Genomic DNA, 144,179 nt, shown 5'->3' with positions numbered 1-144,179 from the left:
GATGCCTACTGATTAAACAATACAGGCTTGAAAATATATATTTCTTTAAAAGGAGAGAAACTTTTTATTGGGCTTCAAGGGTGCACCAAATGGGTTTGATGAGAAAGACTGAATTCAAACGTGATTGACACTTCACAGAGTATTTTCAAAATGCATCAGTAGCCTTCCTTATACTGCATCATGTTCAGCTGCAATCATTGCACCTAGTGAATAAAAATTAGTAGTAGTGTATTGTAGTAGTATGATGTTCATCACCTTAGTATAGCATGTTAGCATGCTGTTTGCATATAAGTACTACTGGCGTTGTCATTAGAGATTTGGTCACAATCCAAAGTATTGGACTAATTTTCACCTGATGATTGCGCCAGAGGAAAAGCCAGAAGACCACCAATTATTACAGTTCATTCTCAAGGGAACATTAATGCCTGTGCAACATTTCATGGCAATTCATCTAATAGTTGTGCAGCTGGTGAAAATGCACCTATCAAAGCAGCAGAAGGTGGGAGGACTATTAATTTAGAATTCTGCTGGTACATCCAATTGTCAGTTTTGTCACCTAGTTGACATGGCTAAAATCCTGTGTTGCAGGTTTGTACAGCTACATCTCTCCTTCCAGTGTTGGATCAACTCTTTTATTCTCAACAGCTACAATGTTCCCATAAAATAGGACAATCAATCATCATTTCTTCCTCTTCAAAACTAATCTGTGACACTACAGAATTAAAACACAGGGTGACTGCTACAAATAAACATCTCATGGACTTTAAATAATATTCAGAGAGAAAATAAGTAAATGCTTCACATTGAAGCTTTATATTAGCGTCGTAATAAAAATCTGATCTCGTGAGCTCCATTGTATTTTACTCGCAGAGAAAATTTAGAGCTGTTTGCCAAGCGAACTTGGATTTGAGGCGGGTGAAAGTGTGATGCAACGCATGCAAATTCAACCTGATCTAGACACATTTTCAGACAGTGGTAGCCCTAATTCTGTTAGCCACTCGCTAACGCTTTTTTCTCTTGGATCCTTCTGTATGAATATGGACCGGGCACCTGAAATTGTGCCTTTTATCCATGAATTTGCATTACACAAACAGCAAATATCCTTTACCGAGATGTTGTTTACTTCCTGAGCTTTGCCGCGACGCTCTGTTAGCACATCATATGCTTTGTTGATCTGATTGGTTGATTTGGCCCGATAGACAGATGGTTTATCCAATCAGCAACCACTATTTTCGCCCCTTCCCAAAAGATCTCCAAACCAGAATTCCCAGATGGATATGCTGATCAAATGAGAATCATGCGAATCAATCCATCTGGCGGAGTCAGGTTAGCTTTATATCCAAGAGTGCCCTAAATGCAGAGTGGTTCCTGTGGTTAGTTCAAACTAAGTTCAAAAGCCCAAACATTATAAAGATTAATTTGTCCCTCTGTCAGTTAAACTGATCAATGGGCAGCTCCTGGAGGATAGATAGACACTAAGATAGAAGTGTTTTACCATGCTTGTAACGCGTGGCTTTCTTCAAGACAAATTTCTCCCATGGGAGACTGTAAGGTTACCTTAACTAGAAATTCAAGTTTGAAGATAAAGTCTGATTTAATTAGAGATTATGGAATGGTGGTTTTTATTTTTATCTTGGATAGATCCTGTAGCCTCACCACTCAACACTCTTATTAACCGGTGATCACAGCATCACTTCCAGGGATGTCTTGAGGATCAAGTGTTGATTGGTTGATTATATGCCAAAAATGAATTTTGTTCAATTTTCATGCAATGCCTTTCATAAAACATGTGCTCTTAGCGTCTTTCTTGGGCTCTGTCTGCCACTCGTCGTTGCTTTAAAAAGTATATTAAATCTAATATTTCAAAATGTAAGTAATTTTTTGGGACAATCAATACACCTGCAACTTGTCCCCATATATATATTTATAAATAACATATGGGAGTTGTTGTATAAGAAGTAAAATAACAACACTGTTTTATTCAACATTGCATTATGTTACTTATATCACTAATATACAGTATCACCAGTTTATGTTATCATCATATTTGTAAAATGTTATATGCTATATCACAGTATTTTCTTCCACTTCTATCATATCTAGGGGTGAGAACCAGAGGGAAATAAGTTACATCTCAACTACTACAACAGCATTCTTTATGGCCTCCGATCCACTGCACTTAAAAAACTGCAATATGTACAAAACTCGTCAGCCTGACTGCTCACTCACTCCCCCTCCAGAAGACAGGTCACTTCCATCCTCCGTGAACCTCACTGGCTTCCCATACAACAACGTATCAACTTCAAGATTCTCCTAACCACCTACAAAGCCCTCAAAAACCTTGCATCCTTATACCTGACTGATCTCCTCCATCGCCACTCCCCCACTCACCGCCTCCGCTCTACTGACACCAACCTTCTCACCCCCATCAACAAAAGCACATATCGCAGCCTGGGGGACCGAGCCTTTGCCATTGCCGCCCTCTGGAACATCCTGCCCCTCGCCACCCGGAACTCAGAAACACTCCCATCCTTCAAGAGTCAGCTTCAATCCCATCTCTTCAGGATCACCTACAACAACTAAAATCCACCATCTTCCACCCTCTGTTTTTCTATTAATGGGATGTTCTTTTGCTCTAGTGTTGTTTAACGTGCTTCCTGTTTGATTGTCTATCTTAATTTTTGTGTAAAACGAGGAGAAAAGCGCAATATAAAATTGATCTATTATTATAATTATTACATTTGGCCAACTTTATAGGAGAGTCAAAACAAAAAATGTCCATACTTTGTCCTGACTGTGTTTATTGAATTAAACCTTAATATCAAAACATCATAAACATGGATGAAAACATAATTTCTAAACAATATTTTGACATTAATTTAAAAACATATCTTTTCAAATGCACTCACGTTCTTTTGGCCTCAAATAGTTCAGTCTGTTAAGGGTCTTTTGGTTTCTATGTATTGGTTTTAAATGCACACTCCCTTGTTTGACAGGCAAAATAGCTCATCAAGAGCTTTAATACCCCCCCCCTGGAAATGGAATGGAGGGTTTTTTGGTGTGTTTTCAGTAGGTGGACAAACAGAGCTCGGCTATTTTACCCAGCACAGCTGCAGCTTAATAATGATTATCTACCCTCCTAAATTATACCTCGTGATCAGGCCAACAACGGAACACAGTCAGTAACCACTATGATAGGATGAATCTGCAAGGACTGAAGAAATCCAAAACCTTGGATTCTGAACATTGTGAGACATTAATGGAAACCAGTTGTATCTCAGTAAAGGTGGAATCTTCATCGGCACAGGTGATCTACCTTCTTGCCCAAATTCAATTACTGTCACCAACAAGACAGCAGGATGTAATTACTTGGACCTCTGACTGTCCACCCATATTCACATGTGGAAATATGCCATTCAGTCATTTCAGTCATCAGTACACCAGTTCCAGTTCTGAGCTTTCTATCAGCCAGTCCTGAGTGGGAAGCGGAATTAGTCTCTATGATGTTCCCTGTGGACAGGAAATTTCCCCCCTGCTTTAATTGGATATGTCCCCCCTGTAATGGCTCATAACAAAATCATAGCTGAGCAAACCAATACAGTCTTTGTTGAGAAATTAAAGTTTTTACTGTCATAAATGTATTATTATTATGAATATTTATTAAAATGTTGACCTCAAATAGGAGCCTGAAGAGTAGGTTTTGACACCAATATTTGTGGTAATACTTTATTTTAAGCCCCCATGGCATGATAAATAATAAATGGTTTACAACACACCATATAGTGTATTTGTTAAAAACTATAATTCAATATCAATTCAATTGTATTGGTAGTGACAAATCATAACAACCGTTATCTCACCAAGCTGGGACTGGACGGTAATTATACTGACAGCTACCAGAGATTTTATGGTGGATTGTTTTCTTTCATGTTACTTAGGAAGAACTTAAACTGTCCATTTGTACCATGCGCCATGCTTTAGGGTAATTGTCCCACCTCTCTTGCTTATATGTCATCTGGGATTTGGTTTTGTCAGACTGTTTCTGAATGTTTCATCTGTCCAAATCTGCAGTCCTCACTCTCTGCATCAGACCACCGCAAACCGTCCGGCGACACTCTTTTAAAGGTCCGTCGCGGGGAACAGACGTATACTGTATAAACAGACATCAGGACCGCTCGGCAAGGTTGTACTCACACTGGTCAAAAGAACTAGACTTTAGACGTGAAGCGGGCTTGGGCACGGTACGGATGGACAGTGTGAGTGCGCCCTTAGATGACCTGTAAAACATGTCAGATTCAGTTAGATTATACTGTAATCATTCAAGGGGATAACGGTAAAACAGGAGGGAAAGTTTTAGTTAACAACATCTTCTGAACAGGTGACTTCAGGGAGTGTAACTTGTGTTGTGACAAAAGCTTGAAAATTCCGTATCAGATGACAATAATTCTGACATAACTTTACCAAGCCCCAACTACAGCGACTTCCTGGTTGATCCAATACGGATGTGCTGAAAGTTCCCCAAGTGGCCAATAGGGGATGGATTCATAATAGAGCAGTTTTTCATGACCACCATATTAAATAGGTAGTTTCATAGTAAACTTAAACATATTTAAAGCCTGGTACAAAAAAAAAAATTCTAGTCTGTATGTTTAGGTCATATCTCCATGACAACACTGAGGGGGTGAACTTTTTTGTACCAGGCTACTTTTTATTTTATTAGAGATTAAAGTATATGAATAACTAGGGGCGTGGGCCCTTGAGTGACAGCTAGACTCTGGCCCTCACTTCTCCTCGGAGGTATACGTCAGCCAGATGGACGTATGCCCTTTTTTGGTAAGAGTAAATGAGGCGGAGTCAAAAGCTGGGAAGATGGCGAATCCCATAGGTGAGTTAGATTAGATCAAGTTGAGAGAAAGGACCTCGATGTTGAGGCTACGTCCACTTTTTATACAATCTATGTACATTACAAATAGTACAGCTGGTTGCTACAGCTTAGGTCTGAGCAATCAAAGCCACACTGAAATTGAGTAAACAGTTTGACCTTTTGTTTTTCACATGTGCACCTTCATGACACTAAGGGCGCACTCACACTGTCCTTCCGCACCGCGACCAGGGCTTTAGGGTACTTGTCCCCCCTCCCTCTCCCCCCGCGCCCCAGCCCCGTTTGTACTCACACTGCCTGGGCCTCGGCCAATACTTCTTGCAGTCCATACGCCATCACGCCGTAACACGTCACACGCATTGATCGCGTGTGTGTGGCTTTGTTTACAAATCTTTCCATAGACCTCAGAGTTTTTGTGCGTCTTGTCGACTGTTTTTGAATATTTTCATCCGACCAAATCTGCAGTAAACACTCCACCTCCGCATCACACCAACGTGAACCTTTCACCGCCATTGTTGTTGTTGTTAAATGTCCGCGCATGGTCCGTCCTTCTATTTACTATGTCCGAACAGGCGCACATAACGCTACCGCCGTAGGGCTCGTGCTCGTGCTCTTGCTCGTGCTCGTACACGTGCGCACGCTCGTGCTCGTACATGTGCAAACGGCTCCGCTAAAGCCCACCTCTTTCAAGCGGGCCGTGGGCGGAACGGGTGCACTCACACTGCTTAAAGGTACTAGGCTTTAGCTGAAAAAACAGTTTTGGCCCGGTCAGGGCAGTTGCTAGGAATTCTGGGCCCCCTGAAAGAATATCGGTGTGGGCCCCTCTACCCTATTCCTTGCCACCTTCAATTGTATTGTTTTTCAGTGTTCTGCTGTGGGGTCAAACTCAGATGAAGCAGGCACTGCTGATTCTGGAGCAGCAGAGGATGAAGGTTTATTTTTAAATCATATATATTGTGTGCAATAGTGGTGGGCGTCAGTAGCTCAGTCCGTTGGGACTTGGCTTGGGAACCAGAAGGTGACTGGTTCAAGTCCTGATATGGATAAAATATTTTTAAACCATTCAAAAGTCAGTGTAAACTGTCCAAAATTCTAAATAGTCTTTTTTTTTACTTTGTTGTTGTCAAAAAAAACAGAACAACAACGACAAATCTTTGAACAATTAACTTTTTTTGTATTTAGACTATTCAAATGTCCCACTAATGACACATTTTACAAGACCACATTGAACACATCATGAAAACGTAACTGACCTTCGTCAGATGCTCATAATTACTGAGTAGAAATTGAATGGGTCATAATACAATTGAATGCAGCCTCTGAATGGGCGCTTACTGGAGCACTGTCCGACAGTGTTATGTGCGAAACACACAGTCACGGTGGTAGCCCCTAAATGAGTAACGTTCAGTTATAGCTACTCTAGGAACCGTCGCTCTACAATGACCTGGCGATTTTTTTTAATGAACTGGCGACCTGTCCAGAGCGTGGCCCGATGACAGCTAGCGTAGGCTCCAGCCTGCGCCCCGTCAAAGGTAATATTACAGACATTAAATGAATGAACAAGCAGGCTAATTGTTTAAGCCGCCCTCGGTAGTTTACTCTCACCATTCTTAAAAAAAAAGGTTTTGATGTCTTGGGCCCCTGCTCTGCTGTTCCTACACCTGACCTCTTTCTCAACTCTTTTCTGGTGTCCAGACTTGTGTTTTTTGGGGGGCATACTGACTCTGCTGCAGTTAGCTTCTCTACCGGCTAGCACTTAATTCCGATGAGGAAGAACCCCGGGAAGAAAGAGCCGCGGTGTGGACCAAACCATTTTCTAAGAAGGGGCCAGGGGGGTTATTGAATAGAATAAACATATATAGAGAGTATTGTACAACTTGTGGCTTTGTTTTAATTCGGATTCATTCGTATGAATATATATTAGTTCAGTGCATAATCATTTTGTCATAGAGGCTACTGGAGCAGTGTGTGGGCCCTGGCTGGCTGTGGGCCCTTAGAATTGTCATCACCTTTCCCCCCTATACGACGGCGCTGGGCCCGGTACAGAACGACAGTGTGAGTGTGCCCTAAGAGGTAAATCTAAACACACAGAGCTGCCAGGCCCACGAAGCAGACTGTAGACCTATATCAATGCTTGCCACGCTAGCCGCACAACATGCTAACGTTATCTTTAAGAGTTTAACCTGCAAAACAAACATCAAAATAGCATAAAACTTACAGCTTCCAAGTTTGAAGTTTGGCCCAAGACAGCCGGTAACAGTTAGCGAACCATCCTGAGCTTCGATGTTGTAGTGACTCCTCTGCTGTGTAACGTAAAGTTACTGAATCCTTGCTGAGACGTTCCCAGTCATTGTGGGGACATTTCAGGCAAAATTCTTAAAATCAAAATACTTAAAAATAAATGTGAAGGAATGACGTACTAGTTTCACGGAAGTAAAGACGCAAATGCTACCGAAGAAGTGCTGTCTGAGAGAGACACAACCGTGGAGAAAACTCAGTTTGGCGTGGGATATTGTTTTCTTCACTTAGAAGACATTTTACATGCACAAACAAACATATAAAATATAAATACAGCTGAATTTTGGAAGTTAGAGTCCTTTTCAGACAGTGGTTGGGGGCAGTTTTCTACATTTTTGAAATTGGGCTGATAAACATGCAATTATGTCATCATAATAAAATAGTTTGAGAAGGAAAGGACTGTGCAAACCAGAAGACATCACTTCTCCGATGGACGTTTTTCTCTCCTTGGGTTTAACGAGTGACCCGTTAACTGGACACTATCAGCTGAAAGCGTCTGCCATAGGGACGGCAGATGTTAATAACAGGAAGAGAATGCGTAGCTCAGCTGTCCTCGTGAATGTCTCTATGTTTAGTTTTTCATGACAATGTTAAACATAACGTCACCTCCCTGATCAGTCTTTATAGTTTTGTTTGAGTAAATGTGTCAATGGCGTTTTGCTTGTTGCTTATTTTCACAGTAAACAGGAAGAGAGCGAGTTGCTCTTCCTGATAATATCCATTTCTAATTAATTTTCAAAATAAATCTTTTTGTCTTTGAAACCTTCTTGTGTAAACCTGTGTGTGTAGAATTTTATTCACCACTCTAAAAAACATTTTTTTTAGGAGATCGTAGTCATGCCGTTGGGAAAATAAATGAAAGTCCTGGGATTAACCTGGTGCGCCACCAGCCAGTAGCTGTCTCCCTGAAGTAGTAAAACAGATCTCAGAGTATCTCCTTTTCATACAGTCTATGAGTATCTCTCTGAAAAAGATAATCCTGTTTTTATCATCTGCAGTCACTATGGCAACCACAGAGGCACTCAGCTGAAAGTCACCAGTTCACAGGGCCACTCGTTAAACCCTTGTTAAGTTTGATTATGAAGTTATCAAGTCAGTCTGCGTTAACTTTGATTTTAAAGTCATCACTTGTCAGTGTGGACTATGTTTTTTTATTGGAATAGTCAACCTACTGTTGTTAAACGGCTACAAGATAAGTAGAAAAGATCGCACCAAAGATGGAAACAAAACTAACTTCCTCTTCATTCACTGCGGCACAGACACTTGCTGAGCCGCAGTGTTAACAAGCTTTTCATTAATAAAGTTGATCTGATTGATTAATACACAATGTAGCGTTCATTAAAGTGGAATTTATAATATTTTTCATATAAATATACGTATTTCAAATATAATAATGGCCCACAGGAAACTTTCAGTACTGAGTCCAATTGACGGAAACCCCGTGTGGCGACTGAGAACTTTAAACTCTAGGATATGCATTAGCAGTCAACTATTTAAATCTTCCTCTAAAGAAATATCGCTACCTTCTACAAGCTGAATCCAGACAAGGAACAGCATTTTAGTGGTGAGCACAGCTGTGCTAATGCTATTGCTAATGCTAGGTGAGCAGGAATGACAGAGAGTGAGCAGTTCTATTCACACAGCCAGAGTTCGGAAATTCTAAAAGGCATATACTGAGGACAGTCAGTCTATGTATATTACTGCAGAGCAACCATGCACACTGTATCCAAACAAGTGAACAGTGCTTTCACCACTAACCTTGGGATAGACCAGAATGTCTGTGTCCATGGTAACTACAGAACAAAGATGACTAGAGCTGTACCCTCAAAAGGCTAAGAAGACATAAGAATTGAAAATAACAAAGGTTAGACTTAAATTTAAAAGTTAGGCCTAAAAATCAACAATACTGTTTAAGAATTTTAAATAGTGGGGCATAAAAGTAAGGTGTTATGCTAAAGTCTTGTTGTATTTCTATGTTAGATTATGAAACTTGTACTTTGAAAAGCATAGATATTTTGCATGAGACATTTGTTCACATCCATTGTATCAAAATCATGTGACACGTCACATTTTTTTCAAAGATTTGAGTTAAAATCTATATTTGATTTGTAGCGCTTTGCTTATGTCTCCCTCTCTTTTCAAAATGTTGCCACCTCCACCATCCTGTGTAATTGTGTCATTCTACTGCTCCTTGATTTAAGTCCCTGATTTTCTTGGATTACCAGAAAGACTGAAGACAAGCCTCAGAGGCAATTAGTTTTCCTCTCACACTGTGATGCTCACATACCTCACGTAACCATGAAGGAGTGAATGTGGAGATAAAGGCAGTTGTTGCAACACGGCGCATCAATATCTAAAGTCAGCATCCTTTCACTAACACTCTGATTGACGGATTAAATAAGACATTGTTGTTATTATTAGCTACCCGTCTTATCCCCAAATATCAAAGCCCCTATAAGTATTAAACTAGAAATGTTGAATTGGTGAAAGCTTAAGCTATCATTTGAATTGAGCAGCGGGGAGCTCCCCCACTCCCTCTCCATTTACACTCTCAAAGTCCATTTTGTTGCATTTTTAACTGGTGGAGTGTCCTGAGAGGAAATGAACTGTGAATATCCACACTCCTCAGAGCACATATCACATCTGACAAATTGTGGGCATTTTCTTATTGCTGTGAAATGTACTGTAGCTACCTCACCTGTGGTCATGAAAGCTGGCTCATGACAGCCTACTCAGCTGTTGCCAAACTAACTGCCATCAAATTAAAGCTGCATCACAGCCCTACAGCCTTAAACAGCACTGTATGGCAGAGTAGCTTGCTGTGGTGGTGACTGGCTGATACATGTTTTCCCCTTGGGGCTTAGCTGTATGCACAGTATACTCAGTCCCTATTTTCCTGAGGATATTGTTCCTGCTGCATGCAGCTTGGTTGATAGTAAGATTAATTTAAGTTTATACTTAAAATGTTTATACTTTTGCATGATTTAAGATTTTGTTAAGATTATTTTTTGGCAGTTTTACAAGCCTTTTATTGCACAGGACAGACAGGAAATGGGGTGAGAGAGAGAGGGAGACATGCAGCAAAGGGCCGCAGGTCAGAGTCGAACCCAGAGCAGCTGCCTTGAGGACCTTCAGCCTCTTTACATGGTTAGGCGTCTGTGTTTTGTTCTAATAACATGGTCACACTGCGAGACATGGGGTTTGCTGTATGTTGCTAAATAGGGGTTAAGGGACCTTTAAGAGACTGAGTATTATGGGATGTTACGTGACGCATGAAGCACGTGAAAACAGAAAACAAGGAAGTCATGTATGTAGACATGAGGCTGAAGTAAAAAGGCAGTTGATGTTCTGAAGCAAAACGTCTGTGCATGTCAGTCTTTCACACACAACAGTCTGCTCTAACCACTCAGCCACCAACCACCCCATGATTTAAATACTTTTATCATCTGCACTTCCTTTCATATTTCTGCTTTACTGTTATATTCGAGTCAGAAGATTTTTGATTATTTACTGTATAAAAAAAAAAACACAGCATCAACACACTTGTCACAGTAAGTCAAGTAAAATACTTCTTGATATGCTAGTAACATTATGTTGCCTACAGTTGAATACTTGGGAGGATAACAAAGCAGTTCTGGACCTGGCTATTCTGAAGCAACCTAACTCTCAGCGTGCACTGCTCTCTGTTGGCTGTCTGTTTTAATGCTGCCACTTCATACTGCACAGTACTGAAAGCGATGAGCAATGGTTGCGATGAAACACGATGAGCAATGGTTAGAGAAATAATAGCTTATCTTGCAGTTGTAGTCATTTATTATCTGATAAATTACGTAAATGAGATCATTTGTTTTTCATTACGACATAATATAAAAAAGGGGGAGAAGTGTTGATCATTGTATCAGTGGAATTATGAGAAAAAATGAAATCCTATCAACCTGTGTGCTTATTGGCTAAGCTGTGAATGTGAAGGTTCTGGCATTAACTCGTTGACTTATTTTTCTCTCCCGGTACTCAAAGAGATCAGAGGCACTTGAAAACAAATGAACTGAAAGCCCAATATGATCGCTCTCCCAATGAGCCTGGTTTTTCTTACAAGCCTACCACATGAAAAAGGACCAAAATATGCAAGTGCAATAGTCTCACATTGGAAAAGGTGGCAAGTCAAGGGGTCATCCCAAAGAAAAGTGGTGATTTTAAAAACAATACAATGATATGTAAATCTTAACGCTGAGCCAACTTTATTTTCCACACTGTTACATAGTTGTCTTGAGTTTCAATGAGCTAAATCTACATACAGATGGAAGGTGATATAATGGGAAATAAGTGGTGCTGTGTTCCAAGAACCAAGAAAATTCCATGGCACAACTAGTGGTCTAAAACTTCACAGGACACCTTAAGTGTTTGATAATATACTCTCCCCAGAGAACTCCTTCATTCATCTGATTTCATAACTGCATTCCACATAAATATTAGTACAGCTACATTTAGTGCCAATTTCTAAATGGAAATATTATAGAAAATATCCATAACGAGTTACTCTTCAGTACACATTGGGCTACTTAAAGTTGACACATTTTAAAGTATGTAAAAACAATTATGTTACAATTGATAATAAGAAAATATAAAAAACTCAGAGAAGGAGCTAGTAGCAAATCTACTTTAACCCTCATTCTGGATCTGGCCACGCCCCACCCACCACTGCTCGGGCTCAAGGTTTACAGTCTTCGATGATTACATTCTAGCTTTTCTCCAAGATTGAATGACAATTGCTTAACATCAGAAAGCCTTCAAACTGGCTTCAGACAGGAGGCAGCAGGGCAGCCCTTTGGTCGTTTCACGGAGCCTTGGGGGCGGATGAACGACACATGAAGCCACGCTGATGGATGGCCGTCCTTACTAACCCATCCAAGGCCTTTTTATAAATCATAACTAAATGTTTTTCCTTCTATCCCTGTCACCTTTTATTGACTAAAATCGTTGCGGATTTTTTCGCGGCTGTTTTCTGGTCTGTTACAGCTTTTTTTCTAAAAGTCTTTTTTAATGCCTAACCCTATGAATTTCTATGCATAACTTTCCCTAGGATTTGATCAGACCTGTTCATGGAAGCACATTGATTGTGCAATGACCTCAGTTGCTGACGCTTACTTAAAATGAAATTCCGATGTAAAATCATCCCAGGTTCTTTTTAGGCAAATACCCTCATCAAACAAGCCATCAGGACATTTTTTTAACGTGTACGAACAACTAACGAAGAAATCTGGGACACACACTAACAGTCAAATGCGGCTAACACAAATACATAAATGTATGTTTTTGTATAGAAATACAGTATATAAATGTGCATATGACATAGGCTTTGTGTGGTTATTTTATCGATACCAGTGACATTTTGATCCTTACAGTACTCTCAGTAGTATCATCAAAGGTGGTCTTCCTTTGGTGACCAGTACAATTTTGTACAATGTCATGACTTCCAACTTAACATCACACAGAGCAGCAGCTGTCTGGGGGCAGCAGAGCACCATCTTTTTCCTTATATGGAAATATGTCAAACTGGTCATGTCAAACCGTTCTCTTGCTGCTCTCATATCATTCCTCATGCCACTTGTTGCATTTCATCTCTCCCCGACATATCACTCAATACAAGTACATGCTGTGCCTCAAAGGAACAATTCCCCTGATCTCTCTGCAGTGTGGCCTGCCTAAAGTCCTTTGTCAATCAAATTGAGAATCAATCACAAGTCTGTACATCTTGCAAGCACTATTAATTAAATTTGACTCTAATGTGTATCACATCAGAGCTCCCCAAATATAAGGACGCACAGACTAGGCAGCCAAAAATGGATGACAGATGTGATGCAATTTAAGGAATAATTTGGCATGCTTGTTCAATTTCTTTCAAGAGTTGGATAAGAAGACCACACTTTAAGGTATGAAGCTGGAATGCAGCCAGTTAGCTTAGCTTAGCACAATATGAATAAGGATGAAACAGCTAGCCTGGCCCTTTTAAAAAGGTAAAAGCAGTCTATTGGGACCTCTAAAGATCACTAACTAAATATTATTGGTTTAACCATATAAAGAACAAAGTGTAAATTCATTTAGTTTTTCTTGGCCGTGCATGGTTACTTCCTTTCTTGGTGTGTTGCCAGGTAAGAAATAGTACGGCACATAATCCCCCCCTGAGACCACAGTGGGTTTGTTACCTTTGGACAGAGGTAGGCTAGATGTCTCCCCTGTTTACAGTCTTAGGGCAAGGTTAACTGGCTGCTTACAGTAGCTTTATATAACATGCAAGTACAAACATAAGAGTTGTATCAGATAGATAGATAAAACGTTATTGATACCGAAGGACATTTAATCAATCAATCTTCTATCACTCTTCTCATCAAAGTCACTTTTATTGTCAATTCTGCCATTTATACAGGCAAAAATATATGTTTCTCACAAGCCATAGTTATGCATCGAAGATTGAGGTTCAATGTTTTGCAAACAGCATAGAAACCCCCATGCTACGTGTCTTTTAACTAATCGTTCGACAGATGAGTTGGAGATGGACAAATTGAAAACAATTCACTCAGCTTTGCAAAAATTGTGAATCTCTGAAAACTTCTTGCTCCACTTATCACTCAGGAACACTGCCATGTTGTTTGGTGCTTCAGAATATGCAAAGAAGTTGAGTTGTAACCTGACTTGTCAGATGTTTCACAGAACCATCCAGGGCATCATTGGAAACTGATTGAGAAAAGGCAGGTGCTTTCAAAACATACCTGGCAGGGGATTGGATGAACCGTCTGTCTATCAAACTCTCGCCAAAGTCAGTCGGGAGAAGAGAGAAAGCATACTGTATTTTCCATTGAGAAAAGCCTTAAATGACGTTCTGAATTAACTGACGCTATTGCAGCATCTAAGCTAACCTCTTTAGGAGCCACACCCATCAACTGCCAGTAGCTCCTCACAGGACGCTGACTGGTTGGCTTGTGGCCGAAGCACAACTTTACTTGGAGCCTGACAAGATGGATTTCCGTATGACATGTTAATGCGATCCTCGCGTGATGTCATGTTATCCCGAGAATTCAGCTGCTTTGCAAGGTAAGTTGAGTTAGGCAGCAGATAAATGTTGCTTTCAGGCCTGTGGTGGAGGTTTCTCAAAGCAAATCAGCTTATGTCCAAAAATGTCAAACTGTTTTTTAACAGATTGGTGGGGTTGACGTTAAAATTCAAGGGGTTATGCACAATGCACCTTCACATTGTTTGGTTTTTATATTTACCAATGGACCGTGTTATTGTATGTGTGCCATAATCCAATGTGAGCATTCACAGCACCATCAGATGTCAAGAGAATGATATGCTAACCTACTAACGATGGTACTAGAGACATATAACATGCTTTATCAATCCAAAGAACCATCAAATATACAGCACCAGCCACCTATAGCTCTGCAGGGGCTGCAATCTGTTTGGTACAAATGCAACATCCTTCACCCTCCTCTCTCTGGCTTTCAATTACTCAATAGCCATCATACCGCCTCACCTCTGCTCTTTAAGGAGGCATTGTATAGGACAGAGGTGGCCCCTTGATGGTGAATGTGATCAGTATCAGCTGCCTCTGATAACCAGGGTGGTTGTGAGGTTCACGTTCAACAAGTTTCCAGTCGCGTTTGATCCACACAATGAAGCTGTCTTTCCACTCACCTTCCCTTCATCATTGTGTCACTGCGACTTCTGACTGCTACACATTGCTGTCCCCTGTTGTCTTGTCTCGTTGATTTCCCATCTCTATTGTCTTTTCTGCAAAATAAGTGTTTTATTATTTTTTTGCACAAAAAAAACCTTGAAGTGAATATTTTGGGTCAATATAGATGACAAATAGCCCGCCCTATAATTGCCAATCCAAGTAAAATTGCAGTTTGTGTCCACAGTTCACATGTGCAAAGCTGATAGACCTGTCAACACAGACTGCAGACTGCCAAAGCTGCATCTGCATCTACACATAGGCTAATGACATGGAGGCGGCACATACTAAACGTGCAGTGTTTGTACTTAATTAACGTTGTCGAGATTCTGTTGAGTGTCTTATGTGTCAAATAAGTCACATTAAATCAAATTAAATGTTGTTAGACAATAAGACTTCAGAGGGGTGTGAATTTTGTATCAAACGTTTTGTGTAGTGTATCAGAATGCATACATTAATCAAAATTCAATTGTTCCATTACACAGTGTAATCTGACATCAGTTGGTGTGCACTTGAAATATGATAAGCATCATATATCATAATCCTATCCTGGCTTGCAAAAAACAATGATCTGATTATGTGTGAGTTGCCATGAATGTTTTCATTATCCTTCTTTTCTTACTCAGGCACACAATGCCTTCTTTTGGTCCATTGATTGCTGCCTTGATCCCCCAACTTGTGAGCAAAACCTGCAGTATATTTACTCTTGTCCTCTCCGTGTTATCGCTGTGACCTTTCACTGAAAATTCAAGTGTAATGCAACCAGGTTTTATTGGGGCTGTCATGTTGGTTTATCAAAGTGGTTGCCCTTTATCAGAGATGTTTAATTTAATGAGGTTCACAGCACCTCCAGAAGGCTCTGTGATGATGGGCATTCAAAAAGCCAAAGTCGCTTTAGGATCCTCAATTATAGGCTTATAGCTCCAAATCTCTGATCTCTGAGTCAGGGAGGCCAGCTACCTACACAGCTTTTAATATCTCTGAAACTGCAGGTATTTGCTGACCTTTAGCTGTCAAGTGTACCCAGACTTCTGTATTTATTTTACTTGACTTGCCTGCAATCAACTCCTACACCTGCCTTCAATATGTAACCTGAATAAAGATAAAAGTTGATGTATTTGCAGGCGAGCCTGTTCTTTCAGAGCCCTCCATCTTCGCAGGCCCTATGATACCAGGCAAAAAACTGTTTTTCATACACTAACCTTATAATATCTGTCTTCTTTCAGACTAGTGGAAAGTAAACATCCAAAATACACATTTAGGTGTTTATTTCACCAAAAGTTAGCTTATATAAGGCTTCATATGTATATTTAATTTCAATATAAACACGTATTACAAAAGAAAATTGTTTTAGAATAAGTTATCAACTGGGGAAGTTTCATGGTGATATCATTTAGTTAAAGAAAATGTTATACCCTATTCAAGTGTAATTTTATAATAGCCTACATATTTCTAAAGGCCATTTTCTCAAACTTATCTTTCAACAGCCTAATTTATAAAAACCTATTATTCCTAAAAACATGGCTTTTGACTGTATCTTATGATTTATGGGGTGATAAAAAAGAGAGCAAACTTTCGACTCTAATGCTGCCTTCACATGTTATGGGAAAGATGGTCCTTTCCACTTGTAAACTGGACATTACCAGTGCGTTGTGTTCAAGTGCGTTTGTTGTTGTAGTTAAATGAAACATGGCGGACCCACAAATCATGATCTGTTACTTAGGGAAAAACATTTTAAACTGCCTAATTCATCAGCTACAGCGAAAAGAGGATTTATCAAAACACAAATGGTAAAAAATAGGCTGTATTTTTTTATAGATCATGAATAGTAGATTTTTTAAAGGACAAAAGGAATAGCTAATATTTCTGTTTTAGCTACATAAGATTAGTCTACACTAATCTGAAGCACATAATCTTCCCTCCAGCTCAAAAACAGTGTTGTTGTGATAAAGTAGACTCTTACGTTGCGCTCCGCCATGTTGAAAAGGTCAAAGGTTATCTCATTTCAGCAACTCGTGTATCAAAATATTCTATGAGCTTCTCAGTGGAAATAACCACATGAGGGGGTATTCATCTCATCTCATCTTCAACCGCTTACCCAGGGTCGGGTCGCAGGGGCAACAGCTTTAGCAGGGGACCCCAAACTTCCCTTTCCCGGGCCACATTGACCAGCTCTAACTGGAGGATCCTGAGGCGTTCAGGCCTCTTCCCCAAGGCCTCCTCCCAGCTGGATGTGCCTGGAACACCTCTCTAGGGAGGCGCCCAGGGGGCATCCTTACTAGATCCCTGAACCACCTCAGCTGACTCCTCTCAACGCAAAGGAGCAGTGGCTCTACTCTGAGTATCTCCCGAGGGACCCGGTCATATGCCTTCTCCAGATCCACAAAACACATGTAGACTGGATGAGCATACTCCCAGGCCCCCTCCAGGATCCTTGCGAGAGTGAAGTGCTGGTCCGTTCAACGTCCAGGACGGAATCCGCATTGTTCCTCTTCAATCTGAGGTTCGACTATAGGGCGAACCCTCCTTTCCAGCAGTAGACTTTACCAGGGAGGCTGAGTAGTGTGATACCCCTGTAAGTGGCACACAGAGGTTTCAACATTTCTGGACGAATCTCGTCAATCTCTGGGGCTTTGACACTGTGGAGTTGTTTGACTACCTCATTGACTTCTGCCAGAGATACTGACAATGATTCCCAATCAGCCTCCAGCTCTGCTTCTACAAAAGAGGGCGTGTTAGTCGGATTAAGGAGTTCCTCAAAGTGCTCCTTCCACCGCCTGATTACCTCATCGGCAGAGGTCACCAGCATCCCGTCCTTACTGTAAACAGCTTGGACGGTTCCCTGTTTCCCCCTCCTGAGATGTCGAGTGGTTTTCCAGAAGCACCTTGGTGCCGCCTGAAAGTCCTTCTCCATGACTTCTCCAAACTCCTCCCACACCCGCTGCTTTGCCTCTGACACAGCAGAGGTCCAATGCCCTCAACCTCCACAGGGATGCCAGAAAAGCTCCGCCGGAGGTGTGAGTTGAAGATCTCTCGGACAGGGGCCTCCTCCAGAAGTTCCCAGTTCACCCGCACTACCCGTTTGGGCTTACTTGGTCTGTCCAGAATCTTCCCCCATCCTCTGATCCAACTCATAACCAGATGGTGATCAGTTGACAGCTCTGCCTCTCTCTTCAGTCGAGTGTCCAAAACATACCGCCTCAGATCAGATGATACGATCACAAAATCGATCATCGACCTTTGGCCTAGGGTGCTCTGGTATAACATACACTTATGAGCATCCTTATATTCGAACATGGTGTTAATTATAGACAATCTGTGACTAGCACAGAAGTCTAATAACTGACGACCACTCGGACTTAAATCAGGGAGGCCGTTCCTCCCAGTCACGTCTCTCCAGGTGTCTCCATCATTGCCCACATGGGCGTTGAAGTCTCCCATGAGGGGGTATTCATGTGCAATTTTCCCTATATCCAAGCCTCCATACTATGTCAACAAATTGAAAAAAGGATTTTGAGCCTGGGTTATCAAATGTTCAAATTCCTGTTATGTAAATGTAGCAGATAAGTGTATATTTCAACAATGCTTAATTTGCATAACAGTTCAGAACATTTTTGCACAGTCATTCTCTGCAGCTGAACCACTTCAGTTATCAGGGATGGGAATTATGGCTTCAACAAGTCATCTCCATGCCATGTATTTGTTCTGCTCAGTCACTGAAGCAGATGCATTTATTAACTGGCTTGTCTCCCTGGCTGTGGAGCTGTGCTGATTGCAGTCAGCTGCTTCAGTGAAAGAACAAATACATGGCATGGAGATGACTTGTTGAAGCCACATTTCCCATTTAACCACACCATTCCTACGCTTATTTTGAGAAGGTCATACGCAGTTATGTAATTTATAATTCCTGTAGAACCTTACTATCATGCCTGCAGTTTATTCAGAAAGCTGTATAATTGGTTGTGTTGAAAGTCACTCACCACTTGTCTTTCAATATATTTTAAGAAGTTCTTGCAGTAGCTAAGTTTCTTAGATCCCTCCACACTTTACAGACATGTCACATAACAAATTAGACTTTTCTATTTAGGTCAAATTATATTGAGTCTCAATGTGTCTCGATTGTTAATTAATGTTGAACTTTATCAATGTGCAATTCCACAAATCCTAATTTATAACTTTCAATTCAAAAGTTCTATTTCTTTTTTCAATTGTTTTTTTTAACAGTACATTGCTTTTACAGTACTTTGCAGAGTATTCCAGTACTTTTGATCAGCATATATTACTATTGTAAATTTGATATTTTACATATATATAGTTATAGTTATAGTTATATATATATATATATATATATATATATATATATATATATATATATATGTGTATGTATATATATATACTGTTTTATATTTCTGTTATTACAAATATATGTTATCTGTATGATATTGTTGTTGTTAAATATGTAATATGTATAGCTGGAGTTTGAAACGAAAACAATTTCCCCCTGGGAAATTTGATTCTGAAAATGAAGCAGGTTTGACTGTCCAAAGTCTGGCCCCTGGACAAAGGGCAAATCTAGGAAAAATAAAGTTTCACCTATTCTATAAAAAAAAATAGTAGCCTTCCTGAGGTATAGGCATATTATTTTTGTCAGGTAAATGGTACACTAAAAAACAAAAACAAAAAAAGAGCCTGTGAAAGAGCCTGGTCGACCGTTGGTCGTTTAAAATGTGCTCTATACATAGTCTGAGTTAAATTGAGTACAAATGTTGTGTGCATGTTCGCACGATCCTTGAGTAATCCGAGTTTTAAAAAGTAGTACTGGTTGAATGTTCACGAGTGTATTGTCCCTCTCCATCTCCATTCATAACGTTACGTTCCTTGTGGTCACGTGACCGGCTCGCCGTCTAATCACGTCGCTCGAATGGTGTGACGCAGGAGATTCAAAGTTGGCACCAACGTTTCTGTTCAGATACTCTCACGGCGTAACTTACTTGTTTTCATTCGCAGTTAAAGCTTTTCAAGCGCTTTTTAATGTTAATAGCTCCATGTTGTGAAGTGGGTTTTCACGCTCAGAATGGACGGTAAAGTCATCGGTCCGGGTCCATACAGGGCCACCAAGCTGGTGAGTGTCGGTAACGTTAGCGAGACACAAATGTGACGTTGAAAAGTAATTAACGCTACAGTGTAGCTAAGCTAAATATGTCAATTTGTTTCACGTTAAGAATGTTAGAGTACGTCAATAATTCATATTGATACGTTCAGCAGGCAAAAGCCTTAACCTGCTTTTTAAACTTGGCTTAGTCGTAAATGTAACGTGAGGTTAATTTACTAACGGTTGTTCGTTTCACTGACTCGGTTGTTTTAAATCCTCATGAAAAAGGAAGGCTCGCAAATTAGCCCTTGAAGTAGCAAGAAGAGTCGACAAAAGCAACTTTTATGGGGAAATTGTGCTCTTTCACCGTAGCCCAGTAGACTATTATAACCCTGTAACCTAACTTACACGCTTCACTTTGTTTTGACTCTTTCAAAACCTGTGCAATTCCAAGGTTTTCATTTAGAGTAACTGCTAACGCATCTAACAGGACCTGGTGCAAGGTAACGTTATTGCTAATGTGTTCACTGTGTTGATACAATATGTGTCCTTTTGCACTTCATTTCTCAATTACATGTAGCATCATACACAACATATCGTGCTATTGCTGGAGCTGTACGTATGCCCAGCTCACTGGCTGTGGCTTAGAATGTTTAACCCCTTCAACATAAACATAGAGTGGAGATCAAAATCATTTTTATTTTTCATAATTTGATAGAATATCTGCTGTGGCTATACTACTGCTGTACTAGCATGTTTTTTTAAATAACCATGGCACTTCAACAAAAACCTTTATTTTGTGAAAAAAGCAGTGAGCAAAATCAGAACACTTTCAGATCCCTCTCAGTTATTGGTGTTATTCTGGCACCTGGTGACAGTTTACTTAATTGTTGGACACACCCTATTTATCTGCAGCTCTCCTGGTTACTTTGTTAGATGTCAGGCTGCTCTAAGGTGACTGAAACCCTGAGACAGCAGGTTGTCCAGAAGAAGGCCAAAGGGATGACCCTCTCAGCCATCAGAGAGAGGTTGGGCGTTCAGTCAGTGATTCAAGAATATTGAAACTTTACAAGTCCCTCAAAAAAGCCGGTCCACATAAAACCAGTACCTAAGAGGACAGGATTATGCAAAGACTCAATGAGGAATTGGTTCAACACTGCAGCTGGAGTTTCTCGCCAGTTCAGTGGTGAACAGGGCAAGGATCTCCCTCGGCACACAGTGTCTTATCGTTTAAGGGCGCACTCACACTGTCCATTCGTACAGTGCCCCGTGCTTTAGGGTGATTGTCTCCCCCCTCCCTCTTCCGCCGCGGCCCAGGCCCGCTTTAACTTACATTATTTGAAATGATCTTGGCCGCAGCTCGTTTGCCTCTTGCTTAGACGCCATCACCTTTATAGATTTAGTTTTGTATGACTGTTTTTGAACATTTCATCTGACCAAATCTGCAGTCAACACTCCACCTCTGCATCAAACCACGGTGAACCGTTCTGCTGCATCTTTTTAAAGGTCCGTTGCGGGGAACAGACGCATGCAAATAGACATCAGGACTGCCGTCAATGCTTGCGCTCATACATGTGCGCACGCTGGTGCCCGTACATGTGCAATTGTTGCTTTACAAATCCCCACCCCTCTCAATCGGGCCACGACCGGCAAGTGTGCCGTGCCTGGGCGCAGTACAGTTGTACTCCCACTGGTCAAACAAGACTGAACCCAAAGTGTGTAAAGAGGTCAGTTAAATTTAGAGGAGGGAGTTTCATGGTTTGGGGGATGTTTTCTGCAGCAGGAGTTGGGTCTCTTGTACAGCTACATGACAGGGTGAATGCAAATGTTTATGTGAACCTCCTTCAACAACAAGCAATACCTTCACTGCAATTGTCTCACATCAGCTGCAATTTTCATGAAGACAATTCCCCCTGTCACACTGCAAAACAGTAGTAGTTCCTTGAAGAATATTGAAACAATGAAATGGCCAGCACAGAGTCCAGATCTAAACCTCATAGAGAATATCTGGAAAACCCATGGCAATAAAGTAATGTCTAAGAAACCCACTACAGTTAGTGAACTGGGGAAGAGACTGAGTCAGAACGGACCAAGATCAAACCAGAGCAGTGTGAGAAACTAGTGATGTCCTGTGGTCACAGATGTGCTGAAGTCATTCAAAGCTGTGGCCTCTACACTTCCTATTCATTTTTTAATCATATAGAAGAAAACATTGTTTACATTGTCTCTTCTGACACAATGGTTACTGTTCTCTAATTTTGCTCACTGTTTTCACAAAATAAAGTAAAAAAAAAAAAAAACAATATTTAAGAATAAATCAATAATTAATTATTTGTAATTTTGATCTCCACTGTATACTGTATCTATCTGTATATTCTAAGATGCAATTTCAGAACACCACATGTACATCAGGCTGTAATTTAAAAAATTCAAATTTGAATACGAGTGAGCTAATTCACCAAAATCATGTTACTTAAAAAACGCTCTGTAGGCCTTTTCATAGCAGACTTTGACTTGTCATATTATTAGAAAGGTACAGGTGTTCCTATTAATGTTAATGACTGCTCTACTCAAGTGCCCCAGTGAGCCAGCATGCACTTTATCACAACCCTGAAACAAAAGCAGCTAAATGAAATTCAGCCATGCTTAATTTTGTGATTTGCACCTGTGCCTTTCTCTACTAAAAAAGCCAAGGATGAGAAGGTTTACAAGTGCACTTGAAAAACAAGAGTTACTTAATAGTATTTATTATCCTTTCCCTATTTGGTTTAGTACTAGTTTATTTGGCTACAGTATAAGTATTTTTAGGCTTCTTCCTGTCTTTTTTGTATGGAATACAGTTTATTAAAGTGTATTCTCAACAAACAAAGGTTACAAATCAGCTACATTGCAAATACAAAGCTCATGGTAGCAAAATCCCCAAAGACATTTTTTCCTTAAAAAAAAAAAAAACAGATGACAAACCACCTGCTCCCCAAAAAAGACTGAGGTGGAGAGACATGCAGTGACTCTCTCCACACTTGTTTCCTTCTGTTGCACAGCATCTTTTTTGCATCTTGATGTAGTGAAAGACTATTCCTCTGTCCCAAAATGGTCTTAAGTTTTTGTTCCCCATCACACATTTAGTTCTTTTCAAGATTTAGACCAGCAAGAGTGGGCAGTATTTACGTTTTTGATAAATTCCTAATAAACTAGCTAAATTGTCGCTCTATGCTTTTATCTACTTTTATGATGTTTCTCCTGCCCATCTGGATACATGACAAGGTCTTTTAATCTATAACCTGTATAGTCTGCGAAGATAATGTTCTATTTACATGCAAGGTATGTTATTTTTTATTTAGGGCTGTTATTTTAGTCTATTGTCACTCACGTATGCATCCTAGACACTAGAAAAATGTGCCGAACAGCGTTCAGGACATTAAATACAGAATCTTGTTGAATGCTTGAAAGGCTGTTATCAGACTCTTTAGAGTAATGGGTTCAGTGAAAATTCTTTCTTGCCATATCTAGCAGTATATTACTCTAGATTGCAAGGAACAATACTTTATTTTCTACATCGTTCTACAGCATTTTTCACACAACATTGTCTCTATTTGTCACATCCTTCTCCATTTTTATGCAGTGGAATGAAACCATTAAACTCTTCCGTGGAGGTATGCCACTGAGAAGGCACTGGACAAACTTCCGCTGCTATGACTGCAGTTTTACAGGATCCGGGGCTGTGGATTATTTGCATGACCTGCTTAGACGCAACTACAACTTTGGGCCTGAGGTGACTCGCTACCAGACTCTGCAGCTGCTCAGGAAGTTCCTCAAGGCCCATGTCGTTGAAGACATCAAAGGACGCCATGGTACAGAGGATTTTGAAGACAATGGCCACCTATACAGGTACTCGTTTCTCATCCTGTATATCATTGGCATTGTTGCCGCCTCAGTCTGCCCTTTCTCCCTTCGGCTGAGCCCATTGCTTTTTTTCCTTTCTCTCCAGGTTCCCCCCACAGTCCCCGCTGAAGTCTTTTCCAACAAGGCCGCTGTTGAGAGATGCCAGTGACCTTCCCAGACTCATTCGCTGGGATGACTACGAGGAATTGCCACAGCGGGGAAACATTGCACCCCTGAAGTCTTCTGTCATTGTGAGAAAGAATCAGAGATGTTTTAGCTCCTCCACTGCTTGCTTAATGCGCACTCACACTGTCCATTCGTACCGTGCCCAATCGCGCTTCACGGCTAACATTTAGTTTGTTTGACCAGTGAGTACCACTGTACTGCACCCAGGCATGGCACTTGCCGGCCGCGGCCTGGTTGAAAACATTCAAATTCGAATGATTTTTTTTTTTCAAGACTTGAAAAGTGCTTGAATTTTGGATAAAGTACTTGAAAATGCTTGAAATTGTATCTGCATATCTTTCACAACAAAAAGCTATAGAATAGAAATAAAAAATAGTGCATGAAAAGTGCTTAAATTTGACATTGGAAAAGGTGTACGACAGTTAGAAAAAACTAAAACTTTGAGGGTTGATGTATAAGCAAGAAGCATTCGTGCTGAGGCCCAGATCCTTTCAAGTAATGTGAGTGCTAGCGGGCCTGGACCTCTGGGGAAGAGGAAGACAATCACCCTAAAGCACAGGGCACGGTACGAATGGACAGTGTGAGTGCGCCCTTAGACTCATGCTGTGCTATGTGTGTAAGCATACTTAATGGCAAGATGAGATCCTTACCCTGTTCCGATCACTACTGTGAGCTCTCATTTACATGATACTGCACTCAAGGTATACAGTACAATGTAAAGTATTTTTTTTCAAAAAAGCACTTCAATGTAATGCTATCCAGGATAAGGGCCTAACCGAAAAACACATTTTTGTTTAGACTGCTGCTGAAGTTGTTTCTTATGGTACATCTTCGTGGCTGCGTTATTAAACAGCATTGTATTGAAGGGCATTTCTAATATGGTGGAACAATTAATGTAGAAACCCTACACCTATTTTAATAAATTACTGTGCAACAACCATACAAAGCAGTCTGAAAATAGTTTACTGCAGGGTCAAAATACGTTTTTGTTGCAATGGTAGGATTTTTTTTAGATAGACATTTTTATTTGATTGTGTTACAAGCCTATTGCATTATGTTGTTACATAAGGATTTATATTTTTCTGCTTACTCGGCATAAATGAAAAGGAACCTTTTCCTTCATGTCTCCATTCTTTTTTGATCAGACCTCAGATTTGTGGAATAAAAGGCACAGTGTGGCTATTGGAGATGTGCATGAATGCAAGCTCATACGAAGGAAGGAGATAACTCCAACGCAAGTGGACCACATCTGGAAATCAATGACCATTGCACAGTATGTATACTTAACCTGTTGAACACTTTCACTGTTTGTTGTTGTATATTTTGCACTTGATCAGTATTTGATCCCAAACTCTTTTAGACCATGGCAAATTTTAGATTTGATATTTTTATTGGTGTGTGTGGTTTAAAGAGAGAGAGTTGGCGGGATGTAGAGAGGGAGCAGAGCTAACGAGGACTTAGGGCTGAAACAATTACTCAAGTAATTAATTTACAAAAAGGATCTGGCGTGTTATGTGGCTTGCTCAGCGCAGGGATCATTGTTCAACATGGACTGTTTTTGCAGATGCACACCACTACATCCAGCAAAGGCAGAGAATAAGTTTGAGATCATTTCACACTTAAAAAATAAGCCAAAAAGGTGAATGTGTCCACTGAAAACTAGAACTGGCTTACCACAACAGCATGATATCGATGATTCAGCATCTGAGCCCAAAACAGCCCGTTTTTAACGCCACTACACCGAGCGCCGCTGTTCCGGTTTAAGGAGCTTGGTTGCTGTAGTTATAGACAAACAGGAATGTTAATGCGTAGCTGTCTTAGTGAATGCCTCTTTGTTTAGGTTTTCATTGCAATGTTAAACATAACTTCAACTACTTCAGGCTTTATAGTTTATTTTGAGGAAATTTGTCAGCTGCGTTTTGTACTAAACAGGAAGAGAGCGACTCGCTCTTCCTGATAATATCTATCTCTAATTAAATTTCTAAATGATCTATTTGTCTTTAAACCTGTTTGTGCAAACACATGCTTAACAATGAATTTTATGCACTGATTTAAATTGTTTAAATAGTAAACTTATTCATGGTAAATAGCGAGTGTATTGCCTTCAACACACACACACTAACGCCTCGTCTCCACACCAAATAGGCCTACCCCAGACATAATATATTTTTTGCGAAATAACGCAAATTATAAAAAAAAGTACACAAAATTATAATATCCGATAATATATTAATCGATGGAATAAACGGTAGAATACTCGATTACAACAAGATTCGATCGCTGCAGCCCTAGGAGGAATAAACTGCCGCATTGTTGGATTATGAGTGAATGCACAGCTTCATTCTGTCTGTGTGTGTGTGTCGGTAACACAGGCGCACTGGCCGACAGCAGCAGCACTCTGATGTACACAGGCACAGCTCTTGGAGGAGAGGAGCAGGGAAACAGAAATCAACAATCTCTTCGCCATTGCTTTCCAATTGCAGTCTGGAAAGTGTTATTGGTCGGGCATGACAACAGAATGCTCACCATGAAGCTGTTACGCCCAGACACAAGGAAACTGTTTTAGAACTTCACAGGTTAAAGTGGCAGCGCTGTAAACTGACCCGTCTCGTTGCAAATCTAGCCGGCTGATGTTGTCGCCAGTGATTCAGCTTGTCAATCGCCAGCCGCTGGTTTTTAGAACGTAACACACGTCACCTGTTTCAACAGCCAGCCAATCAATCAATCAGACAGAGACAATACTATGAATAAGGAGAAGTAGTGCCGGCCGTAATTGAAAACAAAGCAGTGAATCAGGGAAATAAAACAGTCTTTTCTCCGTCTCATCACAACTAGAAATGCAGCTGTAGCAAGTATCTCATTCCTCATTTATATTTTATAATAGTACAAATTATATCAAGCTATGAAAACAAGCCTGAAAAGTTAGATGTTAAAACAGAAGTCTAGAGAGGCGTTGCTATTGAGACGATAAACCATCTCACCTCCTTGGTCTGAACGAGCAGGTTTCAGAGCGTTGCAGACCTGCACGTTGCAAGTAGTTGCTTTACACACCCACCTAGGGCCAAAGGCTCTTTGCTGACTCAAAATAAGAAAAGATCAAATGCAAACAGACAGAGGGCAGGGTCTCTTTTGACAGACAACACCACACAGTTCTAGTCATGAGTGATTATTAAGAGGCATTTTTTATACCTTTTTCAGTGTTTATTCTTTTTTAAGGTAATAAAGGACAAACAAAGCAACTGTTTTCAAGTGTTATAATAAGTAATGTGATCTGCTGTTGACTTCACTGGCAGCTTTATTTTCTTGTTTTCATGTAGTGCTGAGAGAGACGGATAACAAATGCAGTACCACAGTGAATGCACACAGTGACGAATATCCGTCTTCCAAAAGCAGTCAAAACCTGCGTATTAGGCCATTTGCAAAGTAGGATGCAGTGTGACCGCTTTGAGATGAGCTCTCTTTTACTGTGTCAAATATTCCATTGCTTTCTCTGACAGTCACAATTTCTTTTGATTGCTGTGCCCCTGGAAAACCTACAGAGCTGCAAAGCGTTTTGTGTTCATATGGCAACCAGTAACCATGTAGGTCTCTTACCTACAGTCACTTTTTTCTTGTGTTTTGGTATGTTTGGAAATGTAACCTAAAACATAGTTAATGATGTAAATATGTATTTTCTGTATTGGTCTTTATTATTAATTACTTTATAATAATGTTTTGAAATGTTATTGAAAGACTGATGTAACCCCCAGGGTGATGCAGCACCCAGTTTGGAAACCACTGCTCTAGGTACTTAATGCCATCTCTGTTGTGTTAGTTTGCAGAGAGTGTTGGGCCTACAGTCACTGGATGGAGTTTTAAACCCAACGCATGTGAACGGCAAGCACATTGTTCACAATGTGTTCAGCGTGAATAAGACGGGCATTGTCATACTGGATAACAAAGCCGGTATGATGCATTTGATTCACAAGAAGAATAACTGTTTTGTTGCAACTTCTATATTGTGACTCCTTTTCTCCTTTTTTATTTCCAGAGGACATGCCTTATTGGGTAGTATCAGCAATGAAATGCCTCGCTAATTGTAAGTATACATTTTAGGCTCACTCTAATTTTGACTAAAATCACCATCTGCTTCAGGAGTGGGACCGCAGTGGGTCCAAATATCTGAAAATCTCTAAAATGATTGATGAACCCTCCAGTCTGTAAGCTAAAGATACACTTTAACTCATTGTCATTTTGAAACAGTAGGTGCTATATATTTTCCAGATGGTGGATACCCCACTTTGGGTTTAACTGTTTATACAGTCTGAGTGTGTTTGCACTCTTCAGACATGTTTTAAAAGTATGTAAAAAATACTCAAATACTTTTCAACACGGATTTCCCACATATAGAATGCTGTTATAACAGTTGTGCATTTAATGAGAAAAGCACAACATTTCTAACAGCACATGAACCATAGTTTAAGGGGAAGGGAGGGTAGTCAGATTTGACCACTGAGTCTAATGTCTAATGTTCAAACATGTTTAGATTTAGAACCAAAAAGTGTAGAAAAACATTAAGGTGTGATTTCCAACTTGGTGATGCCCCTTCATTAGGCGGTATTTTTGATGGCACGAATTCAAGGAAATGCATTTAGGTCAAGAACATCTACTCTTTCTCCCTGATTGAGAATGTCTGTCCAAAAGAGCAGCAGATGGCTGGTTTTCTGTTGCTCTGTCTGTTTTAGTCTGTTGTTACTAAAATAGGCGACTAACAGTTTTATAAGAATGGTAAGTGTAGTTAGCATTTTTATTGGTTCATGTTGTTTGTTAACTGGCAGTAGCTGACAGCAACAATGACTGTTTTCTTTGTGCCTACAGTCCGCTCTGCGCTAGAGGTTTACGGTTTCTTAGCTTGCTTTTGTGTATTAGACAGTGATTGGTTTATGGATTAGTGACGTGCCTAAACCAGTTCGCCTTGGATACATTTTAGTCTCAGATTTAAGGGAAGTGCACAGACCTCTCCCCTTTAGGAGAAGGATGTGAAAACACCTCACAAACTTTCAAGGTCAGACATAAGGGACATAAACACATTTTTGAGTGATGGGGGACTTTAAGTTTAAGATTTGCATGTATTCAAGATTTACTGCGGTTCACTGCGTGTTTCTTGTTTTGTGTGAAGTTTCAGTGTGAAGCACTATGAACTGCATCTGTCTTCTCTCTCAGGGCCTCATGGCAATGAAAGCAAACAGCCAGTGTATCCAGGTTTCGAGAGGGATGTTCTGAAAACAGTAGCAGATTACTTTCAGAGACTCAAAGAACCCCTGCTGACTTACCATCTATATGAAGTCTTTGTCAACATTCTCAGTGAGTGCTCCAGCCCGTTGATCCCCTAATGATATTGTACATTGCTACAGATCAACACTTGCTGGTGTTCATTTGTCCATCCTGTATGTTTGCCCTCAGGAGCAGCACTCTTCTCTCTCTTCATGTCTCTGCAGGTCTGCTGCAGGAGCAGGAGGTAGCCACTGAGGCTCTTCAAGTCAGCAGTATCTTACTACCGCCACCAAACCGAAGACGCCTCCAGCTTTTACTGCGTCTCATGGCCCGAGTCTGCCAGAATCCCCACCTGCCTCCACTCAATGACGCCATTGCTACCCGCACACTGGTACACAAACCTAATAGCTATTTGTCACATATCTTTGTACTACAAAGTACTATACTTCAAATGAGACTAGAATTGTTGGGAATTCCCACAAATCAGCATGATAATGAAGGACACAGTGTAATGAACAAACAATATAATACAACGGCCATTTTATAAAGCGTGTTATGCTGTGTACCATAGGTTGTTTGCCTTATTTGTTGTGTGTTTGCAGTGGATTTGGCAGGTGAACACCTGATACAGTCTGCAAGGGGGATAAGGGAGAAAAACATGTAGGCGTAGGTGCAGAGAGAAGCTGCGAGAATAGCTGCAGAGTCCTTGCTACCTATTAAAAGTCGGTGGGAGGTGTCCAAAAGTTCCAAATAATGTTCTCCAACAGAAAAAGTTCAAAGTTAAATTTAAAAATCACTGTAACAAGCACAAAATAAAGAAAGAATTGCAGTTTGTTTAATTCTGTTTTAGTTGCTTTTTGTAGGAGTGAATCATCTTCTCAAAACTAAATAATAAAGGATCTCTGGGAAGATGCTCCGGGGAAACGGGGAAAACAAAACTGAAACTTATCAAACAATTTAACAAACGATCAGTGAATCTCCAATGCTGTCTGAGTTTTCTGAGAATTGTGAACATGTGACCCTGTAGAGACAGAATTTACATGCTGTCGTGCAAATAAGATCAATAACATAAGGCTGTTTAGTTCGTTTACTAAAAAGACAAGGTGTAGAGCTGTTCTATAGGGATCCTAAGGGATCCTTAAATGACTCCTTTTGGGATCTGACGTTATTCAGAAAATACAATTAGAAAAATTTAACTTGACGTTCAAGGGGGGCAGGGGGCGCAGTGCCCCCCTAAGATAATGTTAGGGAAAACAATGACTTCAGTGAGAATTGTTCATGGAATATATATACACACAGGGAGAGATACACCACACAACAGACATCTCTCCCCAGGATCAACACACACACTATCTAGGTTATACTATAGGGCACATTCCTTCAGGGTAAAGATGCTTTATAAAAAAATGTCACTACATAAAATGGACATCCTTCAAGTAAAGTGAGTGAAACCTAAAGAACAAAATGTAAAACTGCCAAAAGCTTCAAGAATAGCTACAGTAAGTAAATTAACCTTAAATAAAATTTGATTTCATTTCAGCATTAATATATCTAAAAATGACTATATTTGATTGGGTTGTGTTCTTACATGATCCAAGATATTTCCAACAATATTCAAACCCAGAGAAATCTGTGATGTTATCCAATGACCCTTCATCACCTGTCAGTGGCTTTATATAACCTTTAACCCCTCTAGTTGCGTATGTCCTGGTGTAATAGCACAAGGGAGAAGTGAGCCTCTCAGTCCAATTGTTTGGTTGTAAAAATTACCATTGTCGCTACTCTCAGGCAGTTCCGGTTGCGGCTGCTACTCTGAGGCAGCAGCAATCTCAGGCAGAAAATGCACACAAAAAAAGTTTGCCACATCAGAAGTGTTTTTTTAGAATTTTATTTTGTATGTTTGTGTGCATTTCCTGCCTGAGTTGGCGCTGCCTCGGAGTGGCGGCTGCAACCAGAACTGCCTGAGAGTGGAGGCTGCAGCCAGACGCTCGTGCAAATAAAATCTGATTCTGTGGCAAACAAGATGGCTATGTCCTAAAAACAGCATGACATGAATAAACCCTGCTAAACCTAACTTGAACCAAAGTTAAAACATCTGTCAACTTTACTTAAATCAAATAGTTTTTCCTCTGTAATGGTTAACAATGAAGACAACTCTGATGATAAACTACATCACAACCTCATCAAAGTGTTTGTTGCAGCTCTGTTGTATTAGATTTCATTTCTAAGGTCTTATATGATGTTAGGTATACACCAGAAATACTGAACTTTAGAATGTGTGCTCTCTGTCCAGATGGTGCAGATGTTCTCACACTGTGTTCTGGGTTCAGTGGATGAGATGGACCTGGATGAGCTGCTTGCCACCAAACTGGTGACTTTCATGATGGAGCACCACAACACAATCTTTCAAGTTCCTTCCAAGCTGCGATGCCAGGTGGAGGAGCACCTGTCCCACCTCAAAAGAGTTCAAGTCAGTACATTTGTGAGTCCATGTGTACCAGGTCATATATCTTCATCATTTGTGAAAACAAAGGACCAGATTGGTTCTTTCACCTGCCAAACACTGGGAAGTGTGGAAAGTGGTACAGTCATTGGTAAATCTAGATATTAATTTAAGCCACATAAAATTGGGATATTTCCTGTGGTTCTGTGTTAATGTGAGTAGAAAACATTTGGCGCAGTAGCTCAAAGCAATGACTGTGTTTTGTTGTTGGTTTAGTGGCCAATCTGGCAAAATGACTTCTTTGGGCTTCCTTCCCTAGTAAACTGAGATCTGTCACTTGTGTGATGTTGCAGAATCAGCACTGAGACAGAGTGGCAAGTTTCTCAACAATTCTGTGCCTGCCATCTTGATCTCCTTCATGTAGTGGGAGGGGTCCTTCTCCTTTGAGTTTATCCTCTGTGCACAATGGGTTTATATTGATGTATGCATGTGTTTTTTTTCCTGGCAGCCCCTCAGAAGATGTGTAACACAGACTGTCTTAACAGTCATCTTTGGCCTACAAATGATTGTTTTTTATCCGTCAACAGCAGATGCTTAAGCTTACGCATCCCACGCTCTGAATAGGACTGAATACACGGTTTTCTCTGAACTGAATGCATTAAATGAGGTTTTAAAAGTGTAACCACCCTGCACACTTAATAGCTTATTCCTTATTACAAGTCAATTTAATTATCACCATTAAACTGATCTGGGGGGCCTGCAGGCATAATCAGCCACACACTGTACCATGCTACAGTAGAATTACTAAGAGGTTAGATCCTAAACAATCAAGATCGACCCTCAAAAATGTACAATAGTTAACAACCTACTCCCGGATATACAGTTTTTTCTAACTTTTAGCTAGGTATATTGACTTTGAGTCGTAGTGTGGGCTCATGGCATTTACTGATGGTGGTGGTGATGATGCAGTAAATGAAGACATTCCAAATGCACTTTAATTTACTTATTTATAAATGAAATGAGGATATCGAATATCAAGCATTATCATAGTATATGTCACTAAATATGTTAATTAATCCAACATTTCCTTTGTGCCTTCCATCAGATCAAATATGCAGGTTCAGATACAGACTTCAGTGCATCTCCAGCTTTTTGTAAGCAGATCAGCAGGGTGGAGTCTGAGGAGCAGAAGGTGATAGGAACCCAGACCCCCCTGCAGGTGCTGCTAGCAGGTCTGATTGCAGACAAAGAACTCCCTGCCAAGGACAAGAGGAAAAGGCTTAAACAGGTATGGCTATACCAATTTTTAAATGTCACAAAAGAATGTCAGTAAATGTAGATCTTGGATCATGTGACCGCCAAACAAACGCAGTGTCTTTGGTGTGCAAACTGTGCAGTAATGATGCATATCGTCCCTCTTCTCAGTTCCAGAGGTCGTACCCGCAAGTCTACCACAGTCGATTTCCCACTGAGGAAAGTAAAGCTGCTGTAGTACCTGAGAAAACCCCACGACTCAAACCTCATCTCATGTTTTTGAATCTCAAGAAACCCTTCCAGCCCTTTCAGAGGAGCTGGAGCTTTAGGGCATGATCTGCCACCACTGACACATCTCCACTTCAGGCTGGACACACAACTCGACCTCCGCGTCATGAGACGAGGAGCACTGCGGCTGTAATGGTGCTCTGGCCACACATGGTTAGCCACTACAATTCATGTAGCACTGTTAAACTAACATAGTCATTTAAAGGGTCAGTTCACACAAATGAGAATAAAAATAAATATAATAGGACATTCCTTCTATTGATCTCTAGCCTTGATTTAGTTGCAAAACATTGGCGACTGTTTTCAAACAATAACTCTTGGTGATGGATCTGACCCCTATAATAAATATTTACTGTGTTGATAGAAAACTTGAACAAAGTATAGGAAACAATGATGCACTAACGCTAAAAGAACCACTGATGTTTCTTAAAATGAACTGAATAGTTGTTAAAAAGAATGTGTATCGGCACATTTTTCTACTAAGATACTTACTGTATGTTAGAAAGATCTAATACACAGGGACGGCACTGACTGACATTGGCCTTCCCTTTACTAAATTGAATGATTTGCATTTCAAAAGCATTAATGGGTTGTTAGGTGTTAACATTATAGGTTGTGAAAAGTTATTGATCAAAATGCATCATACTTTTAAAACATTTCTGTCTATCTACTGTAGTTTTGTACTGTAATATTCAGATGCATTTCAAGAATTGGCCTCCAAACAGATTATGTAATGTCCTCAGATTGATTCATTTTATCTTTGTCAATACTTTTTGATGGAATGTTAATTATGATGTTAAAATTAGGCAACATGGGGCCTTATCTAGAATACATTTCTATCTTTTATTTTTTCAGTTAAACAGGTACTTAATGTCAATGAACATATCAAGGGTTTGCTAAGAAAGGGAGTGCATGTGACGTGTTGTATAACTGAGCGGCTGTAGTTGAGCTTCAGCTGATAGTTACATTTCTACAACTACAAATCTTAACAAATGAGGGGAAATCTACAAGGCCTGGCTGAAAACTGTAGGTTAAAATTACTTTAAAAAGTGTACAGCTTCATTTATGTTTTTTATATTCATATGCTGAGTCTTAATCTCAGTAAAAAGCAAACATTTCACATGCTACGGATTTCAGATTTCCTTTTTCTCTAAACCTTCCTCCCAACTTACTTGACGGGTCCTCCTGCTGTATGTGCACTCTTAAAATTACTCGTTTCATGTTGTCGGTTCGATTCTGTATATGAGAACTCTTCATGATCTGTAAATATTTCAATGTCTACAATTCTCTCTTCACTGTATTTTGTCATTATCACCTGCTGCTGTGTTACGTCAATCAGGTTGTTTTTCACTTAATTTGAGACTTAAAATTGTTTTTATTTTTATATGATTAAATGCTGATATCCTTATATGGGTTTCCACAAATGCTCTTGGAAAAAATGTAATAATGCTGGAACAACTGTTACACTTGAATAGCTGCTCTGTACTGGGGGGAAAAACTCAAATTCCTGTTGATGCTGATTTTCCTATAAATATTTGAACTGGCCAAGTTAACTGTTTTGCTGTTGTTGTTGTTGTTGTGGAGCAATCTGATCACAATTGTTCCGTGGTTCGACGGATCATTCTCCTGGCTTGATGTTTATCGTGAGTTGATTCTGAAAGCAGAAAGCAAGGTTCAGTTAAACAATGTTCTGATGGTTTAATAATATAAAAAAAAAGTATATACAGAGGTTAATTTCCTGACATGGGAATAGATAAGCATGGACATCAGCTGATGGGAGTGTAGTTGAGGTTAGGTCACAGGTGAAATTGTGACTTATACAGAGTTTGGTGAGAAAACTCAGTTTTCAATGGAGTGTAGCAGAACCGTTGTCCTCCTTCAGGGTTATATATGAGGGATGATTGGATATTTTATACGGGGGGATTTTGTTTTATGTAACTTAATTTCCTGTACATCATAACCACAAGTGGAGCAGAATCCTGAATATTGCTTTTCTACGACACTTATTGGGTTCTTCTTTTTAATCAAAAAAAAGTGGGCTTCTCCATTATTAGCAATATTAAGTAGCATTTTTCCCAGACAAGTAATAGAGTGAGATAAAGTCTCAATTTAGATTGTCTACCCTTTTCCACCTTCTGTCTTTCTAGCTGTCTGCAAACGAGGAGCTTTTCCTACACTGTGATAGAGATTATATGAATCTGGTGGAAATCATTTTCTAAACAGAAAATGAGACTGATAGTGAATACTGATGAACTGTTTAACTCACCGCCCCCGGCATACATTGTTGTTGTTTGCCAGTGTCTTTTTGATACTAACACTGGGGGGCATCAACGTTGGAAATATGGTTTGATAATCAATACAGCTGTCAACACAGGCCTTGAAGTGCAATTTAGTAATGTATGTTTTATGCATGTGACACCAGTGATTTTATGTTGAGCTCTGAGCGCTTCCAAATATGAGTGACTTAGCCTGCTTATGCTCTCACTACACAGCCTTTGTTGACATTGGCACAGTACCTAGGCACAGTGGTGCTTTGAGCTAAATGCTAATAGCAGCATGCTCACAATGCCATGCTAATGTACACCATCTTAGTATGTTAGCGTGCTAACATTTGCACTAAGTACAGCTGAGGCAGATTTGAATGTCGTTAGTTCTGGAAGACAAATAAAAAATACTTGGTGGCGCTACATGAAAGGTCAGGGCATCACAAAACCCCGTACAAACAGTCAAAGCATTCCATCCAACAACACATACAAATGAGAACGTTTATGTTTTACTTGTACTCCAGAGCAGATTTTAATTATAAAGCTTTGTTTAGTGTGAATTTAGGGTAATCTGTCAATATCATCAGCCACGTGTGCATGACCAACTGGGCAAGGTCCAGAAAACGACAATTAAAACCTGTTTGGATTCTGAACGTCCATGTGATTTTGATTTGAAACATAATTTTGATGTAGAATATGCACCAGATGCAGACTAATGAACATCTATGTTGTAGCAATGCAGACGGATATAGGAACTGCAGAAAAAAAGCAAAGGGCCAGTCTGAGCATTCAAAAGGCATTAAGGCTGAGGTGACCACTCATTGACCCTTTGGCCGAATCCAAACATGAAACCTGGTGCTGTTTTAGGAGCACACATTTTAAAAAGCCACTGAACTACAGCACCTATAATGTAGCTCTCACTTAATGATTACAGATCTCAGTTAAAGAGTAGCAGGCTAATGACTGTCGGGGAGTTGTCATCTGTTGTTAATGGTGGGCTAATAACATAAAAAACTTGATCACAGGACTCTAATGAATGGTGGTTAGGAGAGGTCTGTGGTCATTAGGCTTTAGGTATTACCAGTGTATTACTATTCCAGTCTGCAGATACACTGGGTGTTCCATCAGTGTTATTGGGAATAGCTGTGAAGTGACAGGGAGGGAATTAACTCCATCATCAGCAAACTCTTCAACCTTCATAGCCATGAGGGTAAAACCTGACATGAATACAGAGCAGATCATTTGCTGTCATGCATCCAGATGATATAGCTGGTGTGATGTACAGCTTTAAACTCTGTTCAGAGTCGTTCAACGTAGAGTGACGGGCTTGCTTATCGAAATCAAGCCAAATTAAGAGTCCAAGGGAGGGGGAATAAAAGAAAAAAATACTTTTTTCAACTGCTACATACAGCAATTACAAAAGTCCAATTTTCCTAATTACTGTTATTAGCCGTTTTTGACTAATCTGTGTTTTTCATTATTGTCTCCCTGCTATGGCTAAAATGTTGGTGCTGGAGGCTCCAGGTCCTGGGTTAAAGCCTGGTCCTCCCTTTATGTCATTTATTTCCCCATAATATCCAGAGGCTGTCAAAATCACATGTACCCATATACCATTTCTTGGTACTCTGTGTTAGTGAGTAAGCCCATGCTATCCAGTTGGGAAAGCCCATGCTGTCCCCCTAATGCTTTTCTGGGAATAGACATGTAGCTGCTGTAATTGGTTTTCACTTTGGAAAGGTTTTTGCTCTGGACCTAAAAGCAATACAACACAGGGAGAAAGCCAATCTGGCCGTCTGTTTAATATTGCCCCACCATCAAGTGCAGAAATATATAAAAGCATGAAATATTGATTGCCAGTTTTCCTAGTACTGCCAACACTAATTTGTTGGATTAACTTTGTCGCTGCTCCACAATTGGAGTTAGTTTTCGGCCAGCAGCAGACACATGATGTTTTAAGTGAAATTCACTTATGCTAAATTCGGGAAAAAAAAAATCTTAATTGGTTCAGATTTGTACATGCTGTGCGCTGACCATGTCTCCAATAATCTTGCATCAGTCATAATAACCAGAACACAAACATCCACAGCATGATGTTCAGCTGCTCTGCAGCCGGGCAGTAAAACATGTTCTGCTACTTTACAGCTACTGAATACACCAAATGTCACTATTACTGATAGCACATAATAATGTAAACACAAAGGTGCAGACTAGGGAGATAAAATCCAATGCGCATCATTTTCTGGAAAGTTAGGGACAGAATTGATCTGTTTTGAATAATGCATGCGTAAACAGCTTTTCTTAAAGGCACTCAGAACATTAATGTATCAGCAAACAAATATTTTATATGGAAAGATATGGTGGAGTAATGGGGTCCTGAGCAGAGAAAGAAGTCCCTCTCCCTCTGTGGGTGTAATCTGAGTCTATGTATTGTTGTGATAGATGGTGGCGTACCATGTGGCTGTGGAAAAACCATCATTATTTCACTTATTAGGGTGAGAGCCGTGTGGAGAAGTGAGCACACTGTAGAAGATAATATTGGAAAATAAGTAAAATAGGATTGTGGAAGATCCAGGGCTCAATTCCATGAAAAACTTTCAAAGGCTACAATACACACACTTGGTAATAGGAGACCTTTTCAATCCGGCTCTCTATTTTGATATTTTATCTCCAGTCTGCACCATCTGCTCAGTGCAGCCGAAATGTATGTGGGTGTGAGCACCATGTTTATGAGTGAGGAAGGTATTTTTAAGTGCACGTGTTGATCACTGCTTCGGGCGAGTGTTTTTCTGCTGTGTGCATCGAGAGGGCTTTTTCTTTACTATCCCTTTGTGGTGTAAAAAAACACAGTGTGAGTGGCACTTAGACTGTAAGATTAGCCGTAATGTGACCTTCCCTTCATGAGAAAAGAAATAAAGAAGCATTGTGTAATACATTATGTAAAAAAGCACGAGACCAGATGACGTGTTACTCACTTATTCTTTGGAATTATATTTCCTAAATGAACACATAATCAGTTTATTCGTTTTTAATGTCGGGAAAGTTATGAATTACTATCTTTCTATGCAGTCGTAGTGTGAAAAATATCCACAGCTGTGATACCTCCAGGTGAAATTCCAAGCCGACATACTTTTTCACATCACATCCGGAGCAAAGAAGGAAATCAGTTGACGTAGTGTAAGAGTGCTAATCTCTGTGTAGGGGGGTAGGACCGGTGTTTGTGTACCTGTGGTGTTCGTGTCCCGGAAGTACTAAGCCACACCATAACCCTTCATCTAATCCTAACCAAGTCGTTTTGATGCCTTCACCTTTTGGTGCTTAAACTTAGCTCGTCACCATTTGTTTACCTGAACGTAAATGCTGTGGTCCACTTCCGGTAGCTGATCAACAGCGATAAATAAAAAGATCATCATACAAACCTGTTTTATGGCATTAAATAGAACGTCTTATTTATTAAGATCACCATATGAACCTGTTGATGAGAATACATTGACTTTCACAATAAGGTCTCCCCCCATAAGTAACATCAATATAATTCCATTATTATTAGATTATATTGTTATATTCTAAACCTACACCCTTGCTAGCTGCTCTTTGTGGCTGTTCTTAAAGCGTAATTCCGACGCAAAAGCGTCCCATGGTCTGATCCCTTTTTCTGCATTGATGAACATTAGTAGACTGTTTTTTTTTCGTTGATCAACTCTTAACCGAGAAATTGCGTAGAGACGCTAACAGCGAGAAGTTGCTAACACTGATTAGCTTGGGGCGGTGTGGTGAAAGCATTCAAAATTATTTTTTACCCACTATTATTGCTCAAAATAACAGCAAACCTCTGCAGTAGCATGATAAGAGTCCCTTATAACTGTCCCATAAAACAGTGCAGGAACAACGTAGTTAGTGAACTCGGAGTTTATTAAAAGAGTGTTGTAAAGACTTACCTACTGGCCCCTGTACCAGCTCCTCTCATAGTAAAGTCCATTCAAGTCGATTACCAAAGTCAAACCAAAAGAAACTGTCTCGATGGTTTATTTAATGTATATTAAAGCCGGAAAAGACCATGGGGAGGCTTTTGCGCCGGAATTACACTTTAAAAGAGTACTCGCTGTGTCTCCTCCATCAGCTCCTCTAATATGTTTTGCTTGAGATTAGATCCCACGTACAAAATCTAATATCAGATCAGTTTGACTCTATTTCATTCACCACCATTAGCATATTTGCTAATATATTGCCCAGACAGAACCCCTTGTTGCTAGATATTTATGGTTCAAGGCATCATGGGAAGACATAATGTTTCCCCAGACCTCTTACAGATCATTGGGTTGAGTTGATGCCAGGAAATGGTCTCAGTGTGTAATCGACGAAACAAAAACTCTGAGGGGAATCCAACTGGTGGGAACCCACACTGCTATTTTCTTCTGTCTGGCCACAGCCCAGCGAGGGAGTTGAGGGTTGTTGTTTTGTGCTCGAGGGGGTGAAGAGAAGCTTATTTTTATAGAAGTGAAGCCCTTAATGAAAACCATTTTCGACATATTTATTTTTGTTTATTTTTTAATTTGTGAGAAGGTATTGTTAGTGTAAAAAAAAAGATTCCTACAAGGAAATGCCACAAAGTTTAATATACTTATACAATATAAGTAACACTGCATATAGACACAATCAAAAGCCTGGATATATTGTAAAATACCGTCCACATATTGATAACTTGAGAGAGCCTAAATTGTTTCTCACATGTTGCATTTTCAATCACATACAGATTTAAAAGACAAGAAAGGAACATGTTGTCCCTATGCTGGTGGATTTAAACGATTTAAAGCTGAATTATTACATGGAACAAGGTTAAAAATACACACCGGCACCACCTCAGTAAAACACCTGAAGCACTGAAAAGCTTTACAAACAGTATCATCTACATTTAAGTGTATGAATACATTAAAAAAAAAAAAAACAAGAAAAACAAGTTCCCTTTTTTAGCTCTAAAATCTGAAATGGTGTCAAGAAAGTTTTATTTGCAAAATGAAAGGTAACACTTTAGAATACAGTCTGGTTACAGTGTAAAGGTTTCATATAGGGGACAAAATGATAAATGATACTTGTAACATTGAGATGGACATAATGTATTTTGTTTTCTCTTTAACAGTATTTATTGGAGTGATAGACAGTGCTGTGAAATTATTAAGTAATGATACATAATACCGCACTCTGTATAATTCATTTGAAATTGACTTGAAAAAGGAGTTACAAGAAACTGCTTTAGGTACTCTTTAATTTTAGGAACTCTGTTATTATATATATATATATATATATATATATATATATATATATATATATATATATATATATTCAAAAAATGTAAATTTATTCTGATTTGAAAATGAATTATGCCATAACAAATTTTCTTGTGTCATCATTACTTTTCCTACTTTGTAACCCAGTAATAATATGTACTGTAATGCATACTTACAGTGTTTCTTTACAGCAAAAGTGCAAAAAGTACCCCTTACTCTCTGACCACCTGTCAGTGAATTGATACCCCTGTGCATCCTAAATAATTACACTGTAACATATGGGCTGTAATCTAACACGTGCTGCTGAAAAAGAAAATACTACATTGTTCATGTGCTTTTTATATGGGTTCTTTGAAGGAAAGAAAACACAGCATCTCACCTGCAGACATTCATTCACACTGCCAAAACTGTCTACCGTCAAATATCACAGCGCCTTGATTAGATTTCCATGCACAGGTCTCACATCTCGCTGAAATGGAGGATGAGAGTCTGCTAATGACACGATTTGGTTCCTCCTTTCTTGATGAAGTTGGTATTAATCAGTCATATCAGCTCCAGTGGACACTGTTGCTTCAGGCTGAAAATCCACACTGAACTTAATAGTGAGTAATGACTCATTCAGTTTGAATGATCTTGTTATAGCCCGCTGAGATAAGCTGCTCTGTGGAGGCTTGTCACGTCACGTACATATAGCATACAACATTGAAATGACTAATTTCCATTTGTTTTTATGGTTAGAAAGATGGCTGTCATAAAGAGTGCAAAACAAGCATTGAGCACAGCAGGGCTCGCTCATACGGCATGGCACAATCTGAAAACTGTTAACGTAGCACAACAGCCAAATATACAGTAGAGTGAGGCTTTTACAGGCATACAGTAAGTGAATAGCTTTAGTGTCTGCACTATTTACAACCAAATTTAAAATACAGGCTTTAATCATACTGAGTGCAATGACAATGGTAGTTTTTTTCTTTTCTTATCTACAGTGGCAACCTTTTGTCAGCAGTGTTGGGCATTGGTCACCTTGTACGGCAGCTGAATACTCACGAGATCACAAGAGTCAAGTAATGACTAAAAAATCCATTTTGTCAGACTTCAAGTGAGGCCTTTGTGTCCGAGCCACTTTCTGCATCTTTAAAGGGGACCTATTATACTCTGCACTATACTATATTAAGGTTCAAACCTGTATTTTGTGTCTCGTCTGGAAAATGTTTACATGCTTTAATGTTCAAAAAAACACTTTCTCATACTGCACCAGTATTCACCCTCTGTCTGAGGAGCTTTGTGGCAGCGCCCATCTCTTTAAGACCCTCTCCTGAAAAGTCCAGTCTGCTTTGATTGGTGAGCACTTCCAGGTCACTGCTCCGCTTTCTTCGTCTCTATTACTACAGAAGACTGTCTACAACGAGTATATAGTGGTATTAGAGCTTAAAAAGACTGAAAGTTTTGTCCTGCTCCGAGCAATGGGAGGATGGATGCAGCTGTGTGTCTCTGTACTAGAAAAGACTTTCAGGAAATCGTAGTGTTTTGCTACCTTTGGTTACACAATCAGCTTCAGTGGAGAGAGGTGTGGGGATGGATTATGAGAGCAGTGCCACGTGAGTTGATTGTAGCAGCTGATTCTGGTTGGGCTAATTATACTCTCCCTTTCAGTATTGCTGGATGTTCAGATGACTGTCACACACCACAGACAGCAGGAAGCTGGACATTTTGTTTGCTTGAACTGTGTGAAATGGGACTGTGCAAGAGAGCGAAGCTGGGCAGCTGGAGCCGCACACTGTGAACGTCCGCGGGTTCATGTTGTAAGTGCGTGAGCAGTCCGTTAAGATATTGTAAATAAATTGTCGTTGTTTCGAAATGATCTGTTCCGGCTGTGGTTTGTGCCGAGGCTGACCCTTGGTGGCAACTAGACTTGTTACATTCAGATTTTGGCCAAGTTTATGAACACCCCACATTGCAACATTAGGCTACATCTATGACACTAAGGAAAAACATAATAGGTCTAGCAAGTTTAAATCTACACACACACACACACACACACACACACACACACACACACACACACACACACACACACACACACACACACACACACACACACACACACACACACATACACACACACACACACACACACACATACACACACACATTGTATCTGTATTTGGAAAGTGAGTTGTTGTCGCGTAACAAGGAGTCAGCCTAAAGTTTGTATGTATTGTGAGTGCAATTTATTAACAATTTAACAAGCTAGGTGTAATTTACGACATGTTAATCGTCTGGATTTATGACATACGTACATTAACAATTTTTACCATTACCATTTTCTTTTTATTTCCTAGAGGCTCGTTGCCACCAGCCCCTGCGTCAAGCTAGCCAAGCTAACATGTCGTGGACCAGTTTCGTTCCTGAACGCACATCCCACCATCCAATTTCTGATAAAACAGCAAACAAGCCGACGCTCTAAGGGTCTGCTCACACTGTCCTCCCGGACCACGACCCGGACTTTAGGGTACTTGTCCCCCCTCCCTCTCCCCCCCGCGCCCCAGCCCCGTTTGTACTCACACTACCTGGGCCTCGGCCAATGCTTCTTGCTGTCCATACGCCATCACGCCGTAACACGTCACACGCATTGATCGTGTGTGTGGCTTTGTTTACAAATCTTTCCACAGACCTCGGAGTTTTTGTGCATCTTGTCGACTGTTTTTGAATATTTTCATCCGACCAAATCTGCAGTAAACACTCCACCTCCGCACCACACCAACGTGAACCTTTCACCACCATTGTTGTTGTTGTTAAATGTCCGCGCATGGTCCGCCCTTCTATTTACATGTCCGAACAGGCGCACATAACGCTACTGCCGTAGGGCTCGTGCTCGTGCTCGTTCACGTGCGCACGCTCGTGCTCGTACATGTGCAAACGGCTCCGCTAAAGCCCACCTCTTTCAAGCGGGCCGTGGACGGTCCGCTGGCCGCAGTTGAGCACGGAGCGGGTGCACTCACATGGCTTAAAGGTACTAGACTTTAGCTGAAAAACCGGTTTTGGCCGCGGCCAAAAGGACAGTGTGATCACGCCCTAATTGTCAGAGTAACAGAATGTTACTGGGATTAGAAAATGTCAAGTGTTTACTGAATTTGAAATTGTTAATGTAATCCCAGTTATGTACAATATTTCTAAGCAATGCCCAACACTCTTCTTCAGAGAGAAGATACACATTCAAACACCAGTTTTACATTTGCAGGTCATTTTGCTGTATATAATGCAATAATAATCTTGAAGATTGAGGAAAAGATTGATATTTTGAATACTTTCTTTTGAAGTCTGAAAGAAAAATGACCTCACATTGTTTTGTGTTGGCTTATGTAATATACCGTAATGTGACGTATGTAAATACCATCTACAGTCAAAGTTAGTTTCATTTTAGAGACAGGCTCATTTTCCTGAATTTCAGACTCCACAGGGTTTTCTTATGAAAGTAGGAAACAGAGACTGATCAAAGAGGGAGTAAGCTTTCCCTGCAGCCACAGTGGCTTTATCTTCTCTGGTATAATGAACAGCGCTTATGGGGATCAGTACAGCTGTAGCAACATCCAAGCAACCATACTTACCTACATCAAACAATCCACACACCCACTCATGTCTGGTGGCTCTGTCACTATGGCATTACTTTGAGTTTTAGTGTGACAAAAGTCGCCACAATTAATTTTCATGTCACCATCCACACCTTGCGAGTCAGACGTTGGTGCAGTTAGTCGAGGGCGGAGTGTCCGCTTTACTGCGGATCTCCTTGATGTCGTTGAGCGGGTAGTCACTGGTTCCAATCTGGCATTTGAACACCTGCTTGTAAGCCTTCCTGAAGTTCTCTGACAGGAAGGCGTAGATGACCGGGTTCACGGATGAGTTGCTATACGCCAGGCAGTGGGCGGCCACCCGTAACACGAAGGAGGCCTGGTTCAGCGGGAAGGTCCCGAACTCCACCCACAGGTGAATGGCGTGATGAGGGAGCCAAGAGATGCAGAACACCACCACCACCACCAGGACAGTCTGAGCAGTCTAGGAGCCACAAATGGGGGACAGAGAACAGAGATAAGCAGGAGAGAGATTTAGTCGGTGCCATCAGGTCAAAGGTTAATGCTGTAGGCTACTCATGTGTATGTCTTATTCAGGATAGATTAATAAAGCATGCTTTCCTTCTGTTATCATTCTGCTGCTGCTCTGTAAGTCTTTATTCTTATTCCATCTTGTGTCATTCCTGTGAAGAGGGACTAAAACTTCAACCCACTTAATAAATACACAATTAACGTTTAAATGACGCCTGCTGGCTGCTAAAGGCAGTTTTAAAGAAAGTGGGGATATTGGTATCATATGAAACTACTGTAGACGTCCCATTGGTTGGTTCCTAGCTAGTCTGGAAGGGGGCTAAATAATGCTCCAAGTTTTTAAATTTTGATGAGAGAAAATCTGGTATGGCCATTTTCAAAGGGCTCCCTTGACCTCTCACCTTGAGAAACATATTCTCAGCAACCGGTTTGTATGATATTTTACAAAATACCACAGGGACAGATTTGTATGATATCTTACAAAATATGACCCTCTTTTAAGACTGTGAAATGGCGACTGAAAGTGGATCGTTATGGTTATGTTTAGGAAACAAAGGAAACAACTAGAAGTGAAGGGAGTTAGTAAAAATTAAGGGTGTGGCTGCTTTGAGTGGCAGGTGGCTGGCCTCACAGGAGGCTAAAATTAGCTGCTAGCTGCTTGTCTGCTCTGCTACCCTTAACAACACTTCTAATCTCAGCCATGTAAGTGCTGTTTGTCCATTAATGCTAAACTGCCACGATGGATGCATGCTGTGTTGGTGCCTTTTGTGGAATTTTTAATGCAAATATCGGACAAATAATATGGTTTGATGTGCATTTAACCGTAGGTTTATATATATATATATATAAAGATATATATATATATATATATATATATATATATATATATATATAGGAGGAGTCTTCTGCTGAACGTCCTCCTCTGCTGGGCCAGTGTGTCGTAGAGAGGGTGGGAGACATTGTCCAGGATGGACCGGAGCCTGGACAGCATCCTCCTCTCTGCCCGATTTGTTCAGTCTGTTGGTGTCTGCGACCTTTAGCCAACTGCCCTAGCAAGTGACAGCCAAGAAGATCGCACTGGACACAACAGACTCATTAAACATCCTCAGCATCGTCCGGCAGATGTTAAAGGACCTCAGCCTCCTCGGGAAGAAGAGTCCACTTTGGCTCTTTTTGTAGAGTCCAGCTTTCTAGTCCAGTTCAACTTATTAATGAAGTACACCCACAGGTACTTATACTACTCTGCAGTGTCCACAGGGACCCCCTGGATGGAGACAGGGGTCACAGGTATTTTCACCCTCATCAGATCCACTACGCACTCCTTTGTTTTAGTCACGTTAAGCTGCAGATGATTCATCTCACTCCAAGTGACAAAGTTGCCCACAACAGTCCTGTATTCATTTTCACCCCCCTTTCCAATGCAGCCACTGCACTATTGCTGAGTGACACACTGTGGTCTGCCCCTCAGGTAATCCACAATCCAGGACACGATTGGGGCCTCCACCTGCATCACAGCCATCTTCTCACCCAGTAGAGCCGGGCAGATGGTGTTAAATGCACTGGAGAAGTCAAAGAACATGACTCTCACAGTGCTCACAGGCTTGTCCAGATGACTGTAGACTCTGTTCAGCAGGTAGGGGATGCAGTGCTCAACACCCAGGCGGGGCTGGGACATTACTTTTTCACACAGGCTTCTACTCAAAAGGCCAGTAAATATGCCCTCACAGGCCGGATCCGGCCCGGGGGCCACCAATTGTATAGCTGCGGATCAGTGAAGGGCCTGACCACAGGCCTTAGCTGCTCCAGGACGAGTCTCTCCATGGTCTTCATGATGTGGGACGTCTGGGCCACCGGTCTGTAGTCTTGAGGGCCACTGGGATGTTGCATCTTTTGCACAGGCACGAGGCGGGAGGTCTTCCACAGCACAGGGACTCTCTGGAGCTGCAGGCTCAGGTGGAAGACTTGACTCAGTACCTTAGGGTCTGCTCACACTGTCCTCCCGGACCACGACCCGGGCTTTAGGGTACTTGTCCCCCCTCCCTCTCCCCCCCGCGCCCCAGCCCCGTTTGTACTCACACTGCCAGGGCCTCGGCCAATGCTTCTTGCTGTCCATACGCCATCAAGCCGTAACACGTCACACGCATTGATCGCGTGTGTGTGGCTTTGTTTACAAATCTTTCCATAGACCTCGGAGTTTTTGTGCGTCTTGTCGACTGTTTTTGAATATTTTCATCCGACCAAATTTGCAGTAAACACTCCACCTCCGCACCACACCAACGTGAACCTTTCACCACCATTGTTGTTGTTGTTAAATGTCCGCGCATGGTCCGTCCTTCTATTTACATGTCCGAACAGGCGGACATAACGCTACTGCCGTAGGGCTCGTGCTCGTACACGTGCGCACGCTCGTGCTCGTACATGTGCAAATGGCTCCGCTAAAGCCCACCTCTTTCAAGCGGGCCGTGGACGGTCCGCTGGCCGCAGTTGAGCGCGGAGCGGGTGCACTCACATGGCTTAAAGGTACTAGGCTTTAGCTGAAAAAACGGTTTTGGCCACGGCCAAAAGGACAGTGTGATCACGCCCTTACACAACTGGGGGGCACAGGCTTTAAGCACCCTGGGAAATACACCACCGGGGCCTGCAGCTTTGCCACGTTGGAGTCTTGTCAGCTGTCTTCTCACCAGGTCAGGTGTGAAGGACACTGTAGAGGTGTCCGTTGGGGGAGGGCTGAGGTCGTCAGGTTGTGGAGGACATGATGTAGAGCAGAGGGGAGGGATGGAATAGGTGGGTGTGAAGTGAGGTGGTGAGGGGTGTTGAGGGGAAGGTAAGGGGTCCGTAAGGAGGAGGACTAGGAGGAGGTAAAGTGGCAGTCGTTGAAGGGCAGCCAGCAGCAGAGTCATGTAGGGGTGACTAACCTTGTCCATCTGTCATGTGGTGCTGGGCAGGCATTTGGTTTGAGTGTTTATTTTTACCAAAACCAGCTGCCTGCTGAGTTAAAACCTTGGGTCTTTTCGTATTTAACAATGAAAATAATATCATTTTAAAATAAATGTATGTAAGATATCAATAGGACAACAGCTAGAACCTTTTCTCATATAAGTAACAAAAATAAGATACAATTGCACATGATATACTGAAATAGATGACCAGATATATTTCATATAAAATGTACAAACCGATTTTATGAAACGAGATAAGTGGTGGATGTTATTACTTCAGGCAAGACTACCAGTTCAGCTAAAAGCTCTGAATGGAAAGATGTCGACATCAAAACCTAATTACATGCTGTCTGACCTGCTGAGCCCCTCCACTGAATGTGTAGCTAAGAAGTGGATTTATTCCAAAACTAATTAGTTCCCATTGAATAAATAAATAAAAAACTGAGGAGTCTTAAATTAATCAGAAATGCTGCTCTTGTTCAAGTAAAGTTTTGAATAAATGTGAATATTTCATTTGACTAATACAGGTTTTTGATGACCAATATTGAGGCTGCCATAGTTACCAGACTCTACAGTGAACAATTCTAATGCTTCCAATACACTCCATTTCCTCAGAAAAACAGTTTGACAATGTTCCAAACAAATTCTGTATTTATTTGTTCCAACACTTCATTGAAGTGACACTGCAAGTGAAATATTCCAAGATGCAATCTTTTATTGTCACACTATTACAGGGGTACTCAAATACAAATCTTAAAGGGCCACAAAGAATTTTTTTAATGACTCAAAGGTCCATTTATTGAGGTCGTTCAGGCCACATGCAATAATACTGTAATATTTAAAAAAAAAAAAAGTTATTTTTATTCAAAACAACAAAAATACGAAAATAATAATAAAATGTCATTTCCATTTTGACATAAATTAAAATAAATAGTTAAATAAAACAAAACATGACCCCTGTCATGAATCCAAAACAAATGTATCAGGAGGGGGTTAAGAACACTTTTCTTTTTAAATATAATCACAAAGAACCACAAATAAGAAGGGAGAGTGTATTTCTGTCCTAACATACATGCTAAAATCAAACCAAATGTCCCTTTCAGTTTAACAAAAAAAAATCATCACCTCCATAGATTCCTTTGGTAAACAAATATATCAAGATCTTAGGAATGAAAGTGTCATGAAAAACTATTTTACATTCAAAGTGTGTCACTGTGAAACACTGCTTAATGAGAGAAATGGCATCTTGTGTCTGCTGCTTTCTGTTGCTGGGCAGGCCCGGAGTGGCTAATCGGGAGGACCGGGACAATTCCCGGTGGGCCGGTCTGACTTTTGGGCCGCGAGGGCCGGTGTTCAATTATTATTTTTATTTATTTTGTGCCGGTGTTCAGTCATGGCACTGAGTGGAGTGGGTATCACGTGTATGCTGTTACCGCTGTCGCTGGTCATATCAGGGAGCTGGCGGTCTGTTAGATCATGCCAATGAAACTGGGACGCGGACGCGGACGCAGGTTAAGGGCACGCCCACCAACAAGAAACAGACGCAGACGCAGCCTGATGTAACGTACGTGTAGTGCACTAGTCCGCACACTTCAGTGGTGTTTGCCTAGCTCCAACCACAGATGTACAAGGAAAATAATAACCCAAAATGGAAAAAAAAAAGAACAAGGGTGGCGCAGAAAAAGCGAGGATTAAAAAGAGAAAAGCCCTGGAGACAGATGCAGCCAAATGTGCAAAAATCGTCAACTCTCCTCTCACACTTGGTCACAGCGTCTGGCAGCGCGCAAATTCTCGGTGACAGCGTCTTATAACGATCATATAATAGTGTAATATAATTTTATATATAATATCACGGCCAAAAGCTCTGTGCGCCTCCGGATGGCCGTAGCACGAGGAGCTCTCGTAGGGATTGGGCTTCGCGGGGTTTGTTTACCGGCGTTGATGTGTGGAACCGGTCTTCCGCGTTCCACACAAGACCGGATTTTTTTTTTATTACTGGAAAAAAAAAAATACAAAATAACTCGGTGTTGGCCTCAACCACTGGTAATACCGCATACCGCGGCAACCCTGAATGTTACTAATAATTGGCATAATAATTTCTTTCGGTGTTTCGGTTTTCGGCCTTGGTTTCCTCATTTTCGGTTTCGGCCAAGAATTTTCATTTCGGTGTATCCCTAGTTGTAACATATAGCCTGTCTAACCTAACGTTACATAATTTAAATAATATTATGATGCAACGCCACATAACTGGCCACAAACTTTGATTTGTAGCCCCTCAGATACAAGATGCATCACCAAGCACCACCCATCAGCCCACAGGTCCAGAGTGTGCAGGTAGGATTGCTCATTAAGTGAATATTATTAGAATTAATATAATGAAGAGTATGGTGTAGACCTAGCCTGGTCCTACCAGACTCGTACTTTTTCATTTGCACAGAGAGTCTGGACCTACTCAATTGATAAACGTTAACTCACTTGGAAGGCAGGTGTCTGTTGAAATTTAAAAATATTGGATCTGCCCAGTGCCACTCTGGATCTGCCATAACCAATCGCTAACGTTTGGCCGGGAATCACGTTGCGCGCAGGCTGTAAACAAACCAAACACTGCATGAAGATGTAAACGAGAGCTGATTGGACCCAGATTGCAATTGATGATGATAGAGGATTCAGCACTACAATAATGAAACTGACTTGAATTTTTGACTTGAAAAAGGGGAGATTTGTGACGAGATTTATGAACATTTTTATGATTTAGAGTCAGAGGCAGAGCCAGGAGCCAGTGGTGAGGAAGAAACAGATGAGCTAGTGTGTGAACAAGCAAGCATCAGTTCCAATAAAACCACTTTCTATGCCCAAATGATAGTAGTGGCCCGTTATACTTTTGATCATTAGTAATAGTAAGAATTACAGTAGGAATTACAAGGCTTTAGAGAACAGTGCGCTATTGTATGCTTAACATGTAAAGTTATAATTACATTATTTTAATATAATAGGTCGTGATCTAAAGTGGGCCGGTCTGAGGTATGAAACTCCAGGGCTGAAAATGAGTCCCACTCCGGCCCTGTTGCTGGGTCATAGAAGTGGCAAGGATCCTGCTTGCAGCTTGATATGATGAATTAAGTGCATTTATTTTCGTTGTTCTAACCTCAGAATTTTGAGGAAATGTCTCCTCAAAATGCCTATGTTTCGTCTCATAATGACGTTTTAAATTGGAAATCTTCGTCACAGCTATCGTCTCCTGGCATATTAAGCACATCGGTCTGTTTGAAGGTAGAATGAATGAAAATTTTTCAGTCCATTCTTCTTTGAACTGTCGATTTTCACTGTCAACTTTCCTTTTAGCACTGAACTTGGAACACGCCATTTTCGTCCAATCGAGTCTCCTGCAGCCGGCAAAACATCATCATGCGAGCTTCTCCGAAAGCGAAAGTGAAACTTAAAAATTGCGCTCGCAGCAGTGATTGACCCAGCTGTCTATGTATCGTTGGCATGGAGACAAGTCCCGGGGCACACGTGCTGACCCAAACCAAAACACATGGTGAAGGAATAATTGTTCGGGGGCCAGAAATAGGCGGCCGGCGGGCCGGATGGGGCCTATTGAGGACCGCTGCACTATTATATCAAATTGAAGTTCCAAATGTCTTGACAGAATGACAAAAGCTTTCAACACAAAATGGGTTTATAGACTAATGATGGCGAAGTCACAGAGTTTGTGTACCAAAAAAACGCAAAACATTGAAAATGTAGTCAGTCAGATTGATAGAGAAAAGTGTTTCCTTCTATAAATTGTGAATGTAGGAACATTTGATGCTTGGAAATGCAGATGCTTTGTTTCTACATAACGTTAGCTGAAGTAAAATGATGATATATCAATGTTGCATTGCTTCCAAATGGCCAACAAAATATTAAGAAAATGGATAGTAGAATGTACTCAGAAGAAAGTCAATAAGCTTTCCAAACTTTCTATCTCAGACCAAAATAAATAACTGCATGTACAACACATCTGTGGAAATGTTTGGGCAGTCTGATGAAAGGCTTCATGACCATCATGTCAAAGTCAGTCTCACAGTAGAGTCTAGCATGGGTCACTTTTACAATAAACCTTAATTACATCAGAGATAAATGTCACTGAGTGAACCATATCCAAAATGTTAAATGAAATGTCAATATTGGCCGTAGATATCAGCCTGACCATACACATACACATTCACGTACACATACACATACACAGGAGCCAGGGACAGGTTCCCACAGAGCAGCATGCTAATAACCATGCTTTGTTTGGATAGCCTCCGTTCATATCTTCATCTCAACCCCCTAAGAGCCATCAGTTAGTTAATATAAACAGCAGAATCACCACAGGAGGACAAAACTCATGCATGCCTTTCAGCCTCTCTTCTCGAGCCACACAGCCTCTACTTATCCTGTTTGGATGAAAGCTGTTAGAAGCTCAATGCAATTCATCAAATGATTGATTAAAAGCTGTCAAGATGTTTTTGGGACATTGAGATAATAGTTTACAATGATCCATCTTGTTGTGTGTCACAGTTCGGTAATGAAAGCTAGATATTAAGGCACAATAATAATAATAATAATAATAATTTCCCTCTGGATAAATAAAGCTTCTTGAACAAGACAGACCTTTCTCCTTATAGGAAAAAACACACTAAAAACACATTAAAAGGTAAAAACTAGGGCTGACCCCAAATAATCGAGCAAACACTGGTCGACCAAAAAATCATTAGCAGACGAAAATGAAATTGGTCGATTGGTTGCAGGAAAAAAATTAAAACATTTGGAGCGGTTTCTTGTCAAAATCTATGTGACTAAAGGCTGAAGGTCGCGACCCCTCTGTTGCGGCCCTTCCGTTTTTAAAGGGTGTTGTGTTTAGTGATGTGTTGTCCAGGCCCACCATAGAGAGACCCTAAAAATATAACTTTACCATCAGTGTTTCATAAAGATGTTACAAAGGTAAGCATTATAACATCTCATAACATCTCATAACATCTAACATCTTCTCATTACTCCACACAGGTCAAACGCTTTTGTGTGCTGCTACATCTTTTTCGTTTCTTCTCGATATTTCTATTCTGCACAAATTGAAAAATGGACATAAAACAGGTGGATGGCAACACACATCAACCAAGTTGTACTTTAGCTTGATTTAGCTGTCTGTCTTTTACAGCGAACAAACTCAGGAACAATGTTCAGCTAGTTGTTGTTACCTAACAAACAAGGCCGGGGGAACAACTCTAGGAAAGTTTTCAAATTTGATTTTAAGAAGTTATTAGAGGAAAAGAAAGACCACTAACTAAATTGATACACTTCACTTCGTGGACCCTTCCTATTGGCTCACTGGTCTTGAGTTGCATTTTTTGGACTTAAAAGCATTATTGTACTGAAAATGTGCGGAATAAATTACAACTGTTCACAATTATTTTGAAATGTTCCTTCAATGTTACTTTAAATGACTATTAAAGCCACTAAGAAATGATAGTTTGTCGCTGAGTGACACTGTTGATTCATTCAGTTTGCGTAGTAACACTCAGATTGGGGTAGTAACACTGAAATGAGCCTCTCTGTCAAAGACGAGCAGTTTGGCTTCTAAAGCTGTTTGGTCGTTAGCTGTCCCTGTTCCAGGTTAAATATGTTGTTAAACAATTCCAAGATGACCAAATTCATTTTCCATAACCATCTGTGTGTTCCATCTGGATGCCTGACGGACTCATGACATCAAGAGAAAACTCCTAAACCTACAGTACTAATTACCAGCCTTTTAACCTCTGGTTCTACACTGACAATCCAGTAAAAACATTATTGTTTGCCAAGGAAAATGAACTCCAACACTCCGGTATTCCCAAGAACATACATCAGGAGGAAAAAACATTTCAGCTTTTCTCTATCCGAACATGACATAAATCCAGAGGATAAATGGATGTATTTTAAATTAAAGAATTAAGGAAGAATAACTAGGTTTTTGGAAATGTGTCTTGTTTGACTTTTGTAGGCTGCCTGAAAGCTACAGGGGGTGATAAGAAGTTTGCCTGCATGTATTTAGCAATAGCAGTGGGAGTGACCTTGCTCTTCTCAGCTGTCACTGACATAACATTTCACAAGCCTGGTTGTGAGCTGCAGAGACCCGAGTGAAACATACAAAATATTGATTTAACACTTATTTGAACAAATATTCCCTACTTTCCACTGTGTGGCCTGCTGTAATTATTCATTTGTGAAAAACACCCCTTTCTTGTACATATCCACTAATGTTTTACAACAGCACACAAGAAGAGCTAGCTAACATGACACTAACCTCATCATTATTCAATAACACTGCTCTCAACAGGAACAACCATAATTTAGACTTTAATAGTTTGGGAGATGTGCTTATTCACTTCCTTGATGAGAGTTGGACGTAAGATCAGGGTGCAAAATACAGGATAATTGATTGACACTTTGACTCCCTGAAAGCCTTAAGCCAGCAGAATGTCACAAAATCTTACTATGTGCAGCAGTATTTATTAAATTTAAATGGTAAAATAAAGCCTTATGAATACAGAAAAATGTTGTCATGGCGTTTCCTCTTACATTGCCACCGTAGTTATGTAGTGTGAGTGGCCTCGTTTTTTTTTTAACAATTTAAGCCTTGGTGATTTGTGCGCAATCCGTGTGTACCCTAGTTGATTCTGCATCCATTCAATTTTGTATTCTGTGTTTAGAGTAAAAAACAAACATGTACATGTATAGCTGAGCACTATTAGCAAGCAAAACTGACTAATATTGCAAACCATTTCCTCTATTTGAAGCTGTAACCTGGTCTGTTCAGCTGCATGAGATCTAAAAAAAAAAAAAGACATAAGCACGAGGAAGAATGGTATGGTGTGAGCCAAGAAGCTAAGGGGCTCAATTGGTTTTGTAATGCTCAGGTGAAGTGTTTGGCCTTTGCATGAATGGCAATTAACTGCACTGCTGGAGCAGGAAGAAAATCTGAGAAAAATTGCCATAATTATAGATGCAGCAAGGATATTTCTGGGTGTTGTGGGTTTTTTTGAAGAATATGTGCTCTATTGAGTCTTAACAACCGCTGTTGGAGTCACAGGAGGACATTTGTGAACAGTTGTTCTTTGAGGTTAGATTGTTGAATCTCCTGGGAAGGGATGAAAGGGCAGCATTGTAAATTGGAGATAATGGGTGTCTCAGACCTCCTCCTCTGTTTAGCGATGGTTTCTCTACTATTCCATAGATGACTTATTTTACTCCTCTTTCAAATCATCTATCCACTATGTCCAGGATGTGGAAATTGTTGTCATCAAAGGATTGGGCTTTCTGGAACTGAGGCGGAAAAGCTAAGGGCGCACTCACACTGTCCGTCCATACCGTGCCCCGTGCTTTAGGGTACTTGTCCCCCCATTCCTCTCCCCCCGCGGCCCAGGCCCAGTTGCCTATTTGCTGCCTATACATCATCACGCTGTAACACGTCACACACATTGATTGACGTCATCGCGATGCGTCGCTTCTGCAGTAAACACTCCACCTCCGCATCACACCAGCGTAAATCTTTCGCCGCCATTGTTGTAAATGTCAGCGCATGGTCTGTCCTTCTTTTTTCTATGTCCGAACAGGCGCATATAAAATGACGTCAGAACCGCCGTAGTCTTCGTGCTCGTACACGAGCGCACGCTCGTGCTCGTACATTTGCAAACGTGCTTTACAAAAGCCCACCTCTCCTAAACGGTCCGTGGCCGTGTACTCACACTGGTCAAATGAACTAGACTTTAGCCGTGAAACCTGTTTGGGCACGGTACGAATGGACAGTGTGAGTGCCCCCTAAGGTTAAAAGTGTCAGCAACGTTGTCCCAAGCTAAGGTCCCCCTGTCCAACTTCACCATTGGGGAGAAAAAAAGCAGTAACGGCACTGAGCAAAAACCACAACATCACAACTCTTCCAGTTGTTCTCAATACAACTGATTTCCAGGCAAAGATCTCTGCACTACTCAGTGACTCTAACACTTACGAAACTCTGAAACGAGACCCTATCAGCGGTTACAAAAAGAAGGTTCCAGAGTTTGCAACTACAAAAAGAGGGGGTCATTGACATATCCCAATATTACAGGCCCTATCCCCAGGACTCAACCCCCTGCTTATATGGACTCCCAAAAATACATAAAGAAGGGGCCCCACTCAGGCCCATTGTCAGCAGCAGGAATTCGGTCACCTAAAACGTTGCCAAGCACATAGCCAATATGCTGGCACCACTGGTTGCCAACATCCCCACACCACATCCAAAACTCCATAGACTTAAAAATGGATCAAGATGAAACCATGGTGTCCTACATCGGGACTTCCTCATTCACCTGTATTCCAATAGAGGTTTTGGCCACAGTAAGAGAAGCTTACACAGGACAACTCCTTACACAACCGAAGAAATCTCAAACCAGACCACATTTGCCAACTTATGGATTTGTGCCTGAACACCACATATATCCAGTTTAATGGCACATTTTACAGACAGAAACACGGCTGTGCCATTGGTATCCCCTATTGTGGGGATATTGGTGAAGGCTTTGAACTCCTTCAAAGGAATAACCCAGAGCCATTGGTTCAGATATGTGGACATCACATGGGTTAAAATCAAATCCAAAGAGGTGCCAACTTTTATCGAATATATAAACTCAGTGAACAGAAACATCAAATTCATTAGAGAAGATGTCAAGGATAGTAGTTTGCCTTTCTTAGATTGTGACGTCCATATGGAGAATGGCAGGAGCCTCCACTCCTCTGAAACAGAAAACCCACTCACACAGATCAATATCTACTGTTTCACTCTCACCACCCCCTGGAACACAAGCTTTGAGCTATCAGAACCCTGCAACACAGAGCTAATAACGTACCCACCAGCTCACAGGCCCATGGAGAAGAACACAAGCAACTGAGGGCGCCCTCACAACTTGTGGTTACCCCAGCTAGACCTTTGTGAAAACGGCAGCTGCTTTTTAGAAACCAAAGTGGTTGAGAAAGAAAAACAAAACAAGAGAAACAACATAGTCATTCCGTATGTGGCTGGGGTATCAGAGAAACTCAGGAGGATCTTCAACAAACACTGCATCCCTGTGTATTTCAAACCCAGTAACACACTCAGACAGAGACTAGTGCATCCCAAGGACAGAACACAGCACACCCACAAAAGCAATCTGGTTTATGCTGTCCAATGCAACGAGGAATGCATAAGATCTCTACGTCAGAGAAACAAAACAACCACAGCATAAACGCATGGCCCAAAACAGGAGAGCTAACTCCTCAGGCTTGGACTCTGCTGTCCACTTACAATTCAAGGAGAAAGCCCACTCATTTGTTGACAACAATGTCCACATCCTGGACAGAGAGGACAGATGGTTTGAAAGAGGAGTAAAAGAAGCCATATATGCAAAAGTAGAGAAATAATCGCTAAACAGAGGAGGAGGTCTGAGACACAACTTATCTCCAATTTACAATGCCGCCCTTTCATCCCTTCTCAGGAGATTCAACAATCTAACCTCAAAGAACAACTGTTCACTAATGGCCTCCTGTGACTCCAACGACTGTCGTTAAGACTCAATAGAGCACTAACGAAGTACAAACCAACTTCCCACCAACGACTGCCACTCTAATGATGGTCGTTGGCACTTGGAGCACAAAGGGTTCCAGTGACATCATCGGCCTTGTGAGAGGTTAAATACTTGGATCTCCACACCACTTAATTGGACCAGTCCCAGCCTGGTCAGATGCGTAAATGAACTGATGAAGCCTCTTGGATGAGAGGTGAAACATCTTCCAAGACAAATAACCAAGTCCAGCTGCCTTTGACTGAAATTGCTTTAGGGATAACGATGACCTGGACAAATGAGAACATTCACAGGCTTGTTTCATGTGGACAGAGATATTTTTTTATCACACCGGTGGTGTGGATTTTTTTAACCGGGGGCCGTAAAAGTTTGGTTTAAAAAATACCTGTGTTCGTGTGGACTAGGCCTGATTCGGAGATGGAATGTTTACTGAAGATTTAGTCAGATAAAAATATTCAGTAACAGTTGGACAAAACTGTGGCTAAAAACCCAACCAAGATATGTGTTCAATGTTGTACAAAAACAAAGTGACGCATTGCGATGACGTCAATCAACGCGTGTGTTGTAATATGACTTGATGGCGTATAAGTAAGAAGCAATCTTGCCTTGGCCCGGATCTTCTGATGCAGTATGTGAGAGGAGAAAGGAGGGGGGACATTCGCACTTAAGTGCTGCATGAATCCACCAAGCTCAGTATTATTGCGCCTTAAACTCATATATTCATGCCATCATATTTTTTGACATTAATCATTTTCAAAGTACACAATTGGTTTATAAAGTGTTTAAGAATACTGACTATGCTTCCTGTTTATTATTCTGTGCTACTGTCTGACTGTGTTTTCCTTGACACACACACTGGACACAACAGAGACATACTGCCAAGAAAACATAGATTTTGGCCCTAGAACCATACTCGTATATCTAGAGAAAAGTAAGTCTGCATGTTTCATTTTGATATCTTTACATTTATTTGTGTGTGCAAACAGTCTGTTAAGTCAATTAGTTATAGTTTAACAGTAGCAAGGTCATTTATATATCACTTTAATGCACTGTTTGTCACAGAGTTGTCCGTGTCAACATTTCCTCCATGTATCCTCGATCAGTACTCTGCACAGTGAGCACCGTAAATCATCAGAACAGGTCAAATTCCTGTTTTATCCCTATGCAATAAACCATGTATGAGATGACATCAAAACACATTCACATTCTCATCAATTCCTTCCCTCCCAGCAGACGAGCAGTCTGCACTCTGGGTTTCATAGCAAAAGGCTGTTATCAAATCGTGCTGCTAAACTGACCAGCAGTAAAGGACAATAGACAGACAGACAGACACTCACGCACACACAATCGAGCTGGCAACAGCAGATAACTGGCTCTCAGGGAAGCTTAATGACCTCCACCAAGAATAATGAAGGCTAGATGGTGGTTTGATTGCACATCGCTTTTTGGCTACTTTGCTGAAGTGTGCCAGTTAATACTATTATAACATTAATTCATTCATTCATTCATCATTTTGGCTCTATGGAACAAAAGAGATAATGGAAATAGTTTCCCTTAGAATGCCTTTTGAATGTGAGGAAATGGTATGCAGCATGTGGTCTAGGCAGACTAGTCCCTCGCTGACTGTAGGTCAGTGTAGCTGTGATATATATCTTCTGAAAGGCCAAGAACACTGACCCCTGCTGAGTCAAACCACATGTCGACAGAAGAAAAGGCTGCTGCATCCCTGAAATGCACACATCTAAAAAGATTGAGGGCATTTCAGTATACTATTTGGTGACATCCTTTCATCATCATCATCATCATCATCATCATCATAATGGCAAATACCGTTCAGATTCTGTACGGTTCAGGTGGTCACTTATGAGTAAAAATTTATTATATAATGAATGTTTTCAGTGATGATTTTGGTTATTATACAGACCTTAAAACTGTGCAGTTTCAAAGTCACATTGTTTATTATTTTCACTTCTGCAAATGGATGTAGTTCGGCTGTAAGTCAACAGGTAACAAGTCACCCATCTGTCTATATGTTACCTAGTGTTTATTCAGTGGTTTTTACTGATTACAGTCAGACAAGTTTGTTAACGTATAGCAGGGTGCGCTCAGAGCTCACTAAAACGGCTTTATATGCACAGTGACCATGGAATGCACTGCAAAACATCATTACATCAGAACTAATCCCTTCATTGAACACATTGAAGGTCTTTTACAAACTAGCCTGAAGGAATTACTGTTTTACATAGTGTTTGACTTAGATTGAATGTGTTATGGATATGTTCTCTCCTTTTCCCTTGTGTTGCTTTTATGTCTTTTATTTGTTCTAACATGTCAACTTTATTTGTTTTTTTATGTGAAATTGCTCATGACCAGGACTCCCTGGAGGAAGAGAGAGATAGTATATCTCCATGGGACCATGGCTAAATAAAGGTGATTTAAAAAAAATCAATAATCAAATAATCCATAACACACCCAATACTCCAAAAGAGACAAAAATACAGCTTAATACATACCTTTTTCTTTGATGCCTCTGACTTTTTGGACATATTTCTTAGTTTTTTGTGCAGGTGATTTAAAACCTGTAATCAAGGGAATAGAAGTCAGATATATTTTTACGATGGCTCATACATGCCCAATTATTCCCAAACCCTTATGAATAGCTTTCCTTACCTTTGCATAACAGAAGGAAATCAGCAGCAGGGGCAACACATAACCAAAAACAAACGTGCAAACGACATAGACTTTCTTTTGGTTATGATCTGGCCACACTTCCCAGCAGAATGTGTGATTCTCTCCACTGTGAAAAATGTTCTGGTAATACATGACAGGCGCAGCCATGGCCAGAGAGAGTATCCAAATCACCACCACCCCGATAAAAGCATGCCTCGCCACCCGGATAGAGGAGGACTTTCTGGAGTGCACGATGGCTATGTATCGATCCACGGACATGGCAGACAGAGTGAAGATGCTCACCAGCATGGACACGGTGAAGAAATAGTGGATGAATTTGCAAATGAAGGCGCCCAAGACCCATGTCGGCATCATGTAGATGGTGGACTGAAAAGGGATGCAGAAGAGCAAGTAGGACAGGTCTGCTATGCTCAGGTTGAGGATGAATATGTTGGTGGTGCTCCGTGGTTTCCCTGGTTTGCTCCGGGCCAGCACGGTGATCACCATAGAGTTGCCAAGCACACCGAGCGTAAAGATGAGCCCGAAAACTAGCAGCGTGATGAAATTATCCGTACCGATCCCGAATAAAAGTTTCTGGTCGTCTTCCTCCGCTCTGCTGTGGTTCCACGGCTCTTCGAAGAGCCAAACAGACTCCGATGAATTCATGTTTGTTTTTTTCTTTTAGATGAACTTCAAACGTTGCAAAAACGACCTACGGGAGGTCCGTGCGCCGCATCTGCTGCTGCTTCATGATAGTTTGAAGAGCACGGGTTTGTGGTCCGGTGAGTCTCATGAGCGCTCCTGCAGACACTGTGTTCTAGTTGCTTATCTCAGGGTTTAAATCAATTTCCCGCTTTATTCTTATATCTCACATTAGTACATAGCAATATGTGTAAACAAATCTATCTAATGTACTCTGTACAGCATGTATCAGTCTTGCCGCTGCGCGTCTTGGAGCTCGTCCTGGTGCGCACCTGATGCGTCTGCGCACCCGCGCTTATCCACTCTGAAGGCTATTTCTTTACGTGGAGACTTTTTCCGTCACATTAGAGCGGGGGCTGGGCTGTGACTTTCACGTCAGCAACCAGTATACAGCTCCCAACATAAACTGATGGAGAAATATTTGTCTGGATTGTTTTTTTCTAAAACCATTCCTCTACAATATGGATGCCAGAGGCCAGTGATAGGAAATGTGGCTTCAACAAGTCATCTCCATGCCATGTATTTGTTCTGCTCAGTCACTGAACCAGCTGACTGCAATCAGCACAGCTCTACAGCCAGGGAGATGAGCCAGTTAATAAATGCACCTGGATCAGTGACTGAGCAGAACAAATACATGGCATGGAGATGACTTGTTGAAGCCACAATTCCCATCTCTGCCAGAGGCCAATGTGATTTTCTTAGTTAGACTTAATTAGTTCAGAGACTGTATGGCTGTGGTGTAAATTCCACTGTGATTATCTGCCTATATTGTCAAAAATGATATAAACAGCACAGCAATTTCACTCAGCTGTCTTGCTGTGATTGCCTTATGTGAGTTGCATTCTCTTATGTTATAAAGGGCAGATAAGCTTTCTAAAAACATGAATAAAATACAACAAATGTACTCTGGAGAAATATATCTTTTTTTTTTTAAATAATTTCTTTACATCAATGACCAAACATCCAAAAGTATATATTGTAATTAATCTATTGTATTCAAAATATGAACTGTTTAAATGATCCACATAAAGTCAGACACCAAATAATAAATAAGACTTTGGATGCTGAACTGAACTGAAACTAGAGACCATCTTGCCAATCGCCCATCGCAAGATGGTCTTAAGCGAAATTGGGTCAGGGTCATACAGTAATGGGGCAATATGTTAAGTCCATAGGCCCTTCCATACTTCCTGTAAAGATTTGGAACTATATTTTGCAAGGTTGGGGCGCTATCACAGGGACACATTCTGTCCATATATGAACACATTGTGACATATAAGCTCAAAACCTCCACAGCAGGTGTCTACTGGACCACATTTTGCCATGATGCAGACACAGACACACACACACACAGTGGACTCACAATATGAAAATTATTTTTGACCAAAGGGCATGCTTAGGTTCCCAAGAAGGCTGAGTTTTATTATATTATATTATATATTTTCATGTGTGAACTAAAGGCTTATTGTTCTCTTTGATGGAAAAACCTCTGTGCCATGGTTCACCGATAACACATTATTTAAATACCATAGCGATACTATTTATCTCCAGAATCATAAATACCTGCTGTTGAAGTTTACACTGATATGGTCAATAGTGTTGGTGTACAGTTATTTTCACTATTGATTAATTTGCCATATAAGAATCTATTCATCATGTAATCTGTAAGTTGTCAGAAAATAGTGAAGAAAAATATCATAATTTCTCAGATCCAAAGTTGACGGCTTGAGATAATTTGTTTTGTCTGACTGATGATCCAAATACAAAGACATGGCAAATCCTCACAGCTGAGGAGCTGGGACCAGATCCTGTGTGATATCTTTGCTTGAAAAATACTTAAATGATTATTAATTATTAATAATAATTAATTATTATTAATTACGCCTAAAATATATAAAAATATTGCCTCCAAAATGTAGTGCAGTATAAGTATAGAGTATCATAAAATAGATATACCTAATAATGGAAGGTACTTCAAAACTGTACAGTATGAGTAAATGTGCTTGGTTATATCCCATGACTGCTTGCTCTCTTATAGCAGTGGAATAACAATGGGAAATACATTTGAGTCCCCTGTGACTTTAAACTTGAAGCCTGGTTTGCTTCTAGAAATGAAGCCATGCAGTAAAAGTTTGTAGACTCTAATTGTGTGACATCGCCCATCCCAAGATCAAACCATGAGCTGCCAATAAACTCAAATATGCTGAACAAGCTCTATATCAGAATTAAATTGATTTAACTTTGGCTCCATCTTGGGGCTCATTGTTTTGTGATGTTTGACTGCCAAGAAATGATTAAACACTATGGATGTTACTGCGACACCCTTAGTCTCCAACTTACAATAACTGATGGTTTTGGCCACAGAAACAAGCTGTGAAGGCAATATTGATATATTCTCACCTTTTAAGTTAATAGAGTGATCTTATTCACAGTTGTTTATTTACTCATCCAACAGTTATGCAGAAACAGTATCATTCATTTAAAGTTGTGTTTGCAATATAAGGCCAGTAGTAACTGTCTTTTAACTCTCTTTTAACATGCTACTAACTCCTCAGGGAAATATCTGGCTCTTTAGCTTCTAAATGCTAAATAGCCTTTTGGTGTTGAGCAGTGCACAGTGGGAATTGCGCTATAAGGGCACTGACAGTATATCAAATTAATAAAATTTAGGGTCAAACAGCTAAACAGTGAAATTCAACTCTAACCTAGCATCACCAGACTAATTGCAAATGTGCATTAGTCTGGGCCTTCTAAATCTTACTTTTAGATTTTCAGGCGGCGTTATCAGTGGTCCAGAGCTAAATGCCTCTGTATGCAATTAGATAGACCTACAACAAACCAGAGCAAGGAATCATGACCTTCAACCAATCACAGCAACAAAGTATGACCTTCAACCAATCACAGCAATGTAACAGCGGTGCTTGGTTCATATTGAAACAATGGCGGCTCGGTCCCAATTTTTATTTATGGGAAACAGGCAATAAACAGTTGTTTACAGATGAAATTCAACATAAACATTCTCAATTTGTCTGAGTTTATCTCCGGTTGTTCATTTGTCCATGCAATGTCAAGCTGCTGGAAATCTGTCTGAATGGGAGAGGGGCCAGACATATCTGCCAGAGCCAATGGAATATGAGTTTGGCAGCTTCGTCTGGTTTCCAGGCTAGTGAAAACACAGGCCAGGGGTTACCTCTTTGCTGAAACTTACTACAGTATAAAGCTTCATAAAGCCGAAAGGAGCTGCATATTCAGATTATAATTTCATCAACATGACAGACCCCTTTCACATTGTCACCTTGTCTCACATCGACTATAGTCGCTTCCAAGTTTACTGCTACCAAGTTTCTCTTAGTGAAGTTGGTTTTTCTGTAGGTGCCGTTATTCAGATGGTGATTGCCTTCATGTCAGAAAACACACTCACTGTCTATTGTTTGCCTTTCTACTCCTCTGCTGACGGTCTTTAAATTGCTTTAAGTCTTATACTCTATGTGTTAAAAGAAACGCAACAGGCGCGGGTTTAACGAGCTCTGCCAGCAGCAATGGTAACGGAACTGAGAGGCGTAGGTGAGTGAGGGTCAGGATGGAATAAATCAGTGGTTTCTTCCCGTTAGACTTTCAGAGCCCACAATTGCAGCTCCGTGCTCTCCGTGCTCTCCATGCCTCCCAGCAAACAGAAGCGGTACTGACATGAGGTGAGGCAGAGTAGCCAGCCATCCATCTATTTGGACATGATTAGATTGAATGTAACCTCTAAATGGTCAGTGGAATTGTTATTCAAAGGTCAGACACACAACAACATCCAATACAAAACAAATAAATAAAAGGTTATTCAACAGTAATATGACAGAGCTTTTTGTGCATACTGTTGACTTTTAGGACATCAGAGTTTACTATAGTTACATTGAACTGTCTTTGTAACTGTTCATATGTTAACATCTCTACTTCTGTTCTACAGTAAATATATGATGTTTTAAATGTCTGCTTCTTTATTCATTTCCTTTTGTCTTTGATGTCCTGCATTGCTTTAACTTTAAAGGAACCATTCGACATTTTGGGAATATGTATTCAGTTTACTGCAGAAAGTTAGATGAGAAGATTGATACTACGCTCATATTTGTGTGCTAAATATGAAGTTGGTTAGCTTAGCTTAGCGTTAAGACTGGAGGAAGAGTAAAATAGCTAGCCTGGCTCATCCAACAGTAACAGTGTACGCAGCACCTCTAAGGCTCACTAATTCAAATATAATATCTCATCTGTTTAATCCGTGCAACTAAAAAAAGTGAAAAAATGACAATTAGTGGTTTTATGGTGGGTTATGCCCCCAAGAAAGCAAATACGCTTCTTTCCAAAACTAAGAGGTTTTCCATGGATTTTGTTTTGAATTTCCATAAAGTTGGGAGGCTTACCAGGGACAAATTATAGAAAGAATCGTCTAAATCTATGCAGTAGAGGTCAAAATATCCTGACTTTAACTCCATAGTGTATATCAAGCTCCAGATATTCTACATTTCCCATAATGCAATTCAATCACAGTTTTCATTAGACGTTCCCTGTTTATACCCCCGCCCTTCAAACTCCAGGCCCTGATGACATAATCAGGCTTATTTTCACAGGCTTTAGAAAGCTTCATCACACACACAGAAGACTATAAACAGTTCACAAGATGAGAAGGACTCATGTCATAGTATCGTTTTTCAGATATCACAGTGTCTAACCAAATCATAACAAGCTTAGTCTCATTAGTAAGACAGATCCAATAGCATACTAACATCCACCACATCCGTATCCATTTTTACATTTCTAGTGATATTTTATGGATATCTTCCACTAGATGGGGCTATGTTATATTGAAGACATGCATTTAAGGGCGCACTCACACTTGGCCCAGATGATCTGTGCCGTGCTTGAGCGTAAATGTCCCCCCTCCCTCTTCCACCACAACCCAGGCCTGCTTGCACTCACATTACTTGAAATGATCCCAGCCTCGGCCCGATTTCGTCTTACTTATAGAATTCATCGTCCCTTTTTTGGACGACAGTCCAACTGCTTTTGAATATTTTCATCTGACCAAATCTGCAGTAAACACTCTACCTCCGCATCAGACCACCGCAAACCCTTCGGCGGCATCTTTTTAAATGTCCATCGGGGGGAACAGTCATATATAAATAGATATCAGGACTGCCATCACTGCCGGTGTTCATGCTCGTACATGTGCATCCGTGCTTTACTAAAGCCTACCTCTCTCAACCAGGCTGGGGCTGGGAAGCATGCCGTGCCTAGGCATGGAACAGTTGTACTCCCACTGGTTAAATGAACTAGACTTTAGCCCTCATTTGTGCTTGGGCACTGTACGAATGGCAAGTGTGAGTGCGCCCTAAGATGTTTTAGAATCAAGCTGTGAATCTAATGTTTTAGCTTAATTTGAGTGTTCAGGCCCTGCTGAATGACTGAATGATTAACTGCTCTCTCTGGCACTAATTCCCTCCCTGAGTGTAATCAGTGGAAATAATGAGAACACCCTATCAGCCGACTCAGCAAATCAACGCAAGTTCATCTGTGGTTTCAAACAGCAAATGCATTGACAGCTTCAACATTTGGAGATGCATATTCACATTGGACATATGCTCATACAGTCAGTTGCCCATACACTCACACAAATGCATGCTGTAAATGTAGTTTTTAGGGACCAGGTACTTGTGTCATACACATTCTGGACTTTCACCCCGCAGACCATGATATTTGTCCTGTCCCTCGTGAAAGTGAAGCTTAATAACGTACATAAGACCTATTTTACCCTAAAACCACAATATCTTCCAAAACCAAAACCTTTAGTTTTGAGTAATGCTAGTTTTTCTTTAATTCACAATGTTAACCACTTTCCCTATAGTTTAAGGCAGAGTGGGGGGTTATGATGATACGGAGAGGCAACTGTTCCTTCAAAATAACAACGGCGACTCCCTACAGAGGTTAGTATTGATGCTGCAATAGCATCCGTTTTATCAGAACTGGAGAGTTTTTCTTCATTAAAAGAAGAACGGTATTGAAGGCATTTGTCTTCTGCCGACTGACCAACTGCCTATGATAGACGGATGATTCATCCACTCACATGCTAGATATGTTTTAGAAGTGCCTGCGCTTTTCTAGTTTCCGATGACGGCTTCTGAAGAGTCAGGTTAGGTCACACCAACCTCAGGCAAACCTTGATGATAACTCATGTGAGTGTGTAAGCCATAGACTGTTATTACATTGGCCTTTCATCATGCTTTTTTGCAAAGTAACACATTCAAAGGAAACTAAATCCCTCTATTTTGTTTTCTCCAGAAACCCTGAAGTGTTATATTTTGGGTTGAAATTTGTCAGCACCACACATCGATCATATCCAAATTATAACACTGTAGCTATCAGCTATACCATGCTTATCCTCTGTGAGATGGGAGTATTTGTATTGTATGACTGATTTGAGTTTATTGCTATGCCTGGCAGTGGTTGTGGCTTTGCTCTGTGTGTGAGATGTTATCTCAGCTTTTTCCCCTTTCTCCATGATTAAACCCAAAAGGTGAAACGAGGCAATGTTTAATATCCATCAGGTTCCTTGGAGGTCATTAGCCAAATCTGTATGGACTGCTCAATCAACGTCCCAAAGTGCCCTTTGGGTGGAAGTACTTTTTAAAAAAAAACACATTATCAGTCACTTTGCAAATTTAGATTGACTTTATGTGAGCATGAGTAAAATGAGAGGTCTTATTTTTTATAATTAAAATGACTGAAATATTTTGCATGAATACTGAGCTGCTGCCTCATTTACTCTACCAATTTTATGCTTCCTGTCAATGCGTATGCTAGGCCAGTGTCGTGGCTGCTAATGGGTGTCTTCTCGGGTCTATTCTGCAGATACATTGGAGCATTTCTCATTTAATTAATTGTTCTGTAACCTTATTTTACATATAATAATTTTCATTATTCACTGACATACAATCCACAAACTATATCTAGGTATAAGTATAGGATCTAAGCAGTACTAGAGCTAAATGTAGCAACATCACATATCAGGACAAAGCAAAAGAGACAAGGAGCCAGTCACACCAGTGAATTCAAAAGTTTTAGAAGTGTTTACTGAGTGCAGATTCACACATCACTAAACTAAAACAAGTTATGAAGCCACCACAGAAGTGCTAAAAACTGCTGTTCCTCGAATGGCCACTTGAGGCTGGCTCCAATATGAGTCAAACCCCATAGACCCCCATGTCAAAACAACTTTACAGCAGCAATAAACTTTTTTTTTTTAGTTTACAGCGTGCTATAAAAACGGTTTTAGTCTCCATAGCTAATTTACCCATTCATGACAAAACTATAGGGGATTTCTTTTCATAACTCACTCTTTTAAATTATACACTAATAAGCCTTAAAGTTATGAAGGTTTCATTCGGCTACATCCACACCCTTTTTTGGAATAGCCAGGAGTGGGCGGGGTCAGGCACAAAATGGTGCTGGCCGGAGCGACCCACATTGAGCTTCACAATTGTTCTACAGAAATCTATGGGTGACTTCATGGAGACTACTCCATATTTTATACAGTCTATGGCTGCACCATACAAACTAGTTCTTACTAAATATGTACACCCGGCCCTGCACAGGCTAACCGTATACAGTTTACACAGGGGAGAGCATCGGTACGATTGAAACACGAGTGTCTGACATGTCAAATTTCACCAGTGCGTTCAGCACGCAAGGCTGACAGACTGTGAATTATCATGTAATCATGTAATGGCGAATGAGGTAAGTAAAATCTTTCGTGCAGTGTTTTTTTGTAATAAATAGTTGTGTTTTTTTTCGTTTCATGCTTAAATAATGACTATACAAAAGATGAATTAGTACTTAAACATGTCCTTAAGTGTGCAGTGTCAGAGTTTTGAAGTTTAGAGGCAAGAAAGGTTTAAATTATGTGAAATTTTAGCAGTAACGAGGACACTAGTGTGTTGTCCGGTATGTTGCATAAAAACAAGAGTAAGGTCAACAGTTTCTGTTTCAAATATGCTGTTTTATTCGTCCCGCATTTCTGTCCCGACTAGGTGGGGCGATTGAAACAAATGTCAACTTACGTTTAAGGTTTAAAAAAACAGAGTGATCATTCGACTTATGCATTAAATTACACTTGTAACTAAGAGAATACACCTGTGAATCATTATTCACATGATAAAATTATTAATTTACGTAACGTCATCTTTGAAAAAGACGTTTAACTGAAAAGTGTTTCAATCGTCCCGGCTCTCCACTACAAAATCTAAAATAACGTGTTGTGCAAAGTTTTGGAAGTATGGGAGTTAGGATTGATATGGTTAAAAATGATACCAAGGCAAGCTGGGAAACTATTATCCGTCATATATGTGCCGGCTATTCATTTGACGGGAAAGACATTTTTATGGTTTAAATGATTTTGTTAGCTTTTGGTGTTGCTAAAGAAAGCCTGCTAATACATGATAAAACATTCGACCTGTTTAATAATGATAACAATATCATCATTGTCAATATTATCAAAAAAACAACATCATTATTAAACTGAATTTGGAAAGGTTTTAAACACACACACACACAATATACCTCCAATGAAGAAAAGCTAACAACATTAGCACAGTGTCTAATGTTTTGCCAATGACCATATGACTTTGATTATAGCCCGGCTTTGCTGAATACTTTATTCTTATTCTGTTATTTCTGAATAGGAGACTGCTGCTTATGGACGCAGTTGTGATCATAGACTCCGCAGAATCATTTTTAAATCAACAAATACATTTTTAAATACTGTGTCAAATTATTGATTTATTTAGTAAACAGTGAAACACATACTCCATGAGTGCATTGATGAATATGGCAAAGTTATACCTAAGTGTATAAAGGATTGGCAGATATTTTTGGAAGTAAAAATACGTACAATGGTTTCAATTATAACACAACCGCTATGGTCCTTTACTTCGGGCCTACAGATAGTAGATTGGACCAGTCTCAGCAAATGGGAAAAGACCACATCACATGAAATGTTAAAAAGAAATGGCCTTGAGTGGACCTCGGCCTGCATACAGAGAAACACAGAAGAATGAGAGAAGAAGTACATGTAACTTGGTAAAGTTCTAAGTCAGTGTATTTCTCTCCTAGAGTTCACAAAAGTCAGTAGAATGACGATCAACATCGCTCAGTGAGGCCATTTCTTCCCGACATCTATAGACCCATTTGTGGTTCTGTTCATATAAACAAAACAGCAAACCTAAAGACACGGAACACTAGCTGGAAGATCTTCAAACCACATCTAAGCGAACCTTTTTAGTTACAGATGAGAGGAAATCCATCTTGCTGTTGTATGCATGAGCATTTTCAATCAGGCTAATTACATACAAACAAAAATACAGATGAGCAAGACACCTGGATTTCTTTCCAGCATGTAATCAAGCAAAACATCCGGTGATACATAAAAACATGAAATCATGAGGATGTGTCTGTTTCAGGCCCTTTAACTCACCATCTGTCCTTGTCCGCAAAAACACCCTGTGATTATTGCGGAGTTGTGCTTTTAATCAATAAGTCAGTATATCATGACTTCTAGTTGTGAGTAGAATAAATATGATGCATCAGTATATCTCCCTCATCAAAGATCCATGGATGACAAACAACTCTCCCTTCCCTGAAGTTAATGTGATGGATAACCTATGCTGTTTTAGGTCCATTACCTCAACTGATGTCTGGCTATTTCCATGACAACGAGTTACTGTATCTCTGTCAAAATCAGTCCAGGCTCAAAGCTAATGGGTTATTATTATATGACTGACGATGTTGAGTCATTTTCTCTCTGCCATGGGCTGATCTCCTTGGATTCTGCCAGCAAACCCCTCACCCCCTGCCGCCTAACTCCCACAAAGCGCATCAGGAGCTCTGAGTCAGGATGGATTGGACCCTGTCCTCCCGGATACATTATCAGAGGCGATTTGATTTCTCTGGTCATCGCTGCATCATTACAGCGTCAAATCTGATCATCTTTAAACAAGATTGCTATGGCTCAATAACTTGTCACGTGACAAACTATGACTCCAATGTTGGTGTGCTAATACGCTAACCTAAGAACATTATAAAACATTATATGTTGTAATTAAGAGCCTGTTGGCATGCTAACGTTAGCATTTAGCTCAAAGCAGTGCTGTTATAAGGCCTCAGAGGTGTGTGGCTGCAGATTCTTTCTTCATATTAACGTCGCAGACCATTTGCCTCTCTTTTGTCTCATAGTTCAAAGAGAGAAACGATGAAACAGTGCATTGCAGTGCTTTAATTAAAATAATTGTACTCCAACAATAAATGAATGCCAGTTAAGAAAGCGTATATGAAGAAAAGGAGATTAGCCTGAAGCAGGACAATAATGACATGCCTTTGGAGTTCTGGCAATGTCTTATTAAAACCCTAACTCTCTCACAGCCTCACATAAAATATAAGTGAGACAATGGCGAGCTCAAAACAGAATCATAGCAAACTAAAGAAGGAATACAATTTAATATGAAATTAGTCGTGAACAGGGGTGGATTAAGGTAGTCATAGGTATCATAGTGCATCTGTAAACTGGAAACAACTTCTAGTTGTGTAACCAATCAATAGAAGATGTGCAGCAGAACAGCACAGACTTTTGTTGTCAATTTAGGGATTTTCTTTAGTAGATCTTGGTGTTCTTTTAGTCGTGTACACTGCTATCATATATTTCATGTTATGCTGCTATGGTGTCCAGTAGTGATGTATCGTCTGAAAACCAAACTGACCTTATGAACCTGGTCAAGTGATTTGGCCGTTATTAATGTTTCTTTTTTTTCCCTCTCTGAGATGAATTTAAATAATTAAAAATGGTCTGGCCAATCCGAGGCTCTTTCACATGTAGGCCCCTAGGCTGCACCCTGGGTCAGCCTGTGCATTATCCATGCCCGGTCATGGACTATATCAAGAATAAAGTAGTAATAGTAAAACATCCTATGGTTATTAAAGCATCATAAGCTTTACACAGGTAGTGTTTATTGTGGAGCTATTGTGCAAGTTCTCCATTAAATGGTGCAGGTGTCAATAATCAACCCTTGTGGCTGCATTGGTTAGAAAATGAGTTATTTATGGTGGCCTGCAGGATTTAATTTTTGGTCTACTAGTTAAAACATATTATTCTGAAAGGGAATTTTAGTCACCTGTCATGTTGTACTTGAGGTCTGCCCTTAGTTGGACTTTATTTTGAAAGTCATGGAAGTTTTAGCGCTTTGGCTTTGGTGCTCGTATAAAATAGAGGACTTGTGCTGCCTTAAAAGTACCCACTGAGCATTCTGTCATCGGTAAACAGCACCAGCCAACCATTCCATTATTTTGGCTCTGTTATTATTATTTGGTAACATGTTTCACAGGGACAATACAAAACAAGACTTACACTTAGACTTTGCTTTATTGTCATTCAATAAATACACCATCAGTGCCCATATTAAATGGAATTTTGTTACCTTGGCTCACGGTGGAGAGGACATAGGAAAAAAACTAAAATTCAAATATTCACAGAATATCAAAAGCTGGTTTAACTTAAATATAAAATTAGGTTAAATATACATAGTATATATTAACAACATCAAAAGTACAATGATAAACGAGTAAAGGTAGACATCAGGCTGTAGATGCCGTGGAACCTCCTGCCAGAGGTCAGCATGGAAAACAGTCCATGTTGAGTGTGGGTGGAGTCAGAGGAGATGCGTTGGGCTTTCTCCACTGTCCTCATCAGTCTCTGCAGAGACTTCCAGTCCAAGGCCTTGCAGGCCCCAAACCAGGCTGAGATGCAGCTGGTTAGCAGACTCTGGATAGCGCCATAGCCCACGGGTCTTATACAAATCAGTATAACCTGTGGGATACAGTATGTTTGTTTGCAAAAATGAAAGTGCCTCTTGTTGTACAAAGTGCATTCCTAATGATATGATATATAATATTTTATATTTCTGAACTTTCTCATAAAGTTACAATGTGAAACATACTCCAGTACAAGCGGAAGACCTGAATTCTGAATGTTACTTAGGTAAAGTACAGAAGTAATGTAATGTATGTATGGTATGTAATGTGACAATCTGACATTGTTAAAGGAGGTTTGTGAACTCTTTGACAGTCACCTCCTCCATCACAGTCTGGTATGCTGCTGGACTATTAACTATTAGATTATTCTTAATATTCTGATTAAATTAATATTCTTCTATGTACATTGTTCTTTTTATGTTCGCTGTAGGCACCAAAGACCACGGTGAGAACCTACTTGGCAATACATCCCCAATTATCTGATAATAACGCATAGGCCTATTAGCCTTGATGGAAGGGGCTAGGAGCGCACACGTGGCTGCACCTCTCCCTCAACCAAGTTGCCCTTGAGCAAGGCACCGCCACCACCCGCTGGCTACTGTGCAGCTGCATGCAACACTGAACACACAGCAGGGTGGTGCAGGAAATGAGATGTCTGTCAGCTCACTGTCTCCGTCCTGCAGCAGTTTGAGATTTCCGTGACAGCTTCTTGAGCTCTTGTTTCAAAATCACGGCTCTGTTTGGCGCGTTTATGTTACCCTCCCTTCCATGAAGCACGGGCTGGTAATCAAGCACAGACGTGCACCGACGTGCTTTTTAGCCCACATTTCTTGGCGGACTAAAGCTGCATTCCGCCCCACCCCGTACAAACAACATCACCACCACTCTACCTAAATCAGGAAGCACCGACACACGTTTTTTTCGGTTTCCTTTTTTTACGGAGAGACGTTGGTGATTACAGCAACAGCGAACCATAAAGCGGAAAAGGCGTTGTTGTTGTTGATGCCGTCGACCACCACCACCGTCGACCACTGTTGAGAGAAGACTGACAGTTGGTCCCATCCAGCACAAGGCTCAGCTGTGGATGCATTTGGCACAGACTAAACGGAGAAGGGTATGTGCACAGTCGACCTGGCGACATTTACAGAAACCAAAACAAGGCGAGAAAGCCAACGTAAAGACAGTCACACACATGCGGTGGACACGTTACTAGCGCCTTACTGCTTCTGTTACACCGTAAGATACGCGCTGTAACGATAGTAAACATGTTATCCACGTCGAGTTGTTTACAGCGCGTAACAGCCGTTTAACCTGCAGGGAAAAATGCTCGGAATGTTATTTTCGTTCCCGTCCAAGTCTACGTAACCCGGCGTGACAGTAACGTTTAATAGTAGGTGTTGTTTAATAAGCAGCACCGCTACTAGACGGTGTCACTGCTTTGTCATGTGCTTTGACAGCGTCGTCGCCCCCCACCACCACCACTACGCAACCACCACCCCTATTGCCTTCTCTCTCATTCAACCAATCCCAGTTGGCAGTTCTCGCAATTTAACGCTTCTTTACTTCGTGGCAATATAACAGCTGTTTTAAATAAAAACGAAGGTCCACTATCAATTATAAGGTATTTATCTCGAATTCGGCATACATACCGCATGCCAAGCAGGCCTTTCACCCGAGGAAATCCAGGGTTTTCTCATGGTTTCGCACAGTTTGCTACCGGAAACCCCGGTCTGTTTGGGTAGCAGTGAACCGTTGGACCAACAGGGGAACCAGTTATTTAGTTCGAATGCTTGTTTAATAGGCAGGTTGTATGTATGCCGAATTCATCAGAGCGTTATAACGTTTTTTTCAAGTACAAATCATATTACATGACACATGACATTATGCACCAAAGTGTGTCTTTCTTAAATTGGAAGATTTTAAATGGAGTTTTGCGCCTATATCCTTCTTTAGGGCTGTGTACTGTATATGAGAAGGGAATGTGTGAGTGGTTTTAATATATTGTGTGTTTTTTTCCTGGCCAGTGGATAGACTGGTCGGCTGGCTTTTAGGAGCCAATGTAAAGCTTCCAGGAAATGAAGTATTACAACACATCCTAAGCGAGCACTGGTCAGCAGCCAGCTCCACTTGTTACTCGACTTTACACAAAAACAGTTAAGGCCTGTAACAGAGACCATCCAGGCTCTGTTGGCCTAACCAAACAGTACAGCTGCTGGCTGTTGATGCTGTGCTGTTGGTCTGATGAAGATGCTAAGAAGTAACAGCAGTACACAACTCTATGACAAGCTATGAGTTGTCGTTTTTACACATAGACTGTTAGATTTATATAAAAGAGAGTGCTTCCCAAAAGTGGTGACATGCTCAATTACTGTCGCTGCTATGCACGGTCTATAAATAACGTACTCACACAGGAGTGGCTGCTTACGTCTGACCTGCACTGATTTATTAAAGCCTGCAGTCCTGGATGTCCTCTAGCCCGAGAACACTCAGCAAGGTAACCTCTGGCTTCATTTGGTAAACACTGCATACAGGTTTAATCATCACCTGTTACCAGTCACAACAGGGACTAATTGTTTTACCTTGTGAGTCTGTGTGTGTGTGTGTGTGTGTGTGTGTGTGTGTGTGTGTGTGTGTGTGTGTGTGTGTGTGTGTGTGTGTGTGTGTGTGTGTGTGTGTGTGTGTCATCAGGCAAAATGTGGTCCTGGAGACATTTACTGTAGCGGGAACTACCATAGAGGTGGTTTTGAGTACTTTGACAGACCTTTGTCAGTGTTTATGTCTGTCTGTGTACAGATTTTGTCTCAATGATAGTGTCCCAACAGTCAAGTAACATTACAGGTGACTATGAAGGGTGAATTTGAAAATGGGTGGGATCCGAGCAAGGGCCCTGGCTCCCCCTGCATTGCACCCCTGGCCCGATAACCTTACACGATGCAGTCACAAAACTTTACAGGTGTAGTGGAGATCAATATGAAGGTCCACTCCATCCTGAGGAATCTCCTTATCAATACATTATATCAGGTGCACCATGTAACATGAAATACAGTATATGCTTGGCGGGGTGCCAGCAGTTATGGGTTAACCTTCACATAGTGTGAGGAGAAGCCCCTGTTTGCCTGTGACTACCTGAGCTGGGAAGGCGGCAGGAATGCATTGCTTTGCATTCCTTCACATTTCATTGGATTTGCCTCAGCTCAGCCAAGAGAGAAAATGCCAAGAGGCTTGCGCAGTCGTCACGTGTGTCACTTTGCATTCCTTTGTGTTATTATGTGCAAGACAAGCTTATACCAGCCTGCCCAAGTGTAGTTTTGTAGTCAGGTATGTGAAAAGTAAGGGGTTTTGTTGTTGTTAAGTTCTGCTCTCTAATGTGTGTGACTGCACTCTATATCTGCGTTTTGCAGGTGATACACTGAGGTTAGTCAACTTCCGTCCTCAGACTCAGAAACTTCCTCTCTTCTCACACTTCCCCTCCTGTCTGCGCCTGTTCTTGGCAGACAGGTTGAGTCACATTACCTGCTATATGAACACCCCCTCTGCAACAACGCAATAGTTTTTTGGAGTTTGGCTCAAGGCGTGGTGCAGCCAGTCAGCTCAGGATTACACAGTCAACCATCCGTCTGCAGCCTGCGGTGCATCAGCTCCTCCTAGGCATCACAGCACACAGTAGAGTTGAGTATTTTGTCTCCAGATCCAAGTCAAGAGGTTGTAGCTTGGATTATTAGTTAGCAAATCCCAGGTGACAGTGGCTGTGTATCTCCATCAAAGAGCATTTGGCTCATGCTTTGGCCCGAGGCTAGATCAGTAGGACACCCCAGGGAGTGACAGGAGGTGCCCACACATTAACGTAGCAAAACAAATACATGTTCGGACTAACAAGGCAGTTGCTACACACATAACTAGACCCCTGGGAGTATCGTTTTCGCGCTAGAGGTTAGCCAGATGGGCTTTTTCAAGAGGAAAGTCCCCCAGCAGTCTTCTTAGAAATGTAAAGTTGTGCAGAATAACAGCTGTATATTTGCTTGTCTGACACCACCCCCATTCCCACTCCTCAAAAAAAGAAGCAGCCCTGTTTTTTCAGACAGGCAGATGGAGCCCATAGGCACACAGCTGACTGGTCACAGAGCGGACAAAACTGACTTCTCTTGTAGCCTGGTCCCACATTCAAATGTCCTCACTCATTTACAGTGTTGAACTCCAACCAGACTGGCATTGTTGTCTAGAAGGAGTGGTGATGGGCATGATTATGTGATAATAGCGTGCAGTCATAAGGATCTATCCAGCCATCTGTCAACTAGCAACATTGCTCTGGTTGGATGATCTGCCAAAAATGACAGATACGATTCCAGTGAATTCATGGATGGGTTTGGTACCATAGCTGTGAGTTTTGGTCCCTTCTGTTGAGTTGTTATTTTGTCTCTCTCCTGTCAGTGGTTGGTAAGCATAATACCTTCTAGAAAAATGTTGAGCCGCCCAAGCCAACTATTAGCTAAGCCTCACCCTCCTTAGCCACTGTTGCTATGCCTGACAAGCTTTATGTTCATTCACAACACCTAGTAATGATGTCAGACTTAAAACTCCAGATCCCTCTGAATATTTGAGCCAAACAGAGGTAAACGAACGCTGGATTTTGATTCCAACTGTCACTGTCAGATTTGATCAGCCATATGATCTAATTAAACCAACATTAGCTCCAACACACAGACACTGGTCAATCATTTGATGTTTTCAGGTGATGAGAATCTTAAAAAAGGGTTTAAAATATGAACAGGATGAGTACGTACATGATACTGTGCTAGGCTAGGGCAAAAAGTCAGCATACTCTGCAATTGATGTATATGTATATATTGATGTAGACAACACAGCAATAAAGAAACATTGCTGTAAATGAATTGCCACAAAGCCTTAAAACACATTGCTACGATAGTTCAATTACGAGAGACTTATTTAGAGTGGGGAATAAATTAATTACATTGGTGCAGAATAAAGTGAATTGTAAAGAGTCTTTGGTGATTAGACCCCATTGTGACATATTTTAATATATTAAGGGGGGTAGCGATGATGTGATTGGTTTAAGAATATTCCCCCCTGGGGTCTAAACACTGGTGAAGAGAGTCGGCTGAAGATCTGATCGATGGGATGTGGGGAGTGTAAAGAGATTCTTCCTCATTGAACTTTTACTAAGCCCTTATCTCTGCACAAGCAGAGGCTCTCCCTCCAGGACAGATGTTAACCTTTGACAAGTCACTCATCAAGAGTCGAGCACTTTTACTGGTAGATCAGCAGTGTGTAACTCTCACTATTTCTCATCTCATCACTCTCTCTTGTGAAATCTCTCCCCTCTACGCACACACACATGCTCCGTATTCATTACGTAATTGACTCTCAGTGGAGTGCAATATGGTGCAGTCAGTGAGAGCAGCCACAGGGTTAAAAAGAAGCTGTTGTCCCGCATGCACAAGAGCAAACTTAAAGCGAAACAAAGGAACCAGGCAACGGCAGACAGACGCAGGCGTGTTCCAGCCACAGCGTTAGTGGTAGACTGAGAAATGGATTTGTCAGCATGTTGTGCAGTGTTAAGCCAGGCATTATTCTAATCAAGTCAAATATGCACACAGCAGTTACTGTAGAAAACATGTACTGTAGATAAGTATGTCAATGGTTGGTTGTTGAACTCGGCTTTGCTGTTTAGACTTCCATAAGTCTTCTCACTCGGGCCTGTATTTGAACGTCATAATAACAACATTGAATCTGTGGTTTGATCACCAGACAGGATGTTTAAATCTATGATAATATAATACAACTTTGACTGTTTTTATGCTTCAACTCCAGTGTGTTCAGCACTTTAGTGACCCTGTGGAGTCACTGACCTAAAACCCTCTTCATTTTTTTATAATTTTTCTCTTAATAAACAGAGTAAAATCTAACCCCATAAAGTTCATTATCCTGAAAGATTCTTTCATCTGTGAATTTGTGGGAAGATTGTACTTGCTTGTACTGTAGCGAGTGATATTGTGAAGCTGAAAAAACCCCAAAACAAACCACTTTGTTTACTTGGCTCATCATATCCATCATTCCTGTGAGTCACAGGACTATAAAAGTCAGTTTCATGCTCACCGACCCTCGGTTTGAGGAAGTATCTCGGTGGTTTGAAATCCATTTCTGCAGTATTGTTTTGGCTTTGGTGTTTGTTTCTCCAAAATGAAACATTCCGAATGCAGCTTGATAAAGCGAGCCTCATTGAGCTGAATGGTAATGTTTCCAAAGCTGATTGTTCCCAAGAGTTTTATTGCTGTGGTTGTTGTAAAGTAATTCATTCTGTTTTGTCAGCATTATGAACCGCTCATCTGATCATGACAGGGGGTTTATGTTGCAGTAATAATAGCATGCCCCTTTCATCTTCACAGACCTACAGTCAGTGAAATAGCTGTTCCACCTCTATTCTCACTGAAAAACTGAAGCTTTGTCCTTTTTATTGGTTGACAAAATGTTACCTGAACCAAGTTGGCAGCAGGCAGCTTAGAAAAGGTTTTCATTACAGGGACGATTCCTCTTACTGTCTGGTGGATAACGCTGTTATCACAGGTCTCTCTTTTTCTACCAAATGTCAGTACTGGTTATCCTGGAAATGTTTTTTTTTTTTGATGATCTCTGTTCCATCACTCATGGTGTGAAACTGAAACCTGTAACGATCTCGAGAACACAACACAGGGCTTAAGTAATGGTTGGTTTGAGGTTTGTATGAGCTTTACTTATCTGCATTCAACGCAAAAACATTAGTGCCTATGAGGATGTGGATTTGAAGTATCCTCAGGTGATGAACAGCTCAGACGGATAGATAATTGCTTCTTTGTGATGCAGACTCTGCTGTGTGGTAATGGATTCTTCCAGGTGCTGGCCCGTGTGTAGCCACCCTATTATAAGAGCTTTTTTCCATCCTAATGGTGTATCTAAAAGGCAAACAGAAATGTTTCTAGAGATGCACTCGGACACACTGTGCAATTAACGGCAGCTTATGTGGGTTAAATTGGGAAGGAGCTATTATGCTTTTCTCTGGCTGTTTTTTTCCACCACTTTCCTATCTCTGTCTAAATTGGCCAGACACTGTGTGTGTGTGTGTGTGTGTGTGTGTGTGTGTGTGTGTGTGTGTGTGTGTGTGTGTGTGTGTGTAAAAAGTACAGCTGACGAGTAATTGCACCCCCTTTCTGAATCTCACAATTTATTATGCAACAGCCTTTTTTCTTGCATGTCCTTGCAGGATCTCAGCTTTAATTGTGTAACATTCAAGAGCGAAACAGCGTGCAGGGCCCCACGTTCAGTTGCACAGAATATCTGCGTCATCTCCCCTTGTCCCACACCGTCGATATCAGCGTTGACACTGATATAACCGTGTCCCTTTGTTAAATCAATAAGGAGTTTCAGCTTGTTTTTTTAAGCTACTTGTTTGTGCCTTGCATGACTGTTTTGGCTCAACCACCAGCACCCATTCTCTCCAATGCTATTTAAAAAGAAGTCAATTTCAAGCCGTTGATAAATATGTTTGGCTAATGGTTTTTAATTTCACTAGCTTTAAAATTGTGGGACAAATGTCAAGGCTGGTTGTATCATGGAGGTCCAGGGGAAAATTGGTGTATCATGACATGGAAGTATGCTTTAAAAAGCCAATTCCATGTGGAAAACAGGAAAATAAACCATGGTCCTGTTATTCATTGTTCTGGATAATAAGTGAGGCTTATCCAAGAGTCTCGAAGGTATGTTTTCCTCTGAAAGTTTATTGTAAGTTTATTATCCAATATTTTCTCATGGATCAGCTGGGTTCGGCTCCAGCCCCTTGCGACCCCGATAGGGACAAGTGGTTGAAGATGAATGATGAACTGTGAAAGAAATTTTATAACAAATGTGTCATGCGATTCCTTAGAGTCGGAAAAGCGATAGGCCTAGCCAACCACTTCACATAGCCTCTTCTTTGTCCATATAATGTGCTGACAGGATCAGAAAAGATTACATGACTGTCCAGAGTCAGAGCTTTAACCAGACTTTTTTAATCTATGTGTGTGTTCGCTTGATTTGATTTTTGACAAGTTGATGTGAGTCTGGTCATTTCATTTATCTAAGCTGCTGAAAGATTTTCTGAAGCAGTTGTTGTTGCAAAGATCCTGAAGCAATTTTGCAGCAAAACAAGCTTATTAAAAGTTGCACCAATTAATACTGACTGATCCATCACAAGAGATCTAAATGCATTTTTTTTTGGTACCATCAAAAAGGGCTGTAGCCTTCAACAGCAAATGAGAAACTTCAATCGGTCCAGTCTTTTATATTTTACTTTCCCTGGTAAATTGGATTAACAACCGAAGATCAAGCTGCACTGTGCCAAAAGCAGAGTGAATATTGCATTTACATTTGACTAGTGGCCAGAAGCACAACCAAATAAATGCTAATGTTGCCTAAATACACATCCAGTAGACATTGGCAGGCAACTGTTAAAATTTGCCATAACGGCTTTATACAGTGATAATGTGCGTTTAGTTCAACTTTGATTTCCAAAAGGGCATTTTCAACTGGCGTAGACCAAAATGCCTCTGGATTCAATTGGATGGACACACATCCAAATAGCGGCTGTCAAAAACGTCCTTAAAGTCCTTAAACAGTACAATAAAATGTGTTTCTAAAAGGAGTCGGCTAGAGGTACTGTAACACCGTGGTGATCAGGGAGAGTGTATGCACCACTGATGTGGAATTACTGTCTATTTCTCTCCGCCCCTTTTACCTTCCTCGTGAACTTTTTGTCACGTTAGTGTACATTCACCCGCGAGCTAACACGCCACTTGTTTCCCAGTGACGTCACACACAAACTGAACTCTTTTTGCCCTGATGCATCAAAGTTTGTCTTAGGAGATTTTAATCATTGTAATTTAAAAAAAAACGTTGAGGACTCATGATCGCATGTCACTTGTCCCACCACACAGAGGAACGCCATACTGGATCTTTGCTATGGAGCCTATACCTCCCTTTTGTGCTTCTTACCACAGCTGTGTGTATCTCATGCCTGTATTATTCAGGTACTATTCAGGTTACCTCATGGGGAAAAAGCAGTCTCTAAAGAAGTCAAGGATTAAATAGTGTATAAGAATAAAATTGAAAGTCAGTATTGTAGTGGAGATCTTAGATCTGCCTGGAGAGGAGTAAACTCTATGGCATCAATTAATCAGTCATCTTGTGAGATCAGGCAACTCATCCGAGTAAACGGCAAGGAAGATAACAACTTGGAAAACTGTTCTAATTCATGTTTCTCTTGCTTTGAAAAGTCTGATTTTATGAATAATATTTCCATGTTGCTGGAATCTCTGTCCCCACAGAATGATATTGTGATATCACAGGTAAATGTCACAAATCTCCTCAAGAGGGTAAGTAAATGTAAGGTTGCTAGCCCTGAGTCCATCCGTGGTCGCACTCGTAGTGTGAACACATCGTAGTGATGTGTTCACACTATTGTACCAGATGTGTGTTGAGGAGGGCCAGATACCGACTAAGTGGAAGACATCCACCCTAATTCCTGTTTCTAAAGATAGTAAATCAAGAGAAATCAATGAGTTCTTGAGTCTTGTGATGAAGGTTCTTGAAAAAATGTAGGATTAATTTTTCTCCCTTTTATAAATGACAAACTTGATCCATTACAATTTGCGTATCAGCCTGGGAAAGGTGTGGACAATGCTTTTTATCTTAGACAGGTTATATAAGCACCTAGAAAAACCCAGTGCACATGCAAGTCCTATATTTGCTGGTTTTTTTTCAGCCTTTTATCAGATGCAGCCTCATATTTTAACTGAACGTCTTGCTTCTTGATTTTATCTGCCTGATCAGATTTTATTGTTGCTCTCATTTTTTTTAAAAGACAGAATTCAGCGAGTCCACCTCCATCACTTCCAGCACAGGCTCTTCAAAGGGCTGTCTGCTTTCTCCTTTGCTATTTATAATGTATACTAACAGCCCCAGGTCTTCTGGCTGTGCATTAAATTCATTTGTGGAACGAAGATAACCACCTTGACTTAAATGTGTCAAAAAAACAAGGAATAAATCACTGATTTTAAGAGGAACCCTCCTGATCCTGCTGCATGCACTATCTATGGAGGAAATGTAGAAATCGTGGAGACATACAAGTATTTAGGTACGATGTTTGACTCCAGAATCAAGTTTGACAAAAACACAGAGTGCAGCCAATCATACTGGTAGAAGTCGGTTCCAATATCAGTGTGTACCATTAGCATCCACATTACCATTCGTTTTTAGCATAAACTGTAGTGTAGCATAACAATTTTTTGACAAGGGACAGTACCACGGTGAGTCCATGTATTGTTATCCAGGGAAAGGCCAAAAAAGGAAATAGTCAAGGAGCCTACCATGATGAAAGAATCTTTTAGATGGCTGAAAAACTCCCCTGAAAGCCAAAAAAAGCATGCTATGATTATTTGAAAGTAAAGGAGAATGGTCTGTCAGAGGAAATTATATTATTTTTCTTTGAGTGATGGGTTCAGAGTTTTCCACCATTTCCACCAAGAGTATGAAAGCTGTTGGCTTTCTATTGTTTGGGAGCTTTGGGCCCAGACACCTGAGGCACTCGATCTCTTTGAGAACACGTTGGTGCTTTTCACTGACCAGGCGGTACAACTGTCGCCGACTGTCTGAGTTACTGCTACAACACGCTAGTTTGACTTATACTGTTGTCAAAAGCACATTGTGAAAGAGATGCAGCAAACACTGACTGTCTCATATGTGCAGTGTTCCGGCAATCCTGGAAAACGGAACTTGAAAATCCTTGAAAGTTTTGGAAAAGTCCTGTAATTTTGTTGTGTTTAATGAAATGAATTGTTACAGTAATCTTCCGTGGATAACCTTCCACGTAATGTAACATAACAACAAATGTCTTGTAGCTTTTGATGTAAAGTATGCAGATCTACAACAATTCTCATCTGGGGGTGGGCGAAATGGCAAAAATATCATACCACAATTTTCTTTTTACAGTAAAATGAGGATCGCAATTTTATCAAGTTTTATTTTTACATGGATCTTTTAAATAATTTTGCAAGTTAACGAACAGTTCAACCAGGTACAATGGACATTTAACAAAATGCTACCTAAAGCACCTGTTGCCTCTGCTGGCTGGTCTCCTCACCGTTTCACTCTCTTTAGGTGGTTGAGATGACGGGAATGTATTTGGATGATATCTTACGAAATATGACATCCTATGACATTCGACATACTGCGAGTGGAACGCAACATTTACGTTTAGGAAACAACAGGTGAGGGTTAGGGTGAGGCATCAAAATTACTTGGTTAGGATTAGAAATAAAGGCTGTAGTTTGGTTTGTTACTTCTTGAACACACACTCTTTTGGGACCCATCCACCACCCCGACCTGATTAGCGCTCTTATACTACGTCACCTGATTTACTTTGCTCCGGACGTGATAACAGTAATAAATACATGGAATACTCTGGAATGCACAGGAATTACAGTTAACTGCTCTTAGTAGTTATATGTACGAACAGTGAATGAGGACAGCCAGGGCTCTAACATGCCTCAATAGGTGACAACAGTTTGTTTACCAGCACATACATTTCTTCATTGTCTCTGCTTGTTCTCTCTGCCTTAATGTAGACCAGCAAATTCAAATTATGTTTGAAGGAGTTTCAATCCGATGTTTGAATACTGCCGAGCAAATTTACTCTTAATGTTTCATGAAACTCTATGAGCCATGAACTATTGTGAAGTTTTAATGTTGCCACATTGTTTATTTAGACATTCATCCAGAAATTAGTTTATAATCAAATGCATTAAAGTACACTGGAAGCACAATCCGTTCAGTTTTCCTTCATGACTGAAAGCCAGTGCCAGACTAATATTAATACAATGTTAAAAGGACAGTGTATTGACTGTACCTGTAGTTTGGACTATTTGAAGTATCTTTAATACAATTGTTCAAATTTGGAGTAAACTATACAGTTCTGTTTGCGTTATACGTTGTGAAGGGTCAAATTTTATATAGGTCCTTGAAAAGTCATGGAAAAGGATGAAAATTGAAATGTTGTTCATGAAAATGTGTGGGAATTGCGATTGATGTGTTCAATCATTTGAACCATAAAAGCCTGTCACTGAGCACCATTTTGTAAGATAAAATGCGGACGAGACTGACTTGCTGCACTTTGTGGCAAAATAATAAGTTGTTGTTAAAAAGGGTGCATCAGCTGCTAAGAATTTAATCAGATTCAATAATAATGACACCAATAAGGTAGTTACGAATCACTGGCAGGCTATGTTACAGCAGTGGTAGACCGGCAGGCCATCAGAAAAAAAGATATTTATATACAAACCCTGGTGCATTTTGCCAGTTTGTTTCATTTGTTTGGGCTGCTTTGAAAGTATCAATTGAAATGCAGTGAGGACCAAGCAACCACACTAAGACATCTCAAAAAGGAGGGTGTGTTTTCCAAGTGGACTTTAGTGCAGTTTGTTTGTGGTATGAGCAAAGTGGACTAACTGTTATAACAATTAAAATGCTAAACTGCTATTAAAACTATCTTCCGATTGTGAACTGCTCAGGTTGCAATCCTCTGATAAGTGGTCTATATAAGCTTGATATAGTCTATATCTTTGCAAGATCAAGGTAACCATGTGCATATCAGCACGTTAAAGTTTGATTTTTCCTCTTACATCAAAAAGGGAAAACAGTGTGATTGTGTCCTATTGCCTATATTTTTGCAGTGCCTGTCAGGTGTGAAGTCGATGGACTGAGTGGTTCCTGCAAGCAAACGAGCGGTGCACTAATAATGCTCATAATCAGTTATTTTTTCATAAGCTGTGTGTGACATCAGAGAGCATCAATAAACATGAGTTTGCTTGAAAGTAGACTGAGATCCTCCCTTTTCAAGCATCCCTGGTCCAGGTCTCCATGGACGGCTTTCACACCAGCCCAAACGAAGTGCACTAAACTGGCAAATTCACCAGTTTGTTTTTTATAGCTGTGTGTTACGCTACAGTTTCACACACTGACTCAAGAGTTAGTCTGTCTTGCTTTAATAAGAAGGAGTGCACAATTTTCACATAAAAACAAATTTTCTGTTTGTCTTACAGTCTCTGTCAGCAGCATGGGCCAGCATCTAGGAAAGAGGGAGTCAGAAAGCAAGGTAAGAGCCTTTACTGCGGGTTTTGTTTTGTGCATGTGGAATAATAATAATATCTTCAATTGTGTGTGTAAGCATTTTGTTAATTGTCGCCTGAGAATGAAGCATGTGTTGGAGAATTTTCTTTAACCATATCAGTGTGAAAACTGGCCTTTATCAGCAGGACTTTGGACTCTGATGTTGAAAAACCCTCAGGCTCCTTCGGTCATATTGATTTATGACGTTTAGCTTTCAGTTACACTGTTAGCCGATTTAAAGTGTACAATTCTTTATTGTCCATTGAAAGAGTCAGACCTTATGTAAAACAGCACAAAGGTTCAAATACAAAATTTCCACGGGCAGTGTATTAGTCTCTAAGAATGATTTTTAATGTTTACAAGTGTTTTGATGTATCTGCCTACGCAAATCCAGGTTTTGCAGTAATTCCACTGCTCTGGCAACACTTCATATTCACCTCTCAAATGTATGTTCCATTGCTTCATATGGAGATTTTTGTGGTGGAGAGTAGAGGAGGGATGAGATGGAGTTGACTTTGCAAATGTTGGGTTGATGTCTATTCACATCCATTCAAGTATTGTGAATTTAAAAGAAAATGACCAACTCTCTGTTTCTTATATCATTTATTATTGTATTATTTATCTCAATAAAAGCTGAACAATGTTAAGAACCTTGCCCTTAAATGAGTTTATTTTGCACAGTAGAGTAATTTAAGGATTTGAATGTTTTTTAAAAATCCCTCTCGTTGACACATCTTGGAAAGTCAGCGTTTCTAAGTTCTTCTGCATAGATGGGATTGTTGAAACATTTTCAGAGATAATATTTTGCACATTGCATTTTAAACAATGGCTTTTCTACAACCATCAGCATCCCACTCTCAATGTGCATTGCCATGGCAATGTCTGAAGTCTGATGGGTCTCCATGGCTCTTCTGTGTCGCCCTATAATAACCCCCTAGAAACCACAAGCCTCACAGCAACAACCCCTTTGAACTGGAGGTAGTTAATAGATGATGGTGTGCATCAAGGCTGACACTAAAACCTCTCCAGGTTCACATCTTATTCAACCATTAGCTGTTGCCAACTGAGCATCAGGACTCTGTCTGGCTCCTCCCGCAAAGCTCAGCTGTCTAACATTGATAATTAACCATCCATATATTGTAGCACCAAATCAATTATTTCCTCTGCAACAACAATTTGTCAGACTGGAAGTCCGTCTAGAAATAAATTAGTTTATCTATCTGAACAGAAGTGACAGGTGTGAAATATTCTGATTGTTCAATCCACTTATACCTCCTGTAGCTGGAAATGACACAGGGATGTTTTAAGTATTTTGCCAGATCTTTATATGTCTGTCTGCAACCAATATTTGTTACTGCCAGCATCACAACTGTGCAAGATACAGTCATGAAACGTTACAAATGTGTAGTTGAGATCAAAATGAAGATTGAGTTAGAAAAGGAGTGTGATCCAAGCGGGGTGGGGGCAAGAAGTGGGGTACAGTTGGGAATGGCCACTGTACAACCCTGGCCCGATAACCGTGGCGTGTAGTTGAGATAAAAAATAAACCCAAGTTCAAAGATGGGTGTGGTCCAACAAGTGCGGCAGAAGTAGGAAAGTGATCCCTTCCACAGATACTCTCTAGTATAGAGTAAACTGGATTACAGTACCAGACAGAGAGATCTTGCTGGCTGATGGGTTGTGTTTGCTGCTGTTGTAGCAAGTAGTAAGTGGGTCTGTGTGATTATTGCACTTTAAAGCATCAGGATGGATTAGTGAGAAAAATAAAGCCTTTTACATCAGTGCTCTATTAAAAAAAGTTAAATACGATCTGGTAAAATAACTTAGGAATAAGGTCTAGTGGCAAATTAAGTGCAATTTTCTTCTTCTTCTTTTTCTTTTACAACGAAGTCATCAAGCACCTGACAGTGGGCAATTTTAGTTGGCCAGGGAGCAAGGTGAGTTAACACTTGACAGAAAATGTCTGTCTCTAATTGTGCTGTATTTTAATATGTCTGAGAGAGTTTTTTTTATTGATCTTTCAGCTCTGTGAGCGAAGAAACCAGACACTTTTCCTGTATGCCAAGTGTGGAGAGGGATCAGGCTTAAACCCTGACAGTAGTGTAATTAAATGACATCATGTAATGAACCCTGAAGTCCTATTTGTCACAGCTTTTCAAAATGACAGCGGATATAATGATTTCAGGCCATTATGACTGAGGCTGTGATCAAATTTGAAGAGGTTGCTATCTTGTTCTGGGCAGCCATAACGCCAGACTTTGAGAAAGGAGGTGTAGAAGGAAAAACAGCATTCGGGGCTGTGGGCAGCAGCATAAAACCTACGGTCTGCCTGTGGGGTTTGGCTCGTGGCCAACTACCTGCCTGGCTGGTGCCTGTAATGGGGGGAGTGATCATGTCAGCGTGCTGGGGAAAAGGAGAGCCCAAACCAGCAAGGAGGCTCACGGCTCAACAGATGATTTGTTTCCCACACTGCAAATCACATTCTGGAAAGAGAAGAGCAGGAGCAAGAGAAGTGGATTAATTTGTCAAGTGTGAAGCTGCCAGGAGAGGTGTTAGGGCAGCATGAAGCACCAAAGCTGCATCGTTAATTTAGCTTTATAATTGTATGTCTCTCTTTCTCAATTGTCGGTTTTTTCACAGACTTTTGGCTTGATTATCATGACATCAAAGTCAATTTAAAAGGTCTGGCAAAGCAGCCAGTTGTCATAGTGACAGCTCACAGTTCCCTCAATGTGCTTATCAGGAAGGCTGGTTGTGTCCTGGGAGTGGAACTTGAATCTTTAGTGGAGGTGTCAGAGAGTAGGATGCTAAGCAAAGTGCCCAGCATCATGGACAACACCCTTCACCCCCTGCACGCCACACTAGAGTCTTACTATAGCACCTTCAGCCGTAGACTGAGACCACAGAAGCGCACCACACAACGCCACGGGAGGTCTTTTCTACCTGAGGCTATCACACTCTGTAACTCCTCCCCCTTCTTCAGGAAGGAACGCTAACATGTAGGACTGAGATTAATATCAATAATATTGTTCAGTCTTATATTAATTAAAAATGTAAAACATTTTTTTGATTATTTAAATATTATTGGCATTATTATGTTCATTATCAGCATGTCATTCGCACATTTGCACTATTTTGACACTTTATTTTTTTATTTCACTTTTGATGCTCTTTGTAATCCTATATTGTTATACTTCTGATATTATTAATTATTAATATTATGTATTATTGTATATCTTATATCTTGTTTTTTGTGTTATCTTATTTGTTATTGTTATCTTATATTGTTATTGTTTTTGCAATTGTTACTGCAATTTTGGAGCAATCTGGAACAAGAATTTCCTTTGGGATTATTAAAATGTTATTTTATCTCCAGCAGGAACAGTGTGTGGTTTTGTTTAGATGCTGTTGTTTGAGTTGTGATCTCTCCCCAATCCCTTTTTCATTTTCAGAAAGGGTGAAATGTACCCATACCTCCTTTGTCACACCTCAGTAGCAGCTCTGACAAAATCACTCTCCCAAATGTTCACACTGTGGTTATTTAAGAGCCTTAAATCCCACTTGGAATTACTGGATAATATCACCAGCCTTGCTCCTTAATGTTGTTTTCCTGCCAGGGTAAAAACAGAGAGACATTGGTTGTTCAGATTTTCGCTAACTGCAAATATATCTGCGATGATTGGTGTAGATTTCTCCTGACGCACTGGATGTTGTGTCATCAACACTGAATTTCAGATGGAGGAACGGAGTGTAGCATGCTGAGACCTTGCCAGATTTAGTCTAGCATGTTTTCCCTGTGTCTGCGTGGGTTCTCTCTGGGTTCTCTGGTTTCCTCCCACAGTCCAAAGACATGCAGGTGTTAGGTAATTGATGAATTGATCCAGGTTGTACCCCGCCGCACGCCCAATGTCAGCTGGGATCAGCTCCATCCCCCCGCGACCCCGTTGGGGACAAGCGGTTGATGATGATGAATAATATGCAGTGACTCAGTAGTTTTGTATGATTATACAGTTTCTGGGTGGGATCTTCTGTCCTGCAACAGCCACTGTTTCAATGAACCATCCATTTCTGACACCATTGTGGTGTATGCAGATAATTTTCCAACCATAGATCATGTTACATATCTTGCTGAGATATTTCCTCCCCAGCTACAGTGAAAGGAATCGATTTTTTTCAGGATGTGATGTCAAGGTAGTACATTTTTTTTTTTCTCCAGCCTTACTTTTTTCTTTTGATGCTGACAGAAAACCATTGCAGCAAAGACAGTTGTAACAATATTTCAACTGACAATAACCTCAATAGACCAGGGTCCGTATTCCCAAAACGCTGAAAGTAGCTCCCAACTTGCTGATTTAGAAGTAATTCTTAAAAAAGAATTATTATTTTTGCACAAGAAGCAGCTCCTAAATCTGTGAAAGTTTAAAAGTAGTGTAGAGGACAAAACACAAAACACAAATACTCCTAAAATGGCTGCTGCCTGCAATTCGCCTCATAATCGTGTGAACATTTTAGAAACCTTTAATGAAGCTGGAAAACATTTATTGCCTGGCATATAATTTCCCATACTTCTTTTATGGCTTTGGCAGTTATCCTGACTGAATTTTCCTTTAATAAAGTTCTTTCTTTCATCCACAAGTTGGGCCCTCTCACTATCAGCCGTGGTTACTGGAGTCTGATAATTACGAGGCTTCTTCCATGGATACCTGCTAACTGTTAACAAGTTGCCTGACATGTACGAGTGACACTTGGCCTACATTTGATTTTAACATCTTTATATGGATACAGCAACATACAGTAACTCCAACAGTATTTCTATTAAGAATACACTGACAGGGACCCAAAACAGCCAATCCCAGTTTAATGAAGCATGACATCATCCATAGCAACCCCGCCCCTTCTCTAATCTTAAAACTTCTCTCAAGTCCTTGGTAAAAGCTGATCTCAGCAGCTTTGTGAACAGGTTTTAAGAGAACACTTAGTCAGGATCCTTTAGTGCTATTCAGGAGTCCCCCTAAAAAATAAAATGTTTTGGGAATACTGGCCCTGTATGTGATGCACCTGCAAGTGCATTTTTCTAAGCTTGGAAAAAAGATCACGAAACAGTGACTCTCTCTGGCTCCTGCTACATGAATGCTATTGCTATTACCATTGCTTTAGTGATGGGCAAAAACTAACAAACTTATCTTTTTGAACAACTCTTTTTAGTGTCCGATATGTCCCTGACTTCAGTCTGACGGCCATTAGCCTATCGGGGCTAATATTTCAGGCTTTCCCTCATAGCCAGTGAATATCCAGGCCAAGACTTCCTCTTCCGAGTGGAAGCCATTGTTTACAGTCCGATTAGCAACTTGACACCTGAGAATGGAGTTGAAGTTGAGAGACGGCATCTCTATAAACAGATATCTGTATATGAATGCAAATAAGTAATTAAAAAAAAAAGCTCAAATAGCTGATTGGTTCCATGACTGCATTTCAGCCAATGTGTGCCACTTTTGCTCTCCACACTGCCTGTTTACTTGCATGCAACCAAAGCCTGCTCAAAGGTGAATGTTAAATACTGCTCAGACTACAAAAGCAAACCAGACAGTCGCTCAAAACATAGGGAAAGGGACAACCAATGAATGAGCAGATGTTAATGTTGAACAAGGGCGTCAGTGACACATTTGAGTTCAGACAGCCTAACAGCTACTCACAAGACCCAATTATCCTTTGTGAGAAATCTAGAAGGGGGCAAATACTTTTTCACAGCACTGTCCCTATCTGTACCTGTACCTACCTACTGTATCTATCAACTAGAAGGAACCGATGATATGAAAAGAGTCGTTCTGTCCATCATACAGTGTAACCTACAGTTCACATTCTCAGATGGTGTTAAAATTCATTTTGGGAAATGTAGGAAATCCCTAATAGAAGAATAATTAGGGAGTAAGCTATTCATTTTGCGAAATATAGGAAAAAAGTAGCTGTAGTTGAATCAGATAAGCACCCAATATAAATAAAAACAAAAAATACAACACTGGTTTCAATGTGTATAACTATTAATTAATATGCATTACACATTAGAATGTATTTATAAGGTCCCTGTTTCAAATCCCGGCTGGGGCCTTTCTGTATGGAGTTTGCATGTTCTCCCCGTGTCTGCCTGGGTTTTCTCCGGGTACTCCGGTTTCCTCCCACAATCCAAAAAGACATGCATGTGTTAGGTTAATTGATGGGGTGTACCCCGCCCATGTCAGCTGGGATCGGCTCCAGCCCCCCGCGACCCCGACAGGGACAAGCGGTTGAAGATGAATGAATGAATGACAACAATAAAAGAATCTCAACTATAAGGTCTGACTATTATTTCTTTGGCCTTGGCTGTACCTCGTGACTACAGTTTATTTTAGAGGAAATAAATACCCTGTTCCATTTTACACTTGTATTTTTGGTTTTGGGAGTCTTAAATTAGAAACACCACCCTTGAAATAGTGAAGGTATTATAATAGGTGTCTTTAATTCAAGCACCAGCCTTCCAGTCCTCTCTTCTTTTCACCCGTTGCTAGGGGGGAAAAAAACACAAAAAACTCTGAGATGGAAATCAGAGGTATGGTTGCAGCACATGGAATTTAACGGAACAAGTAGCTCAAGTTGTACTTAGACTTACTAATGAAATCCTGTTAAAAAGGGGTTGTAGATTGAAATGCTTAGTAGCTGGTCCTTGCTGTAGAGAGGCTTAATAGGCGGTTCACCAGTTCAGAACTAAACATATTTAAGAGATTATTTTACAGTGTAAATGTGCAATAAGATGTGACTTTGGAAGTCTTTCTTGCATTTGCTAGTTTGTGCATAGTTGTGATACAGTCCTATTACTGAAACTACTGAAGACTGAAGTCTCCAGATGAGGGAGCTTGAGGCTCAAGCAAGCTGACTGTCAGCTCTACCATTGCTCCCAATTAGAGCACTTTATGTGTTGTGATGAGCCCAGCAGGCTTGTTCCTGTCGCTTCTATTCCTCTGTGTGAGACCTGTCCACGTCAGAATCATAATTACACTTTTCCCACCTCGAGTCTCTTCTGATTTGTACTCCAAACCATAGTTCGATTCACAGTGTGATCTGATTGCACTACAAAAGTAAAACTAAAATAGTTTCGGTTGATGAAAGACCTGTAGGAACAAAATGTTTTGTGCCAAAGGTAAATTTTCTTTAGGGCAGAAATTAACTTATTCCTCATTCTTTATTTGTAAAATATTATCGTAATACTGTTTTGCCTTTATTTTAGATATCACTCAAAACATTAAATCATGAAAAAATGTATAGAATCCCCCCTACATCCCCCTGGTTTTCTCTCAATGACCACACACGTACAAAATCTGAGCTGAGCTAAGCTAAATTATTTCTGAATTGTAACTTTATGCGCTCTGGCCTTCAGTAGGTGAATTTACTTACTTCTTAACAGCTCTACATAACGGTGAGTGTTGTCCTTTTGACAGTTGATGAAAAATATTAAAGTTTAATACTTGCCTGTTCAAGGAAGCGCTACACTATGTCTAGAGCCCACTCTGTCTAAAACTTTTTACTCTTAGTGAAAGGATCACATCCATCTGAAAGATGTGGACAGGATAAAACACTGAAGGGCAAACAGATGGAAAGAGAATTCCCTGGAAAGTCTCATATCAGCCATGCCCTAAAAGGCGTTTAAATGGCTGCACTCTTCTTCCCCTCTCACTTCTCACTTAGGCACATTGAACCTATTCAGTCCCCTAGTACTGAATGGAGATCTAAGAGCTGAGTGGAGCTGAGGCAGCAACCACCACGGCTGAGTGTGCCAGTCTGAGACTCCCATACACAAACATTAGCCTTAATAGATTTACAACAGCAGTACAAACAACCAAGACACGCAACAACTTTTATGGCAATACTTCATCTTATCTCATCTCATCTTCATCCGCTTATCCGGGGTCGGGTCGCGGGGGCAGCAGCTTTAGCAGGGGACCCCAAACTTCCCTTTCCCGGGCCACATTTACCAGCTCTAACTGGGGGATCCTGAGGCGTTCCCAGGCCAGTGTGGAAATATAATCTCTCCACCTAGTCCTGGGTCTTTCCCGAGGCCTCCTCCCAGCTGGACGTGCCTGGAACACCTCCCTAGGGAGACGCCAAGGGGGCATCCTTACTAGATGCCCGAACCACCTCAACTGGCTCCTTTCAACGCTAAGGAGCAGCGGCTCTACTCCGAGTTCCTCACGGATGGCTGAACTTCTCACCCTATCTCTGGGGGAGACTCCAGCCACCCTCCTGAGAAAACCCATTTCGGCCGCTTGTATCCGCGACCTCGTTCTTTCGGTCATGACCCAGCTTTCATGACCATAGGTGAGGGTAGGAACGAAGATTGAATGGTAGATCGAGAGCTTTGCCTTCCGGCTCAGCTCTCTTTTCGTCACAACGGTGCGGTAGAGCGACTGCAACACCGCCCCCGCTGCTCCGATTCTCCGGCCAAACTCACGCTCCATCGTCCCCTCACTCGTGAACATGATCCCGAGGTACTTGAACTCCTTCACTTCGGATAAGGACTCATTCCCTACCTGGAGTAAGCAATCCACCGGTTTCCTGCTAAGAGCCATGGCCTCAGATTTAGAGGTGCTGATCCTCACCCCAGCCATTTCACACTCGGCTGCGAACCGATCCAGTGAGTGCTGAAGGTCACTGACCGACGATGCCATCAGGACCACATCATCTGCGAAAAGCAGAGACGAGATCCTCAGCCCACCGAACTGCAACCCCTCCCCACCACGACTACGCCTTTATATCCTGTCCATGAAAATCACGAACAGGATTGGTGACAAAGCCAATACTTGTTGTAATTGTTATTGTAATTGATTGTGAAAGTCTTGCCTTTTGTAGTTCAACACACAGGTAAAGGTGACAGATTTACCACTCAAAACTCTTGAAACGAAGGGTCCTTGTTTTTTTAGAAAGCGGTAAACAAATTTCATTTCTTGTTGAAATACTAACTGCCGCTGGTAGATTCAATCCATTGCAGTTAGTTAATTGTGCTAATGTTAGCTCAGTAAGTTTGTTGAAAATGCTGCTTGCGGCAAGATTTTTTAAATATTTCCAAATGGCTCATTTTAGGATGAGAGTCTTATCAATGGGTTCCAATACATGCACCTGATAGTTACATACATGATATTAAAGAGACTAAAAGAGAGACTGAAGCTGCATGTCCCAGGCATGGATACAAAGTAACTACATTGTTTTTGTATTGTACACAGCAAAATCGTTCGTGTATATTTAACTCTTAGGGTGTCAAAATTAACACTTTCTCTGTGTTTATATGAGTGTCACCGATTGGGAGTTAAAGTGTTATTATTTTAAATCTCTCATAGTGTTAGATATCTGACACTCAGTGTTGGTCTATAACACATGAAAATGTATGTGTTATTTAACACTTAATTGTGTTATTAATATTCACTGGGAGTGTTTATTTTTTAACTTTCAGAATGTTTTGTGACCCATGGAAGTGCATATTTAACACTAAATTGTGTTATTTGCTTTGACTAAGGGTGTTCATTTCTAACCTTCTGTGCCGTTTTTTATAAGCAATGGTGTTTTTTACTACTATATTAATCTATTCACTGCACTCAACATCAATGTTGACCTATAAGAAACTCAACACCATCACTACAGGCCAAATCTACTCTCTGTGTTTCAATTTAAAGAAATTTGCTGACCCACAAGACTTAGTTAGCAAGTATATAAAATCATTAAAACAGACTATTATTTCATCCTTTTTTATGAAACATTGCAGCACATTATGCACTACCACAGTACTTCACAAAAGATAAAAGGTGTCAAAAACAGATAATGTCTCTCTCTATCCTGTTGCTCCTCTTCTACCTCTCTAGTGGACGAGACCAGTGAGTGACATTGTAAGAGATAGAACGTAACTATAAATGCATTATGTGCAAAAAAGGAACAAGAGTCGACCAGGACAACCAGTGTGTGACCATTAGAAGACTAGGATATGCATAGGGCAGCACTGGCGGGTGGTGGTTAGCACTGTTGCCTCACAGCAAGAGGGTTCCTGGTTCAAATCCTGGCTGGGGCCCTTCTGTGTGGAGTTTGCATGTTCTCCCCGTGTCTGTGTGCGTTCTCTCCGGGTTCTCCGGCTTCCTCCTGCAGTCCAAAGATGTGCATGTTATAGGTTAATTGATGACTCTAAATTACCCGTAGGTCTGAATGGTTGTCTGTCTTTGTGAAATGTTTAATGAAACCTTCCTCCTGCTGCAGGTAAAACTAACAAATTGAAAAGAGAACTTCTGTCGAATTGCCAACTGAAAGCTAACTTCATCTCCTTTCGGCCTAATGAGAATTATGTCGCACTATTGAGCTTTAAGAATATGTCACACCACAATTGCACTGCACCATGCATTCTTTTCCTGATTTCCTTTTTCAGTTTTAAATGGGATATACTGAGCGGTTGGAATCTGACCAAGAGCGCGTGATTAGGGACAGCTTCATGAGCAGAGTCATTTACCCATGCATTACTCTAGTGCAGGGCTGGGCAATTCCGGTCCTGGAGGGCCACTGCATGTTTTAGGTTTCTCTCTGCTCTAACACACCTGAGTCTAATGATGTGCTCGTTATCAAGCAGCTGATGCTTGTCACTGTTTGATTATTGTTAGACTCAGGTGTGTTAGGGTAGGGAGAAACCTAAAACATGCAGGACAGTGGCCCTCCAGGACCAAAATTGCCCAGCCCTGCTCAAGTGATATGTTCACTCAATGATGACCACCTGTAATATGTGAAGAATACTCTCCCTCTCCCATTGAGGAAACAGATGCAAAACTTGAGTTCAAATGTGGCCTTAACCATTTACTATTCTATGGGATTAGGACTTCTAAATTATTTTGAAACACACTTTACGAAGTTTTGTTGTAAGTTACATGTTCTACCAGAGACAAATGCATCCCTTAAATGACTACCGTTGTAATGTTAACTTAACCATGTTTGCTTGCTAGCTAATGTAGCCAAAGCCAAATTATATGTAAGTATCCCCACAAGCTTCAACAAATTTGCGTCAAAACCCCACCTGACGTTGACACATATTTTTGTACCTTTGAAAGACCTTTTATTCTGAAATTCCACAGTGGAAAGTTCTGTGAATATTATGCAATTAATCTTATTTCCGTGTTTATTTATACCGCAGAAAGACCGTAAAGTGTTTACCTTCATGTCAGCTCCTCTGTGCCGTTTCAATGCATTTACCATAAATGTAAGAATACAGGCGCACTACAAATATAGGGCTAGCTGGTTTGACTATGGAGAAGCGAATAACGGCTCACTTAATAACACAGTGGGCATCCGTAGTGTTTCCTAAGACCGTCATTTTGCAAACCTTGCATATTGAATAAGTCATATACAGCTCCGTCTACCCCTGGAGGTTGTTAAATCCAAAGTGCGCCAAATGGCTTACTTTCAGTGACCAGGGTGCTGGCTGAATTTCTTGCTGCTCCATTTGGCATTTTATAGTAGAGTCAAACTAAGACTAGCTAGTAGCTTGCTGGACGGTGTTCAATGCTTGTGGGGAGTGCGCACATTGAGATGGGAAAAAAAGTTTGTAATAATTGATTTGTGATGATTGACGTGTCATATGAGATTGGGTTACATTTCATAGTGGTGTTCACCAAAAGTGCACTCTCTCGATGCACTTTGCATGGGCACACGTGACTGTGATTTGCACCTCACCACTGGGCTACTGAACATAGAGCCCTCAATCTTTGCTTCATGTAATGTGTCCTTCAGGATGGTTAGAAACCAAATGTTTAAGGCAAAGATTCTTTTGAAAGTGCCAAAAATCATCAGAGTAAAATACTGTCCTTATTTACAGTTTCACTTATGTCAATATACAAATAATTTGTTTTTGAAATTTCAAACAGTCCCCTGAAGCCCATTACTTGTAGATTTAAATCTGCTGCCTCAGCCTCCAGCGATACCACTGCCTTGAATGTGGATTTGTTGTTTGTATTGCTAATTTTCCTTTCTGTGTGCAAGGCTGAAAAGAGACATAAGATAGCTATGTCTGTGTGTGTGGGTGGGTGTGCATGGACATAATTCAACAGAATAGTGAGTGCTTTAATGATGGGAAAATATGTTGATGTTCCAGATCTCAGAAATGCAGTGATAATGTAAGCTTTATCAATGCACAAAAATCCTTGTGCAGATCGTCTTCTCTTTCTGCCATGCTTTCTTTGTGTCCGTCTCTCGCTGTTTATTGAATTTGAATCTTTTCATGTCAAAACAAATTTACATAATTCCTTCAAATAAGAAAATGAACAAATACTAATTTTAAAAAGCGTGGCACTTTGTTGAATTCATGTGATTTGCATCTGTAAGTCCTTGTTCACCACACTTGTCCACCTCAGCTCACAGGACTGTGTCACAGTTCCACTTATCCGTATGCTCATGTAATGCTGAGCAGTTTTTGAACATCTGTGTTGATTCCCCATGTTGGCAAACCTACTCAAAAGTTGGAGCTGGGGGTATGAGTGTACATTGCATTGTCATTAGAGAGGAGGGAATCAGTAAGAGGATTTATAAAATGTGAGGATTAGCAAATGCAAATATTTACTTCACTTTGAAAAAGTAAATAGAAACAACTAACTAATAGCTAAGAGAGAAATGAACATGACAGTTTTGTGACATGGGGGGTTTAATATGTCTGACCCAGTGAATCAGAAGTGCCAGTACAGGTGCGTAGAACAATTCAGCTTGCAACTTTGGACCTCAGGGAGTTACAGTTGAATCATTACTTCTATACATCAAAATTAGAGAACAAAGTATTCTTGAATTCTCATTTTTTTCCGAAATACTGTTATTTTTTTATTGTCCAGAATTTGATAGAATATCAGCTGTGGCTATACCACTGCTGTACTAGCATGTTTTTTTTAAATAACCATGGCACTTCAACAAAAACCTTAATTTTGTGAAAAAAGCAGTGAGCAAAACTAGAGAACAGTTTCAGATCCCTCCCAGTTATTGGTGTTAATCTGGCGTAGGACTGGGGAAAGACTGAACCCAAAGTTTGATAAGAAGTCAGTTAAATTTGGAGGAGGAAGTGTCACGGTTTGGGGGATGTTTTCTGCAACAGGAGTTGGGTCTCTTGTACAGCTACATGGCAGGGTGCATGCAAATGTTTATGTGAACCTCCTTCAGCAACATGCAATACCTCCACTGCAACTGTCTCATGATCAGCTACAACTTTAATAAAGACAAATAAAATGAACTGCTTAACCTGTCATCCCCTGTCACATTGCAGTGTGTCAGGGGGTGACAGGTTAAGCAGTTCCTTGAAGAATATTGAAACAATGAAATGGCCAGCCCAGAATCCAGATCTAAACCTCATAGAGAAGCTCTGGAAAACCCATGGCAACAAAGTAATGTCTAATAAACCCACTTCAGTTAGTGAACTGTGGAAGAGACTGAGTCAGAATGGACCAAGATCAAACCAGAGCAGTGTGAGAAACTAGTGATGTCCTGTGGGCACAGATGTGCTGAAGTCATTCAAAGCTGTGGCCTCTACACTTACTGTTCATTTTTGAATCCTATAGCCCGAAGAAAACAGTGTTGAAATCCTCTATACTGACACAATGGTTACTGTTCTCTAATTCTGATCACTGTGTTTTTCACAAAATAAAGGTTTTTGTTGAAGTGCCTTGGTTATTTAAAAAAACATGCTAGTACAGCAGTACTATAACCACAGCTGGAATTCTATCAAATTATGAACAGTAAAATATTTCAGAAAAAATCAAGAATTAATACTCTTCTTCACTGTATATCTGGAAAGCCTGATAACACAGGCCTGTAGGATTAAATGGTGTTATTTAATCTTTATGTTTTCTCAATATAAGCCTCCCCTTGGTGACAGCAGCAAAAGTCAATATGTCAGAAGCAAAGTACACTTACCAACATAGAATCAAGACTTTTAAATAGGCAATGACCTGCTGGAAATGATAATTTATATATATATATATATATATATATATATATATATATATATATATATATATATATATATATATATATAATCTTGAAACTGTACTGATCTTCTCTGCTGCCGGTTTGATGATGTATCCTAAGCATCCACATTTCGCCAAAAAGTACACTTAATACCTTTGTGAAATTCCTTCAAAGTCTTCACTGCATACATGTATGTAAGTCTGGACAGTATGGATGTAAACCACAACATCACTGGTTGACTGAGGGAGACAAGGCAGTAATTCTATTCTCCAACTAATTGGATTTCAAACAGATGTGATCAGAATGCAAAACATTTTAATTAATTTGTACAATTTGTTTCAAGATCCATATCAAATCAGCTTCTGAAGGAGAAATTCAGAAACTAGCTGACACAAGGGACTAGTTAGTCACAGTAGCAACAAATGCTATCATCTGTCACTTTACTTTTTCATTTCTTATGTGCATTCGCTGTACATGCTTACTCTAGCCTTTTAACATCAAGTATATACTGACAACATACACATGTCTGATAAAACATCATCTTCCAAAAGCACATTTTCATTTAGAAACAAAACTGAAATGCTGTCACACAACAAAGATTATCTGCCCTAGCACAACTTCCCCTAGATCGTCTAAACCACCTGCTATATAGAATTAATCCTGCCTAAAATCAAGCTGGATATGACTGATGAAACATATAGAATCTGCAAATCTCAATTTGTATGCTATTCAAAAATTCTTTGAACGTTCAATGAGAGAGTCTGAGCATAATTCTGCTGTAATTATGAAACCCAGAAGCCTAAAAAGGTATAAATATCATCTCTCTCTCTCTCTCTCTCTCTCTCTCTCTCTCTCTCTCTCTCTCTCTCTCTCTCTCTCTCTCTCTCTCTCTCTTTCTCTCTTTCTCTCTCTCTCTCTCTCACTAGCTCACTCACTTTGTTGGTCTCTGTCCTTGCTCTGTTGCCATGGCACCCCAGTGTCTCACCTCTTCAATCTGTTTTTGTGTTCCTATTAAAGGCTCCATCACCTCAACCTGAAGCAGAGCAGACAACAGCAGTAGCAGAAGCAGCAGCAGCAGAAGCAGCAGCAGCAGAATCACAAGATGAAGTCTTTGGTAAGAGAATGGGTCAAACCACACCTTGAATTTCATTTTACTGTTCATTCAAATTGACATTACTCTAAATTGTTGGTCAGGCTTTCCCATTAAAAAAATTAACCGACACACAATGTAAATGAATTCTAACACCATTACATAATGGTGCAGATATAGGCTCAATGCAAAGAAGCATTGGTGCACAGTAAATATAAATCTGGAATCCCACAAATGTACGATTATTGATTATTTAAAAAGCTGCTTTTTTTAACTGAATGGGTCAAAACTAATCAGCTGTGGGAGCCTTTCTGTGAAAAATGAGATAATCGCAGACCGGGTTTCTACCAGCCGCCAAAGCGCCACAGTTGTCTGCTAAACAGATTATTAATTTGGCCTATACTGCGGAGAGGTATAAGTTTGGGAGAAGACAAGTCTGTTGTTCATCCCGCAGGAAAAAAAAAAAGTAAGACTTTTACCAAATTTCTTTAGGTAGAGTACCAAATGTTCAAGAGATTTGTAAGAGGAAATGTAAGACAAGCGCAGCCTTCTCCCGTCTGTGTCAGTCTCGATTGTTCTCAGGGTGAGCTGAGGGGAAATGCATTTGGCCATGGTCACTGACTTAGGTAGCTGCAGCAGAAGTGAGCACAAGACCTCCTAGTTAAACTTTTAAGCATATCATAATACTGTTTTCAGTGTATTAAAAATATGAAAAATTAACTTACTTATTTAAGTACTCCAGGTTTAATAGCTGAGAAACAGCTAGCTAATGTTATTTCTATCAGTCGGTTAAGCTAACAGATATCAAAACTTTTACATTGTCAGATGGGACTTACCAGCAGTTTATCATTAATATTGTAAGTGCACATTTATCTGACTGTTATCAATGAATATAACGCTCGGAGGAATGTGATCTGGTTGCATCGTCTAATACACAGCCAATGTATTGATTAATCTCATACAACAAATACGAAAAAAAATTAAATCCATCAGATGGGGGATACAACAACGACTGACTTTCAAAGAAAGGTCGAAATTGACCTTATAACCTGCACAACAAAATTTCGCATCAAAGCTGCTGTGTGCGTGTGCGTGTGCGTGTGCATGATTATATTTGTGTGTGTCTTTATTGATGTCATGCCACAGCAGCTCGTTTTAGTATGTAATCATGCACTCTTGTTCAGAGGGAAACTTCAGATCAGCCACCGCTGACTATCTGCTGTTCTCACTGATGCTTTGTTATCGGCAGGAAAGTTAGACCTTGCAGAGGCTTCATCAGATTGATCTGCTAGCTACTCGATACGCTTCTTCTCCTGCAGCTAATTAATCTTCCTTGTGTTTAACACTTGCCATTGATCAGCATGGGGCAGACTGGGAGGATCCACCATTGACACAAGTGATAGTTCAAAGAAGCCACCCACACAGCACACAGTTACTTTTTAGCCTTTGAGGATGATATGGTTACTGGGCACAGACATTAAATCATCAGGCGTGTGTGTCAGGTAACTTATTAAATGGCTTGATGCTATTTTTTCTTACACTAGTCTCTTGGTGATCCTCCGCTTCCTCACGCAGATACTTCTGGCAGCTCATGATGAGAACACGGATGAATCAAGATGCAGGTTTAAGTGGCAATCTCTTTTGAAATGGTTGGTAAGCAGCAGACTAAAGCTTGATCTGACTGCAGTGTCTGCCACGATCGTTCAGCTTTCTAAGGAGGTTGCTTTAAAGTGAACATTATTGAGATGTACTTAAACCACCAAGAGAAAAAAAATGCTTAGTTTTAGATTGATTAATCTGTGAAAAGGCAGGGAAGAGTTTAAGAGTCTGAACTGAAAGAGCGGTTTGTCTTAATTAAGGCTTGTTAGAGGGATAAGTAGAAATCAAAGCCCTATCATAGTTTTTTTGTGAGATAGCTATTGGTCCAAATTCTGCTTAGAGCACCACAGAGTCAATCCCACTTTAATGCTTAATGTTTAACTGGTTCTTTGCTCATTCAGCGCTGCTTTCTGACCCTATCCCGTTTTCTTATCAGTTTCTAACTTTTACTGAGGGAACATTGCTGTTAGGAAACATTTAAAACCTTCCTCTTCCCTGTGCACCAAGGCTGAACTAATTTAGCCCCATTAGGTTGATTCAGGGTGCGGGCAGAAGAAAATAAGATAAATTTCCGCCGAATCGGCACAATGTGAGTGGTTTATGACAGGCAGGTTAGCTGTGCTTTATTGGAGCCTGTTTTGGTAAAGTTGTCATCAGCAGGCGTCATGACTCATCCCGGCCTGTCCAGCGTCTGGGGATGTCTCCATGCAGCGCTTCCTGTTTGCACTGCTTTTCCACTGAAGGGCAAACACCACCTTCAGCTGTGCGGCTGTTAAAAGCCCATTATGGCCCCATTACCTGGCACGGCCTGCTGCAGGCCCCTGCTCGGCAAAACAGACCCCCTCTATATGTCTGTCTGCCTGTTTCATCTTGTCTCTGTCTGGGTCACTGTTTCTTTATCATCACAGGGTGAAGTGAGGAGAAATGAACAGCATTTGTGGATAGAAACCCAGGAGAGCCAGAAATGGAATAAACTTGGACCGCGGTTGCTTGACCAGACATTTTATGGCTAACTTAAAGCCTTTGAACGACCACACAGGTGTTTTAAGTTATTCTGGCTGATTAGCAGAGCTTTGATGGGAATTTATGAGGTCACAAATCTCCAACCTACTAAAAAGAATGATAAAGTTGTAATTTATCCTGCCTCAACAGGTGCAACAAAGTGGGAGACTCAGAAATGTGTCGGTTAATTCCACTGTACACACCCACACAGTCCTGAGAAGAGGTCTACTCAGACTAATTACAAGCACCTGTGTGGGTGTTCAGAGGCTTTTGCATAAGCCCATTCCTATAGGAAGAACAGAACACAGCAAAATCAAACAAATACAGAGATTCTTTATTGATCTCCACACAGACATTGGGTTTTCTGTGCAGAATATAAATATATAGAGAGAAAGTATACAAATAAATAGGAATAAGAAATAAATAAGAATAAGAGACATATGTATAAACGTATGCACATTCTCAGAAAAACGACACAACATAAACAAAAATTGTCTAAAGTTAAAAGTTTCCTAGTGATTGTCTTAATTGTCTTACAAGTCAACACAACCGAAAGTTACTAGATGTTATTTTGGAACAAAGTTGTTAATACCAAATGCACAAGAGTTCATACAACGCCTGAGATAATCCTCCAAGCAGCTACTTAGGATGCCAGAGTACTAATCCAAGCACACTATTCATTTTCCTACCTGTTATCTGATGTTGTCATGCCTGAGATGTTTTTTTACCCAGATTCTGGTAGGATTGAGAGAAGGGTTGCATGTCTCTGGTAATTCAGAAAAATACAACTTGTCTCCATTCTGCTCTACAAAGTAATTAATGCCTTCATAACTTTCCCCTCCTGTTAATGCGAGAATCCATTTGGATATGTGTTGATGTCAAATGTCAGAGGATGCTTTAGAAAATGGTCCATACAAAGAGGAAAGTGTGAAGGGGTTTGTCTCTTTCTCGAAAAAAATGTATTTTTCCTTGTAATTAGTTTGTTGTTGTGCTTCAGTCTCTTCATACACCCACAGTCATGACTTTAACGAGATGAATCAATATGAGTTACCTAAGCAATTACATTGTAGGTCAATCAATTCTCATACAAAAGAGTTGGTTGTATAAGGGGAGACCTGTTTTCGAGGAGAGTACTAAAGGAGCTGTGGCAACACTGTAGCAAAGTAGAAATGTATTTGTACATAGAAGATTTAAGAATAAATCTCAGCACACATGCCTTTTGTTGTTAAGCTTTATACGTTTCCTTCATAGAATGTTAAAATGTGGCTGTAGTCCCTGTGACGTCACCAACAGGTTTCTGAAGAGCCTGGTGCTCTGGCCATAGCCATCTTGGCAGTGTCGTGACTCTAAATAGATGGAGCATGCTGGAGCTGAGGCAGGCTAAGTGAAGCCTGGCTTAAAGCTACCAAGCTATTGAGGGCTAACATGCTAGACTAAGAAGCAGAGATAGGAATTGTGGCCTCAACAAGTCATCTCCATGCCATGTATTTGTTCTGCTCAGTCACTCAACCAGGTGCATTTGGCCCATCTCCCTGGCTATAGAGCTGTGTTGATTGCACTCAACCCGTTCAGTGACTTGTTGAATCCACAATTCCCATATCTGCTAAGAAGCTAGCTAGACTACCTCACCAGGATATTAGTGGTTGGCAGCCTGGAGAGGGAGTTACTTAGTGAATGTATAAACTTAATTTCAGGCAGTGCAAACTCTAGCAACTAGCCAACTGAAGGTCTCCCTCACTCAGTTACCACCACAAATAAAATCTAATTCTGTAGGAAACACTGTACCTCATAATTAATTGACCTGAATTTAGTGTCTGCAGACACATCTTCAATGAGAAATTACTCCTCAGAGTCCCCACACCGCTATTGCAATGTTGCGCAAAAAAAACTGCACAGACTTCTTGAACGGTCCTTTAGTCCAATTAAACTCACAGCATGCCATATTATTTGGGAAAAATTTGTATGGAAAATTACCCAAAAGGAATTTAAAAACAGGCATCCATCAGGTCAGTTTAGTATCAATGCACCAGCACAAACACGGCCGAGAGCTGAGATGTCAGTAAAGTCTAGCAGAGCAGACAGCCATCGGCTAACATTAGCCACCTGTGACAGCTACCGCAAAAAGCAGACACACCATTAATTATGCACAACTTTAAGCCTTCATATAATTCAAATGGGTGAGTTGTCCTCCTCTATGGTTCCCCTACAGTCATAAAGAGTGAAATTCGCTATAGAGTCCAAAAAAACCTTTTGTACCAGGCTGTAAACATGAACAGTCCATGAACTCTTCTTCTTTGTTAGCTTCATTTCTCAGACCTGGAAGTTGTGGCTTGCTTTCCTCTCAGTATCAAGTGAGCTTTCAGTCAGCAGGTGACAATTCCTGAGTGAGCCCAAAGGGCATCTTTTTTAGCCTCATATTGTCTGTACACAGAAACTGCACACTGCCTGTGAAGCAATCATTCTTCTTCCTTTCTCACATTGTTTGGCAAGGTGTGTGATGAGGCTGCAGGGGAAGTTGATACAGTAACACTCTCTGGCTGTATCTGGCCAAACAGTCGAATTCATAAATGAAGAAATTCATATTGGATGGGATTATTCAGACACAAAATAACATTTTAGCACATATTTACATATCTCATCATTTCCAGATGCCTTTCTGACTCTTACAGTGTCAGTTTCTTTTGAGTTTCTAAACTTATATGTCTTCATCCATCATTGGTATAGGATGGATATAATTGCTTTTTTTCTATCACCGGACTCAGACTTTCATATCTTGAAAAAAACCCAGTTACTTAAGCAATACTTCAGAGAAGCCAACATTGTCATACACTGTGCACTATATGCTATTCGTATTTAATTATATACACAAAGTGTCTCAAACCATTTCATGTGCCACGGTAATCAGCTGAATAGTGCACGTAAAATGTGAGCCATGCATGCAATTCTTAATTCTATATGCACCTGCACCGATATTTAAATATTGCTGTAACAGTCAGAACCGGAACCGGACAGTTGCATGTGACAACACTGCATGTGACAATCCTGCATGTGTTTTACTGGGTTTACTCACATGTGCACCGGCATTTGTTTTAGAGACAATGGTGAAGCAAATCCATGTTAATTGTTTGAATGTTGAAAAAAACTCAGAAAATAATTTTGGTTCACATTTGGTTACTGTAATAAGTCTTAATCTAACTTTTTAAATGGCAACCCAATTTTTAATTTTTGGCAATTAAAAGCTGAGGCCTGGTTGCCAGCCTGGGAACCACTTATTACAGAAAGTAAATAATTTTTGGTGCATGGAATTTTAAAGATTCTTTCTAATCTTTCTTAATCATTTTTCAAAATCTATGGACACACCATAAGAGACTGTCCTCTGAAGATCAGTTTTGATTTTGGATATATTTTTTTTGCACACTTCAAGTAAATTGAATCATATTTGTCCGAGCCAGTTATCAATCATATCCTAGATGATGTGCTTTCCTTGTAATTGCTTTAGGGACCTACTAGCTACCCTTGAAATCTCAAGGGCGGAACAGGTTGCATTGATTTGGTCCGAGCTTCGTGGGGTTAGTCAGAGTGCTCTTCTTTACTACTGTACGCTCGTTACTAACTCTGTAGAGAAGCTTCTGACAAAACCCGTAATGAAAACAGAATCACAACATGCTCTTTGGAAATTAGATTTTTCCCTATGAAGTCTTGTGAATATTTAATAGCAGGTTTAGTTTCTAAGGATGGAGAGCTGGATGATGAAGTTAATGCAGCATTGTGTGTGAGGGACACAGCTGGATTTACATTTACAGGCATGCCCTTCCTCTGGCCTGCACAGCTCCCAATGCTTTCCGCATTAATAATTCCCACCTTATTCTGCTCGCTTCATTTTTTGCTGCAAACACTGAATGTAATACTATCTTCAGTGGACAAAGGGTCGAGGAAGTTTTATTTTATGGATTATGGCTCCTTCAGACACAAATATCCTATGCCCCCAGATAAATAACCTCATAGATTAGTCAGGTGACTTTAGAATTGTACAGTTGACATTTTTAATCGATCTGTTATACACTGTATACATACCTTCAAATAACCCAAAAAAGGTTTCTTTGGGACAATCTTATGAAACTGGCTGGTTGCTCATTCACGCATTCCCTAGCTTGAATGAATGTACAGTGAGGGTCTAAAGTGTGAAAGACGTGCTGGTTTTCAGGCATTTTCCTCCCCTTCTGCTATCTCAGCTATCTATTTTGCAAAGGCATCATAGCTGCATCTGGGGCTTAGTGCCACCCGAGATGACTGTGACTGGTTTCAAGAAATACAAACAATCCAGAACGTTTTTATCCTCTTCCTCATCAGAATGTTTCTCTTAAAGAGATATTTTGCTGGTTTAAATCCACCTGTTTGTCATGGCAGTGTGGGCAATGTTTGCAGATTAACAGTGTGTGGCTTCCCTTCACAGATTTTGTTTTTCCTCTTGTGAGCAGCAGTATAACCTCAACACTGACTTATTAAAATACTTGATAAAAGAGCTGGGTGACTGGACTTGTACTAGCACCTTTCTAGTCTTCTGACTACTCAAGGCACTTTCACACTACTTGTCACATTTACCTTTTGAAACAGACATTCACACTGATGGCAGTGGACACCTACATCTAATCTAATCTAACCAGTCCCACCACGTTCACACACCTATGTGCACGGGGAGCAGTTTGGGGTTCTGCCAAAGGACACTTCGACTGGAGGAGCCGGGGATCGTACTGCCACTCTCTCGAATGGAGAACTGACTCTACCTCTGAGCCACAGCCGCCCCTTTGGTGCCACTTGAGACTAAATCCGTGCCGCAGCAGCCGGCCTCCAACTCCAGGCTCTTTAGCTGCTAAATTCAGTATGTTCACCAATTAAGTTAAATGTATCACCAGTCGGACAGCATTCACTGGTATTATCCCTATCCGGGCGGATCCGGTCTGCCGCAGTTCGATCCCCGGCTCCTCCAGTCAAAGTCTCCTTGGGCAAGACACTGAACCCCAAACTACTACTGCACTAGGTGAACTTCTTACTTTTTCATGATATTGAGTTTAAGGTGTGTTTGGTGGTGGCGCAAAGAGGTCACACAAATTATAGAACAGTTCTGAGTTTGGATTTTAACAACTCTCATTTTGCATGTCAGTTCATTCAAATGAATTTCTAATGGACAAATCATCCAATGTATTAGGACTATGTAGATCCACTTGCGAGGGATGTACAGTTAACACCTGGCAATTGATTGTCTCCAGTGTAGCTTAAGTGACTGCTTGTTATCTGATTTTTCTTCACTGCTGCTCACATTAGGTTTTATCTGTGGGACCCCTCTGACAGATGGCAAACAGAGAAAGATCCACATTCATGCTCCTCTAACAAAGCTGGCGGAGACCACTGTATCTGTTCATTAGTTCACCTTGGGTCCAAATTAAAGCACCTTAACCTGAGTTGTCTGGCATCGGAAAATCCAAGAATTTGTATCTGTGAAGGAAAGGTTTGTCATATGCACAGCTGAAGTGGGCTTTCAGTGCAATTAGGGATGCATTTCATTTTATACTTCCCATACACATACAGTATTTAAAGTCACATTCAGCATGGACCACTCCCAAATGTTTCCTGAGAAATTGGATCTCACTAACCACATGTGCACTAAAATTTTCCATGCCTTTTGTGCGGATCAGATAGCTATTAAATGTCAAAAAAGTGTTAAATTGAACAAACCTCCCCGCCATCTGAGTAAGAAAAAATGGTGCCTCGCTCTACTCACTGAGGTAGTCTTATTGATGACAATTCCAAACAGATGTTGATGGTTGCTGTGCCGTTATCCAAGGCTATTGCTAATGCTAAACTAGCATCTTAAACAGAAGCAGTTGCTCAGTAAATGCAGAACAAGAGCTGAATATCAGACATCTGGACTCTTAATACTCATGCTTCCAAATCAACACAAAAATGCATTTTAGCAGTGGCAGCAAATGGACAGATAAAGTCAAAGCGACATTATTGTTGGTCCATGGGACATCAGTCCAGCTGAGCACCCGCTTCAAGTCATTATTTTCTGTTTATCATTCAAGTAACTTTCTTTTAACTCTGATTTTGCATACAACATAGGTCATGTCAGTGGTTTAAAACATCCAACATATTTCACAAATTATTAATGATTAAAATTGCTTTAAATTTGTGTCCCTAGTAATGTGAATGCTGCATCCGAGGTTTTGGTGGCTTTCAAACCCATGAGGGTTGGGCACTTTATGTGCATGGCACAAAACTGAAGAAATGAATCAAATCAATCATGTTCTGTATAATCGCTTTAAGATTGTGAAAGCACTGCTGACTATGCATACAGCACAGTATTGAGAATATATACAAGTGTATTCCTCTGCTGTGCATTTGTCAGCTCTACACATATATAAGTGCAGTGGCTCAGTCATTTGTCTCTGTGGCCGAGGCTGACACTAGCTGGTACGGGCCCTGGCACTGCCAACATGAAGCACCTCCTCTCCTTCCCCTTCAAAAGCTCTGATTGTTAAAGGGCAGCATCCATCACTGGACCAGTGTTCTTTGGTTTGACACCATTGTTCAGATTCTCCCTTTCTGTCCCCTCTCACCTCACTTTCTCCCCTCTGATCTCGTTCCTTTTCTTTCAGTTTTTTTCTATCTCTCGCAGATGGATGAATTATTTCTCAAGATCACTGAAAATGTACTGCGTGCAAATTGTTTCTTATGATCTGCCAAATGATACATGTTCATTGTGTCTGCAGCTTTTCCGAATTGATTTCATGAAAACATACTTCATGTTTATGGGCATTCTGTGTCCGTATGTGTGGTATGTTGTAAGAGATTGTGCCTTGGTGTTGCCATGAGTTCAGAAGGCCACGTCATCTGGCCTCAGCCATCTGGAAGGACAATCACTGAGTGTGTATGTGTGTTAGCAGCTGGGTCCATGGCTACACGAGTCCAAGAGGAGGGGATGATGGGGGACCAAGAGAGTACAAAAGTACTACCCTAGCTACTGCATCCCATATGTCAGACAAGATGAAGTGGAGTCCTTTAACATACTCAACTTCAAGTGGTATCTGTTGCCATGTTTAGACATCGTGTGTTTTATTTACAAAAATACAGACTGTGCAGATCCAGTTGAGAGGGATGTACAGTTAACACCTGGCAATTGATTGTCTCCAGTGTGGCTTAAGTGACTGCTTGTTATCTGATTTTTCTTCACTGCTGCTCACATTAGGTTTTATCTGTGGGACCCCTCTGACACATGGCAAACAGAGAAAGATCCACATTCATGCTCCTCTAACAAAGCTGGCGGAGACCACTGTATCTGTTCATTAGTTCACCGTGGGTCCTAATTAAAGCACCTTGTGTGAGATCTTTGGAAAACCCACAGATGTTTCAGCTGTGAATGAAAGATTTGTCACATGTACAATTGACCAATTTTATTCATACTTCATTACACATGTGGTCACATTCTCTCTCCCAAATGTTGCTTTAGCAGTTAGATCTCATTACCACATGCACACTTCACTTCTGCTCTCTTCATGCCTTTTGAACAGATCAGATAGCTAGAGAATATCAAAATAAGTGTGAAGTTGGGCCTCCCAACACTTGTATTTAGTGTTGAAAAAGGAAGACAGATGCAATCAGATATATAATCTGGCTAACAGAGACACATTCATGTTACAAAAGTGTTAACAAAAGTGTCTTAAAAGTTGTACTCCGTAAGAATTTAGATACCTTGTTGGTTCTAGCTGCCTCTTTGGTGGTAAAATGTAATTGCAGGCGGGCCTGTTCTTTCAGAGCCCTCCATCTTGCCACGTTTACGGTCATCATGGTCATCTGTGTTGACTTTTTTTTTTTTTTTGCTCTTTTGTAAACGTTATTGACACACATCCATGTCTCTACTTCCAGTCCGTCCCGTTTATTTTACACTCTTAAATCTATACACACGCAGGGCTGTAAACTAACTTTTTGGGTCACCTGCCAAGCGGACCAGTAGATGAAAGAATCTACCGGCCAATAAACTGTCTCTTTCATCCGTTTTACTACTTTTCATTGAGATAACAGTATTATATAGCACAACATGCTTAGAAAAGAGGCCAAAGTCTTATTTAGAAATTAATTGTAATATCATTAATTGAATTTCAAAACATTGCAAGTTGAAAACTTTAACAGTGCAAAACTTTGACAAAGGAAACACTCGTCAGAACTACAGATGGGACTGATCCGATCCAGTCTGCATCTCTAATCAAAACTCCTCATCACTGTCCTCAGCAGACACCCTCTTTGCACCACCATCCAGATAGTCAAGCCGTCTGCTTCTAACTGAGCTCTTGTGCCACAGCATCATTGACATTACGTTTTTATCACGTTGATGTTCATTCAAGCATTTGGGTTCGGTATAGTTTTAATTAGTTGTTTGATGCTATAAAAATGGTGTGAAACGTCATGATTGACAGCCATGATGGACTCACGATTGGTCGAGCAGGTGATGAGCGTGACTTTGATGACATGGCACTGAACCCCAAGTTTCTTCCCGAGCGCTTGGATAAGTTAAATGCAAAGTAGAATTTCACATGACAGTAAACTTTGACGAAAAAAAAAGATACAATTATATTATATTTATATATATTTATCAACAGGTTCTGATAAAATCATTTTCAGGAAGGTTTTGAGGTCTTGGGTGCCTCACAAAGCAGAACATTTCAGATTGCGTTGGGACCCAAAGCTCTCAGGATGATAAGCTTCTTGTGCCAGTGGTCACACAGAAGAACTCAAGTGTAATGTATTCGTTAAAGCCTTTGACACAAGCATCCAGCTGGCTTACGTCATGTCCTCCAATCCCCTGTTGAAGTGTGTACGTATGTGTTTTGGCCTCTCATGTCTCCATGGGTGAGGAAACGTCCCTGAGCACCACGCTGATGGCATCAACCCATGTTGAGCTCTATTCTTCTTCTGTGCTGTCCCACTGTCCTACTTGAGACACCCATTCATACCGGCTGCCAATGAAAACCTCATCCTTCACAAACATGTCTGTCATGACAGAGATATAGTGCTGTATTAATACACCAGGCTGAACTGAAATTAAGATTCATGAAGGAGCGTGTAGAGAAATATGCTTAACCCCAAATCGTAGTATAAAGTTTGACTGTGCTTAATCCAGGAGTCACAGTGAATTCCCAACAAGTTGTAAGAGCATCTATTTGTTAAAGACAACATAATGCTGCAATGATGCTGCCTTTCTGTTTTATATTATTGTAAATGTAATATATTTTTTGCATGTTGGATTCATCACATTCAATCATTCATTTGGGTCCCGATTTTAATGTTTAAGATTCAACTACATCGATACGTGGACCTGTGGTGCAGTCAAAACCATGAACCGGTCAATGGCCTGATGAACTGGTTACCTAAGCTATGCTGCTTCTGCACAGCGTACCTACTCGCACCACTCTTATAAAAAGTAAAAGGTCAATGCTCGACTCGTGAGAATCACACTGATGAGAGTATAACATTAGAGTAGTGTTGAGCGCTGCCATGGTTGCTTGTGAGGAAGAACCACATGACTAATACTACTAACACTTGACTTAATATCTAACGTTTGAAAGGAATTTGGATTCTATAAGAAGGAAGGAAAACATCTGCAAAACAACTATAAACTCCAGCAGCAGCATGACAAATCTTAGGGCACACACTTTCCTTTCGTACCATGCCCAAGCACGCTTCGCGGCTAAAGTCTAGTTCGTTTGGCCGCGGCCTGGTTCAGAGAGGTGGGCTTTTGCAAAGCACAATTGCACATGTACAGATATGGACATGCGCAGGTGTATGAGCGCAAGCATTTTAAATAATGTGAATACTAGCGGGCAAGGGCCGCGGGGGAAGAAGGAGGGGGGACAATCACCCTACAGCACGGGGCACGGTAAGAGTGGACAGTGTGAGTGCGCCCTTAAAACTTACCTCGAGATGACACAGGGAAAGCTACACAGGCAATGACGATTATGTGGAGGCTAATGTTACAGCTAGAACAGGCAAGAATGCGCAAGACAAACAAACTTAAAACCTTTTTCCAGCCACAACTTGGCGAGGTGTAAGGTAATCATGGCATCCCTTGCCCGTTTTATTGCTAAGAACCTTACAGTGTAGTTGATAGTGTTGGCTTTCCTGAAATGGTAAATAAGGTAGAGCTCGTATGTTTTACAGTAGGCTATGTATTCTTATGCCTACCTGTTTTCTATTGGGAAATTGATAAACACAAAGACATGAAATGATAATGATTTGTCTTCCATTTTCTTCCCATTCCCAACAAAATTACTTGGTATTCCATGGTCTTTTATGAAATCTATATATCTATCAAGATCTAATATCGATTTAAAGGTAAGCAGCAGTGCCACTTTTCATCGTTATTGAGATATGAAATAACCTGTGTCGGGAGAAAAGAATTTGATCGTACCGTCCAGCCTTTCCTCATGGTCGAATGCACGAAATTAAATAAAGTAATAATAAAATGATTGATTAATAGATAATTACATTAGTACAGACTAGTTGCAGCCCCAGAAGCAATTAAAGCAGTATAGTCATTTAGTTTGACCTAAGTTACTGGTTGGACTAGCTCATACTACCTTCTTATTGTAGGGGATTAAAAACAAGCCATGTGGCACATCAAAATGGCACACACACACCTCTATTGACACAAGGGAAAACTTGTAAATGTTTAATCAACTCTTGTCAAGAAAACAAGAGCAGAAAGAGGTGTAAAAAATAGCAAGTGAAAATAGCTGATGTTTGTGAGTAAAAAAATCGATGCTTGAAGCTGTTGGTGATAACAGGCCAGGGCATTCTTCATCGGTTGCACTGTATTGATAAATACACTGCTGTGTATATGATGGAGTTTCCAACACTCACAGCACACGATCTGTATCTGTATTTATTGGCATGTTTTTCACAAGCCAATAAATACAGATGTTTAGCTAAAATAAATCTAGTCTTGTCTAGTGGAACAGTGGTGTGCGTTTTTGCCTTTGAATCACATCCTCATTTAAAGTGACTGCTCAAAGGGAAGTTTAAAGATCATGAACATGACACAGGTTAGAAGAAGGGAGTGGTTCTGTTGTAGCGCTTATCTTGTCCCGAGAAATCTCTGGAGGACTAATGTCCCGAATGCCAGATGGGGCTTCAGACAGAGAGTGGCTTTTTTCTCCAGGCTTGTGGGTGTTTCAGATCGCCCTTGAATTCAGTGGCAGAACGATTTTTGCCCCTGGGTGGGAGGTTTGGTCCAGGGCCACATAGCGATGGATGTTTTTTCAGAGAAATGCTTCCCGTGCCTCAGTCCCACCACAGTCCTTGTTGTTGTCCAAGAGGCCAGGCTACACATCCTCTTCAAACCAAGGAAGAGGAGGAAAAATGAGGAGATTGAGGCCCACACCCTGCATACCTCTTCCCTTTTAGATGCTGATCTTTCCCCCTTGCAGGAAGCTGAATTTCTCCATTGATCAGATCAGTTTTTGGTGTCTTAACCCAGCTATTTAATCTAGATCATGCATGCAGACACTTTATTTCCCCCCAATACTTTTACCAGAATTATCAGGCCATCTATGTACAGTTCTTGAATTGTCATAGAGCCATGTTGGAGTTGTCATGGTGAATTAATCACAAATGAATGAGGTAATAAGGATTAGAGATGGACTGATCTATTTTTTTCCGATCCAATCTGATACCGATACCTGGGCTGAGTGTATCGGCCGATACCGATCAAATACTACTGTTAAATGAATGAACCGTATACTGTACCTTGCCATGTGAATAAAAGAATCAGGCTTGACATAAACATTTAGCCTTGTTAAAATAAAAAAAGTAAAACATTTATACAGATATACCGTATTTTCTGCACCACATTATAAGACGCACCTTCAACGAATGGCTTATTTTGAAACTTTTTTCATATATAATGCGCACCGCATTATAAGGCGCATAGAATAGACGCTACAGTCGAGGCTGGGGTTAATTTATAGTGCCAAATCATAACAGAAGTTTTCTCAGGACACTTTACAGACTAGGTAAAGACCACACTCTATGATAAACAAAGACCCAACAATTCCCCCGTAGAGTACGGTGGCAACGAAAACCTTCCCTATTACAGGCAGGAACGTCAGACAGACCCAGCTCTATGGAGGACGGCCATATGTCTTGACCAGTTGGGGAGGAAGAAAAGGAGAGAGAAACAGAGAAAAGACGGACAGATGGACAGACAAAGACAAAGACAGACACAAAGACAGAGACAGACACACTTACAGTAACTATTATAATATCTATAGTAATGTGAATATGACTTGTATGTTATGGCAGTTATATATAACAGAATAGTAGAAACAAGCACAGCTAAGGTGATAGATTATAATAGTAGCAGGAAGCGTCATGCAGGACCACGGCAGCAGGCACCACCACGATCAGCAGAGACCTGCGAGATGACAAAGCACAAACAACTCCGGGGAAGAAGTTGAATTAGTAACATGCATTGATGAGACATGAATAATACAAACAGAGAGGAGAGAAGCTCAGAGTATCTGGAAAAGTATAATCCCCCGGCAGACTAGGCCTATAGCAGCATAATTAAGCAGAACAAAATCAGCTTAAAAATAACAACATTGCTAAGGGCTCGTAACCTAGGGTTACGTTAAGGACTGCCTCTAAATTCATTGATGTTAAGTTTGCGTGCTAGCGCTGTTGCCTTCAGTCGTATAGTGATTGCACGGACACTTCTACTTGCTGCTCTCTGTTCAACAACCCACTGTTCGAGTTTGTTGTCCAACTGTAGCCATCTCGCTCTGTTCCCTCGGAAACTCTGTTTAGTTTTCTTTACTTGGCGCAGGTCATCTTGCTGCTTCCTCCACCTCCGTACCATTGATGCATTAATGTTAAACTCTCTCGCTGCTGCTCTATTCCCGTGTTCTACTGCGTGACTAATTGCCTTGAGTTTAAACTCTGTGTCGTAAGCGTCTCTCTTAATAGGAGCCATTTTGGGGTCTTTACACAAACACACAAATGGAAATGAAACGGCATGCTTCGCGCAGTCATATATCTCAACATGCACCGCGCGTTACTTCTTCTACTGGGGGAAATAGAGTCGGCGGCTTCTTATCATAATTGCGAGACCTGTTGTGGCTCAATATTGGTCCATATATCAGGCGCACCGGATTATAAGGCGCACTGTCGGCTTTTGAGAAATTTAAAGGTTTTTAGGTGCGCCTTATAGTGTGGAAAATACGGTGAATGTATTTATTAACAAATAAAAAAGTGTACATTAGCAGCACGACTAGATCACTGTAACTGTATTACTGTATTGCTGTTTATGATATTAATAAAGAAGAAATGACTGGATTGGAATGCTGGATTGGCCTCATTCATCCGATACCCGATCCAGCTGATTAGTCAATATCAGAGCTGATATTTGATCCATGTATCGGATCGGTGCATCTCAAAACAGGGGCCCTCTGGTTTCCCTCTGACTGCAATACTTGACTTGGCTACATTATGAGAAGCAGAAAACATTCTGAATTAATAACTGGCATAAATAAAGGCAGGCATACAGAGCGATGTGTTTGACACAGCATGTGCTGCAGATTCTGACCTTACTCTCTTCTCCTGTGGTGGCTTAACGACCCCTCTGCTTAACCAGCAATGGGCAGAATTTATCTTGGGATTTCAACACATGAATACATCCAGTATTTATGAGGGAGGCGAACAAAGAGAATGAAACATGCTCTCAGCAAACCCCTGCTTCTCCTTGCAGTATTATGAGTCAGACTGCTGGATAATTGGCCCTTCGTGTTGTTTACATGTTGTGCATTTTTCCATAACCTGATGTAAAGGACTACAGAAAACAGAAACAAGCAGCATAATATTTGGCCTCTTATCCCCTGTGTCTCCTTCACTTCTGTTACTGTAGTTCTTCTAATGGCTTATTCCCTTCAAGGGCTGGGTGATAAGGGCGATCTAAATTATCATATTTGATTGAACACTGAAGAATAGGTGCCAACCTCCGAACCTCTTTAGGATGCATTCGCATAGCGAGGATTGTGGCGATCTGTCACAGTGTTGTGCGGCAGTGGGAGTGTCACTTAAATGGCCCATTTGTGTGACGACCTGTTGTGTTCTTTATGAAATAACCACGTGCTAAAGTTAAAATTAAATAAAAATGAAAAGTATCTCGTCCCTTGAAACTTTATTAGAAGTTTTTTAAGATATCAGTACATTAGTGCTGAGCAGCATGATGGAGTCTGGCTTTGACCTCAAAATTGGCATAGAGGAGCCCTCTGCCACTTTTATATCGTTTGTGTGGCACCATTTTGGATTCTTGGTGGAAACGATAAACGGCAACAGAGTGACAGTATGTTAGCACTGTAAGAAGATAGTGCCGTCAGCACCGTAACACAAACACGTTGCCCCCCTGCAGTTTCTTTAACATCAGGCTACAAGTTATAGGTACTGTGTCGGCACGAAAGCATTCATCCAATTTGACACACCCAAGACCGGGACGAGTTGGGAGAACGATTGGTCTCTGACGTCTGTCAGCAGCTTGTGAGCCGAAATTTACTTAACCAAAATAGTTTTCCTGTTGGCTTCATGGGAAGACATCAACAGTGTTTAACTGATTCCTTGACATTATTTCCTCAACCAGCGCAGCGAGTAAGGGAAGCCTGTGACATAGAAACACACTGACTGAGCTTATAAGTCAATATAGGTACTGTACGGTTCATATGTTCAAAAATAAATAAATAACAATAAAATAAGTGGCCAGTGCTGACCATTTAAATAGAGAATACATTAAAAATTAAATGAGAAGCTTAATGGTACTGTATGCTCAGTATTGGTAAATGTATTAAATTCAAATACATAAAAATTAAATAAATACCTTCATGACACCATTTCAAAATTGTTTTCTAAATTATATGTTCTGGAGAAAAGTCTCGCATTGGCGCTAATCGTAATATTTATAAAAATATAAATGTATTGGTCTGACTCTATACTTACCATCAGCTGACACACTGTAATTATTGAGTTGTTGAGAATTACAGCTGTCCAATAACTTCAAATCATACTGAAAACATTTACTCCATGATCAGTCTAAGGCGTCAGGCCGAGCAGCACAGACAATTGCAATTTTTGGAAAACTGCTTATGTGTGCTGAGGGTGTTATAAGCCCTGCTAGTTGCTGATTAATGCCTGACCCAAGGCAGTGGATATTAAACTAAAGTGAAAAATTAGTCGGTGGACACAAGTCAGTGTGTGATTGACAATAATTCAGACATTGAGCCTCAGTATAACTATATAAATATATATATATAAGAACATCCATTTACTTAAATAAATCAGCACACTGAGGAGTGCCCGCTGTCACCCAGCTGTCATTGGCCCAGCCACTGAAACTTGCTTGCTTCAAAGAATCTACCTGAGTCTGAGTTTTGTCAGGTTAATTATACCAGGAGCATGGAGTTTCAGCACATGTATCAAAGAAAAATGGCAGTGCTTTGAGCCTTCCATGAAGATATCCATTACATAGGGCATAGAGAACTCCAACAATCAAACCAACAAGAGCGTCTTGTCCTCCCAGCTCCATTACAGTATGAAGCATGCTGGGCTTGTCGTATTTCATTGATTGCAGTTCTATGGCCTACTGCTTTGCAAGTCGTCATACACCAGGATACTGTCCCAATGTTCTGCCTCGACCTATCAAACCTCCACATGAAAAATGTGACTCATCTTTTTTTTACAGACTGTTTAGTTCAATTCAATAATAACAACATATTTCCATAGATAGTGTGCAGACACTGAAAACAGCTTATTACAATCACAAGCAGTATTTAAAGGACCATTACCCAGTCTGTTTCTGTTTAATGAACTTCTACTGGCAACCAGAGAATATCAGCAACACTGATCGCTATCAGATCCAGTGTGCAGTGGATAATAATGGAAATCATTTAGTCCGTCAGTCTTATCTTCACTATACAGATGAGTAAGTTATCTAATCTAGGCAGAGATCCAACAAAATCACTTAAAAGTAAAAAAAAAAAAATCCCTGAACAATAATGTGACATTTATGTTTGGAGCTTGAAAACATCCAACACCCTCCGTTGTTAGGCAGTGTGGAGGAGGACTTTTGTTTGTTTTTCACAAAAGAGTAAAGGAGTACAGGTCTGAGAGTGAATTCAGATCAACCAGAAATGAAAGCACCTGGCTCAATAATGACTCAGTCATCAGCATTCATCGATAATCCTGCCAATCCCCCACACCTTTGTATTATTGTCAGTTTGTGCATTGGGACGCTAAAACCCTGCGTCAGTGCACCTTAATAGGAGCACAAGGGAAGTCAGCTGATTAATAAGTTACTTATCAGTGCATAACCTTTTTATGATGATGGACACACAGTCAGTTTTATGCTGTTGTATTATGAACTGTGGAGGGCTGTTAAAGTTCAGCCATGTTCTTCTCTCTGTAATTTGCATTTTATTGGTATTCTAGTGGTGGTTGGTAGCACCGCTGGGCTTAGAAAAGGGAGCCACTCTTGATGTATAACAGACTTCAGAGCATGGGCCGGATTCTGAATTTATTCTACACCTTGCTGCAAAATAGCACAACAACATGATTGAACAACATTGTAATATAACATGTTTACTGCCGGTGCAGATTCTGTACCGTGCACAGATTAGTTAGAATAGATTGGCATGATTCTATGATGCACTCCACATACACATTGACAACTTAAACAAATGCAAAATGTTGTTTCGTTTTGCGTATTCTGCTGTTATCCCTGTAGGAATATCACAGCTCGACAAAACACAATACACATGCACAGTGTCTCTGATGAGCTTCATTGTTGGCTGCCAAGATCACCATCCAGCTACTCCTCAAATAGCTGGCAGGTGATGTTGTGTGCTAACAAATTCCTGTGAGAAACTCAAACACAACAGCAACAGCCAAAATGCATTGCTCATGGTTGATGCCTGCCAAATCGGGGGTTCCTGTTTTCCTCAGAGCTAACATTACCAACAACACAGGACAAATTGCATTTTGCTTTTACAAACAAACTGCACAACAGAGACGGGGGTAAGTTATTTTCTCTCCATTGATTTTCATATGAACAAGTAGACTAAGCTAGACAGGCTGACTGGATCAATGAGTTACTTGTTCATATTGTTAGCAAGGGTAAGGGTAAGTAAGGGTCCTATGTTCCCAGTCTGTTATTTTTTCCACAATCAGTGCCGAATTCCTCTGCAAATAGGCCTATGTATACCCTAACACTACCCCCTAACCCTGACCCTAACCGTTACCTCTAGCCCTAACAAAATGCTGAATTAAATCTGAGGCTCATGCGAGCGGGGAACATTGGACCCTTTTGGGAAAAAGGACGAACCATGCAAGAAGCAACAGAATCTTAACCAGTTACCCTGATCTCAGTGCTATGATGAAAGCAGGGTGAAACATTCTGTGTGATAAGTAAAAGACCCCGTTGTATTACTAAGCAGTAAGGCTATCTTAGTAGAAAGAACGGTTCTTATCACTCTTCCTCTTCCTCCACCCATGGGGCTCTTTTTCATTTCTTCTGTAATGTTAGTTTCCACAGTTACTCCGGTTGTTCATCCATAAGACATTCACGGTACATGATGATAGCCTCTGTAGGCTGTTTTGTTGTCTTATTTCTTAGCAAAAGCTCTCCAGTAAGCAGTGGTAGGTAAAGGTAAGAAACAAAGTAGTGAAGCTGTTATGTGCTATTGAGAATGTGGAAGGGAAATAGTTTCCCATCTTGGTTCAGACCATTTGTTCTTCTTTTATTTCCTTTATAAGTACAGGCAGAACTCAAGCGCTTTCCTCTTCCTTTGTGCTGTAAAGCAAGTCATTCGTTCGTTCATACCCGGTGGCACACAGAATTGCATGGTTAAAGTGAGGCTTATAGGGAACCAATCTAAAAGCTTGTGGTGTCATTTTTTATAGCCATTACATTGTGCAATCAATATTTACTTCATAATGACAAAGAAAAGTTACCTGTTTCAGGATCGTGGATAACCATTGATATGATTGATTTGCTTAAGCTAGTGCATTGCCCGTTGAAAGCAAGTATTTCTATGGAAAAGTGGTAGCCTAATGAGCCTATACGTGCCCAAATGTAGCCTGTCTTTGTTGCATAGTCACTCACAGACCACACACTGTGACAGACATGGACACACATTGAGAGACACACAGACACACAAGAAATAGACACATAAGAAATAGACAAACACACATTGACCAAACATGATCAGACATAGGCACACAGGAATATACATACAAACACTACATCCAGTACATAAACATACACACTTGAATATAGTAGTTCATGCTTTCGTGATTCAGGGACATTTAGGAGCATAAACACAGGTTCATTTGTAGCGTAGCCTACTAAAAACTGTATAGAACACACTAGATACCCTTGTAATAAAGGCCGGCATACATCTGCTGCTTAATGAAGAGAAGACCTGTTGTGTTGGGATGTGTGTCTGTGCTTGTGCATGAAAAGCAAAATATTATCGCGCATTTCACGCATATCAAAAACCACGCATTTAAAGCACCAAAATAAACTACTGCACATATCAGTGTTGACATAGTAGCAAGAAGAATATTTCGCATCAAAACTATTCACGCCAGCAGCGATGTGAGTCTGCTACATAAAAGGTTTGAACATTCGCAGCAGCTGATCTACGGTGGCCATGTCAGGGCACTGCTAAAGAGAGAGGTGCGAGAGAAAAGAAAAGTGTTGTGAGCAGCCGAGAGAGCACGGACAGAGCAGAAGAGAAATAAGGTTTATCAAGATATCTGTGAAGAAACCAAGTGAATGCACAGTAGCTATAGTTACCAAGTACTGTAAGATATTTCATTTTTTTATATTTCCTTCTCGCGAAATGCTCTGAATGAATTTAAGTTCCCTCTGGTAAACAGTCAACTACGTTGTGTGTGTCTAGAGCTTTTATTGTGAAAAGAACGGAAGAAGTGAAGCTATCTGTGCTGCCTCTGTTGACAGAAGCGGCAAGGTAATGTGGCCCAATGTGGGATTCTTTTAAGGTATAATAATGATATATTTGGCATTTTTGGTCTAAACAAAATCAAGGTTGCACACCCTTGTGCCAAGTGGAAAATCTTAAATCAGTCTGAACCTGATCTGCAGAGATATTTGAGCCACTGACCTACAGACAGACATTCCTTGCTTTTATTGTTAGATGTGAAACGTGAAAACACCCGCAACATTTCTCTGATGCCTCGCATTTCCCTCTGGCACAATGAGGTATTAATCATTTTGAAACAGACTGTAATCGTTTTTTTTACACATTTCTATCTAGTTTTGACCTGTTGGAGGGCAAGAGAAAAAAATAGAGGAGCTGCGGGGATTTGGCTCAGATCTTGCAGAAATTTCAGCATTTATTCACTGACAAATTAACTGTACACACACTGCGCTGTAACGTTCACAACGTTATTTGTATTTTCATACTCTCCATCTCCCACACGCTCGCTCTCACTGTCGCTGAATGTGTTTGAAGCTCTGACGCAGACAGAGAGGACAGAAGCAGCATGAGCAGAAATGACAGAAAGATGTATCTCAGCATAGTCTCTCTCTCTCTCTCTCTCTCTCTCTCTCTCTCTTTCGCTCTCTTTCTCATTACACACACAAATACAGAGTTATTCAACAGGAAAACAGTCCTGCAATTTCATTTTAACATCGCACAGTAACAGAACAGCAAATACAATCACTTGGTTGGAAAACGGTTTCATCTCAGAAAGACAGATTCCCTCTGAGACAGTTATTATCTGTAAGTGAGGCTACTTTACCTTAATTAAAGAAACAGCATAAACATCAACAAGTTAATTTATCAACAGTAACACTGTTACAAGTCCAGTGCATTCTGTTTTTCATTCGTTTGCTGTGTAAATACAGTGATCTGATGTCAAAGGGACTTTATTGTTTTATTCATGATGATTCATGATGATTTGTTTTTTTTTTAAAAAGCGATGCATTTAAATATACAGGCATTTTGACTATTATGGGTCTTTCTATGATTACCAGACAGTCATTGCATTTCAAATATGTTAAATGACACTTTTCATGTAAAAGCCTAAGATTGTGACTAGGTTTAAAATGGCTGTCAAAATGAACACTGGGTGATACAGGTCACTCATAAGTGCTTGCTTGTCAAATCACATGTTTTAATATCCAGCTAAGCAACTGTGCACAAAAGTACTGTATGTACTTAGGTTCCAAGAGCTCTTTCTGCATGTGCGCTTCAGCTTAGCTGCTAACTCCATCGTAGGCGAAACATTGACATGATACAGTACTGGGTCACTATCAAGACACTATGTCAAACACGTGTTTGACTTAGTCACACAGGAAATAAATGGGCTGAAGGAAACACGAAGATTGCACCAAAATTGTGCAGATTGTTTCATTTTTGCCGTCAGAATAATTTTGTCTGTGCAGTTATGCTTTTTAGAAATAAAGTCTTCAGAAATTCAGAAAGTATTTCAATGGTATGTGTCATTTGCCATCAGCAGCTGTTATCTTGAGAATTCTATTCCTTTACAATAAGGACTTTTAGTGTCTCAAAATGGCCTATAAATTGTTTGAAAAGAAAAGAAATTATGACAAAATGTGACTCATCGGGTGAGACAAGGAACAGAATAAAAAAGAGAGAACAATATCCGTGCTGGGGATTGAATGTGAACTCTGGTGGTGTCTACTAATAAAGATAATGGTGACTGCGGTGCGGTGTTTGTGTGGGTATGTGGCCAGGATGCAGCAACCCCCTAGGTAGTTGAATTATAACTGACGTGCAAAAGAGACCACCCTGACAGCAGGGAAAAGTATTATGAGATGATTTTTATTCAAACCTTTTTACGCCTCCACGCCGGTGATAACTTTGGCCGGAGGCTTTATGTTTCCGTCCGTTGGTCCATCCCAGTCTTGTGAACACGATATCTCAGGAACTCTTGGAGGGATTTTAAGGAAATGTGGTAGAAATGTCTACTCGGACTCAGAGAAGAACTGATAAGATATTGGAGGTCAAAGGTCAAGGTCACTGTTACCTCGCAAAATGCATTCCTTCGCTAATTGACAAAATTATAAAAGATGAAGCAACGACATTTATATCCAAAAGGTCAAACTTAACTGTGACATCATAATGTTTCATATAATAAATAATGTTTATTATACTTGTTTCATATGTTTAATATACTAAATAATAATAAATAATCTATACATCATAATGTTTTCATTGGTGACACTCATCTTGAAACTGAACTGATTGTTTAGATCGTCTGTGCTGCCGGGTTTAAGATGTGTGTGACGCAACCACGTTTTGCCAAAACACACACGTAATACATTTTATTAAATTGGACTGGACCGTTTGGATACAAACTGCAACTTGACTGGTTGGCGGAGGCATACAACTGCATCGTGGTAATTCCAGTTACTGTCATGTCTTATTACAGAAGGTGTTAAAAAAATGTTTTTTAAGGATGATTTTTGGTGTTTGTTTGGGACAAGGTCAAGGTAGAAAAAAAGAGCTCTCATTCTATAGTGAAACAACTGACAAGATTTAAATAATCACACCCATCTGGTGGGTGATAGTTACATATCATAACCCCTCAGACTCGCTTCTGGATAAACTCTTAACATAAAAGAGGAATAAACAATGGAAAGTTTTCCAAAAACGCTGTTGTGACAAGGGCGTAGTCACCTCTCATATGGAGCAGTGATGTGTGTATGATGAATAGGGGCTCAGGGCCATCCTCAAAGAATAAAAAACTTGGGTCTCATTCTCCACAAACCAAGTCCTATTTGCATTTACTTGTCATTGATCTGCGCATTTGATGCATGACTTCCAGATAGAAATCAAGCTGAAGAACTCATTGGACCATGTAATGAGAGATGATTATGCTGGTGTTGCTGCTTTTAGAAGTCCTCCTATTCCATCCAAAACTGTGAGAAATAAACTTGTACATGGCAGCTCTGAACGCGGAGACAGTGGCCTTGTCGCTCTCCGGCCTCAAATCAGATCAGTGTCACCGTGCATTGGGTTGAAAATCCATACTTATAGGAGTTATTTTAGTGACACTGGGCCCATTGTTTCTCTGTAATAACTATGCAGCTCTGACAACAGGCCACTGTTTCGGCCAATATTAGCATGCAGATTCTCTGGTGTAGTGCTACACCATTTCTGCCAGTACACTGTGGATATTGTTTTGGAGGCAGGAATGCACTGGATGTCCTCTGCTGTGGGAGCTGGCTTAATTAATGGATAGCTGTCAAAGTGGACGTTAAGAGACGCAGTTGTATTTCCATCTTACTGGAACTAAAACGCTGGAACATTGTTTTTTCAAGGGTGAACTGAAACATGAGCCATGATAATGTAGGGATAGGGGATCTGATTCACTATGCATTAAAGATTTCTGTTTATTTCAATGTCATTTTTAAGAAGCTGGTAAGATTGTGTGAACCTGATTTAATTGTTTTGCTGTTGTAAATCAAGAAAGGTTTTAACAGGCTCTCTAATGCATTGTGCTCCAGTCAGATTAAGCTGAGCACAAGTGAGCACACCTGCCACAACATTCTGTTACAACAGAAGGTGGTGAAAGTGCACTAAAAGGTAAACCACTGACCTCAGAGACAAAGCAGTTCTTTGGAATTTAGTTAGCAAATTGCAGTTACTCATGTTTTCACTCTCACATTTTGATCTTATCCTGTTGGGCAGGTATGGTTGGTCCAAGTTAAGATGTGAAATGTTAGCCCTGCTGGTCTCTGCTGCAGCAGGAAAGGCCACAGCCCGCTCAAAAGAGCCCATTGTGCTGCTGTGGTTTGTTGTGTGCCATGCAGGCCCAAGCCCATAGATGACCCTTGTTGTTTCTGCGCAGGCCTGGGTGAGGCAGATGCAAACCAGAACAATGGCTGCGTCTCGCAGAAGCCGGCGGTGACTGACTCCACGGGCGCTGAGGGCCCCCACCAGCCCTGGCCCGATGCCAGCACAGCTGACCCTGACGCCGCCACACCACGCCCCCACCTGGCCCGCCTCTTCTCCCGAGATGCCCCGGGCCGAGAGGACAACACCTTCAAAGAGCGACCCTCCGAATCGGACGAGCTACAGACCATCCAGGAACACAGCGGAGCTTCAGAGTGCGGGTCGGATAGCCCCGAACAGGACCTAGACTAGGCTAGCTTTTTTTTTTTCCTCCCTCCCTCTCTTTTCTCTTTTCCCTCCTCTTTTTTTGCTCTCTCATTTAAGAGAGAGACAAGAACCCCACATTTGACAAATATACTACCAACCAACTACTACTACCATGGCATCCGCAAGCAGCTCTGCACAGGCCGCCTTCGGACTGGGCCGGAGGAAGAAGACCCCTGGCCTCCTGGATCAGATTGGAAACTTCTTTGGAGGGGACAAGAAGAGGAAGAGCAAGGTGAGGAAGCAGGGAGAGTCGAGGTGAAAACTCGACCTTTCTTATGTGTCTGTTCATTCTGCTGATTCACTCCCAGAACCACTTTTTACTTCTGATACTTTAACAGATGTTGTAAGAATTTGTTGCAACATGTTCGTCATATAGAATTGTGTTGGTTTTACTGTTGTTTTTATGGTGAACCAAAGTCTGACATTGTCCTATCATTCACATTAACTGGCTAATAGGCTGAGTCGACACTGGACAATGACTTTGGGTGGGATTTATTTTATTTTATTCTTTAATATTACAAAGAGCTGTGATTTTCAATCATTTTAGAATACATTTCTATATTGTTGTGTTTTTCTTTATTTGAATGGTACTGACATTAGTAGCATATTTTCTCTAACCAATCACACCTAATATATCTGTTCTAGATGTGATTTGGTGGAATCGTTTGCTGCCGTTCTGCAGTTTGTTCATTAGAACGTCCAACTGGAGTTAAGAATAGCCGTGTTTCAGTTCAGGTACTTCCCTTAATGTTGATGATGTGAGAGATGGGTTCATGCTTGTATCATTTACATGTAATAGTGGCACATTAATGTGGCGTTTGTAGAGGCATTAGGTACTCTGCGGAGAGTTCCTCTGTAGAGCGTTAGTCTCTCTGTCTCTGGGGTCATTTTCAAACATCTGCGATAAGTCAGCCACAGGGAGGTACTTCACTCCACACAGCAGTCAGCTAAGTCACTTTTAAAGTTGATGATCACATTATGCTATTAATGATCAAAGAGATATACGATATATATTGACATTTAATGATATATATTAGAGTATGAGCATGTTATCCCCCGTTTGGGAATATATACAAGAGTCTGCATTCTATCGAGTAAAAGGCTTCCAAGTGATTATGAGGCATTTGAGCCTGGATTGCAATTTAATGAGTAGTGTTGTCAAGATACCTTCATTTTGAGCATTAGTAAATATAAATATAAAAACTTCACTGATCAGGTTTACTTTGTCGGAAAAAAAAAAGTTTTCATGTTGGTTTATTGTGCATCTTTGCTGTGGAAGGGAAGGTTCCTGGGATCCACTTCCAGACATGTTGGGTTTCTCGGCACTGTTGCCACAGCCATTAAGAACCAGACTGCAGCTCTGGTGGTTTCACTCTGCCTCAGCACTCAGCAGTGCCCCCTGCAGGTGGTGTTAAAATAATATTGAGATCACCACAGCATTGACATGTTGGTTTATCCTGACAACACTACTGCAACATGCTGAACCTATATTCCAAATCCTCTGGCCATGACCTCAGAAAGAGGAAATGGAACCGTTGTTCTGTACGTTCCGTCACGAGTCCACTCATTCTGACCGCTGTCTTAAAACATGAACATTAACGCTGAAGGGTTGAGAGGAGAGAAGAGAGCTACTGTACAGCAAACTAAATCCTGTGGACAAAAATATCCTGTCCGATTTTAAGCTTCTTGCTGCTCAGCCTTTCTAACCCTGCAGCGCTAATCAGCAGGTTCGGTAAGGCAGTTGCAAAGAAATCACTCAACACCATAAAAATATGCATTTCCCCCACAGCTTATGTCAACTATAAATAAGGTGTTCAGCGTAGAATTCAGGATACAAATGATTTTATATATATATATATATACTGTATGCAAGAAAGCTTTGCTTTAGCCTGTTCTGCTGTAAATTGTTACTCATAAAATATTCAGGGAAGATGTCAACAGAACAAATTGTGAAGCTTTACATTCAACAATAGGCTAGCAGTATTTGTTTCACTTTCTTTTATGACATATAATTGTACATTGCTCTCCATGCTGATGACAAATTTACTAAAACTAAAAGTTGTACAAATATATATTTATGTATTCACCAAGGGTTTGCCTTCAAACCATGAGTGTTCACATCTCAAGTGAATGACAGACAGGTTCGCCCAACCTCCGTTGCCTCTAGCAAAAGATCAACCTGCACTAACTTTCTGCTGCAAACACTTATTTTTCCAGAAATAATTCATCATGAAGACAGATATTTTTTACCTTGATTGCTGGTCTGCCCTGCCTGTGTGTGTGCACGGATTCTCCACAGGCCTTCTCAATGCATACTTTGACGTCCAGGCTGCAGTATTTTTTGGGAAAGATTGTGTCAGTGTTTTCTGTTGCATGCTTATTTGAGTAATTCTGACTTGTTTAAATATGTGGCAGGTGCTTTAAATGTCCTTTGTCTGATTTATTTACATAGTTTTTGATCCAAGCTCGAGTCTGGGCTTTGAGAAAACGTTAAGACATTCCGAGAAAATTGTTTTAACAGGTTGTGAGATGACGCCAAGACCCCAGCCTCAGTACATGAAACAACTGCAGGAATATGATGTGCTGATTGGAGGGAAAATTAACTTTGCATTAACATTAGCTCTTCGGGGGGAAATGTAGACTCAAAAAGAACAGAGAAAATTTGTAAATTGCATATTAATCTGTTGAAATGCCAGACAAAATCAGTCATATGATGCAAACCAGGAATGATTACTGTATCTGTTTGAATCAGACTTCAGCAAAACAGCTCACAGTCCCCAACCAAAACCTGTGTGATGCTGCTCTAACCCCAGTGTCTTGGATGAAGAGGGGGGTGTCTGCGGCGCCCCCCTCGCATCAGTCTGCTCACCTCAGGTTCACGTGTCTTTGACCCAGTCCGAGAGTTTGTTTGAACCAGCAGTGGATCAGCGCTGATCCCTGTTTTGTAACGCCTTCAACTTTGCAGTGGCTATTTGTAACCATTTTTATCTGTTGTGAACTGTTGTGACCGATGACCTGTTCCTAACCCAATCCTGTTCTAAGCTTTATGGATTATTGCTTGATTAAAACTCTTTAACAACATCCTCAGCCCTCTCTTGGTTTTGTTTTAATGCTCAGTGTCTCTCTTTTTGTTCCTCTTCTGTTGTAAAAGTATCATAAATTGTTTGAACTGCCCTGCTAACAAATGTTAACAACCAGCCAGAGCCTCTGAAGTGCTATTACTCCAATTTTAATGTGGTGTCATTCATCTTTCTTAGACCAGCCCCAAGTGACTTGAAAACATTGATTCAGTGAGCTTGCAGCCTCATCCTTTAAGATAAAGACTTTAATACCCATTTATACCGTATATTCCATTGTCAATCAATCACATGAACATACTGCAAAACCAAAATGAACAGATAGGGTTCAATGGGATGAAGAGCTATTGTTTATCTCCACTCATGACTCTTTCGCAAAAGGAGGTCGGCTTAGAAATTCAGTGGATACAGACTTAAATTTCTCTTTAAGATGTAAACGTATGTGTTTGGGTTCCCTTGGTTACATGGACCAAGAAAGAAGTAGAGCCTGGCACGGGAAAACTATTGCACAATGAAAATGAACATGTGCAGTTTAATTCAATTTAAACATAAGCTGCAAATGATTGATACTGTAGATACTGCTTCATCGCTCACACATAAAAGAAGACCGTGTGACCTCTTTGTATGGAGTTCAAGATCATAAAGGCACAAATATTGTTTAAGAATTTTGTTTATAGGATTGGGTTATGTGATACATAGCAAACACATTTAGCCTTATTAGACTGTAGGGACTGTACAACAATTATTTGGGGGGGAGGGTGGTTGAACATTGTGTTTTTTTTAAAGCAAAGCCCTCCAGCATTATTATACATTTTTGGACCTTCCCCTTTACTAAAAATCCAAAACTATACTATCTTTGATTGATACAAGTCATTTTGCAAGAGCATGAAGTATGTGAGATGATGTACACTTGTTAAAAAACAATATAAGTGGAATAAGCAACTGGCAGAGTGCCATAAACCCTCCCCTTATTTCTAACCCCCCCCCCCACCCCCTACTAACTTAAGAAGAAAGTGTTTTATGTTTTCTCAGCTCTATCTGACAGCACAGATAATAGCTTTCTTAACCTCCTTTTTATTTGGTGGTTGATCTTGCGATTCCTTCTCTGATTGCTTTCCGAGGGGAACGAGTTGAAGCTGCCATGTTTGTGTATCTCCATGTCCAGACAAACTGCTGTGCTCGTCAGCCAGATCGATTGGCCCCACTCCCTCTGTTCACAAATCTAAAAGAGTGCAGCTACAAAAAAAAATTACTAGAGACCGTCTTGTGATGGGATCAAACCTGCCGGGACGCCAAATTAGGCCAGGGTTATAAATTGGTGGGTCAAAGACCTGTTTCCTACCTCCCACCCCCCTACTTCCAGCACCCTTGCTCCGCTCGACCTTCATTTTGATCTCAACTACACACCTGTAAAGTTTTGTGACAGGTTCGTGCCCAGATGCTATCACAGTGATAAAATCTGACCACAGACAGACACATAATCAGCTGGTAAAATACTCAAAACCTCATGGTAGTTCCCGATACAGTGTCTCCAGGACCACATGTTGTAATGATGACACAAACACACACACACACAGTAGACAGCGTTGTTGTCGAGGCTGGTAAAATGCAGTTGAATGTAATTATTCATCCTTTCTTGTGGTCAAACAAGGATACACAATGTGACATTGAATCTGAAAAAAAGTGCTGCTTCCTAGGTAACGGCTTTCTTGAGAATGAGCATCCTATAAAACTTTTGATAAATGATAAATGCAAGTGTTTGATAATGCTCGGTTTGAAGTGAAAGAAGCTAGTTGGTAGTATTTTTCCTGATGTGGATCCGTGAAGATACTCACGAATGATGAAGAATCCCCAGGTCTTTCCCTCGGCTCAGGATGAATTATTAAGCATCATCCATAGTGATGCAGATTCCTGGCCATGCTGTGACCTTGAACCTCAGAGGAGGCTGCTGAGCTCTTTAACCCGCTCTTAGCTATAAGCATACAAGATATGAATACCTTGAAGCTCAATATGTATCCTGAATCCTGATTTCTGTATGTGTGACAGCAGAAACATCTGAGAGCCTACTGTCGGAGATAAAAAAAAAATGTAAGGAATAGTTTAACATGTCAGGAAAATGCCATTTCCCTTAATTGCCAAGAAGAGGCTGGAGCCAGGAGATGGTTATCTTAGCTTAGCATGAATCGGCCAATATGCAATCACTGAACGCACAGGCCTTTGTCCGACGGCTATTTAGCTATTCGCTTTTTTGTTATTATTTAATCTGCATTCATATGTAGGTATCTGTTTATATCTGTGTTTTGCTCATCTAATCAGAAAATGTAAAATGCTCACCTATAAATATTCATAGTAGTGGTGTGCTCGGACGGCCAAATGGGCTCAGCACTTATTGTGAAAGGTAAGAACAGAAGGAGAAGGCTCTGTGCTGCCTTTGGTAAGGTGAGGAGTAAAGTTTGCCATCTTGAGTCTTGTTGTTCTACAGTCCTCTGCCCATATTTCATGGTGAGAAATCTAAAGCAAAAAACGACTAACAAAATTACGTCGCTTTATCGTTGCATAATATTTGCATTCAGTTGTAAAAAAAATGTTGGTGTGAATTAATCACACGTGAAAAAATGTTACCTTCAGTGTGTGTGTCTTACAGGCAGATGAGCTCATTGTGTCTCTGCATCTTCTCTTTCTCGCTTGCTCACGCACGCGCGCACACACACATACACAGACACACACACACACACACACTCACAAACAGGGATCAGTGATTGTGAACACCCTATTTTTAAAGATTCCTAAAATGAAAGTTTGAGAGGAAGTTGGAAAAGCTAAATGCTGCTCAACATTTTAAAGTCTCCATCATCAGCATGCCAGGATCTAATGGAAACAGAATTTGCATTTAGACGCATGAAATCATCCATCTCATGAGAGAAGTTACAGAAGTTATTTGGTGTTTGGAGTTATTTGGTTTTCTTCTTTTCCTAGCTGTCTCAAATGGAAAAAAAATAAAGACAGAAAAGTGTACTAAAGCAAGGGGAGAGATGAGAACAGAACTAATACAGAGGAGAAGCTCATTCACATCAAAGGGACAACTGGCAGAATTTGAGACTGTACCGGCAGAATTCATACAGCATTATTTGATCTCCTATTTCCTCTGCCATCTCTTCCTCGCCTCATGTCCTCTCCCCAAACAAAGGCATGATTGCGGCCACAAAGGCTGCTCTATTTATTTCCCCTCCCTTTCATTTCTGCCTCCATCTTCCATCATTTACATCATGACAGAACCAGGCATGCAAGAACACACACAGAGACACACACTTATTGAAGAGAGCATCATTAAGGGGACACTACTGCAGCACGAGGGAAGCTACAGAGCTGGAACACACATGCTGACATCAACAACGGAAAGGGTAGATTCACTTCGCATAGTTGGAATTATCAAATTTTTATACAAACTCTACATTTGATGAATGTTACGTTTTTTTCCCCCAGTGGAACAAAACATTTTTCTTTATATACGCCATTGTCCATCTAGATCCATTTAGGCGGATTGTGCCCCATTGATCTAATTGTTGGTTGGTCCATTTAAAAAAAAAAAAAAAAACATATAAGACAGTAAAGATGGCCTTATCTAACACTGCATCTACCATATTGTGTCAATGGTGGTGATGGTGAAAGCCCCCCCCTTTGGTTTCCTTAAGGTTCTTTGATGTGAGATAATGGATGTGAATCATCAACAGCTCCCTCAAACGCACAGGGACACACACATTTCCCTGTTGCATTAATGGTGTCAGAGAAAGGGATGAATGATGTAACATTTACTGAAAAGACTGAACACTGAGTGGGTGGAAATTAGATATTTTTTTCTCCAGTGGGCTGCAGGTTGTTGATGGCATTTGGTATTAGGGCAATTAGACTTTTTACCTTGTATGTGTGTGTGCTTTTGATGCTGTAGTTCATTCAAGTCAGAGGAAACTGACCTTATTAAACACTCTTTTAGACAATGTCATTATAAAGTTCGACTTTGAAGAACTCGGCTGCATTGATTTGTTCTTTGGGATGATAATTACTCTCCTTTGTTGAGATCCGGGCGTTGGAAAGAAAACACACAAAAAAAATGCTCCTTTGTTCCATTTTAATTTGTGTTTAATGACTCATGGCCAAAGGTTTTTGCGAGGTTGGGATAAGGGGTTAATCAGGTGGGAGTCGTCTGCGACCTGAGGCTGCTGCTGATGCTGCTGATTGAATGAATATCTGTGGCTGGGTAAGTTATTAGGACCTGTATTTTCAAAACTTCAAGTAGCTCCTAACTTGTTGATTTAGGAGTTTTAAATTTTCCTTTAATAAAGTTCTTCCTTTCATCCACAAGTTGGGCCCTCTCACTATCAGCCACGGTTCCTGGAGTCTGATAATTACAAGGCTTCTTCCATGGATACCTGCTAACTGTTAAAAAGCTGCCTGACATGTATGAGGCTGACATTTAGCTGCACATACATGACTAGTCAGTAGCCTATATTACCCCTTGTTGCATGTTCAATCAGTGACAGCCTACAGTTGATTTTAACATCTTTATATGGATGCAGCAACATACATACCTCCTACAGGATTTCTATTAAGAATACACTGACAGGGACCCAAAACAGCCAATCACAGTTTAATGAAGCATGACATCATCATTATCATAGCAACAGGGTCCCTTGTCTTAGCTAAACACAATTCCTAAGTAAAAGTTGGTCTCAGCAGCTTTGTGGGCAGGTTTCAAGAGAACACTAGTTTTTAGTCCTCCGAGTTTTAAGATCAAACATTGTGTTACAGTCTCTGAAGATTTCCCACTAAAAAGAGTAAGCAGCACTGATGATTAGAAACTATATTCATATTGAGGGTTTCTGCATCTCAGCAGACAGGTTTTCCGGGTAAAGACGTTCCCACCTGCATACAGTTCCTCTGTAAAGACCATACCAGGTGTTGAAACAGATGGGGAAAGTGCCAGTCAGATGAGCCCTTGCTGAATATGACTTTTCTGTAGATTCATATTGCTTTAATTCACTGTTATCCACACCAAAACACCCTTACATCTTCAAAAAGCTGGAAATATATCGTATTTGTATATTAATTAAAGGGAAAAGTTGCAAATTGCAGCATTATGCGATTAAGATATTACATCACCAATTTGCAGTGTTTCAAACGTGAATAATTTTGCTACCGTCGTTCATCAGGTAAGTAAGAGAAGGAACAGGACAGCGTGCCTGTATGACTATTTGAAGCACTCATTCATGCAGTCCCAAGGGTATTGTGTATCACCCTAGGGATACTGTATTTGAGCATCAACGCCTAAGACCTAAGGGTCATTTTCTACATAAGCATACTTTTATTTAACATGGGGGTCAATTGTTCCTTTCATTTTCTCTCTTCCTTCCCAGGGATCTTTCCGAGGAGCTCTCTCTCCAGGCCCTCAGAAAGCCTCTGCCACTTCCCCGCGTAAACGTGGAGCGGAGAACGCTGTGGTCCACTTCTTCCGCACGATCGTGAGTAATATAAATATACTGTACCTCAGTATCTAGGATTAGGAGTCTGTCTGCCACCATCCAGGTTTCTTCCAGCTCTCCTCCCTCCATGTTTGTCTCTTTGCTCCTTTGTTACTTTCTCTGATCCCTCACAAACTGTTCAATCTCTTTACTCTCTGTGATTAACTGTTCTTCAGGTGTCCCCTGCCCCTCCCAAGTCTAGGGTGAGTCTGCTTTACGTTGCTACTATTGAAGTGGACATTGACACTCACACATGAAATAGAATTAAGAAATAGTAGAGCAATAGTTTTAGTGAGGATAAATACAATATATACTGAAAAATGCAGGAGATACAGTCAGGCACTATAATAATCGAACCCCAGAAACAACAAAACAAAACATTATATAATATTAAGGGGGGCACTAACACACCCAACTGCACACTAAATTTGATCACAGTGTTGCATTTGAATCTGTTTAGAAAAAGCACTTCCCTGGGACTGATTATTATCATATTAGAAGTGGATGACAGTAAGATTTTAGTAAATATTAAATAGGGGGCCATTTCATTTGAAGCTAGAATTCTTGAACATTCTTGTATGTCTTTGGCTTTGTTGCTGCTGAATGTCACTAAATTTGTGCTCTTTCCAATGTGAGCATCTGCCTTGCTCCTCTCCCCTTCCCCCCACATATGTGCTCCCTTGCCCTCTGTTCCTCATCTGCTCCTGCCCCCCTGTGACCCTGTGACCCTGTGACCCTGTGACCCTGTGACCCTGTGACGGACCCTCCTCCTATCTGCCTCCTCTCCTTCCCATCCTGCCTTTGCGCTGAGTAAGACACACATTTCTATTCGTCTCCTCTCCATTTTACCTGTCCTTGTGTCTTGTTTTTCTACACATCCAGTGGAGAGGACTAGCAGCCAAGATAGGCCTGGTAGGTGGTTTGTTAAAAACTGCAAAAACACAGGGGTACCATGCCTAATTAAACCGAAGGAGCAAGTGAGGTTATCCCCTCAAACAGCCTTTAAGTGTGGCGTGTGTGGCTGTATTTCCATTTAGTCTCCATCAACCACTTTAGCTGTTGTAATCTGTCCACACATCAGCGATAACGCCCTCATTTCCTTCCCACTGATGTCCATTTCCAAATGCATCATACCCATTGTGTAGCTTCGCAGCCTGACTTATCCATATCATGCGTGTGTATATTGTATATTCATGATAACACAAGGTATTATTCTGCTCGTCATTAGCCTGGTTTCATTTAAATTCCTCCATGGCTGACTGCAGTGGGGCTGTTTTCTGCTTCATTTGGTCATCGTATCAGCACTTCATTTAGGGCTCTCATGCATGTGTGCCCATGTGTGTGCATGTGTGTGCATGTGTGTGCATGTCTGTGCGAGAGAATAAGGGACTTTATGAAAATTATTTGGGTGGGACAGGGCATCAAAAAGGAGAGCAGAGGAGGCTCTAATTTCTTTCTTATATTTTATTTCAGCCTTACTTTAACTTTAATAGTTAACAGTGACATAAAAAAGGTTAAAACAAAATGATAACTTGATCCATGGGTCATACTTAGGAGGAGGACAACAGCTCTGTCTTTGGATCTGGGTTTATTAATGCCAGCACTGGCACACATTAAGTTTCATGAAGACATTATAGTCTATAGTACACAATTAAACATGTGGGCCTACTAATTTCACACCAATGTATCTTATTTTGACATAATCATATCAACAGGTTGGTATGATATTTAATGGAAAGAAATATACAGTGTATACGTATGATATCTTACAAAATATTTAAAATGGCTGTAAATGGCTGTAATACAGTGACCAGGAGTGGTTACCTGGTTACATACAGGACAGGGGTGTAAGTCCTGTGTTTTGGGATCCATCCACCACCCCATCCTCCTTTCACTAAGTTTAGCGGTCATCATTTCTACAGTAATAAATACATGAATTACACATAAATTACAGTGCATTACCTTTCGTAGTCATATTTACGAACAGAGAATGCCATTAATGAACCTGGGGAAGTTAATATTTTACAATATTTTTCCATAATTTTCAGTCGGTAAGTGTTTTTTTTAGGTAATAAACCTTAAAACCAGTTCATATGGTAAATGTTTCATGAATAATTGATCAGACATTCACATCTCTACACTTGAAAGGAAGCAGCTTTATAACCATACAAGGTGAGAGTCAAGCAGCAGTGAAATGTTTCCAAGACAAGATTTGGTTCATTGCATCTGGGGTGAAGAAGTGAATACATCAGCATTACTGAACATTAGGACACAGCAAGCAGGAAACCTTTCCTTTTGCAAATAAAACTTTGCAGTTCTGTAGCTTTGTTATAAAAACCTCATGCATAATTCACACAAAATGCTTAGATGTGAACCTTGCCAGACATGAAACACAATTATACAAAATATAAAAGTAGAGCACAATTGGATTGCATCATAATCAATACCTAGTTTCCTCTGATATTAGTTTTTTTTTGTGGAGCTCACAGATCCATCACTCTCTTATGTTAGATCTCTTATGATTCTTTTCTCTCCCCCCTTTACTCTCTGGGGCATTCTGTAGAAAGTTGTCAGTCATCTCCACGGCTTCCTTAACTCACTGACTCCTTCTCCTTCTCTTGCAGGGTGACCAGAAGTCACAGTCTGCTAAAGCCAAGAAGGCAGGGGACGGCAAAGGCTCCCTGACTAGGATCTTCAAAATGGTAAAAAAAAAAAACTGCTCGCCAAACACTTTCCAGTGGCTTCTCTGCACTACTTAGAAAAAGTAAAATGGCACAGAAAAAGGAATATTTCCCTAATCACTCTCTTGCTCCTGTTTTTTTTTTCTGCCTCAGTGATGATAACAGCAGCAGAGTGAGTAACTGATTTGTGGTGGAGGGATACTTGAGTTTAACTCACTCTGCATTTGCTCAAAATTGATACGCTCAGAAGACATCCTAATCTCATTACTACGGCGGCTGCAGCAGAATAATAAGAGATTGATCATCATGCTTTATGCTTTATGCCCTCGCTATCAGCCTGAAGATGCTATACTCAGTTCTGATAAGGGTTCAGCGGGGCCATGGCTAACATACTGTAACTGCTTTACAGGGAGCGGGCGGTAATGCACAATGTATAATAATACATTATTATGCAATATCATCATTCACTTCACTTGCCAAGCACGACGGACTCCTTCAGGTGCTTTGGAGGACTCACTGTGAACAACTGTTGGCAGAATATAAAACAGATCATTAGGCACACAGTGTAGAGTACTTGAAAAGCTATTAATCAACAGCCATGTATAATATGTATTATTGATATCTAAATTAAAGGTACTTAGGTTGCATGTGTGTAATAAAGCATTTACTAAGTCACTGTAAACATGTAATTACAGATCATTTGTAAGCCGATTTTTAAATGTTTATACGGTGTTATTGATTTATGAATAACCCCTTATATTTGATATTTAAAGCTGCTATAATTAATAATTTGATTATAGCAGAGAAACATCACCCAACTCTACACGTCCCCTCTGCGCTATGCAGTGTTTTAGCATCTTTCAGTCTCGCGCCACAGCATCATTTTTTGGAGCAGTGGTAGGCAGTGGTTTTCTGCAAATAAAAGCTCAGGTAAAGACACTCAGTACCCGCCCATCAAAAGGTAGACCAAGAGTCAAGCAGCAGGGAAATGTTTCCAAAACTTTGGTTCATAGCATCTGGCATGAAGAAGTGAATAAATCAGCATTACTGAATGTCATTAGGACACAGCAGAAAACGCTGCAAGAGCTTATGAGCATGTTTTAGAGTGTGTGCACATGGTCACAACACTGTGATATGCACGCACCAGATGATACGGGCAAAGGTGACACTCAGAAAGTCAACTGTTCATAGAAAGTCCCCATCGCTTTCATCTTCTCAACAAAAGATGCAAGCAGGAAACTTTTCCTTTTGCTTATAAAGCGGTTCTGCAGCTTTGTTATAAAAACCCCATGCATCATTCACAGAAAATGCTTGCATGCAAACCTTGCCAGAAATGAAACACAATTATACAAAATCTAAAATTAGAGCAAAATTGGATTGCACCATAATCAATGGGCAGTAGTTTTCTTCAAATAAAAGCTCAGATAAAGACACTCAATACCTGCCCATCAAAAGGTAGAGAAGCGTTAGCAGCTAAACTGGACTGTCACCAAGTGTCCAGAGACAAGGCGTCAAGCAAATCTTTCTACCTGTCTGTTATTACACAACTTTGTTGATTCTGATTGGTCGATTACGGCATTCTACAGTTTTGAGGGGATGCAGAGTGGATTTTTTTAGTCACCTATATCTTCTGCCTGAATTTCACCGCTACCACCAAATGTTTACAGACTGATTATAAATGTTTTAGTCAAAAGTGTTACTGACTCCTCAAGTGTAGGTCTGGGGAAACCTGGTGTTAGCTACATGTAAACATCAGGGTCATCCCTTTGTTCCCCAGGTCCGATGTTTCCCGAGCGGGGAACCCTTTTTCCCCAAAAGGGTCCCATGTTCCCCGGTCGCATAAGCCACTGCCTCTGCTGATTTAATTTAACATTTTGTTAGGGTTAGAGGTTATGGATAGGGTCAGGGTGAGGGTCAGCGTTAGGGGGTAGTGTTAGGGTCTACATAGGCCCATTTTCCGGGGAATTGTGCACTGATTGTGGAAAAAAATAACAGACCAGGGAACATAGGACGCTTTCTGTGACAAACGGGGAACATAGGTTCCTTTTCCATACAAAGCGCGGAACATAGGACCCGTGGAACATAGATACGCTCCCTAAACATCTGTCGCCGAAAGTGTGTAAGGGTTAACTTCTATGAAGTGTAAATAGAAAGTCAGTCAGGCGTGTTGGTGATGAAATAATGGGTTCCCACTTAAAAATGTACTTGTGTATAGCAGACAGTGACCTTTGAATTGTTGAGTGTTTGGACACAAATGAATGACATGAAATGTGAAACCTCTCCTGGTACGAGTCAGCAAACTGAGGTTTTCAAGCTCCCACACAGAAAGTGTTTTTCTTATGCAGCATTCACTCAACTTTTCACATCCAATAACTACTTCTGACTGTCATTTTGACAACTTTTGGATTTTGCAATTTCTTCCTCTTCTTATTGGCTGGTTTGTTTTCACACAGTATGCCATGAAAAGCAGCGTCAGCTTCCATGCACTGCCAGTGTTTTTCCCTCTCAGGCTTTAATGATCCAGCCTCTCTCACTGTACCTTAGATTAGTTTAGCAATAACTGAAGCAGGAGACACATCCATATTTCCCCAGGGCTGCGTATTCATTTGTAGAGGCTAAATTATCGTCACTAAAAAGAGTGAACATCTCTGGAGTTGATGAACCTGGGACGCTTGTTTCAAATCTTTCTGATGTGGATGTGTCTAATCTGTTTCTGCACATAAACAGGCTTCAAATGAAAGTGAGCATAAAAACCATATTAGCTTTTAATTAAAGGGCCACGCTTTGTTTCTATTCATTTTTTGCTTTCATTTTCAGATTGTGCTGTAATGCCTTTTGTGTTTTTCTCTTTCATGGCAGATAATACATTTCATCTGTAATGGCTCTAAGAATAGCTCAGAACAAAAGCTCAGTCCCCAGCCTTCGCTTCATGAGGAGGAGTAAAAAGCTTCTCACAATATGGATTATCTTTCTAAGCAATCCATAAAGATCGGACTCATTTGTATAATCTTTCTGCCGTTCAGAATCCTCTGCTCTTCCCACTTTTTCATCTGAATGAGAGAGAGAGAGAGAGAGAGAGAGAGAGAGAGAGAGAGAGGGAGGGGAAAAGTGTAATATAGTCTAAGAAAGGGCTTTGTGACAAACAGGATATCTATATATATTGGGAACTTTGGGGACAGCAAACAAATCAAACACTGGGAGGTTTATCTCTGAAAGGAGGAAATGCCTGTTGACCACAAATAAAAACACCATAGCAATATGTAATTTTCTGTGGATGACTGATTTCCTATCCGACTGGCTAACATTGCTTTTCTATTTATGCTAAAGACAAATCCAACGGGAACTTCCTTCTACATGTACCGCAACCATTTATCTGTAGCCTAGATAAAAACAAACAAATGAACACATGAGAATAAGGAAAATATAAATACTTATCAACATTTTAGGATTCTAATTCAGAATTATGACATCAATATTTTGACTTATTAAGTCAAAATTCTGACAATAATTACAAGTCAAAATTTTGACTTTTTCAGCCTAAATCTTCCCTTAATCCCAATTATGAGATACTTCAGCTTAATCTCATCATATTGACATAACATTTTGATTTTGACTTTTCTTCTCATCATTTTGACGTAGTATCATATTATTTTATTTAGAAAGTCACACTTTTCTTCCTGTATCTCATAATGTTGAATTATTGTTGTTTTTAGGCGACATCATTGTCGCTGGCTGTCTCATCATTTTGATTTACTTTATCAAAATGTTGACTGACCACGCATACTTTTTATCTCATTCCAAACATTTCATTGATTTAGATCTTTGTGGGTGTTTTCTATCGACGTCCCTAACTGTGCATCATTGCAGGCCTGAAAGTTGCAAACAAACTAACCTGCTTTGTGTCTCATATTGAAGGACTTCTCTGACTTTTGCATGTTCAGCCCTGGTCTCATTATTCAGTAGGAGAACTTGTTACAGCTGCAAAGGTGAAAAGTTAGTTCATTTAATCACTTTTCACTACAAATATCAGGCTCGATGAAAGCGTCACAGAAACTTTCTCTGCTCTTCTCAAAGGACTTTAAAATGTTAAGTTAACCAAACAGCTATTCTCAATGAATGATAGACTATTTAAAGACTATTACCTGGAAGCACCTATTAGGCTACTTTACATGCTTAAACGCTATCTGATGGTGAAAACTCCCATCGCTGACTAATGGACCAGATGTAGAAGCAGTCCTTTAATGCTGAACCAGACCTGAGGGAGTGCCTCCTCGGCATAATCATCAGACGTGTCTCGTGTGTTTCACAGGGAAGCAGGAGTGCGTCTCCAGCCAAACGCTGAAGTCCCTCTCTACAACCCCTTCCAACAGCACGAGGGCAGATGTTCAAGATCACGGGACTAAAGAGGAAGAAAAGGAGGAAATCTTGTCACCCCCTAAACCCACCTCCCCCTCCACCTTTTATAACATCGTAACATGCGCTAAACCCCTCATCTCTCCTCATTACATCCCCACCCCTTTGGCTGGTAGATAGCGACACAATCTGTTGCCCCCCCCCCCCGCCCCCCCTGCATGCTTTGTCCTGAGTCTGTGCAGTCATCATCATTAGCGTGAACTTTTTTGCTGAAATTGATCGCGAAGCCGCTCACATGTGCAGCCTGAATGACCCCATGACCCCCCCGCAATGGCTCTCTGTACTCGTGCTTGAGTTTCTGTGGACGTCTTAGATGGTTCCTCTAACAGAAAGGATGGTGAAACCGAAGCACACCTGGAGCAGTTGAAGGATTACGGCCGGTGCATGTCCAATTTACTTGACCGTCATTGCCGCTTGCTGATTGGGTGTAAAGGCCGGGTTGTTTCTGTTTTATAAAAAAGAGCGGTTTTCTGTCTCGTCACACTGTCTTTGTCACCCCCTCAAACCTTTTCTGTGAACCTGTTTAACAGATTTTACATTGTTATGAGAGCCATTTAGTCACAGTTTAGTGTGTTTTCATTCCACCTTTGTGTCTTAGCTGTAGTTAAGTGTCCTGTCGTAAATGTGATGTTGTTCTATGTTTGTCATTAGGGCCTACGGTTGGCTGTGTATTTTGTGGTAAAAATCTGAATTTCTATAGCTTCTAAATAATTTTTTCTGCCATAGTCACTGAAAAAAACAACAAACAACAACAACATATTAGTCATTTCTAATGAGATAATGGTATACAGTAATAATCCTCCCCATATATAACTAAATGATTTCGTAGTGCGCTTTTTCACAGTTTTCCCAAACAGACTCTGAATCTGGAGCGCTGTGTTAGTGCCGCAACATGAGACCAGATTCAGACCTTTCCTCTTTGCTTTAATGTAGTCTAGGTCTCTCCTTTGTCTTCACTGTTTCTCTCTCACTCCCGACACACATACTGTAAATGAAATTCACAAAAACCCTCTCTCATCCGCCAAGTGCCTTTCCTCCTCACTACCAAAACAACGTGCTGTGTTGCCTTCTTGTGGATAATAAAGAAAAAAAAACACAAACACAATTTCAAAAAGGTGCTCTGTAACTAATTCTGTAGTGGAACATTATGAGGCGTTTGTTGGGAATGTGTACGTTGCAAGTTTTCTGAAAAAGAAGCTCAACACTACTGTTTGCGCTGATCAAAAACAGCCATTTTCCATGTGTGTTAAAAAGCATCTCTCCCTGTGTTTGTGTGTGCTTGAGCCTCGTGAGTGCTGCGTGGTGTTCTTCTGAATGGTTCCTGTGGGTGAATGTAAAGATCCTCCTCATTGTATGTGTAATTAAACATGACCAGCCACTTAACTGAGAATAAAAAATAAATAAATTATAAAACCAACGCTATTCTCTGCTTTGTGTAGTGTGTTTTGTCTCTCGCAAATGACTCACTCACTTATCTTCGACCGTGGAGATGGCTGGAGCCGATCCCAGCCGACATCCGGCGTGAGGCGGGGTACACCCCTGAAGGGACGCCAGTCTATCACAGGGCACATAGAGATAGAGACAGACAACCATTCACACCTACGGGCAATTTAGAGTCATCAATTAATCTAACACCTGCACGTCTTTGGACTGTGGGAG

General features: G+C 40.6%; 4 protein-coding genes across 10 annotated transcripts; 3 read left to right on the top strand and 1 right to left on the bottom strand.

The window, feature by feature from the left end:
- Positions 1-19,986: 19,986 nt before the first annotated feature.
- Positions 19,987-33,369, top strand: LOC310951110 (DEP domain-containing protein 1B-like; the record flags this gene model as incomplete). Its single annotated transcript, XM_083919199.1, has 11 exons — positions 19,987-20,034; positions 23,627-23,892; positions 23,993-24,137; positions 25,218-25,345; positions 27,887-28,017; positions 28,103-28,150; positions 29,275-29,415; positions 29,550-29,716; positions 31,619-31,795; positions 32,874-33,056; positions 33,194-33,369. The coding sequence occupies 11 exons, from the start codon at positions 19,987-19,989 to the stop codon at positions 33,356-33,358; spliced, it is 1,599 nt and encodes a 532-aa protein (XP_083775325.1). The 3' UTR covers positions 33,359-33,369.
- Positions 33,370-44,588: 11,219 nt separating this feature from the next.
- LOC310950845 (galanin receptor type 1-like) lies at positions 44,589-60,830 on the bottom strand (the record flags this gene model as incomplete). The annotated part of the gene is made up of 3 exons (XM_083918851.1): positions 44,589-44,909; positions 60,008-60,073; positions 60,165-60,830. The coding sequence occupies 3 exons, from the start codon at positions 60,828-60,830 to the stop codon at positions 44,589-44,591; spliced, it is 1,053 nt and encodes a 350-aa protein (XP_083774977.1).
- A 12,758-nt stretch (positions 60,831-73,588) lies between these two features.
- Positions 73,589-126,818, top strand: LOC310950580 (myelin basic protein-like; the record flags this gene model as incomplete). Its single annotated transcript, XM_083918469.1, has 4 exons — positions 73,589-73,818; positions 85,829-85,881; positions 100,908-101,004; positions 126,523-126,818. The coding sequence occupies exons 2-4, from the start codon at positions 85,843-85,845 to the stop codon at positions 126,816-126,818; spliced, it is 432 nt and encodes a 143-aa protein (XP_083774595.1). The 5' UTR covers positions 73,589-73,818; positions 85,829-85,842.
- Positions 126,819-126,930: 112 nt separating this feature from the next.
- Positions 126,931-143,933, top strand: LOC310950581 (myelin basic protein-like). Of its 7 annotated transcripts, XM_083918471.1 has the most exons (7): positions 126,931-127,065; positions 135,322-135,426; positions 135,603-135,629; positions 136,309-136,338; positions 138,051-138,128; positions 138,261-138,279; positions 142,417-143,933. In XM_083918471.1, exons 1-6 carry the CDS (start codon positions 126,946-126,948, stop codon positions 138,261-138,263), a joined length of 363 nt encoding a protein of 120 aa, XP_083774597.1. In that variant the 5' UTR covers positions 126,931-126,945; the 3' UTR covers positions 138,264-138,279; positions 142,417-143,933. The 7 variants fall into 7 exon arrangements, with proteins under 7 accessions (XP_083774597.1, XP_083774602.1, XP_083774601.1 ...); XM_083918476.1 differs by lacking the exon at positions 136,309-136,338 and having other exon boundaries at positions 138,060-138,128; XM_083918475.1 differs by lacking the exon at positions 136,309-136,338.
- Positions 143,934-144,179: the final 246 nt, after the last annotated feature.

This window comes from Echiichthys vipera, assembly GCF_963691815.1.
Source record: "Echiichthys vipera genome assembly, chromosome: 8".
In the NCBI taxonomy this organism is placed as follows: Eukaryota; Metazoa; Chordata; class Actinopteri; order Perciformes; family Trachinidae; genus Echiichthys; species Echiichthys vipera.
The sequence above is the reverse complement of the archived record's forward strand: the minus strand, read 5'-3'. Positions and strand labels throughout refer to the sequence as shown.

Coding starts and splice junctions, on each gene's coding strand:
- LOC310950581 (XM_083918470.1), top strand. CDS start 126,946: ATGGCATCCGCAAGCAGCTCTGCACAGGCCGCCTTCGGACTGGGCCGG. Junction 127,066..135,321: donor ACAAGAAGAGGAAGAGCAAG/GTGAGGAAGCAG, acceptor CTTCCTTCCCAG/GGATCTTTCCGAGGAGCTCT. Junction 138,129..142,416: donor TGACTAGGATCTTCAAAATG/GTAAAAAAAAAA, acceptor TGTGTTTCACAG/GGAAGCAGGAGTGCGTCTCC.